This window comes from Cynocephalus volans, chromosome 10 (genome assembly GCF_027409185.1).
Source record: "Cynocephalus volans isolate mCynVol1 chromosome 10, mCynVol1.pri, whole genome shotgun sequence".
Lineage (NCBI taxonomy): Eukaryota > Metazoa > Chordata > Mammalia > Dermoptera > Cynocephalidae > Cynocephalus > Cynocephalus volans.
Window position 1 is genome coordinate 108,116,677 of NC_084469.1, and position 123,079 is coordinate 108,239,755.

Below are 123,079 nucleotides of genomic sequence, written 5' to 3' on the forward strand. Positions count from 1 at the left end.
ATAATATTGGCATTAATTTTATCGTTTCCTACAATAAATTTTATTGTTTCCTATAATTGTCCTCTTGTTTTATTGATGGTTCATACTTTTATCTGCTCTGCAGAAGGCCTCACTCACAAGATGACCATATTTGCACAGTCTCTTTCCGTACTTTTACGGTCCAATTATTTAGTTTTCTGTTCAAAACTTACACTCACGATTACTATAGTTTTGTAAGTGCTAGAGACAGCTGCCTAATTTCTTTTTTCAAGAGCAGCTTGGCTGTTCTTGGCCCTCTGCTCTTCCAAATAATTTTGGAATCAGCTTGTCAAGCCCTATGTATTTCTTTTTTATTGTGGTAAAACATATAGAACATAAGAATTTCCAATTTTGAAGTACATGCAAGTATTGAAGCAACACAGCGTACCCCACAAATATGTATAAGTAAATGTTAAAATATTAAAAAGAAGAATTTCCGCTGTAAGCATATTTAAACATACAATTGGGTGGAATTAATTATGTTCACAGTACTGTGTAACCACTGCCTCTATTTCTAAAACATTTTCCTCATCCGAAACACAAACTCTGTACCTGTTAAGCAAGAACTTCTCATGATTGCTTTCCTTCCATTTCTAGTAACCTCTGATGTACTCCAGTCCCTGAAAATTTTTTCTTTTTAATTAATTTTTTCTTAATTGAACCATGATAATTGTGTATATTTATGGAATACCATATTTGGAGAGGTGACAAGTCCCATGCATTTTATTAGTTTTTGAAATTATATTTGCATGAAATTCATAAACCAACTGAGGGAGAATGAACTCCTTTACAATAGAAAGTCTTCAAATCAATAAACATTGCGTATCTTCTTTTTATTTTTGTCTTCCCAAAATATCTTTCTGTGTATTTTCATCATTTTATGGATGAATTTGCAAATAATTAAGAGCTTTTCTATGTAGACCTTTCAATGCATGATCATGTATATCTCCTGTTTATTAAGGAATTAAATATATATTTCAACATAATTTTATACATCAGTAAGAGAAAATTAAAATTTTCATAATATTGAATTTTGAGTCCATAAACATGTTATAATGCTCCACTTATTCAGGTGTCCTTATATGTCTTTGTACACAGTTTGATTAAATTTTCACTTAAAGACAATGAAATATTTGGATTTATTATATGCACCTGATGTTTTTATGTTATGATACCTGTAGTCTTTTGTAAATATTTCATTTTCTATCAAGATGTTCTAAGTATTTAGTTGGTTAGAGTGTGGTGCCAAGAACACCAAGGTCCAGGTTTCAATCTCTGCACCAGCCAGCTACCAACAAAATAATGCTCTTGGTATGTAAAAACACAAGTAATCTTTGTGTACTGATCTTGATGCAGAAAACTTGGTGCTCATATATTCTAAAAGGTGTACGTAGATTATTTTGTGTTTCTGGGTATACAATATATGAATAATGTATATGAATATACATTAGTGTATGAATAATGATAATTTTGTATCTTTCTAATTTTTAATACTTTTGTTTCTTGTCTGATATTTATGATAGGTTTGTGTGTACATACTTTTTTTCTTTAAGACATATCCATTTTACACCAGTTTATCTATGTTTCTTTTATAAAGCATTATTTTTAATAAAATAATATGCTAATTTACATTGACTGCTTTACATTTTTATGTAAAATTTTCCACTAGGCCTAAAAGTAGAAAAACTATGTAATGATGTCCTGTATCTCAGCATCAATAATTGTAAACATTTAGTTAATTGTGTTTCATCTGTAACCCCCTCCCACTAGTTTGCTTTAGTAACTTAAAGAAAATCCCAGGCAGTATGTAACATAAGCATGATGATGTAGCCGTGCCTCTAAAATATAACACCTTTTATAAAAATGCATCTCTCTCAAAGGCACTATGTAACTTAATCTGTATTTACTTAAGTATGTATCTCAAACATATAACACCTTCTTTTAAAAATATAACTGGTAGCCATTATCATACTTAACAAATTAACAAAATTCCTTAATATGTCCTAATACCCAGTCCAAAGTCAAATATTGTAATTTCCTCAAAAAATGTCTTTTTATAGTTATTTTTTGTTCACATTAAAATCTAAACACGGTCTACACATTAACCTAGTTATTTCGCTTTTCTCTTTTATCATACAACAGTAATACATTCTCTTCCTGTGCATTGTATGCTATTTATGCATATTGTATGCATTGTCTATTTGTGCCATTTTTTTTGTTACTAAAACAGGATCATTTGTTCTATAGAAAGTTCTACATGATATATTTTACTGACTGTTTCATGATTGTGTCATTTCACTTGTTCATCACCAGATTTAAGAGTAGAGGCAGGAGAGAACAAAGATCTTACCAAGAGGATGGGGGCTCTTCACTTTTATGCCAAGAATTTAGAAAATTGTGCTGAGGCCACATGTCAGGAGACTCTCTTACAAGCTTGGGAAAACAGGCAGGCTCAGCAGATCTGTGTCTTCTCATAGATCCAATGGTTGGATCTGGGTTCGGTAGCTCACAGCTCCGTGCCAACATTGTCATTGAATTCACATTCAGGAGGAATCCAGTTACTATGAAAACCCATACAAGAATCAGCCAAGCCCCTTAATCACAGGCAGAAGCAAAGCACACATAGTAAGCCATGCCCAGATGGGGTTCTCGCTGCCAAGATCCCAGATGAAGATCAGCCCAACAGAATGAGAGCCAAGTCTTTGAGATACTCGATAAATCCCAACAAGTCAAAAACTACAGCAGATATTATAGCAGATATTACAGTTTCTCCATCTTGAACTCTTGACACTTGGGGCTGTATCATCCTTTCTCGTAGGTAGGGCTATTGTGAGCATTGCATGATATTGAGCAGAATCCTGGTCATAAAAAGCAAGAATGTTTCCAGACATTGGCAAAGTTATTCCGGGAACAAAATTACCCGTGTGAGAGCCAGTGTTTTATAGCAGTCACCTGGTACAACATCTTGCATTACATATAAAATAAATGAGGCCCAAGTGGAAAAGTGACTTTACATCTCTGGATCTCTAGGACTAAGTTTCAGAACATGATGCTTTTGAGTGTCTGGCATACAATAGGTCCACAGTCTGTCAAATGAGCTCCTAAAGGTCCTAAAGGTCTCGCCAATCATTTCTGACAATCATTCTTTCATTCCAAAACTTGTTGAGCATGTGCTGGGTATCGGAAACACATGAGTAGGATTTGCTCTCTCCCTCAGCCAATCTGAAGGGTAAAAAAAGTATAGGCAAAGCAAGATCACAACAAAGATGATCACAAAAATCTAAATACAGAGTATTAGGATAATGAATAGAGCTGGTCCATGTTAGGGACGGGATGGCTTCCCTTAGAGAGGACATCTGTCTGAAGCTTGACACATATTGCAATTCACCTGTCAAGAAAACGTGTTCCAGGAAGACAAAATAGCAACAGCCAAGGGAGAAGGGTAAGGTGCAAGTCAACGAAGTCAGCAAGGGCAAGAAAGCAGAGAGGACTTGGGAGGTGAGGATATGAAATTAATGATACCCCATGTGTGGCATTGAATGGTGCCATCCTAAAGAGTCCAGACTTTAATCAGATATCAGTGGATAGATGGAGTATCTTTTAAGGCCATGTCAAAGATATGCTTTAAAAAGTTGGTGCCCACCCCCTGATATCCGCAACCAGCCCGTTTCAAAGGATCAACAAATAAACAATAATATTTCAGATGATGGTGACACCTACAGGAAAATAGATGGAGTAATGGGACTGTAATTAACTGGGATGAGTGGAACTTTGATGGTTACAAAAACAAAGCTGAGCAGACGACATTTCTGTCTAGCCCTGGATGATGAGACTCAGTCATGAAAGAGCCAGAAAAGAGCATCGCAAGAAACAAGGAACAGCAGCTGCAAATGCTCTGAGACAAGAAGACACGGAGTCTATTAGGAGATAAGAATGAAAGCCAGGGTGGCCGAGTGCAGTGAGGGCGGGAGATCAGCTGGAGAGGAGGTTTGAGGCGTGAGCAGGGCTCAGTGGTGCAGAGTCCCGTAGGCTATGAAAAGAGATCAATGTTCATAGCAAGATATACTTTGAGACGCTAACTGAGGTTTCTCTCTCTCTCCTAACCCCTTACACTTCCAGGTGGCCCTTCCCCTTTCAGAAACCATAGGCCTCCTGTATGCGCAGCCCAAGGTGGGGGAGACCTGACTCAGTGAGCATATATATGGAATTCTTCCCCTTGAGCTCCAAGACACACACTTAACAGTCATGAAAGAAATAAAGGTATTGAAAGACAATGTGCTTAAATAGCCAAAATCTCTGAGAGAGGAACCAAGAATGGCCGTATTTATTGTGCATTTACCATCACCAGGCTCTGCTCTAAGTCCTGCACATTTAGTCCTCAGGACAACCTGAGGTAGGTAGTGTTGTCGCCCCATTATATGGTTGAGGTAACAAGGCACAGAGATGGGAACTAACTTCCCCAAGTCACACAGCAGAGCTGAGACTTGAGTCCAAATAATATGGCTCCAGATCCGATGATTTTGGGGGTGACTTTTGTTTCCAGTGGTCTAGATTTGAATCTGAAGAGTCAGACGGGATGGCCTGTGTCCCCACCCATGACAAGATGGGCCAATGTGACCTGAGATGGGAATGAAAGAGCAACCTGGAGATGAAAATAGAGTTGGGTAGGAAGAGGAGGAAATGAACCCTCCCTCTGCCCCCTGACACTCCTGTGAGGGTGCCTGGTGGACAGTGTGGGCTCAGCCAGTATTGATTGCCCACGCTGCATGGGAAGTACCAGGGAGCCCATAAGGGAAGAGGGAGGGGGCTCCCTGAAGGTAGGGCCTGGAGGTCACACGGAGACCTGACAGAAGCAAACAACTGAGAGAGGTGGGACGTTGGCAAGAGCACGAAGGGAACTTAGAATCCTGGAGGGGCTGCCAGGGTGGAAGCTGCAGGCCTCCTCCCCTGTGTTCTGGGCTGTCCATGGGCCTTTCTTGGGAGACACCCACAGCACAGACGAATGGTTCTGTCTCTACGGGTTTTCCTCCTTCACTCAGAGCTTCAGTCTTGCTCCTTAAATCCGTCCTTAACTCTGATCCTTCTTCTGCTCAAATACCTCCCACGGCTCCCCACTAACCACAGGATAAAGTCCACACCTGGAATCCGGGAGAACCTGCCATCAGGGTGGGGACCCTGTGGTCAGCCAGAGAGGCAGTCAGGGTCTTGGGATCAGAGACTCCAGCCCCTCCTCCACCGACCCAAGCCCACTCCCTAAATTCTCCCAGTCGCCCAGCGCCCCCTGCTGGCTCTCGGTGAAGCTCAGGCAGAGGCGACAGCACAATTTTATTCCTGGGAATCTGCAAAGGTAGGTGGGTGGGCTCGGTGTGGGTTCCCAGGCCAGAGGGCGGTGGGTGCATTACTGTGGGCCGGCGCTCAGCGGCTCCACCCTCAGCCAGAGTCCGCCCTCCGCGCGCAGGATCAGCTCGGGTTTCCTGCGAGGCTCCTTGTCATCGGGCAGGACGCGGAAGCGCAACAGCGTGAGCGCCAGGGCCACCTTCATCTCGGCCATGGCGAACGTCTGCCCGATGCAGTTCCTGGGGGCCGAGATGGGGGGGGCTCTGATTGCGCGAAGGACACCCCCTGGGCCCCATCAAACCTGAAACCTGGACTAGGACCCCCACCCCCACCCTGCTCACCCTGAGGGGCACAGAGGGGGTTAACGGTGCCTGGGATCCCCACGTGGGCTTGTGTATCCCCTGAGCCAGGTCCAGAATCCGGCCCCCAACTCAGAATAGCAGATATGGGGTGGGGGCGTGGAGCACACCACGAACCCCTCCTGGACTTACCCAACCAAGCTCCATCCCCAGAACTTTGCCCATAACTTCTGGAGGATGGGAGGGAAGGAGAGCTGGAACTCTGACCATCTACGACTTCACCCCTCCCTGCGCCCTTCTCCACTGTCGTGCCCAGACCCCCACCTCCATCACCCCATCCCTGCCCAGAAGCTCGCTGGCCTCACCTGGGCCCCGCCGAGAAGGGAATAAAAGCCAGAGGTGACCTCCCCTTGATGTTTTCAGGGTCGAAGCGGAAGGGGTCATAGACCTGGAGGGGAGAACAAGACAGAGTTGCTGGGTTGGGTCTCCCAGGACAGCCAGCCTTGGAGGGACAGATGTGTGTGGTGGGGGAGGTGATGTCTCATACCCCAAGTTAAATCCCTGTCCTCTCCTCTAGGACCCCTGGAATAGACAAGGATGGGGAGGGGGAGACAGCACCTCAGGGTCCGGCCACACAGCTGGGTTGTGGTGGGTCCCGAAAATACTGATGCTGCAGGTAACACCTGTGCGACAGGAAGGAGCAGTCAGGACAAGGCCCTGGAGCCTGAAGGGCTCCTATTTCCATCTAGGAACCTTCTCCCCCTGAAGCTTTGGACACCTTTGGGGATGATGCGGCCATCTGGAAGCTCAACGTCCTGGGTACAGCGGCGGGAGATGGCTGGAACTGAAGGATGCAAACGCAGACTTTCCTTGATGCACATGGTCAGGAAGGGCAGCTCAGCCAGGTCATCCCTATGAAACACCACCCCCACCAAAACAATTATCCAGGGAGCAAAAATAATCTTCCAGCCTAGTGAAATCTTTTCTACCTATAACAAAATAATCTCCAGATGGATAGAATGTTTGAGAATAACAAAAGCAATAAAGAATTAGAAAAGCACAGAATTAGAAAAGTATCAGAGAAAATCTAGCTCATTTTTTAGAAGTATTTTCTGAGCAAAACATGTAAATAAAAGTTAAATATCAACCATAAAATAGTTAATAAATTTGCATAAAAAATAAATATTCTTTGTGGCCAGAAAGCAAAATCTAAATGTAAAATGAGTAAGCAACAAAATAAACAAATTCAATGTTTTGTTTTTTATTTATCATTGTACTAGAGATACTGGCAAATGCAATTAGACAAGGAAAAAAAGGAGAGTAATGTAACTTGAAATCTGGGGAGGCAGTGGACTGAATTATGTCCCCCTAAAACTTCCTTAAGCTTGAATTGTGTCCCCCAAGTTTTATGTATTAGAAACTTAGCTCCCACTGTGACTGTTAAGAGGGTGGAAGATCCTATTATGGTAATTGAAAGGTGGAACCTTGAAGAGGCGATTGGATTGTAGGACCATGCAGTAATGAATGGATTAAAACTGGTGGTCAGGGGCATAGTTCTGAGGGCTTTAAAAGAAGAGAAGAGTCGGTCTTTTGCTTTCTCTGCTTTCTCTTCTTCCAGCGTCTTGCAATATGAAACCCCTGGGTCACTGTTGCAACCACCAGATGGACTTTGGACTTCTCAGTCTCAGAAACTGTAAGCAATAAATTTCATTTTCTTTATATATCACCCAGTTCAGTGTACCTTGTTATAAGCAACAAAAATGGACTAATACAAGGGGTAAGTGTATTGTGTTGACAGGTAGTGATTTTATACTCAGAAAACACAGAAGAATTTATTGCAAAACTCTTCCAAATATTGAAGATACGGTAATGGGACTGAATTCATTTCTTTAATCGTTTTTTGGGGGAAAGGAGTTGGCCATTTAATAGCTGATAGAGTTAACTGGCTTGAAATTTGAAAACTATAAAACAGGACCTACCCCTATATACAAACACTACTCACTTCCCCTCTCCGCAATTTGTCTAGGTTATAACTATTTTTTACTGTATCATTTTAGAGCTACTTTTGAAGTGATGGATATGCTAAATACCCTGATATTATCATTGCATACTGTATAAATATACCCAAATATGATATCGTGCTCCATAAATACATACAATTACCATTGGTCAATAAAGGAAAAAATAAATTAAAATGAAAAAAAAAATTCAGAGACAGAAGTAAATTACAGTTTATCAGAAACAAGAGGGGAAGGGGGGGGTTTTCAAGATGGCGGCGGCTGCGGCGGCTGGCGCGGAGTAGCTGAGGTGGAAAAGGCGGCCACTGGGCCTCAGGCAGCCGGGAAACTTGTGGACCTTCCTCTCGCCATCTCTTAAGGGAGGACTGCTGCTGCTGACCGGTCGTGGGGGGTGACCGCCACTTTGCCCCCCGGCAGGAGAGGCTGCCTCATTTACAGGCAACAGCTTTAAAGTGTGGAGCAGGAAAAGAACTGTTTCTTAGCTGCAAAAGCGAGTCTCGAAACAGGGAACACAGCGCCAGCGCTGCTGTGGATGCAGCCAGGATCCCGGAGGCCGGGACCGCGCTGAAGGCGGCCAGCTGCCCTATTCAGGATTCGAGGTTTCAGGCCGGCATTAAAGAAGATTCCTGGGAGCGCCCGAGCCGCGCCGCGACTGAACAGCCCGAGGCGGCAGCGGCCGAGAACTGGGAAAGGCGGCAAACCAGAGACAGAGAGCGAGCACCCGACCTGGCACAGCACTGTGAGTGATCCCTGGCATAGCTCTGTTCGGGGGGTGCATGCCCACGCGGCTCCCACCTGCACCACCAGGCCACTCACCGCCCGGTGCTGCCTCCATTTTCCCAGGTGCGGGCAGCTCCGCCCTGCTCAGCCATCACTGAGCCCTCCCACTTGCTTGGCCTGGCGCCGGGCTTTCCGGAGCCTGCGGACCGGCCTCGGCTCCAACTCCCTCCGCGGTTCTCTGGCGGGGCTGGTGGCAGGGGTGTCCCGGGCCAGTGTCGGGAGGGCAAGGTAGTACCCGTCACTCCACCATACCCTGGACTCCGGCCCCAGGTAAACTCCCTGTTACTGGGAGGCAGACACCATCTCTGCGGCCACCAGTTTGGTAAAAAGCCTAACGAATTTCTGGTTGGGAATAGTGTGGTAGGAGAGCTCCCAGGTCCGCTTGAACCGGCCGGAGACCAGGCTGCAGGTGGGCGCTAGACTCGGTTTATACTGGGGGGATACAAAGGTGAACAAGACCCGAGAAAGATCTACATAGTGCTACAAAGGCACCCAGAGAGACCAGTCGTCTGTGCCCAGCAGAAACCTGGTAGACTTCCTGGGCGAGGCGGTGCCGAGCAGGGTCTTGAAGGCCCAGCTGATAGACGAGGGGTGCAGAAGACACGCCCCAGCCCAGCACAGTGCGCACAGAGTGGGGAGACGTGTGGCCAGGGAGGCGGAGACTCGACAGAAACCACACACCCGGTGGGGTCCCCACTGCACGATCTAACAGCCTGGGCCAGAGCACACGGAACAGGGAGAAGTCCTGTACAGAAAGTGAAAGCTCAACAGAGATCACACACCCTGTGGTACGTGATCCACCAGCCCAGCAGAGTCCAAGCTGACCAGAAAGGTGGATCCCCGGAGAAGCCCAAGACCCGAGGCAACCACACACACAAGACACTAGAGGCCAACTGAGCAGTCACGGAGGGAGCCATACGAAATTGGCAACCACAGCAACATCCTACTTAGTCATTAGTCTTAAACCGGTGAACTGTGAAACCCCCGGCCACAATGAATAAACACCAAAAAAAAGATACCAGAAATACAAAAAATCAAGAAAGTACACCACCAAAAGTTAATAAATCTCAAACTCTAGATCCTATAGAACAAGAAGCCCTTGAAATGACTGACAAGGAATTTTGAGTGATAATTCTAAGGAAACTGAATGAGATACAAGAAAACTCAGCTAGACATCATGATGAAATGAGGAAAAGTATACAGGATCTGAAAGAGGAAATGTACAAGGAAATCAATGTCCTGAAAAAAAATGTAGCAGAACTTGCTGAACTGAAGAAGTTATTCAACGAAATAAAAAACACAACGGAGAGTTTAACCAGCAGGCTTGTCGAAGTTGAAGAGAGAACCTCTGAACTTGAAGATGGGCTGTTTGAAATAACACAAGCAGACAAAAAGAAAGAAAAAAGAATCAAGGACATTGAAGAAAATCTGAGAGAGATATCAGACAACCATAAGCGATCAAATATCCGAGTAATGGGTATTCCAGAAGGGGAGGAAAATGGAGATTCCATTGAAAACATATTCAACAAAATAGTGACGGAAAACTTCCCAGGTATAGGAAAAGTCACAGATCTTCAGATCCAGGAAGCTCAACGATCTCCAAATGTATTCAACCCAAAAAGGCCTTCTCCAAGACATGTCATAGTCAAATTGGCAAAACTCAGAGATAAAGAGAGAATCTTAAAAGCTGCAAGAGAGAAGCGTCAAATCACCTATAAGGGAGCCCCAATCAGGTTAACATCAGACTTTTCATCACAAACCCTAAAAGCTAGAAAGGAATGGGATGATATTTTCAAAATACTAAAAGACAAAGATTGCCAGCCAAGAATACTCTACCCTGCAAGGCTATCCTTCCGAAACGAGGGGCAAATAGTATATTTCTCAGACAAACAAAAACTACGGGAGTTCACTACCACAAGACCACCCTTACAAGAAATCCTCAAGGGAGTACTGGGTTTGGTTCCTGAAAAATAACTACCACTGCCATAAAAACCCAAGAAAAATCTAAACCCGCTAGTATAATAAAAATGGCATTCATGAAGAGAAAACAAGCTAACAAAAACACTATCTACAACCTAAGGAACCAACAAACACAGAAAACAAACGGTAAATCAGAAAGCAAGGAACAAAAGACACCTAAGACAACCAAACAACCAATAAAATGCTAGGAATAAATCAACACCTTTCAATAACAACTCTTAATGTAAAAGGCTTAAATTCCCCAATTAAAAGACACAGACTGGCTGACTGGATCAAAAAGCAGGACCCAACTATATGCTGCCTACAAGAGACCCACCTCACCCATAAAGATTCACATAGACTAAGAGTGAAAGGATGGAAAAAGATTTACCATGCAAACAGAAAAGAAAAACGAGCTGGAGTAGCTATTCTTATATCTGACAAAATAGACTTTAAACTAAAAACCATAAAAAGAGACAATGAGGGACACTACTTAATGATAAAAGGACTGATCCATCAAGAAGACATAACAATCATAAATATGTATGCACCCAATGTTGGAGCAGCCAGATTTATAAAACAAACTCTATTAGACCTAAAGAAGGAAATAGACACTAATACCATAATAGCAGGGGACCTGAACACCCCACTATCAATATTAGACAGATCATCTAGGCAAAGAATCAGTAGAGAAACACAAGATCTAAACAAGACTCTAGACAAATTGGAATTGGCAGATATCTACAGAACATTCCACCCAACAACCTCAGAATATTCATTCTTCTCAGCAGCACATGGATCATTCTCCAGGATAGATCACATATTAGGTCACAAATCAAGTCTCAATAAATTCAAAAAAATTGCAATTATCCCATGTATCTTCTCAGACCACAATGGATTAAAACTAGAAATTAATAACAAACGAAACTCTGGAAAAGATACAAACACATAGAAATTAAACAGCATTCTACTTAATGACATATGGGTCCAAGAAGAAATCAAGCAGGAAATCAAAAAATTTATTGAAACTAATGAAAACAATGATACATCATACCAAAACCTGTGGGATACTGCAAAAGCAGTATTGAGGGGAAAATTTATCGCATTAAACGCTCACTTCAGAAGAATAGAAAGATGGCAAGTGAACAACCTAACACTTCACCTTAAAGAACTAGAAAAACAAGAACAATCCAAACCTAAAGTTAGCAGACGGAAAGAAATCATTAAGATCAGAGCAGAACTGAATGAAATTGAAAACCAAAAAACAATTCAAAAGATCAACGAATCAAAAGTTGGTTTTTTGAAAAGATAAATAAAATGGAAAAACCATTAGCATGGCTAACAAAAAAAAGAAGAGAGAAGACTCAAATAACCAAAATTAGAAATGAAAAAGGCGATATTACAACTGATTCCTCTGAAATACAAGGAATCATTCGAGACTACTATAAACAACTATACGCCAACAAATTTGAAAATCTGGAGGAAATGGATAAATTTCTGGACACACACAAGCTCCCAAAACTGAACCATGAAGACGTAGAAAATTTGAACAGACCAATAACAATAAAGGAGATTGAAGCTGTTATCAGTAGGCTCCCAACAAAGAAAAGCCCAGGACCAGATGGATTCACAGCAGAATTTTACCAAACATTCAAACAGGAATTGACACCGATTCTTTACAAACTATTCCAAAAGATTGAAACGGACGCAAATCTCCCAAACTCATTCTATGAAGCAAACATCATCCTGATACCAAAACCAGGTAAAGATATAACCAAAAAAGAAAACTACAGGCCAATATCCTTGATGAATATAGATGCAAAAATCCTCACTAAATTACTAGCAAACAGAATACAGCAACACATACGTAAAATTATTCATCACGATCAAGTGGGATTCATCCCAGGGATGCAAGGTTGGTTCAACATACGCAAATCAATAAATGTGATACACCATATTAATAAACTCAAACACAAGGACCATATGATCATCTCTATAGATGCTGAAAAAGCATTTGATAAAGTTCAGCACTCATTCATGACAAAAACCCTCTATAAGTTAGGTATAGAGGGAAAGTATCTCAACATAATTAAAGCCATATATGCCAAACCCACAGCCAATATCATCCTGAATGGGGAAAAGCTGAAAGCTTTTCCTTTAAGAACAGGAACTAGACAAGGATGCCCACTCTCACCACTCCTATTCAACATAGTGTTGGAAGTACTAGCCAGAGCAATCAGAGAAGAGAAGGAAATAAAGGGCATCCAGATTGGAAAAGATGAAGTCAAACTGTCCCTGTTTGCAGATGACATGATCCTATATATCGAACAGCCTAAAACCTCTACAAAAAAACTGTTGGAATTGATAAATGATTTCAGCACAGTAGCAGGATACAAAATCAACACACAAAAATCAGTAGCATTTCTTTTCTCCAATAGTGAACATGCAGAAAGAGAAGTCAAGAAAGCCTGCCCATTTACAATAGCCACCAAAAAAATAAAATACTTAGGAATTGAGTTAACCAAGGAGGTGAAAAATCTCTATAATGAGAACTATAAACCACTGCTGAGAGAAATTAGAGAGGATACAAGAAGATGGAAAGATATCCCATGCTCTTGGATTGGAAGAATCAACATAGTGAAAATGTCCATACTACCCAAAGTGATATACAAATTCAATGCAATCCCCATCAAAATTCCAAAGACATTTTTCTCGGAAATGGAAAAAACTATCCAGACATTTATATGGAACAATAAAAGACCACGCATAGCCAAAGCAATGCTGAGCAAAAAAAATAAAGCTGGAGGCATAACACTACCTGACTTTAAGCTATACTACAAAGCTATAATAACCAAAACAGTATGGTACTGGCATAAAAACAGACACACTGACCAATGGAATAGAATAGAGAATCCAGAAATCAACCCACACACTTACTGTCAGCTGATCTTTGACAAAGGCACCAAGCCTATTCAGTGGCGAAGGGACTGCCTCTTCAGCAAGTGGTGCTGGGATAACTGGATATCCATATGCAGGAGAATGAAACTAGATCCATACCTCTCGCCGTATACTAAAATCAACTCAAAATGGATTAAGGATTTAAATATATACCCTGAAACAATAAAACTTCTTAAAGAAAACATAGGGGAAACACTTCAGGAAATAGGACTGGGCACAGACTTCATGAATACGACCCCAAAAGCACGGGCAACCAAAGGAAAAATAAACAAATGGGATTATATCAAACTAAAAAGCTTCTGCACAGCAAAAGAAACAATTAAAAGAGTTAAAAGACAACCAACAGAGTGGGAGAAAATATTTGCAAAATATATATCTGACAAAGGATTAATATCCAGAATATATAAGGAACTCAAACAACTGTACAAGAAGAAAACAAGCAACCCAATTAAAAAATGGGCAAAAGAGCTAAGTAGGCATTTCTCTAAGGAAGATATACAAATGGCCAACAGACATATGAAAAAATGCTCAACATCACTCAGCATCCGGGAAATGCAAATCAAAACCACATTGAGATACCATCTAACCCCAGTTAGGATGGCTAAAATCCAAAAGACTATGAACGATAAATGCTGGCGAGGCTGCGGAGAAAAAGGAACTCTCATACATTGTTGGTGGGACTGCAAAATGGTGCAGCCTCTATGGAAAATGGTATGGAGGTTCCTCAAACAATTGCAGATAGATCTACCATACGACCCAGCTATCCCACTGTTGGGTATATACCCAGAGGAATGGAAATCATCAAGTCGAAGGTATACCTGTTTCCCAATGTTTATCGCAGCACTCTTTACAATAGCCAAGAGTTGGAACCAGCCCAAATGCCCATCATTGGATGAGTGGATACGGAAAATGTGGTACATCTACACAATGGAATACTACTCAGCTATAAAAACGAATGAAATACTGCCATTTGCAACAACATGGATGGACCTTGAGAGAATTATATTAAGTGAAACAAGTCAGGCACAGAAAGAGAAATACCACATGTTCTCACTTATTGGTGGGAGCTAAAAATTAATATATAAATTCACACACACACACACACACACACACACACACACACACACACACACACACACACACACAAACGGGGGGGGAAGAAGATATAACAACCACAATTATTTGAAGTTGATACGACAAGCAAACAGAAAGGACATTGTTGGGGGGGAGGGGGGAGGGAGAAGGGAGGGAGGTTGTGGTGATGGGGAGCAATAATCAGCCACAATGTATATCGACAAAATAAAAAAAAATAAATAAATAAAAATAAATAAATAAAAGCTTCAAAAAAAAAGAAACAAGAGGGGAAGGAATAATGAGAAGTTATTGCTTAATGGGTACAGAGTTTATGTTTAGGATGAACAGAAAGTTATGGAAATAGAGGTGGTGGTTGCACAGCATTGTGAATATAATTAATTCCATGCAATGCATGTTCTAACAGTCTTAAAATGGCAATCCTTATGTTATACATGTTTTACCACAATTAAAAAAGTGGGAAAAAAAGTAAAAAAATCAAAATTAAGTCATAAAAATTATATAGTAGCATACTATATAATACACACTGGTATGTATCTTTTTTCATTTAATAGTATATCAATCTCTCCTCATACATCTCCTGAGATTTGTGGCAAAATAGGTTTTTCCCTACTCTGGAGCTATAAAATAATTTTCCCATGGTTTCTGCTAGAGCTGATAAGACCCCCTTTTAAAAAAATTGAAATACTTGATTCATCTAGATATAACCTTGTTATAAGACATGAGAAGCAAGTTGAGTTGACTTTTTTCCAAGCAACCTCCCAGTAGTTTAAAGAGCTTTTACAAAATGATCTATATATTTTTCTTTTGATATAAGATGCCATCTTTAGCAGGTACTATGTGTATGGGGGGAAAATTTATTACCACAAATCTTTAGTTTTTCTACTTAGAAATAAAAGCCAGTTGGAAAAGACAATAAAAAAGATGGTAATACTAATAGTATAAAACACCTGGATTATATTTAGGAAACATGAAATCTCTCTACTCCAAATGAATTTATTAATTTCCCTCAATCCAAATCAAAGATACAATACAACAAAGTAGCTACAACAAGAGTAGCTAAGGGTTACTTTAACAGAACAGGCACAACATCTCTAAGCAAAAATTTAAACTCTATTAAAAGATGAAAGATTATTTGAATAGATGGATCTCCATTCCACACTCTGGGGTAATATGTGTCAATATTTTGAAGTAATCTATTTTCCACAAATCAATCATATATTCAAATTCACCAATAGAATATATTCATTTCAAATGAAAATCAATATGATTTTTTTTTTGAAACTTGATGAACTTAGTCTAAAATGTTTCTGGAAGAATAAAAGATCTTGAAGAGTTTGGTTGATTTGAAAATAAAAGATTAAAGAGAGAGAGAACTCATTCTACCAGATATTAGGACCTATTACGAAGGTGCTGTCATACGAATCATGTATCACTGAGGCAAGAACAGGGAAAAAGACACACGGAACAGAAGAGAGAGCTCAGAGACAGACACGTGAATAAGTGAAAACTTCACATCTGCTAAAGGAAGCCACACAAAACCCCGAGAAGTGTATAGTGTGTAGATAGTATGTGGGTAAAGGAAATGTGGACAAACTGGACTTAATAAACATTAATTGAAAGTACCACAGCATTCAAAAGGCTTCCTTAGCAATACAAGACAGAAAAAAAGATGATTTTTAATACTCATTGTTATAAGTAAATATTTTAAAAAAGAGAAGGACCCCCCAAAAGAGCAAAGAATGTAAGATGAACACTCACATAAAAAGAAAACCAGTGGTTTATTATCAACATGGGCAAAAGATGATCGAGCTCACTCATATTTAAAGAAATGTTCATTAAAAGAAGAATATGAAAATTAGCAAAGATTTAAAATTCATTAATACAGTAATACTACTGAGAAAGTTATCTGAAGCTGGTGCCTTCAGACTTAGCTAATAGGAATGGATTCACAATCACTATTAAAATCATGCAGTGCAAATGGTCTTTGATTCAGCAGCTACACCTTGGGGAATCTGTCCTGCAAGGATGCTCACATATGTAAGCAACACTCACTTTACACGCTTGCTGACCAAGCCATGTGTAATTTAGCAAAAGTCTGGAAACAATCCACATCTAAATCAGTGGTAAGATGTTTAGATAAATGATGGCACATCCACACCATAGAATACTACACAGTTGCCAGAAGGGAGGAAATAGGTATCACTTTTCCTATCACACACTGCAGGCTGGAATGTAAATCAGTACAGAGACTCTGGAAGGCAAATATGCACTATCTGTTATAAAAAGACATGTTTATATAAGTGTCTTCATCATGAGATTAACTGGATAAAATATGAAATCTATGCAGCCCACAAAAAAAGTGCTGTAAGACACACTGCTGAGGTGGAAAAAATGAGTTATTAAATGTATATATATGTAAACTCAAAAGGGCAAAAAGTTAATGAACATACATATGGAGATTAAATAGATTATAGATAGATAGATAGATAGATAGATAGATAGATAGATAGATAGATAGATAGATAGATAGATAGATGGATGGATGGATGGATGGATGGATGGATAGATAGATAGATAGATAGATAGATAGATAGATAGATAGATAGATAGATAGATAGATAGATAGATAGATAGATAGATGATAGATAGATGGATAGATACATAGATGGATGGATAGATAGATAGATGGATGGATAGATAGATGGATAGATGGATAGATAGATAGATAGATAGATGGATAGATAGATAGATGGCAAACTGATGGCTCTGGAGACCTTTTGGAAGGAAGTGAGGAGATCAGGTTGGGTGGGAGGAATGTCAAGGATAACCCAAGTCTCCTCTGTAATGTCTCATTCAGTGCATGAAGAACTAGTTCTCATCATTGTTTTTGTAATTCAAAACTTATTTTCCATGTACCATACATACAAAATGAAATACTAATTGCCACTTTAAAAAAAAAAGAAAAAAGGGAAGAAAATTTTGTCATTTGCAGCAACACGAATGAAATAGGAGGTCATTATGCTAAGTGAATTAAGCCAGATACACCAAGACAGATACTGCATGATCTTACTCATCTGTGGCATATAAAATAGTCAAACTCATAGAAACAGAGGGTAGAACGGTGGTTACAGGGGCAGCAAGGAAATGAGAAGAGGCTGGCCAATGAGTGTGAGTTTCAGTTACAGAAGAGATGCAAGCTTTTGAGGTGTATTCGACATCATAGTGACTACAGGTAATAATAATTTCTCAAAATTGCTAAGACAGTAAATTTCAAATGTTCTCACTACAAAAATTACAACTATATGAAGAGATGGATACAGTCATTTGCTTAATTTAATCATTCCATATGGAACACGTATATCATCACATTGTACTCCAGAAAAATATATCACTAAAATTTGTCAACTAAAAATTAAAACAAATTTAAAAAAAACCCATTTTGCAAAACTCATGCTATGACAAATAGAAAAGAAAATAACTCAAAATTATATTGTTGGTGTGCAGACCTGTGTCTATTTTATGTACTCTCATTTGTGCAGAAAAAGAGAGTGTGTGTTTATATAAATGTGGGCATGAGGATAGCCATTTCCTGGAAGGACACACAGCAAACCACTGACCTTAGTCACTGCTATGGAGGGGCTTAACAAGAAACCTCATTTTATCGTAAATTCATTGGTAAACTTCATTTTACAAGCGCATAATTTTTCATGAAGTCTTGATTTTTACAAGTGTAAAAATGCTTTTCTGCCTCACAGGACTGTTGTGCTAAGCAAAGGCTTGGAGGGGAGGACATGACCCCCCAAATGCCTGTCCCGTCCAAAGCCTCCTCTCTGTCCCCGAGCCTCTGCCTGGCTCAGTCCTCAGAATCCCCTCCCTGTGCCATCCATCTACAGCTTGTCCTCTCCAGTATGCCCTCCACACCAGTTCTAGGAAGGTCCTTCTACTACCCAGATCTGACCTGTCCCTCCCCTGCTCAAACACTGCCCATGGCTCCCATTTGCCGTAGGTTAAAATCAAAGCCATTACTGTTGCTTTGCAAGACTTCCACAGCCAGCCTCTGCTGCCACCTCCAGTTTCATCATCTCATCATGACTCTGTCTCTCCCTCTGTCTCTCTCTCCCTCCTCGTTCCTCCCCCCTCTTTCTCTCTCTATGACCCTCTCCCCACTTTCACACAAACCTCCCCCTCTCCTTTCCCCTCCATCTTTTCTCTTCTCTTTTCTCTCCACCTTTGCCTAAAGTCTCCTCCTGATCTACAGCACTGTCGTTCAACTGCCCCCAAATATCCATTGACCATCATTAAGGACCTCAAGTGAGACACTTTTTTAAAAATTGTAACACAACTGATTATTCACGTTTTTAGGGAACAGTGTTGACTATCAGTGTTTGTGTACAATATGTGAGGATCGAGTCATAGTATTGGGATGTTCATTATTGCAATTGTAATTATTCTTTGTGTCCCTTACCTAGTTTCTCCCTAACCCCTTTCCCCCTCTGCCTTTGCCACCTCTTGTAACCATAGGTCTGTTCTGAGACACTTTTTTACCCCAGCCTTGCTTCTCTGGGACATCCTGACCTGGGACTGGTCCCCAACCTGGCTGGGAGCTCCTGGAAGGCAGAGGCCCAGGCTGAGTCCTTTTCATGTCTCCAGAGCACCGAAAGCGTCTGGGCCCAAACTGGAGATGAAAAGCCTGTGTGGGAGAGTTTGCTGAATGAAGACAGGGTAGATGGATGATGCAGGTGTTCTGGACAAGACACAGATGGGTTTTTCTCTCAGGTGTCCCTGGTGAATCCCTGGACTGGACAATAGGTAGGCATTAGGGTTCAGAAAAGCAACATTCATAGTAAAGATGTTTGAAAAAAAAATTGCTATCTCATGGAGAAAAAGAAGAGAGTGTGGGGGGGTGGATTTTATTTACTGAACATGTTCTAAGTGCCATCACCTGCCCTCACACGTTGCCACTAATTATCTCAGCAGCACAGATCTTTCTGTCTCAAAAGACTACATCCTCTCCCCTGCTCACCAGGCTGGGTGTCCGACCCTGCTTCTGTGCTCTGCTTTTTTTCCAACTAAGTAATGATGGTAGAATTGACAAAAACTACTTCCTCTTTTCCCCACCTGGGGAGGGCCAATGAGAGAGGCTCAGGAACAGGCCATGAGGACCTGAACTCACCATTCAATCTCTTTAGGCTCACGATCCCTCAGGAGCTCTCGCACCTCCTGCCGGCAGCGCTCCTGGTATTCTGGGTGCTTCGCGAGGTTGTAAAGGACCCAGGAGAGTCCACTGGCTGTGGTGTCATGACCTGAGGGATAGCCAGGCAGGCTTGGGTCTCTGGGCTGCTTCAGATCCAGAGTGGTGGACAGCGCCCTTACACTGAGACCCTCAGGGAGGATGGGGGAAGGGAAGACGGGCAGAACTGAGTGATTCAGAGTCCACCAGCCACATCCCTGGGATGGAGAGATCCCTGTTCTAACTGCAGTCCCACACTTGGACTCTCACCCTCAAACATGAAGGTGTCAGCCTCCGCTCTTATGTCTTCATCTGACAGCTCCTTCCCATTTTCTTCCTGGAGAGAAGACAATGTCCCCAAATCAAACCAGCTGTCAGGGCTTGTTAGTCTAATCTGTGGCCATCCCTGAAAGTCCAGCATCCTTCCTGAAACCCAAGCTCACTCTTCATAATTAGACCTCTCCTGGTCATCATCACCAGAGCCACTCCCCACCAGGTCCCTCTCTGGGTCCCTTGCCTCTTGTTTTGTCCCTGGTGGGAGAAATCAATGATCCATGAATATTTTCATGATTCTGCATGATGAGAACTTTAATGAGAAATTACTGGCAACCTGGGTTACAGTATTGTGGAATGGCAATTTGTCTTGCAAGTTAGAGATTAATTATTGCTCCAGAGATATTTGCACATATTCTAAGTGGTAGATCCAGAATCTTATCACCCCTGGAAACCCATTTGGGTTGTAAAGCTATTGACATTGCCATCTTACTGGAGACGATTTCAGAATAAAGTGTTCTCTCTCTCTCTCTCTCTCTCTCTCTCTCTCTCTTTCTGTCTGTCTCTGTTTCTCTCTGTCTCTCTCTCTTTCTCTCTCTCTTTGTGGGTGTGGGTGTGTGTGTTTCTCTCGCTGGAAGGAAGAATGGGCATATGTGCCATCTGTTCTATGTCATTTCCGAGACTCATCATGTGGGGGCCCTCTTATGATGGAAACTCTGCCACACATACAGGAAATACATTGTGCTGTCCTCCAAGAATTTGAAAATGGGAGCCAGAGCTACCATCCTACTCTGGCTGCTGTTCTTGCTGCGAGTAATAAATGAGCTGCTCTCAGGCAGGGGTTTGGTGAATCTGTCAGCACAGACATAGACCTAGAGAAACACACAGATACAGATATATAGGCATAAAAAATGTGGCAGACTAACTTGCTGACATATAAATAGAGTAAAATCTCAGGTTCTTACCACTTTAAACTTAGCAATCTCCTTCTGGCTACACCCCACAGAGTCATCTCTAGAATCTATCTCTGACCTGTTCTTCCCTTTCTCCAATAGTTTCCAGGGCTCCCCAGTTCCCCTCTAGATCAAGTCTGAGTCCTTTATATCTGACCTTTGACATAAAGATCCATTCTACCTCTTGAATGCAGGTCCCAGAGTAGCCCACCTTGCTCAGCAGGAGCACATCAATGAAGTCCAAAGTCTTGGTCTTGGCCTTGGCCTTGAGGAAATCATCAACACCCTGATCGGGGAGGGTGCGGCGCCTCTCCTGGATGACGGCGTCTGTGAAGTCGTGCACCAGGCGGCAGTCCCTGAGGAAGCGCTGCCCGTCGGCAGTGAGATAGTACAGGAGGTCCACGTGCAAGACGGGATGATATGACCTTTTTGACACAAGGGCGCTGAGCTCCAAGATTGCAGCAATATACTCACTGGGCTTCCTGCAGGATGAGGAAATAAAGGAGGCAACAATGTAACACACCTGAAGTCTGTGAAGGAACTCCCACCAGCAGCTGGAGCTACTTCCCATTAAGAGACTGAGTGTCCAGAAACAGACGGTCTCACAGATACACAGTGGGTATCTCCAAACTCTGTTGCCTCCATCCCATCTCAGTCTACACAACTCAGGCCTCAATCTTTTCCAAGTGGTTCATGGCCCAGTACTTTCTGTATGCTCTTTGCATCCAATGTCAACTCCATTTATTGTCTACATGATGTCAGTCCTTCAGAGAGCTCAGCTCTGACCATGCCCATCATCAACTCAAACACCTTCCATAGCTCCCTGCTAACCTTATGATCACGTTCACACCCCTTTGCTCAGTTTTTCTATGTCCTTGAGATGTAGGATCTGTCTACCTTTATACCTCATTTCTACTGTCTGTTGCCCATGCTCTGCTCATCCTAGAGTTCTTGCCTTTACTTAAACATTTCTCTCTACCTGCAAGATCATGGCTTCTCTCTACCCGACCCTGTCCTTCAGTGCCCAGATCTGACTCACCTCCTCAAGGAAGGCTTTTCTGGTTTCCCTGGCCAGTCCTCCCTCCCCTACCTGTTCCCTAGGTCAAGTTCGAGGTCCTAGGCAGGGACTCACTCTTGACAGTTGCTGTCGAAGCTGAAGACACATTTCTGCAGACTGTCCAAGGTCATGAGGCTGATGTGCTCAAACATGTCCAGATGGGCACTGCCCTGTGAGACTAGGCGCTGCCACTTGGCCTGGACAGAGGACAGGAGAGAACTGGGGCTGGGACCTGGCTCCCCTGTGCCCCTCCCCAACCCCAACCACCAGGATGGACTCCCCCAGAATCAGCCATTTGGTCTTCTGCCCCAGGTACCCATCACCAGGGAGGATCAGGCTTGGATGAGAGTGGAAGCTGTTAACACTGGGAGATGAAGACCCAAAGCTGGGAGTCAGGAGACCTGGGCTCAAGTCCCAGCTCTGCCTCTAGTGCTCTGTGTGTCCTTGGTTAACTCACATGCCCTCCCTTGGGCCCCACCTGTGAGATCTTCAGTAACAATTAAAGTGACCTGCTTTGGTGTAAGATAAACAAAATTAGAATCCTGGCTCTACCACTAGAGGCTCTTTTGCTAGCTGGGTGAATTTGGGGAAGATCCCTCTGAACCTCATTTTCATCACCTGTAATGGGGCGATAATAACCTCTGTCCCCCAGTGATGTGAAAATTAAATTACACAACATATATCATGGAACTAGCACATGACATCGTCTCTGGCATATGATGAGAGCTCAATAAATATTACCTTTCCTCATCCTCATTCTTTTAAATTGATATTAAATAGATCCCTGTGTGGGGAGAGGTAGTCCTCATGGCACTTTGCTGGACATGACAAAAATACAAGATCCTGATGGTATTAACTTTGGCCATTTCTCACAGTTGTGTATGCAGAAAAAAAATATTGAGAGATATGGTAATCACTCCCCTGAATAGATATCAGGCTGGTTTCTGCTTAGTATAAAAGCAGATTCCCTAAGCTTGGTGCTTCTCCCCTGTAATTCAGTGCAGTACATGAACAGACATCTATTGACGCCCACCTGTATCAATCCCATGGGATTCGGTGGCTTTGGGAAAGGATAGTAATCAACCAGAAGCCCAGGATGCTTGCCATGCTGTGAGTAAGAAACTGCTCTTTGTCTGTCATCCAGGGGTTTCATGTCTTCTGGCAGACTCCATGGAAAAGTATCAAGCTAATTTTTCAGCTTGCAAGTAAGAAAGAATCTTCGGCACTTTATAAAACCCTTACTCTGAATTCTTCCCTTCTCCCAGTTTCCACATTCATGCCAATGTGATTTTTCAGCCACATCCAGTAAGAGATGGAGCCTGTTTTATCCCCTTTGATTCTGTGCTGGACTTCTGAGTTTCTTTGGCCAACACAACGTGGTTTGAAAGATGAGGTAGTAACTCTAATAAACCTAAGACCCCAGAGGCACTGCAGGCTCCTCTCACTCCCTGGGACCCTGGCTCTGCCATGTGAACATGCCCGGATGCCTTCTGGAAAAAGACAATCACAGGGAGACAAGTTCACTTGTCCCAGCTGATGCCATTCCTGATTCACCTGAAACCGAACAAGCCCTAAACATGTGAGAGACCTGAGCCAGGATCAGCGAAGCTGCCTACCTGACCCACAGCTGATCATATACCATGAGTGACCCCATCCAGGACCAGAAGAACCAGTCACTGACCCCATGGACGTGCTGACAATCATAAACCCTTAACACTTTAAACCAGTGGTTTGTGGAGTAGTTTGTTACTCAGTAATAGTTACTATGGAATCTTCCATTATTATCATCAACAGGGTTTCAAGATGCCAGGGATTTGGAGAGGCAAAGCTAGACACTGACAGCTTCTGTGCACCTGCTATGTGCCCTGGACATGAATACATTACAGTGTCTTGACTGCTCTTTAAGTCGAGATTATTATCCCCATTTTGCAGATGAGAAACCAAGGCTTGGAAAGGAAGGAAAATGACCCCAAGGTCACTCAGCAGAGCCATAATTCCAGACTAACCCATCTGAGGCTCCTCTCCCTTCCCAAGGCTCCAGCTGGGACCCTGGGTTCATGTGACTCACGTGCATGACATTCACACTGTGGTTGAAAATCTTCACATAGGGCTTCAGGATGTTGAAGTGGAAGGCGGGTGTCAGCAGGCGGCGGTGGCGGCTCCACTTGTCACCGGCACTCAGCAGCAGCCCATCCCCTAGTGGGGCAGCCATGGGTAGTGAGCAAAGGCATCACCTTCCCCTGGCCCCCAAGGTTGTCCCCAAACCCCTTCACATGCAGTTACTCACCAAGCCACGGTTTCAGGAACCCATAGAAAGTCATATCCTTGGGTGCAATGGCAGCTGACATGAAAGAGGACAATCAGGGGCCATGGAGAGGGGGAGGGGAGGGACTTTGGGTGTTGGGTGGAGGCTCCCAGCCAGCGATCTGCACAATCCCCCTCCAAGCCCAGCATAGCAGGGAGGGGGCCGAGGGCAGAGCAAGCAGGAAGGAGGGTGGGAATTAGGGGGAACCAGAGCAGGCTGCAGCAGCAGAGTAGAGAACAGAAACACCCTAACATGGTGTGACACAACCCACCATGTCTTGACGTGGCTCCTACATGTTTCACCACATTCAACAGTACCCGAGTACAGCACAGCAGTCTACAAAATGCCTTTACAGGGACCTAGGACACCCTGCCTGCCTCAGTACTCGGACACCACCTGACATGGACCTGGGACTTGTGATATGGACTAACACATGTTAACATGTCCTGACATGGCCACAACATTTGTGACAAGCCCTGCAATGACACAACATGCTCTGACATGAACCCAAGATGGTGTGACATGACCTCAGCCTGCCCAGAGATGGGCTCCACATGAGATTAAAATATGAACCCTTCAAGGTTTCAGATGTGGTTCAGGTGTGATTTAGACTGGGCCTTAGATGTGACAAAAACATACCTTAAGACCTGCCTCAGAAAGACTCAAGTAATGTCCCAGACAATTCACAAAGGAATTCTGAGTCTCAGATCTCAGACGAGCCCAAACACGGCCCAGAGGAGAAAAGTTGCAGAACGAGGCAATCTCAAACAGCACCTCACATGAGAACCAGACAGACCCTGACAAGCCCCAAATGCCCTTGGCCTGAGCATGCCCCACACTTGACCATCTCCATGTGATCCCAGGAGTAATCCAGGTGGAACCAGGTGTAACATGTGGCAGGTGTAATGAAGACACAGGTGTAAATACAAATGTGACAAGATGTGGCCACACAGCAGGTGTCACATGGACACATTCAGACATTGGTAGAGATGAGCAGAGGTCAGACAGGTGGGAGACCAGGTGAGGCAGAGGCTGTGACATCCCCACCACAGCCCTCAGATCAGCACTCGGGTCACCTGACCAGCTGGACGCAGCCCAGCTTCAGGTGTGGGCATCCTGTGGCCAGTGCAGTGTCTACCTGGAGCAAAGAGCATGGGCTTGATGTAGGTGGGGTGGAGGATGTGAATGAATGCATGCCAGCGCCCCACCCACCGGCAGCAGACACCTCCAAGGTGCTCGCCAGGCCCAGTGTGTACAGTGGACCCTCTTCCCTGCTCCACATCTGGATAAGAGCAAAGAGGTCCCAATTCATGCTCTTCTAGGTTGGCAGAGAGAAGGACCCGCAGGGCTGAGACCCAGACCCGGGCCCTGTGTTGAGCCTCCTCCTGGGCTCTCCCTGCATGTGCTCGACACATGACTGTTCAGGTCCCTCAGGAAAGGACAGGAAGGTCTTTGTCCATTTAGATCCATCACGTTCACCTGGGTTCTCCTCATCAATTTTTCAGATAAAGAAACTGAGGCTCAGAACAATGAGATACCCATGGTCTGTCAGAGAGTAAGTGGCATGCCTGAGATACGAGCTCAGGTCTGTCTGAAGGTAGAGCCTGAGTCCCTAACCACTGACTTGTTTGGTTTCCTTAACACAGTAGCTCTGGGTTTCCTGTGTCTGCCAAGACTGAGCAATCAGAGTCACTGAGATTGGATGAGGAATCAGTCTAAGATAATTCAACTGAATTTTACCCAGGCTAAGATAATTCAACTGAATCATAGGACATTAATGAGAACTCTGGGGGAAAGGTGAGCTTTCGTATGCGAACTGAGTTTTTGGAAATCATCATTGGATACCATGAGGAAAGGGCTTCCTTGGAGGAAAAACAAAAAAGAGAAAAGTCAAAAGGGGAGAAGGATACAGGTTCCTAATGACGTTGCTGGAGACCTGGATCCAACTGTGCCTGAAGGTCACAACCAATATATGTCTTTGGTTTGCTTAGAACCACATGTGATTGAGCTTCTACCTCTTACAACTGAAGGGGACCTCAGCAGCGAGAGAGAGCTAGGGACCTGCCCAGAGTCATCCAGCAGTTTGGTGTAAAAGCCATGCTCTCCGTGGGACATTGTTCCGTCCCTGGTATGTCCAAGGATGGGAAATGGAAGAGGTGAGAGTAAGGGCACGAGGCTGAGTTGTGGTCTTCTATTGAAGATTCTGGGACCTGGAGCAGGTGGGCAATGAACATACAGTGGACAAGCTAAAGGATGGGGTTAAAGGACCTGACCCACGAGAGTTGGACATTGTGGAACGAGCAGCCCAGATCACTCACCAGCTCCAAGCCCTCCTCATTCCTCAGGGTCTGGGAATGCACAAAGGTGATGCCAGACATGGTGGGGGGCCTCAAATGCTTCCAATGCCCCTGCATCCCCTGCCCTCTGCTTTGAAAATTTCTACTCATGCTTCAAATCCAGCTCCAGCAACCTCTCCTCCAGGAAGCCTTCCAGCCTGCCCCATCAGAAACCTTGTTTCTGCTCTTAGCTGTTGTGGCCCATCTTACTCTGACCCATTTCTGACCACACGACATTGGGGATGTCTTTCCAGGTTCATATCCTCAATATCAGGGTTTCTCCTGTACAGGTTCTTAGGCTGAGGTGTTTTGGTACCTCAGTGGTGCCCATAACACCAGGGCAGGGAGGCAGAGGGAGATAGAAGGATGAGACACTGAGATGGGGACTGGTGAATACATGCAAGAAAGAGGAAGACAGATGAGAGAGGAGAGGGAAGGAGAGACCAGGGTCCTGCAGGGACTGCACAGAATCTTGGGGGTGGAAGCCATCGGGTGAGCCACGGCACCCACCACCACAAGCTCCAATGGGTACCTGAGGCATTGATGACAGACCGGATGATGTCGGGGTGGCATAAACTGACGATGGGGAATATGGGGCCCATCCAGCCCATAAACCCCTGAGGGTACGTGGACACCAGCTGAGTCAAGTCCCTCAAGCCCTGCTCTGTGGGGGTGACCTGCAAGCAAGACAAGATGGTTACCTCCTGTGATGGTTCATTGTAGGTGACAACTTGACTGGGCTATGGGATGCCCAGATAACTGTGAAACCTTATGTCTGTCTGTGTCTGTGGGGGTGTTTGTAGCAGAGGGTAGCATTTGAATCCGTAGACTGGGTAAGGAAGATCCACCCTGCCCAGTGGAGTTGGGCATCATCCAATTCCCTGAGGACCCAGGTAGAAAAAAAAGGGAGAGAAAGAGAATTTTCTGTCTTCTGGAGCTGGGACATCCGTCTCCTACTACTCTCAGACATCAGAACTCCAGGTTCTGGAGCATCTGGACTCCAGGACTTATACCAGCAGCCCCAGGTTCTCAGTCTTTTCGACTCACAATGAGACACATCACCAGCTTCTCTGGTTGTCAGCATGGCGTGGGACTTCTCAGCCTCCATAATCATGTGGACAAATTCTCAAAAACAATCCCCTCTTCTCTCTCTCTCTGTACACTTGCATGCGCATGTACACACACACACACACACGCAAACACACACACAATGAACTCTTCAAAAAGTTCAAGGAATGATTCCTATTACTTTTTAATTGTATTTTTCTGTGAACTTTTTGAAATAGGGAATCTCTGCTTCCTGCTGCTCCTTCCCTCCTGGGGCCATCACTAAGTACCAAGGGTGCAACCCCAGGCAGAAGGAGAAGACACACTGTCTGCCTGCAGAGAGGCCCACCTTGTCTCGAGAGAATGGATTTCTCTACTCATGCCTGAGTAGTTCCAGCCTGGGGGCAGCTACAGAGGGGGACTGTGGGCAGCAGTGTGGTCTCAGGACTTGTCCCTGAGGCTGATGCACACATCCTGTCATATCCTGTATGGCCCAAATGACCTTCAGTACCTCCCGTGGGAAAGGTCTGCACACCAGAGACCTTCCAGCCTCGGCGGAACCTGGGGAGCAGAGGTGAGCTCTGACTGTCCATCAGAACATGGCTTCCACCAGTGGGCACCTTCTGCACACCTGGTTCTGGGCAAAGGGCATCCTGTGCACACTCTCCCTTATAATGTTCACACTCTTATCAGTCCTGCTTTTCACAGATGACAGCAGGTTAACATCATAGGTCAAAGTCTGGAGGAGAGGAAGTCATAAACATGTGGAAGGGGAAGTGAGTGGACACCTTTTATCAGGTTGGGCAACAGGGCACACTGGTACATGTTAGAGAGGAAGAGCAAGATAAGAGGAAGGTGCCCTATAAAGGGGAGAGGGTGGGAAACTGGCCACAGCTCCATTATGGCCCAGCTGTGCTCATGTATGTGTGTGGTCATAGCTAACTTCTGAGGGAACACGGCAGCCCAAGCTGGGAAGATACAAGGAAATGGGCCGAGCAGGGGGTGTATCCAGGACACTGCCCCATAGGAGGCCTCAAGTCCAGAAGAGGAGAATGTGGGAACACCAGGGGGTCCCTGCTCTGTGCAGCTCATCCCATAAGCCCTCAGAGGTGCACTAATGTAGGGAAGAAAAGAAGCAAATATATCCAGAGCAGGCTGTGGAGGGGGACAGCTGGTGAGAAGACTTGGGATGTTACCGCAGAGGTCAGAGTGAGCCACCTCCCATCCTTCTCTGCTGCCCGGACCCCAGACCACCCTCTGACTCCCAGACTCCTGAGCCCCATTTCTGGTCCTGTGGGAAGTCCAAGCACCCCGACACCTGAGACCTGTCCAGCTGTGACACTCACCAAACCCAGGTGACCCCAAAACCAGTTCAGTTTTGGAGGCTGAGGGAAACATTGGAGGCGGCGAGAGTTGTCATAGAGGGTGTAGGTCCAGGACAGGACACGAGCCAGGAGCCATGTGGCTCCAACCAGCAGCAGAAGCATCCACGGGGAGGCTGCTGCCGGCCCCAGGCCCAGCCAGGACAGGCTCAGCTGCGGCATCCTGCAGGCAGATGGGACAGAGGTGAGGACCCGAGGCCAAGGCAGGGCCACAGGAGCTCCAGGGACAGTGGGGAGGGGCAGGGAAGGTGGGTGCTGGGGGCATGGCAGGGAGGGCTCAGAGATGGGCCAACAAGGACTGATAACAGGGAGGGAGACCCAGGGAGATCCAGGGGAGAAGGCAGAGTGAGCTGGGAGCAGAAGAGAGAGAGAGAGAGAGAGGGGCAGGGAGAGGCTGATTAGAGTTGAGAAAGGCCCAGCCTGAATCACTGGGAGGTTGCCAGAGGCTTAGTTATCCAGAAATCACCAGTCTCCTGGGCTTGCTCACTCTCTGTAAACATCCCAGCTTAGGGCAGTGCCCCTACCCCATCCCGAGCCAGGACTTCCCAGTCCCACTTCCCCCAGCCTGGCACCTGTCAGGAGCAGCTTCTCACACAACTTCCTCTCTCTGTCCTGGGAGGTTCGCCTCTGTCCTCTGATCTAGGGAAGGCTGTGGGAGGTTGGGGTGGGCTGGCTGGGCTGGGCCAGCCAATACACAAAGGCCTGGCTGCCTGATCCCTGCCTGGGCAGCCGACCAAAGCATGGGGCGGGACCAGCTGGGTACAGAGGAGCAAACTCAGGGTGACACAGCTTGAGCACTGAACTGTCAGGACTTAGCACCTCCCCTGTGGGGCAGGGGGAAAGTTGGTCAAAGGTGAATCTAAGCCCCAAAGATTACAATGGCCCCTGCCCTTCCAAGGCCAGGGTGCAGCAGGTAAAACCAAGAACTTGAAAGTTCAAATGTCAGGTGAGCAGGGCCAGGCCATGAATTGTCCCAGAACATCTCCTGAGCTCATCTCCATGCATGTGCCAGCAGGATGTCATGCACCATTTCTCGGTGCAGAATTAGGAGGCTGGGAGAAAGAAGCCACTGGCTCCAGACGCACAGACTGGAAGGAGTTCAAGTCCTGCCTCAGGGCAGTGCAGGGCCCTGTTGGAGACATGGTTGCCAGGGGTAGGGACAAAGAACCCAGCCTCTCAAATGATTGGTCAGTTCAGATTCTGGGAATACAAAGCCTAGTTGGAAGAGCAAACCTGGACGATGGGCTCAGTGTCAGAGTTTGGAGGACAGAGGGGAGGCGTGGGGGGTATGTGGGAGAGGGGCTATGAGCAGACAGAGCCCAGGCAGGAGAGGGAAGAGCCAGGTGACCCTGAGTGGAGACCTCCTTCTGCCCCATCTGTGCTGTGACTATGGGCAGTGCCAGCCCTCCTGGGCTCAGGCTTCCCATTTGGGATATGGGATGTTGGATGAGGGCCTTAGGGGGAACAGAGCAGTGAGCCCCTAAAACAAGGAATGAAAGGAAGGGGCTGGTCACTGGTACTTGCACTGTTGTGTGCGAGGACTGTACTCTGTGCAAAAGACTATGTCAAGTACTTCAACTATGTGTTGGGTACTCTGTATAAAGCACAACTGCTGTGTGCTGGGCAACTGTATAAAGCATATCTACTCTGTCCCAGGTACTCTCCATAAAGTGTCAGATAATCTATATAAATCCTGTCTACTGTGTGCCTAGTGCTCTACATGAAGTAAACTTTTGCAAAGTACCTCACATAAAGCATACCTACTCTGTGCCAGGTGCTCTATAGAATGCTTGCTTTCTGTTTGTCTGATGCTCTATGTACAGCATGTCTACTCTGTGTTTGGTGACCCATGTAAACTGCACCTACTTCATGCCAAGTACTCTACACAAATACTACTGTGTACTGTGTGTTGGGTGTTCTACATAGAGTGCCTACTCTCTGCCAGGTACACCACATAAAGTGCACCTGCTTTGTGTCAGATGCTCTCCTTCAACACAATGCACATGATTTCCCACTACCCTCCCCTCAACTCTTTGGTTCAGAGCCCCATGTGACAGCACACAGAAGAAGGAAGATGCCCACTTAACAGACGGGCAAACTGAGGCTCAGAGAGGGCAAACTTCTAGTCCAAGTTGCAGAACTCAAAGGAACCCTGGTCTGTCAGACCCTGAAACCCAAACCCTTGTCCTCTGCCTCATTGCGCCACCCCTAATCGGGCCCTATTAATCTAGGGACCTATATAATGGTGAATCTCAGTCATTCATGCAGGTGTGCAGTGCAACCATCTCATAAATGTGAGAAGATTTAGCCCAACACCTAGAACACACTACTGTCAGTTTTCTTAATATTAACTTTGCAATTGCTGTTCCCTCCTCCTGGAACACTTCTCCCACCAGCTCTTCACACATCTGTCTCCCTCTTCCTCCAGCCTAAATTGTCACCTTCCCAGAGAGGCCTTTCATGCTCATGGTTTCTAATATTGGTTTTCTAATCTTAAAATCACAGCACGCTTTTTTATTTCTTTTAAGACACTAATACATGTGTGTAACTATTTTATTCATCTACTCTCTTTCTCATGACTTATTTCTTCCCAATTAGGAGATAAACACAAAGAGGGTGAGGGACCTCTTCTTCCGAGCTCTGCACTTGAATTCCCAGATCCTGGGACACAGAAATTGCTCAGTAATGTTTGGTGAGTGATAAATGAAGGGCTGAGGGTACAGAGTATGGTAAATGAAGCACTTGCTTGGCAAACACCTGCAGGACTCCACTGAATGATGAAAGAATATTATCCAGCACTTACTGAGCATTTCCAAGTGCCAGCAAGTTCACATGCACCACATCGTGAGGTAGGTGCTATTTTATTATCTTCCCCACTTGCAGACACAGGCTCAGAGAGGTTAATTCACCTCACCGAGGTCGCTCTTCCAGGAAGTGGCTGAGTCAGGATTTGAACCCGAGTCTGTCTTATAAGAGTCAGTGCCCTGAGGCATGAAGCCATCCTGACTACTATACAAGTCTCCCCTTGCCTGTTAATCTGTGTTTAAGATCCTGAAGATAAACAAACAATTGACACTGGTGACCAGCTGGTCTCTGTTTAAAGAAGAAAACAGCAAGCCTGCTGAGAATTCAATTGAAGTGACATCATGGGGTCTGCATACCAGGCCATTAGTAGAATTCCTCTGAGCCCACCACCCCCAGCACTGCTCCAATACTCTCAGGGCCCATCAGTCAAAGCCCCTGGGCATCCTTCCTGGAGGACACATCAGAGAAGAACAAGGTTAGAGTCTTGAGTGGTATTAACGAGTCTGATGGGGCACCTGCCTTCAGAACCTTCCAAGCTTTGCTGCCATAACAATCCCCAGGAAGCCAATTCCAAGTTTCCTTAGTGAACAAGCCATGGGATCTTCAGTGACACCTGGAGGCTCATTCAAAGTTGACACACAATTCCCATCTGCACTTTATTGTGCAAGTTACAGAGTCCCTAAGGATCAGCCACAGAGCTGCAGGCAGATGAGGTTTTATCCATAGCTCAGGGTAAGGTGGAGACAGAACCACAACTGGGATGGAATGTTTTTCCATCCTCTTGTGTTCTCTTTAGTTTCTTTCAGCAGCAATTTATAGTTCTTTATGTAGAGATCTTTTATCTCCTTTGTTAAATTGATTCCCAGGTAGGGTTATTTTGGGGGAGGGGTGGTTGGTTTTTTTAACTGTGTGTGTGATTATTGTAAATGGGATTGCTTTTTTGATTTCTTTTTCTGCTAGTTTGTTATTGGACTATAAAAATGCTACTGATTTTTGCATGTTGATTTTGTATCCTGCAACTTTACTGAAATTATCAGCTCTAAGAGTTTCTTGGTAGTCTCAGTTTTTCTATATATAGGATTATGTCGTCTGCAAACAGGGACAGTTTGACTTTGTCTTTTCCAGTCTGGATTCCCTTTATTTCTTTCTCTTGTCTAATTGCTCTGGCTAGTCCCTCCAGTACTGTGTTAAATAGGAGTCGTGAGAGTTGACATCCTTGTCTTGTTCCTGTTCTTAAGGGAAAAGCTGCTTTTCCCTATTCAGGATGACATTGGCAATGGGTTTGTCTTATATGACTTTTACTGTGTTGAGATACTTTCCTTCTCTACCTAATTCGCTGAGAATCTTTATCACAAAGGGATGTTGAATTTTGTCAAAAGCTAAACCACATTGAGATAGCTTCTCATCCCAGTTAGACTGGCCATTATCAAAAGACAGAGAATAACAAATGCTGGTGAAGATGCGAGAAAAGGGAACTCTCCTACCCTGTTGTTGGGACTGTAAATTAGTGAAGCTGTTATGGAAAATACGATGGATGTGCCTCAAACAGCCATAGACAGAACTACCATATGATCCAGCAATCCTGCTGCTGGGTGTATACCCAAAGGAATGGAAATCATGTTGAAGCTGTACTCCCATGTTTATCGCAGCTCTATCTACAAAGCTGAGAGTTGGAACCAACCTAAATGTCCACCGACAGAAGACTGGATAAGGAAAATATGGTATATATGCACCGTGGAATACTACTCTGCCGTTCGCAGCAACACGGATGAGCTCAGAGAAAATTGTGTTAAGTGAAATGAGCCAGGAGGAGAAAGAGATGGTACTGCATGTCCTCACTCATAAGTGAGAGCTAAAAAAAAGAGAGAGAAAGATGCAAAAATACAATAATACCTTGAACTTTCAAAAAGAGAGAATGGAACTGAGGTCACCAGGGTTGGGAAAGGGGGAGGGGGAGGAGGAGTCAGGGAGAAATTGGTAAAGGGCCACAAAACAAGTGTACACTGTGTAATGATAAAATTAAAGAAATGAAATAAAATATTTAAAAAGAAACATAGTTAATTGCATGTATCTGTGGGTTACAGCATTGAATATCGATGCCTGTGTGCATTACATGATGCTGGAGAGGGGCCAAGCCACTGATCCCAGGTCTCAGTGCAGAACTGCCAGATGCAGCCTTGGTCCCTCCACTTTATCCCCCAACTTAAACTCACGTTGTTCTGTGTGACCCCAGCTCAAGGTCCTGATGTCTCTGGGAACATGGAAGCAGCAGTAGTGGATCTTTCTCCTAAGTCCTGGCTCCATTTCTTGGCTCAGTGCTTGTCCCTCTGATATTCCTTCCTGGTTTGGGCTGTGCCAAGGAAATATCTCATGAGAAGACACCTTGGAGACCAGCCTACTTCTTCCAAATTCTGGGTCTTCTGATGTCTGCATCCCACCACCCAGCCCCAGAGCAGTGGTTTTAAGGTGCCTGCAAGGCCTTCATAGACTGGCCTGCGCTGACTTCCCAGCCTCCTCAACCCCATTCCAGGCACTCCTTGGTGCCCTGCTCATGCTGGTTCCTCTGCATGCGATGCCTTCCCTGAGTTTTATTCCCGGGGACCCTTCCTCCTCCTTCAAAACTCAATGCAAATGTCACCTCCCCCATTCATCCTGCTGACCTACGGGGTCTGATAGCATCACGCACAATTTTCATTCATTATTTTCTTCAACGTATATACATATATTGAGTATTTACTATGTGAAGAGACCATTGTGGGCACTGGGAAGACAGCAAGACCCCAGTGAGATGCCATCCCTGCTCTCAGGATTTATAGTCTAGCAGGGGACACAGATTCATAACCAGGCAATGACAGCACTGTGTGACGGGTAACCCCCAGGGGAAGCTCAGGATCAGAGAGGCACCTGACTCTCAGCCCAGGATGGGGGAGTCATGGAAGACTTCCTGGAGGAGGTGACATGTGACCTGAGACCAGTTAATTGAGGCAGATGGAATGAGGGTTGCACAGGGATCTGGGGTGAGAAAGAGTCTGCCCATACAAGGAACTGAAAATGCTCCAGTTTCTTTTTAGCCTAGAGATTAAAAGGGGGATGGGTGCTGGAAGTGGGGCAGGGAGTTGAGACAGGAGATCTGAGAAAATAGCAAGGACCACACTGCACAGAGCATTGCAGGCTCCAGTGAGGGATCTGAGTATGAGGAAGCCATGCCTGGGTCTAGGCAGGGGGAGGATGTAATCTGGTTCATTGAGCAGAATCCCTCTGGTGTTGTGTAGGTCCACTGCAGGAGTTAGAGCTGAAGAAGGATGGGTTGTATAGGGACCCCCAGAAATTCACACCCATCTGGAACCTCAGAATGTGATCCCATTTGGACATGCAGCCTGTGCACATTTAATTAGTTAAGATCTTGAGATGCTCTTGGGTTTAGAACCCACTCAAAACCCAATGACCTGTACCCTTACTAGAAACAGAGAAGACACACAGAGACATAGAAAAGAAGAGCATGTAAAGACAAAGGCAGATATTGTAGTGATGTGTCTATAAACCAAGAAACCACAAAGGACTGCCAGTAACCACCAGAAACCAGGAAAGAGGTATGGAGCAGATTCTCCCTCAGATCCTTCAGAGGTGAACCACCCTGCCAACACCTTCATTTTGGGCTTGTGGCCTTAAGAACATGACAAATACATTTCTGGCTTTTTTAATTGACCTAGTTTGTGGTAATTTCTTATGGCATCCCCAGAGAAGGAATACTGGGACTGATGCTGTCTTCCAGGTCAGAAGTGTCTGTACCAGGCTGAGGGTCTTGGGGATGAGGATATGGGAAATAAGCATGTGGGGATGGGAGAAGGGCTGGACATCCAGCTCCATTCTGGCCCAAGAGCCAGGAAAGCCTGGGCACCTGGAAACCCCAGCCCAAGCTTCCGGGCTGTTAGACTCAGGTCTTGCACTGTTTCCTCCTTCTCTGTCCAGTCTGTCCCCACCTGAGCAGGGGCCACACTTTATGGAGTCTCACTCTTTCCCTGCCCCTCTGTTTCCCACGGAGCTTGCTAATAGCAGATTCCCCGTCCGTCTTACAGATCAGTCCCAGCAGCCGGACCCAGGACTTTCTAACCCAAGTGGGCCTGCACCTGCTCCTGGAGTGTGTGCCTCCTACAGAGGCCTCCTCTCAGAAAGGCCTAGGAGTGGCTGTTTGGGGGGTCGTATAGAGTTTGGACTTTCGGGATGTGTTCACACACTAGTCTTTTCCAGTGAGGGAAGGAGCCCTGGTTGGGAGAGAAGGGGAAGGGCACTGACCTCCTTTTGTGTTTCTTCCCTGGTCCAGAGCCTTTCCAGTCCTCGTTCAGAATTCCCAGGGGGGCAGGCTTGTTATTCCCTTCCCTCAGCTTAACAGTCCTCTTTAGGGCCTCAGAAGAGCCCGGCTCTGACCTGGGTACAGATGGCCATCAGGGAAGGTTTAAGGGCTGCACGTACAGCTGTGGACTGATCTCAGGGACGCCCGATGCACTCTGAAGATTCCCCAAGGCCTCCGCCCACCTCCTGGGTCCTGAGGACACCCTGCCCACATCCCACACTGGGCTCCCCTGACATTCCTTTGGAATGCGTGGCTAGAAAAGACACGGATGAACCTTCCATCCCCTCATCACTGTGTGGGTGAGGGGAGCTGTGGTCTCCTCTGGTACCCCCTCAGGATAGCTTTGGAGGCAGCCAAGAGAGGCAAATGTGCTCCCCCAGCTGCCTGCCTGGAGAAGGCAATGCAAGCGCAGGGTCTGGGAAGGTCTGGGGATAATCGGAGTGCTGGGGGGTGGACCTTGAACAGGGCCGATTGATGTCTGAGGCCAGTAGGCCCTTTGGGGTGGTGTCTCACTGCAGAATCTTGTACCCAGGATAGCCACAGTTTTGTTGCCACAGGTCACAGGGTGAAATTTGCTTGTGAGGGACACCAGTGTTTACCCAACATCTACATGTTTCTGCTGTGTGGTGCTGTGAGTATGCATGGCTCTGTGCACCTCCAGGTGAGCATGGGGACGGGACAGTGCAGATGTGTGTTCATATCCATGGGTGGGGTATCAGCGTCTTTGAATGAGCTTGGGTCTGAACATGGTTCATGTGCATGAGTGCCAGTTGTGTGTGTGCCTGTTTGGTTTATGCAACAGAGACCACAGCACCGGAGCAAGTGGGGAGATGTGGGTGGTGGATGCACGTATGTGGAGGTGGGTGGGACACATACTGATGTAGGTGTGCAGGAGACATGGTGGGCATTGTGTGCCAGTCTGGCCCAAGAGGAGAGAGGAGGCCACCCACCCCGGAGCAGAGCTTTCCCCAGGAGCCTCCCCCTCTGCTCTCAAATGCACCTGGGCCTCAGCCCAGGCGCTTCCTTGGCAGAAGCCAGAAGACTGATGTCAAGTCAATTCTCCTTCCCTTATCTCTGGGCTGGCCCCAGGCACTCTGAGACCATTCCTCTCCCTTCTTGTGGACAGGCTGGAGGAAAAGAAATAATAAAAATCAGAGCAGAAGTAAATGAAATGGAGACTAAAAAAACAATAGAAAACATCAATCAAATGCAAAGCTGGTTTTCTGAAAAGATAAACAAAATCAACAAACCATTTGCCAGAACAACCAAGAAAAAAAGAGAATAGACCCAAATAAATAAAATCACAAATGGACATGGAGACATTACAGCAGATAGCACCAAAATATAAAAGAACGTGAGAGACTATTCTGAACAAGTATATGTCAAAAAATATGAGAACCCAGAGAAAATTGATAAAGTTCTGGACACATATGTCCTACCAAGGTTGAACAAAGAAGAAACAGAAAACCTAAATAGACCAATAACAAGTAATGAGATAGACTCATTAGTAAAAAGCCCACCAGCAAGGAAGAGCTCAGGACCAGATGGCTTCACTGTTGAATTCTACCAAGACAAGGATGACCACTCTCACCACTGCTATTCAACATAGTACTGGAAGTCCTAGCCACAGCAAGTAGGCAAGATAAAGAAATAAAAGGTATCCAAATTGGAAAAGAGGAAGTCTGTTGCTTTGCCTCCCACGGATTTGTCACCCCTTTCCCCCTGGGTGACGGAGCCACCAAGATTACTCAAAGCCCATGTCTTCTGAGCAGTGAAATGCTGCAAAAAGGGGTTAATCTCCTGAAACCCTCAAGAGAGAGGCATTCTTTCCATTTGGGAAATTAACCACAAATTGGGGGTTTCTTCCTGCATTTATTCTCCAGCCCAGGAAGTTACAGGAAGAGTCATAGGTGGGTTTATAGTTTTTAACTATATAGGCTGGTAACATTCAGTGAAACAAGCCAGATGACATTCCATTAGGCAATTAAGTGATCCACCAACAAAATCTCAATCTTAGCCAACATTCCTTCTCCCTAGATAACTTCCCAGTATCTTTACATATCAATCAGTAACTTCTCTGTCTTTGACCCAGCAGCCTTGCTGTCTTACAACTCTTTATCTTACAACAGAGACTACATAGCCTGTGGAAAATTTCCTGTCCTTTGCAAGGTCAATACTTGAAACTGCAAGGCTTTGAAAAACCAGGCCCTGTGAACTACATTTGTTTTATGCATACTCTATAGAAGTCAAGTTGTCCCTGTTTACAGATGCCATGATTTTATATATAGAAAAACCTAAAGAATCTACTCCAAATATTCTAGACCTGATAAAGAAATTCAGTAAAGTTGCAGGATACAAAATCAACACCAAAAATCACTAGCATTTCTGTACACCAACAACGAACTTGCAGAAAAAGTAATCAAGAAAGCGATCCCATCTACAGTAGCAACAACAACAACAAAACATGCCGAGGAATAAATTTAACCAAGGAGGTGAAGGATCTCTAAAAGGAAAACTATAAACATGATTAAAGAAATTAAAGAAGACACAAAAAATGAAAAGACATCTCATGCTCATGAATTGGAAGAATCAATATCAGAATGTCCACACTACCCAAAGCGAACTACAGATTCAATGCATTACCATCAAACTAACAATGACATACTTCACAGAAATAGAAAAAACAATTAAAAAATATATATGGAACAACAAGAGATCCCAAATAGCCAAACCAGTCCTGAACAACAACAACAAAAAACAATGTGGGGCGGAGCATCATATTCCCTGACTGCAAAATGTACTACAAAGCTATCTTAACAAAAACAGCATGGTAATGGCAAAAAAACAGACACATGGACCAATGGAGCAGGGTAGAGAATTCAGAATAAATCCACATAACTACAGCCAACTGATTTTTGACAAAGGAGCCAAGAACATACATTGAGGGAAGGACAATAAGGTGCTAGGAAAACTGGAGATTCAGATGCAGAAGAATGATAAAAGACCCCTGTGTCTCACCATATACAAAAATCAACTCAAAATATATTAAAGACTCAAATATGAGACCTGCAACTAAAAAATGTGTAAAAGAAATCATACAGGAAACACTTCAGGACATAGGTCTGGGCAAAAAGTTTAGGAATAATACTTCAGAAGCACAGGGAACAAAAGTGAAAATTAACAAATGGGATTATATCAGTCTAAAAACCTTCTTCACACAAAGGAAACAATCAACAGAGTGAAAAGACAACCTACAGAATTGGAAAAAATATTTCCAATCTATGCATCTGACAAAAGATTAATATCAAGAATTTACAAAGAGTTCAAACAACTCAATAGTAAAAAAGCAAATCTGATTAAAAAATGGGGAAAGGAACTGAGTAGACATTTTTCTAAAGAAGACATAAAATTATCCAACACGCATATGAAAAAAATGCTCAGCATCACTAATAATCAGAGAAGTGCAAATCAAAACAACAATGAGATGTCATCTGACCCCAATTAGAATAGCTATTATTGAAAAGATAGAAAATAACAAATGCTGGTAGGATGTGGAGAAAGAGGAGCACATACATTGTTGGTGAAAATATAAGTTAATATCCATTATGGAAAACAGTATGAAGATTTCTCAAAGAACTACAGATAGAAGTAGTGTGTGATCTAGCAATTCCACTATATCCAAAGGAATGGAAATCATCATGTGGAAGGGATACCTGCACTCCCATGTTCATTGCAGCCGCTCTATTTACGATGGCTAAATATGGAACCAACCTAAAAGTCCATCAGTGGATAACTGGATGAGGAAATTGTGTTGTATATACACAAAACAATACTACTCAGTCATTTAAAAGAATGAAATCCTACCATTTGCAGCAACATGGATGAGCTTGAAGAAACATATGCTGAGTGAAATAAGCCAGGCACAGAGGGAAAAATATCCCATGTCCTCACTCATAAGTGGGAGCTAAGAGAGAAAGAAGGAAGGACAGAAAGATCATAGTGGTGCGTTAGACTTGCAGAGGGAGAGAACAGACCTTGGGTTGATGGAGGGGGAGTGGGGGAGGGGTCTTGGGAGAGGTTAGGTTGGTGACACCGGGAATGATCGCAATCTGAGGTGGTGTGCATGCTGACAGTACTGAACTGGTCATCACATCTTGAGCACAGGTGCGGACAGTGAGCTATAGATCCTATGAATATGTATAACAAATAATAAATAAATAAAATGCATCTTCCTTTTTCTATGTGCACACGTCACCAGAGGCAAGACATGATATTAACTAAAGAGTGAGCTGCAGAACTGCAGTTATAAGCTGCAACATTTTCTCTAAGACAGAGTGGAGGGTAAGAAAATATACATCATCAAATGTGTCATATTTGTATAAATAATCTCTGGCATGAATAATTTTTCAGCTTACAATATATCAAATGTTATTTATTTCACTTCTGCATGTCCCCTCCTCCTCCTCTTCTTTTAACAAGCAGTAATCTTCCAAGCCCCCACCCTGTGGGACCCTTCAAGGCCTTGGACTAGGTGCTCCCGGTGTGTATGGGATACACCTGAGCTGCCCCTGAGCTGCCATCACCTGCAGCCTGGGAGGCCAAGGAGTCCTGAGCAGTCGCTGTCTTTGGTACTGAAGGAGGTGGAGCCTCTCCCGCCCCCTCCACCCCCCTCTCACTTCCCAGGACATCTGGGCCACAGTGAAGTCTGAGTTGTGCTGTGCTTTGGCCAGTGCCCGGGTCATTAGCGACCCAAGGAAAGTGCTGCCAGGGCCTAGTAGGGGTGCCCTGGGGACCCTGGGGAGGTGCACACTGACTTCCCCACATCTCACTCCTGCTGCTCAGTCCTGCTGTTCAGCTCCGTCTGCAGCAATGTCAGCATGTCAGAGACTGGGGTTGGGGGGCGAGGGCAAATATGTGATCCTCAGCCCCCAACACTGCTCCAGGGATCTCTGAACCCCAAACCATCCCTGATCCTCTGTTCATCCCAGCTTCAGCATTTGGCCCCCCAAGGATCATGGGTTTGCCTGCTCACACTGCACACTGAGCCCTGGACAGGCCATCGTCACCACTGACATCAAGCCCACCAGCGGCCCAGTCAGGAATCCAGATGCTCCGCCAGTGAGCTCGGCTGCACTGCCACAGCTGACTCTGGGGATCTGGAGGTGGGCAGGCCAGCCTCAGAGGGGGGTGAGGGCCCTGCTGCCAGCCTCTGGGATAGGGCCCAGCTCTGCAGGCCTGTGGGCTGTTCTTGTAACGAGAGTAACTTCCTCTATTTTTTGAAATTCTCCTCTCCTCCCTGCATCCTCTCTCACTGTCCCTCTCACCCACTTCCCCAATCCCACATCCCACCCACACCTGGTGCCCTTCCTCCTAGAAGTGACCATGGGAATGATTTAGAATCCCCACTGCTGTTCACTGTCAACTTACTATGTGCCAATCCTTGTGCTAAAATGTATCTTCAGTCTTACAGCAGCTCCAAGATGGGTTCATTTTGCAAATAGTGAAACTGAGGCCCAGTGAGGTTAAGTGTCTCACCGAAGCACATGCATCTTCTGAGGGACAGAGCTGGGATTTGAAAGAGCTTTGCCTGACCCCAGGACCTGAGTTCTCACCACCATGCCACCCTACCTCTTGCAGACCCTGGTGTTGTAACTTTGTGTACAACTTGCTGTTTGTTAGGGGCTGCTCACCATTGACTCCTGCTTCAACTTCAGTGGTAAAACACATGAGGTACCTCCAAGGCTGGGGATGGAGAGGTTGACAAAGCTTTCTTTTGCATCCCCTCCAATCCCTACAGATTCAAGCTACCCAACTCCTGGCCATCCCCTCTTTTTCATGTGCCCCAGCTCTGTGAACTCCATCATTTGAGAGATGGGAGCTGGGAGGTCGTGGGTTACTTCAGTCACTCCAGACCTTAGCAGGCCAGTTCATTCCCCTTTGTCAGTAAAATGTCGAGGAAAGAGGCCACAAAAACAGAATCAGAGTCACTGTCAAATGAAAAACTTCTAGGAGTTAACGGTTTGTTTCCATTGTCCTGGGGAGAAATTAATACATGAGAGCTGAGGGGACAGAGAAGAACCTCCCACCCCCTCCATGGACATATCCTCACTACTGGATTTCCAGGTTCACTGTCTGGCACATTGGGGGGCAATTTTCTGAATGTTGTGTCTCTTTCTGATAAGGAAAAGACATCAACATGTCCACCTCTCCTCTCCTTGCCTGGAATGTAGATTATAGTTTAAAGCACTATTTCTCCTGAGGATTTAAACTGCCTGACACACCTAGATGAGCCTCCTGCACAGAGAAATGTTGGAAGACTTCTGCACAGAGCTTATGGGGACAAAAAAGAGCCATGAGCCCATGATCGAGCCTATCGAGGTGGACTGAAGATGTCCCCTGCTCAACTCTTGTTTCACCTGCTTCCCATGGTCTGGGAGGAGATTTGGGTTGCAGAACCATGAGCTTGTGTGTAGCCCTCCAGCCTCATACCTGCCAGACTGCAGCTCGCTCTGCTCTGAGCTGCCCCCACTTTACACAGATATTCTCCTCCAGTTCTTGGAAGGAAACTGCGCCCCTTGAAATCTCACACATTTCTCTTCCTTCCTGGCTCAGCACAGTGAGCAAGTTCTCTAGCAAATTATCATCAAAAATTGTGAGGAAGGGAACCAAGGTAGCTGGGTGCAGAAGGGAGTGAGCAACAAGCTTCCTCTGCAAACAAAATTTTTCTGTCCCAGTGTATTAGTCCGTTTATGTTGCTTATAATGAAATACTTGGAACTGGGTAATTTATAAAGAAAATGAAATTTATTGCTTACAGTTTCTGTGGCTGGGAAGTCCAAAGTCCATCTGGTGGTAGTGACAGTGACCCAGGGGTCTCACATTGCAAGATGGTGGAAGCAGAGAGAACGAGAAAGAGAGAGACAGACTCTCCTCTTCTTTTAAAGCCCTCAGAACCATGCCCTTGACTGCCATTTTTAATCCATTGGCTACTGTGTGGTCCTACAATCCAATCTTCTCTTCAAGACTCCATCTTTCCATTACCATAATAGGATTTCCCACACTCTTAACAGTCACAGTGGGGGCTTAGATTCTAATACATAAAATTGGGGGACACAATTCAAGCTTCAGTGAGTTTTGGGGGGACATAATTCAGTCCACTACACCAAGGTCACACACACTCCATCGACTGCTCCCAGCACATGTGCCTCATTCTGGTCAATTTAGCATCCGAAACCTCCCATCTTCCTTACAGGTGGACCTGAGGCTATTTCAGCTTAAGTGGTCAAATTACAGAATCCTCTTCAGGATTATGGGGCAAGGTCATTCCCCAACAATTTTATTTGCTTTCATTTAAATTTTGAAGTTAGAAATTATGTTCAACAAGAAGAGACAAGAGAATCAGAATTATTGAGTCGCTTCTACTTCCAAGTATTCTAATTACAATTTGTCATATAATAATTACTATTCTTGAGCCCTTTCTCAAGATTCCAAAGGTAGCGAGTAGTTCTGCTGGCAATTGAAATATGTCACTGAGTTCAAAATTAGTTTTATTTCTTGTATGCCATTCTTCCTGACTAAGCTTAACAGTAATTTCTTTACAGAAGATGCGAGATTCACCTAACTGCATTTTTAACATCGTCCTTCAATCCTTATACTTATTGCACAAATATTTTACATGCTTATTACATGTGCTTATAACACATAGAGACCCTGTGTTTCTCCATAAACATCATAATTTGTATCAGCTATGTAATATTGGATTATGTTTATATATCATTATTTGCCCTTGGCCTATCCAAAAGATATGAGAAAGAAGAAAGAAAAGAATAAAAGGAAAGTATTAATAAACAATCTTAACATTAGGACAAATATTGTGAATAATAGGACTGTATCTATTAAAAATTGAACCTGTAATTAATAACCTTCCAAAAAAGAAAGCCTCAGGCTCAGATTGGTTCGCTTATAAATCTACCAAACATTTAAGAAACCTACTACACCAAGTTTTTCTATTTTTTTCTTTGTTTTTAGAAAATACAAGTAGAGAGAATATTTCCTTACCCATTCTGAGGCTAGCATTATCCTAATGCCAAAACCAGAGAAAGACACTACAAGAAAAGAGAAAGGAAGGGAGAAGAAAGGAGAAAGGAAGGAAGGAAGGAAGGAAGGAAGGATGGAAGGAAGGAAAACACAATACAGACCAATATCTCTCATGAACATAGATGCAAAATCCTCGAGAAAATATTAACAAATTGAATCCAACAATGTTCAAAATGAATTATACATCACAACAAAAAGGGATTTACCCCTGGTACACAAAGTTGGTTGAACATTTGAAAACCGATTATTGTAAACAATCCCAACAATTCCTTGAACTTGTTAAGACAAGTGAACAGATATGATGGGGGAGGGGAGAGAGGGAGGGGAGGAAAGTGGAACAGGTGAAGGGTCATGAAAATCAACTACAATGTATATTGAGAAGTTAAAATTAAAAAAATAATAATAATAAAAAAAGAAGTTCCTTGGGGAAAAAAAAAAAAAGAAAACCAATTAGTGTAAACCATCACATGAAAAGGCCAAACAAAAATAAACACAAGATCATATCAATAGAGGCAGAAAAAAGCATTTGACAAAATCCAACACACATTCATGATAAAAAAAAAAAGTCTTTCAGTAAACAGGAATTGAAGAAAATTTTCTAAACTTGATAAAGAGTGTCTATAAAAAACCTACAGATAGCATTGTAATTAATTGTGAGAAATCAGAGACATTCAAACTAAGATAAGAAATAACACTAAGATGTTCCTTCTCACCACTGCTTTTCAGTTTTGTCCTGGAAGGACTAGTTAATGCAGTAAGAAAAGAGAAGGAAATAAAAGATGCACATTGGGAGAGAAGAGATAAAACTGTCTTTGTTCACAGATAACATGATTGTCTATGCAGACTATCCCAAAAAAGTGACAAAAACGAAAACAAAAACAAAAACACAAACAAAAAAAAAAAAAAGAAAGAAAGAAAGAAAGAAGTAATAGAAAAAAAAAAAGAAAGAGAAAAACTCCTGGACCTAATAAGCCATTATAACAAGGCTACAGGATACAAGATAAATATAAACAGTCAATCACTTTTCTGTGGACCTGATCAGGTTTTGGAAAGAGCTCGAGACCAGCTCCCCAAGCACAGGGTATCACAGGTGCAAAGGCCCTGAGACATGAAAGCACTGAGTCTACTAGGAGATCAGAATCAAGGCCAGGTGGTCGAGTGCAGTGAGGGAGGGAGATCACCTAGAGAGGAGGTTTGATGGGTCAGCAGGGCTCAGTGGTGCAGAGTCCCTAAATCTATGAAAAAAGATCAACATTCATAGAAGAATAGTACTTTGGGACTTTAACTGAGGTTTCTCACTCTCCCACTGTCTCGCACTTACAGGTGTCCCCGTCACTTTCAGAAGCAACTGCCTCCTATATGCACTACTCTGGAGGAGGATAGACATGATTCGGTGAGGATAAATATTAAAATTCTTGCCTTTGATTTCCAAGGTACACTCTTAACAATCATGGCAGAAATAACTGTGTTGAAAGGCACCATGCTTTAACAGACTGGCTTTCTGAGAGAGGAGGTAATAATGGCCATAGTTATTGTGCACTTACTATGCACCGGCACAGCTTTAACTACTTTAAATTTAGTCCTCAGGACAACACCACAGTAGGTAAAGGTGTTGTCCCCAATATATGGTTGAGGAAACTACCATAGAGGTACAAAGAGGGGAATCAATTTGCCCAGGTCTCACAGCAGAACTGAGATTAAGCCCAAGTAGTCTGGCTCCAGATCCCATGCTCTTGGGGGTGATTTTGTTTCCAGGGGTATGAGTTTGAATTTCAAGAGTCAAATGGCATGGCCCTGCCTCCCACCTCACCCCAAGATGGGCCAGGGTGGCCTGTGATCAAAACGAAGTAGGAACCAAAAAGTGAAAAAGGTGGGAGATGAGCCCCCCGCCGACCTTCTAATGAGGTCACCTGGCACGCAGGGGGTACTCAGCCAGTACCTGTTGGTCAGGATGCCTGGGCAGCTTCGGGGAGCCCAGAAGAGGAAAGAAAGAGGATTCCTTGAAGGCAGGAGAAGAGGGTCTGGTGGTGGGTGCTGCACAGGACTAATATATTGGCAAAAACAGAAAGAGAACTAAGAATCCCAGGGGGCAGTCAAGGTCAAAGGGGGAGGGGAAGGAGGGTTAATGAGAAATTAGTAAAGGACAACAAAAATGATCATTTTATGTGATTTTGAATATACTAATTATCTAGATTTGAGCACCACAAGTATTGATATTCAACAAATTACCCCACAGATATGTATAACTGATTATGTGTCAATAAAAACTTGAAAAACTTAAAAACAAAAAGTTAAATTAAACTTTATCAAAATTGAAAACTAGCTCTTCAGAAAACACCACTAAAAATAGGAATAGACAGCCGACAAACCAAGAGAAAACATTTGCAAATCATATATCTAATAAAGGACTTCTTTACAGAATATATAAAGGACTCTTGCAATAATAAGAGAAACAACCTAAATAAGAAATGAGTATTGTAAATAGTGCTGCAATAAACATTGTAGTACAGGTACCCTTTGGCATGATGATTTCCATTCCTCTGGGCATATTCTCAGCAGTGGGATAGCTGGGTCATATCATAGATCTATCTGCAATTGTTTGAGGAACCTCCATACCATTTTCTATAAAGCCTGCACCGTTTTGCAGTCCCACCAACAGGGCATGAGAGTTCCTTTTTTTCCGCAACCTCTCCAGCATTTATCATTCACAGTTGTTTGGAGATTAGCCATCCGGACTGGAGTGAGATGGTATCTCAAAGTGATTTTGATTTGCATTTTCTGGATGCTGAGTGATGTTGAGCATTTTTTCATGTGTCTGCTGGCCATTCATATATCTTCCTTTGAGAAATGCCTATTCAACTCTTTTGCCCATTTTTTAATGGGGTTATTTGTTTTTTATGCTGTAAAGTTAAACAGATATGATGTAGGGGAGGAGGGGAGAGAGGGAGGAGGATAAGAGGAACTGGCAAAGGGTCAAGAAAATCAACTACAATGTATATTGAAAAGTTAAAATGAAAAATAAAATAAAATTAAAGAAATAAAGAAATGATAAAAGATTTGAATACACATTTCCCTGAAGAAGACACAAAACTGGGTAATAAGCACATGAAAAGATGTTCAACATCATTATCATTAGGCAAATCCAAATTTAAACCACAAAGATACCAATACATACCTACTAGGATGGCTATAATCAAAAGGACAAGTGTTGGTGAGGATGTGAAGAAACTGGAATCCTGATACGTTGCTGGTTGGAATGGAAAACGATATAGCCACTTTAGAAAAGAGTTTGTCAGTTTCCTTAGAAATTAAACACAAACTTACCATATGACTCACTTGTATGTAACAAACCAAGAGAAATGAAAACTTACATGCACACAAAGACTCCTATTCAGATAGTCACAGCAGTATTATTCTTCATAGACAAAAAGTGGAAATAACCCAAATTTCCATCGACAGGTAAATGGATAGAAATGTGGTACATCAATATGAGATACTACTCAGCAATAAAATGGAACAAATACTAATTCATGCTATAACATGAATGGATAAAAAAAGTATGCTAAGTGAAAGAAATCACTCACAAAAGCATACAAATGCATGACTCCACTACATGAAATGTCCGGAACAGGAAAATCGATAGAAGCAGAAAGTAGATCAGTGGTTGACTGGAGCTACAGGGAGAGTGGGTTTGACTGCAAATGAGCATGAGGAAATATTTTGGGATGTCAAAAATATTCCAAAACTGGATTGTGGGGATGGTTTTATACATGTATAAATTTATTAAAAATCACTGAATTGTTTAAAAAAAAAGAAATTTGAAGATTGGGAAACATTTAAAATTCAATAATATAATAATACTATTGGGAAACTTACGGGAAAGTTGGTGCCATCAAACTCAGCTAATAGGAATGGATTTGCAGTCATTCTTAATATCGTGCAATGCCAATGGTCTTTGATTCAGCAGCTGCACTTCTGGGAATCTGTCCTTCAGAGATGCTCACACATGTAAGCAACTGTACAAGCATGCTGACTAAGCTTTGTTTAATTTAGCAAAAGGCTGCAAACCATCCAAATATACATCAACAGGCAGATGTTTAGATAAATGATGGTACATCCACACAATAGAATACTATACACCTACCAAAAAGGAGGAATCAGGGATAACTAGCCCTATCACACACCACCGGCTGGAAGGTAAATCAGTACAAAGACTCTGGAAGGCAAATTAGCAATATCTATATAATTGGAAATGTTTACATAAGTCTCTTCAACATGGGATAAGCTGAATAAAATATGGAATCTATGCAGCATGCAGAAAATAGAGCTGTAATACACAGTTGAGTGAAAAGAACAAATTACAAAATGTATATATGTAAGTACAAAAGAACAAAAGGTATAAAATTTATATATGTAAACACAAAAGAGCAAAAGGTATATGGATTCATATAGATAGATAGGTACCTTGATAGAGAAGAAATTGATGACTCTGGTGAACTCTTGGTAGAAACAGAGGGTATTCGTTTGGGTGGGAGGAATGTGAAGGATAACCCTATTCTCTGTGATGTCTCATTTAGTGCAAGAACAGCTTGTTCTCATCATTGTTTTTGTAATTTAAAACTCATTTCCATATGGTATATATACACCATAGAATATCTTACAGCCTTACAAAAGGAAATTCTGTCATTTGCATAGATAAACTGGGAGAACATGATGCTAAGTGAAGTAAGCCAGATACAGAAAGGCAGGTACTGCATGATCTTACTCATCTGTGGGATCTAAAGTCCTTGAACTCAGACATCAGAGTAAAATAGTGGTTACCAGATGCTGGAAAAGTGGGGAGGGAATAGGGTGTTGTTAGTCAAAGGGTAACATTTCAGTAGGAAATGTTACAGGAGGGATAAGTTTTTGAGATCTATTGCACAGCATATTGACTTCAGTTAACAACAGTGCATTGTATTTTTCAAAATTGCTAAAAAGACTACATCTCAAATGTTCTCAACAATAAATAAATGATAAATATATCAGGTAATGGATATGTTCATTAGCCTGATTTAGTTATTCCACATTTTATACATATATCATAACATTACATCTGACCCCATAAATGTATGTAATCACAGTTTGTCAGCTAAAAAATAAATTTTAAAAACACTTAAAAACAAACTCATTTCCCAAAACATATAGTTAAGTACAGTTCTGCGTCTATTTCATATACTCCTGTGTGTTCTTATATATGCAGGCATGAATATAGACCTTTTCTGAAAGGACACACAGCAAACCATTGACTGTAGTCACTGCTAGGGTGAGCCTGAAGAAGTTAGCTCATTTTTATCACAAACTTTTGTACACCTCTCTCTATGCCCCTCTTCCTACCCTATGCACGAACACCTCTCTCTCCTCTCTCTCTCTCTCTCTCTGCCCAGTCTGTCTTCTAGACCTAGAGGGCTGTTGTCCAACTGCACCAGAACAGCTACCAATCATCCTCGAGGGTCTCAGCTGAGATACTTTCTTTACCCCCAGCCTTTCTTCTCTCGCTCTCCATGGCCATATGGGCTGGGAGTGTCCTGACCTGAAAGTGTTCCTCCACCAGGCTGGAGCTCCTGGAAGTCAGATCCCTGGGCAGGGCTTTTCCCGGGTCTCCAGTGAACAAAAAAAGGCTGGGCACAGAACTGAGGGTGGTAAGACAGTGTGGGAGGTTTTACCGAATGAAGACTGGATAGATGAGTGATGCAGCTTTTCTGGACAAGAGGTGGGTGATATTTACCCCTATGAATCCCTGAACTGCACAATAGAGTAGGAAATAGAACTCAAGAGAGGAACATACACTCAGGGAGTAAAAATATTTGGAGGGAGAAGAGGAATAAACTGGAGGGATGTTCATTTACTGAACATGTGCTAAATGGCTTCATCTGCCTTCAGCATTGTCAGCAATTATCTCAGCAGCCAGATTCTTCTGTCCCAAATACCTGCAACCTCTCCCCTGCTAGAGGTTGGGTATCAAGTTCTGCCTCTGGGATCTGCTACTACTTCCACTAAGCAGTGATGACGGTCCTGACAAAAACATCTTGCCTATTTCCCACCTGTTGAGTAGAGCCAATGAAATGGGCTCAGAAACTGCTCCTGAGAACCCGCACTCACCATTCAATCTCTAGGCTTTTGGTCCTTTAAAAGCTCTCCCATCTCCTACTGACAGTGCTCCTGGTATTCCCAGTGCTTTGCAAGGCTGTACAGAGTCCAGGAGATTCCACTGGCTGTGGTGTCGTGACCTGAGGGGTGGCCAGGAAGGCTTGGGTGTCTGGTATGCCTCAGAACCAGTTGCATGGACAGCCCCCTTGAATTGACCCTCAGGGAGGATTGGGGAGGGGGAGAATGGGAAGGATAGACAGAATGGAGTAATGCAGGGTCCACCCACCAAGTCCCTGGGATGCAGAGACCCCTGCTCCCACTGTAGTCCCACACTGGGACCCTTGCCCTCAAACATGAAGGTGTCAATCTCTGCTCTTATGTCCTCATCTGACAACTCCTTCCCATTTTCATCCCGGAAAGAAGACAATAACCCCCTAATCACACTAGCTCTGTGGGATTCTTAGTCTAACATGAGATAATTTCCGAAGATCTATCATCTGTCCAGAAACCCAAGCCCACCCTGCACTCTTTGTCACCATCATCATCAAAGCCACTCCACGACAGGCTTTCTCCCTGGCTTCTGTGCCTTCTGTTTTGCTTGTGGTGGTTGAAATCAATGATACAAGAATATTTTCAGATTTCTGCATGATGAAGTTGTTGCCGGAAAAAGTTACTGGCAACCTGGATTACAGGATGACCAAATAGCAATGTGCCTTGAAGGTTATAATTAGGTATTGCTCCAAGGGTATTTGCTCATATTCTAGGGTGGTAAATCCAGACAGTCTCGTCTCTCCTGGAGGCATTTGCATTGTAAAGCAGATGCTGCCACCTTCTTGGAGAGAATTTGTTTGTAATCCAAACCAAAGTGTTCTCTCTCTGTCTCTCTCCCCTGGAGGCAGAAGAGACCCAAGTGCCATCTGTTCTATACACGCTCGTCTCAGAATGTGCGGTCACTTTTCTAGGGTGAAAACTCTGCTACACATACCAGTAAAAACATTGGGTTGACTTCGAAGGAATGTGGAAATGAAAAGCTGGAGCTGAAATCCTGGTCTAGCTACCGTTATTACTGTGAATAATAAATAGGCTGTTCTAAATCTGGGATTGATGACTCTGTCAGCATAGATATAGACATTAACAAAGAGACAGACAATGACATAGACATAGACATAGATATCCATACTAATGTGGGTATGTACATATAGATTAAAATGTGGCAGACTAATTTATTTATTGGCAAATAGACTAAAATCTCAGGCTCTTCACACTTTCAGGCATAGCAGTCTCCGATAGCTACATTCCACAGAGTCATCTTGAAAACCTATCTCTGCTCTGTCCCTCCCTTCTATCAGTAATTTCAATGGCTCCCCAGTGATCTCTGAATCGAGTCCAAGTTCCTTTGTCTGACATGTGACTTCAAGGAACATTGTACCTCTTGAATTCTGATCCCAGATAAGTCCACCTTGCTCAGCAGTAGTACATCCATGAAGTCCAAAGTCTTGGATTTCGCCTTGGCCTTGAAGAAGTCATCAACACCCTGATCAGGGAGGGCACGGTGCTGCTCCCAGAAGATGGCATCTGTGAATTCATGTACTAGGCGGCAGGCCATGTGGAAGTGCTGCCCATGCCAGGTGAGGTAGTACAGGAGGTCCATGTGCAGGAGGGGCTGCTGGCTCCTTTATTTCACAAGGGAGCTGAGCTCCAAGATGGCAGCAATATACTCACTGGGCTTCCTGCAGGATGAGGACATGAAGGAAGGCAACAATGTAACACACCTAAGTCTGAGAAGCAACTTCCACCAGCAGCTGGGAGCAACCTCCCATCAGGAAACAGTATCCAGAAACACATGGCCCCACAGATAGACAGTGGGGATGAGCCATGAGACCTGACTCTCCAACCTCTCTTCTCCCTCCATCCCCTCTCCATGAGCTGCCTCCATGCCCCATGCACCCAAAGCATTGCTTAGACCTCATACTTCTCTCCTTTCTCTACCTACTAACCTGTCCTTCTCCTTCTCCTTCACAAAACTGTCCACAGTTCATACCTCATCCTCTTCCAACTGGTCCATGGCCCAGCCCGCTCCATAGCCTCCTTGTGTCCATTGTCAACTCCATCTAGTGCCCACATGATGTCAGTCCTCCTCAGAGTGCAGCTCTGACCATGTCCACCATCTGCTCACATACCTACTGTGGCTCCCTGGAAGCATCTTGATAATGTTTATATCCCTTTGCCTGGCTTTTCAAGACCCTTAAGGTCCAGAGTGCGTCTACATCTACACCTCATTTCCACTGTCTGGTGCCCATGCTCTACTCGTCCTAGACTTCTTGTCTTTACTCAAAACTTTGTATCTACCTGGAAGGACCACTGTTTCCTTCTCCCCTTCCCTTTCCTCAGAGCACAGCTATCACACACCTCCCCCAGGAAGGCCCTTCTGGTTGCCCTGGTCAGTTGACCTTCCCGGCCCACTCTGTTGGGTTTATGACTCAAGTTCCCAGGCCCAGAGAAAAGACTCACTCCTGACAATTGCTGTCGAAGCTGAAGATGCATTTCTGTAGACTGTCCACAGTCAAGAGGCTGACATGTCCAGATGGTGATGCCCATCGAGGCCAGGTGCTTCCACTTAGACTGATCAGAGGAGATAACAGAACTAGAGCCCAGCACTGGCTCCCTTGAATCTCTCCCCAACCCCAGATTACGTGGTGTAGCCTGTTGCATCTTCGTGAGTAATGCATTGTGCTACGAGATTAAGACAGCTACAATGTCACTAGGAAATAGGAATTTTTCTGTTCCATTATAATCTTATGGACCACCGTTGTACATGAGTTTCATCATTGACTGAAACATCGTTATGCAGCACATGATATATTTCTATGTGGGGATAGGTAGTCTTCCATGGGTGTTGAGCATTCTTGCTGGGTATGCCAAGATCACAAGGCCCTGAAATTCTTAATCCAGGCCATTTCTCAGAGTTGTGTTTGGAGAGAACAACCTAGAGGGACAAGTTAGTGTCTCCCCCTAGACAAATATCAGCTTGCTTCTGCTTGCTGTAAAAGCAGTTTCTCTAAGCTTATGTTCATCCCTTCAAATGCAACCTACTATGCGAGCAGGCATCGATCAAAGCCCACCTGATTCATCCCCACAGGATGTGTGTGGCTTGGAGAAAGAATGCAAACCAAAAAGAAGCACATGCTCCTTGCTGTGTCCTCAGTAATAAACTGCCCTTTGTCTCTGACCCAGGAGTCTCGTGTCTTCTGGCCAAATCCATGAAAGAGCAACAAGCTAGCTGATCAGCTTGCAAATAAGAAAAAATCTTAGGTACTTCACAAATCCCTTATCTTCGATTCTTCACTTCTCACACATTGCCAAGTGTGTTTTTTCAGCAACTTCCATTAAGAGATGGTGCTGTTTTACCCTGCCCCCCAAGATGGAACCTGTTTTAATTCCCCCCTGACCCCACCCCCCACTTTGACTGTGCGCTGGACTTCTGGATTTCTTTGGCCAATACAATGCGGTGAGAATGATGAGATACTAACTCTAACAAACCTAAACCTCCAGAAGCACTGCAGCCTGCCCTCACTCCCTGGGACCCTGTCTCTTTTATGTGAGGAAGCCTGGATGACTTCTGGAAAAAGTCACAGGGAGGAAAGTCCAGTGGTGTCAGCCGAGGACATCCCAGATCAGCCTGAAGCTGGCCAAGCCCCAAACATGTGAGAGACCTGATCCAGGATCAGAAAAGCTGCCTACCTGACCCACAGCTGATCATACACCATGACTGACCCCATCCACGTCCAGAAGAACCAGCCACTGAAACATAGACTTGTTAACAATCACAAACCCTTATCATTTTAAATGAATGAGTTCTGAAGTGCTTTGCTACTCAGCAATGGCTACTACACAACCTTCATCATTATCATCACAGTGTTACCCAACGCCAAGGCTTCTGTGAGGAAAACCTAGAAACTAATGACTTCTGAGAGCTACTATGTACTGGGAACATGACAATTACATCTTCTTGATCAACGTGAATAGTGGGGATCATTATCTCTATTTAATAGCTGAGCACACGAGCCTCATAGAGGAAGCTCAATGACCCTGAAGCCACCCAGCAGAGAAAAATATTACAGACTGATATGTCTGAGGCCCCTCCCGCTTCCCAAGGCTCCAGCTGGGACCCTGGGTTCATGTGACTCATGTGCATAATGTTCACGCTGTGGTTGAAAATCTTCACATAGGGCTTCAGGATGTTGAAGTGGAAGGCGGGTGTCAGCATGAGGTGGTGGTGGCTCCACTTGTCACCAGCACTCAGCAGCAGCCCATCCCCTAGTGCGGTAGTCATGGCAGTGGACAAAGGCATCACCTTCCCCAGTCCCCCAAGGTTGTCCCCAACCAACCCCTTCACGTGCAGTTATTCACCCAGCCAGGGTTTCAAGAAGCTGTAGAAATTCATATCCTTGGGTGCGATGGCAGCTGACAGGGAAAAGGACCATAAGGGACCATAGAGAGGAGAAGAGGAGGGACTTTGGGTGTTGGGTGGAGGCTTCCAGCCAGGGGTCTGCACAATCCCCCTCCAAGCCCAGCATAGCAGGGAAGGGGCCGAGGGCAGAGCAAGGAGGGAGGAGAGAGCATAAAAACAGGAACCAAACAAGGCTGCAGCAGCAGAGCACAGTAAAGGCACACCCTAACACAGCACAGCATGCCCAAGCATGCTTTGGCATGGCTTCTACCCAAACTATCATGTTCTACAACACTCGAGCACAGCACAACACTGTGAAAAATGCCTTTACAGGGACCTAGGACACCCCATGTACCCCAGAACTCTGTGGCATCTCCTGACATAGATATGGGACATCTGACATGGCCACAATATGTGTTAACATGTCCCTACATTGTTACAACACACGACAAGTCCTGAGATGACAATATGCTCTGACATGATCCCGAGATGGTCTGACATGACATCAGTGTGCCCCACAGATGGGTCCCAGACAGGATTTAGATATAATCCTATTAATGACCCAAACATGGTGCAGCTATAATCCAAATATAACCTAAGACCAGCCTCAGACAAAACTCAAATAAAGTCTGTGACATTTCACAAAGGGACCCAGGATCCCAGACCTCAAACAAGCTGTAAACGTGGTCCAGATGTGATGAGCAGAAGAAAAAGACAATCTCAGATAGCATCTCACACAGGAACCAGACAGACCACAATACACTACAAATGCCCTTGGCCGCAGCTGAGCCCTACACATGACCATCTCCATATGATCCCAGGGGTAAACATATACTAGCCATAACCAGGTATTGCATATTCTGGGTGTAAACAGATATAACATACACAAGGTGTAACCAGGACCCAGGTGTAAAAGTAAACGTGACAACAGAGTGAAGGGAACAGACTTGATGTAGGTGGGGTCAAAGATGCAGATGAACCCGTGCCAGGGCCCCACCCCCCATCAGCACACATCCCCAAAGGTCCTCCCTAGTCCCTATGTGTGCAGGAGACCCACCTCCCAGCTCTGAATCTACACAAGAACAAAGAGGACCCGATTCACCTGCTTCTAGGCTGCCAGAGAGAAGGACCTTCAGGGCAGAGAACCAGATCCAAGCCCTGGGATTTCCACCCAGCAGTTCTGCACCCTGCTCGTGCCAAGCATCCTCCTGGGATCCCTCCCCACATCCTCTATACATAACTATCCAGGTCCTTCAGTTACAGGGACAGAAATGATCTTTCCCTATTTAGACCCCAAACACCATGTTCACCTGGGGTCTCTTCCTTCCCATTTTCCTGATAAAGAGACTGAGGCTCTCAACAATGAGGTCACTTGCCCACAGTCTCCCAGATATTAAGTGTAATGCCTGAGACCCAAGCCCAGGTCTGTCTGGATCCAGGGCCTGAGTTCTTAGCCATTAAACAGCTTTTTGCCCCCATGCCTGCCAAGAGTGGGCAATCAGAGTCACCATGGTTGAATGAGGAATTGATCCTGGACAACAAAACTAAATCATGAGCTATTTATGGAAACTCTGGTGGAAAGGTGAGTTTCCCATAAAAACTGGTTTTTGGGACTTTTATTGACACCAGGAGGAAAGAGTGACACATGAAAGGTGAAACCGAGAGAGGAATACTGGTTCCTGATGACATTGAGACCTAGATGCAGCCGTGCCTGAAAGCCACCCTCTCTGGACTTCACAGTCAACAGATTCCCTTTCTCTGTTTAGACCACACAAGATTAAGTTTCCACCACTCACAACTGAAAGAGTCCCTGACAGCCAGGGAGAGCCAGGGACCTGCTGAGTCACCGATCAGGTAAGGGAAGGAGCCACGGTCCCTTGGGAGGCTGCTCCTTCCCTTGCTCTGCTTGGCGTGTCCAAGGATGAGAAGGGCCAGGGAAGGGAGCCAGGCTGGGTGGGGCCTTCTATTGGAGATTCTTGGGGCCTGGAAGAAGAGTGCAATGATCGTACGATGGACAAGTCACAAGATGGAGTGGAAAAGACTGACCCACCAGAGCTGGTTTTTATGGAAACAGCAGCCCAGATCCTCTGCCATCCACAAGCTCTCCTCATTGCTCTAGGCCTGGGGATGGACAAGGCTGACACCAGGCCTGGAAGGGGACCTTGGATGCTCTCAATGCCCTGGTATCATCCTGCCCTTTGTTTTAAATATTTCTACTCGTACTTTCAAGACCCAGTTCTAGCAACTCCTCCTCCAGGAAGCCTTCCATCATGCCCCATCACAAACCTTAGTCTCTACTGGACTGTCACAGCCCATCTCCCTCTGGCTTATTCCTGACCAGAGGAATGAAGTTGAGGATGTCTGTCCAGATCCATCTCCTCAATACTGGGGCTTCTTTCAGGATAGGGCCTTGGATTGAGGTGTCTGGGATCTTCAGTGGTGTCTAGAACACCAGGGCTGTAGTGGGTGGAGTCACTGGGAGGGGGCTGGTGAATACGTGAAAGAAAGAGGAAGATGGCTAAGGAAGAAGGAAGGAGGAGCCATGGTCCTGCAGGGACTGCACAGAAGCTTGGGGATAAGGGGTCTGGAAGCTCTCGGATGTGCCGTGGCACCCACTGCCACAAGCTCCATCCTGTCTATTTGAGGCATTGATGAGAATCCAGATAAACTCAGGACAGCATAGAGTGATGATTGGGAAGAAGGGACCAATCCATAACTGAAAACCCTGGGTGTAGGTGGCCGCCAGCTGAGTCATGTCCCTCATGCCCTGCTCCATGGGGGTGACCTGCAACCAAGACAGGGTGGTCACCTCTTGTGATGGTTCATTGTAGGTGTCAATTTGACTGGGCTAAGAGATGCCCAGATAGGTGGGGAAACACTATTTCTGGCTGTGTCTGTGAGAGTGTTTCAACAGAGATTAGCATTTGAATCCGTAGACTGGGTAAGGAAGATCCACCCTCCCCAGTGGAGTTGGGCATCACCCAATCCCTTGAGGGACCACACAGAACAAAAAGGGAGAGGAAGGGTGAATTTGCTCTCTTTCTGGAGCTGAGACATCCATCTTCTCCTGTCCTAGGACAGCAGAATGCCAGGCTCTGGAGCATTCAGACTTTGGGACTTACACCAGCAGTCCCCAGATTCAAAGCCCTGTGGACTCAAAATAAATTAAACCACTGTTCTCTGGTTCTCAGCTTGCAGATGGAATACCATGGGACTTCTCGGCCTCCATTATCACTTGAGCTAATTGCCATAATAAATTTCTTCTTTCGTCTCTCTCATATGTGTGTGTGTATGACTATATCATTTATATTATTGAGGGTACTTCAAAACTTCCTGGAAAGATTCATATTATGTTTATAAATTATTTTTCCATGAACTTTTTACAATACCCTCACAGATATATATATACGTAGCTCCTATTGATATGTGTACACACACACACACCCTGTTGGTTCTGTTTATCTGGAGAAACCTAACACACCTCTCCAGAAGGAGCCATAGCGGGTCCCCCCCTGCAGCCTCCAGAATAGGCACAGCCTCTGCAGGGAACATGGGTCTGGATTCTGCATGGATGCAGGAGATCTCCATTTCCTCCTGCTCCTTCCTTCTCGGGGTCATATCCAAGTGCCAAGCTGCATCTCAGAGCACATAAGGAAGATGTGCTGTCTGCCCACAGAGAGGCCCACCTTGGTTCGAGAGAATGGATTTTCTCATGCTCGAGTAGTTCCAGCCTGCGGGCAACTACACAGGGGAATTGTGGGCAGCAGTGTGTCCTCAGGACTAGTCCCTGAGGCTGGTGCCCACATCCTGTCATGTCCTGGCTGGTCCACTTGACCTCAAGTTCCTCTCATGGAAAAGGTCTGTATATCAGAGACCTTCCAGCCTTGGGAGACCTCAGGCAGCAGAGGTGAACTCTGACTGTCCATCAGGACATGGCTCCTACCTATGGGCACCTTCTGCATGCCAGGTTCTGTGCATAGGGCATCCCATGCACACTCTCACTGATCCTGTGCACACACCCATCAGTCATGTCTTTTTCTGATAAGAGCATGTCTAAGACAGAGGTCAGGGTGTGGAAGGGGAGGCCATCAAGAAAGGTCACTGAAAGGGGAGTTGAGTGGCCACCTTTTATCAGCTTGTGTAACAGGATCCATGGTACAGCTCAGAGGGGAAGACCAAGGGAAAATGAAGGTACCCAAAAAAAGGGGGAAAGTGGGACACACTGCTCACACCTCTCTTCTGGGCCTCATGTGTCTGCTGTCCTGGACCCCAGGCCACCATCTGATTCCCAGACCTCTGAGCCTATTCCAAGCTACTGAGACAGTCCATCCACCCTGACACTTCGGACCCATCCTGCTGCCACACTCACCAGGCCCACGTGACCTGAGAACCAGTTCAGTTTGGGGAGCTGTGGGAAACATCGCAGGCGGCGACAGTTGTCATAGAAGGTATAGGTCCAGGCCAGGATGCGGGCCAGGAGCCAAGAGGACCCAAGCAGCAGTGGAAGTAGCCACAGGGAGGTTGACACTGGCCCCAGGCCCAGCCAGGACAGGCTCACCTGCGGCATCCTGCAGGCAGATGGGACAGAGGTGAGGTCCTGAGTGAGGCCAAGGCAGGGCCATGGGAGCTCCAGGGACAGTGGAGAGGGGCAGGGAAGGTGGGTGCTGGGGGCAGGGCAGGGAGGGCTCAGAGATGGGTCAAAAAGGCCTGAGAACAGGGAGGGAGACCCAGGGAGATCCAGGGGAGGAGGCAGGGTGAGCTGGGAGAGGAGGAGAGAGAGAAAGGGAGACAGAGGCTGATTAGAGTTCAGAAAGGTACAGCCTGAATCACTGGAAGTTGCCAGAGGCTCTGTTACCTGAAACCCAGCAATCTCCAGGGCCAGCTTGGTCTCTGGAGCCCCTCCAGGTTTTAAGCAGTGCCCCTCCCATCCCATACCAGCATCCTCCGGCCCCATGACCCCCAAACCACCACCTTCTGACAGGAGCAGCTTGTCTTGCACAACCTCTTCTCCCTTTGTCCTAAAAGGTCTTTCTTCCCTGGGCAGGGCCAGCCAGTCCCAGAACACCTGGCTGCATCCTCCTGCCTGGGCAGCCAGCCAAAACATGGATGGGAGCACGAGGTGCAGAAGAGCTTGGGGTGACACAACATAGGCATTGGACCCTTTGTACTCAGCACCTCCCACGTGTGGTGGGGAGTGGGATGGGAGAGGTCAAAGGCAACTCTGAACTCCAAAGTTTACAGCTGCTCCTGCCCTTCCAAGGCTAGGGTGCAGCTGGTAAAAGCACGAAATTGAGAGTTCAGGCACCAGGTGAGCAGTGCCAGCCCGTTCTTGTCCCAGAACACCTCCCAAGCTCCTCTTCAACCACGGGCCAGGAAAACGTCATGCATCATTCCTCAGTGCAGAATTAGGAGGCTCCAAGAAGGAAGCTTTTGGGCCCCAGATGCAGAACCTGAGAGGAGTTCTAGTTCTGCCTTAAGAAGGCCAAGGCCCAGGTTAAGACCTAACTTCTCAGAGCAATAAAAATAAGCCCAGCCTCACTGGGGATTACTTGGGTCAGATTCTGGGAATAAAGAGCCGAGTGGGAAGAGCAAACTTGGAGGCTGGACTCAGCATCAGAGGTCAGAGGACAGAGGGGCGGTGTGGGGAGTAAGGCTGAGAGGGGCTGTGAGCAGATGGGGTCCAGGGAGGGGAGGGCAGAGCCAGGAGACCCTAAGTGGAGTCTTCCTTCTGCCCAGTCCTTGTTCTGTCTGTAGGCAATGCCGGCCCTCTCAGAGATCAGTCTTCCCATCTGGGAAATTGATGTTCACATAAAGGGGGCACATCTTGTCTAGATACTGTCCCAAATTTCCCTGTGGGGTGCTCTTAGCCCCTCTAAAGTCACCCCATATCAGGCTCCAAGATGAGGGTGAGTTTGAAGGCTGCAGCTGCCAAGAGAATTGGTATAGACATTCCTCCTGCACCTGACAGAGTTTGGCAAGATGCCCAAACTCTTATTCCCCCATGCACATGCCTTCCAGCCCTGCGTGATCCAGATTCTGGTTCTGAAGGATCCTGGAGCCCTCAGCAACTTGGGGTGCACTGCCCCAGTTCCTCCTCCTCCCCTGCTGGGATGGATCCACCTGCTGGCAGGTGCAGTTGATGGAGCTGCTGAATTTCCTGGCCTCGGAGGCCTAAGAACAAGTAAACTGGTTTGGGAGGCAGAAGCCTAGAGGAAAACTGGAAAAACTCAGAGGGCACACAGCAGATAGGATCACCTACTAGTGACTGTCATCCAGTGATACTAACGGATATTCTTCCTTCCTCTTCTCCTCCTCCTCCTTGTCTTCTCTCTCTCTGTCTCTCTCTCTTTATGTCTCTCTCTCTCAGTTTATTGAGTGCTGATTATGCACAAAAACTAGTCCACCCACCATTGACCACCCCAAGCCCCAGAAAGGAGACTCAGTTGATGGAACCCTGGGAACTGCCGAGTCCTAAAACCAGGCCACTTTTTCAATGCCACCCCTGCTCAGCCCTGCCCAAATTGTAAATTTGTGAGCAAACCAAAGTTGTTCATCATTTTAATCAACTAAGTTTCCTAGTGGTTCGTTGTACAATAATAGGTAACTGGAAGAGATGCTTTTCCAAACAAGTCTGAAATCCTCAAAAAACTGGTTGTGTGTGCTGAATGTTGCCTGAAGTGATTTTGTAGATTAATTTAAGGATCTTTATATTTAATTTTCCATGTTTGTGTTTGTGATTTATTTTATTTTATTTTATATTTTTTAAATCTTTATTTTTTTAATTTAATTTTATTTTGTGAATATACAATGTGGTTGATTATTGTGGCCCATTACCAAAACCTCCCTCCCTCCACTCTCTCCCCCCTCCCTCTCCCCCCTCCCTCCCAACAATGTCCTTTCTATTTGCTTGTTGTATGAACTTCAAGGAATTGTAATTGTTGTGTCTCCTTGCTCCCCCCCCCCGGTTTTTTGTGTATTTATTTATTTATTTTTAGCTCCCTCAATAAGTGAGAACATGTTATATTTCTCCTTCTGTGCCTGACTTGTTTCACTTAATATAATTCTCTCTAGGTCCATTCATGTCGTTGCAAATGGCAGTATTTCATTCTTTTTAATAGCTGAGTAGTATTCCATTGTGTAGATACACCACATTTTCTGTATCCACCCAACTTATGATGGACACTTGGGCTGGTTCCAACTCTTGGCTATTGGAAAGAGTGTTCTGATGAACATTGGGGAACAGGTATACCTTCGACTTGATTTCCATTCCTCTGGGCATATTCCCAGCAGGGAATAGCTGGGTCATATGGTAGATCTATCTGCAATTGTTTGAGGAACCTCCATACCGTTTTCCATAGAGGCTGCACCATTTTGCAGTCCCACCAACAATGTATGAGAGTTCCTTTTTCTCCAAAACCTCGCCAGCATTTATCATTCAGTCTTTTGGATATTAGCCATCCTAACTGGGGTGAGATGGTATCTCAGTGCTGAGTGATGTTGAGCATTTTTTCATGTGTCTGTTGGCCATTCGTATATCTTCGTTTGAGAAATGCCTATTTGGCTCTTTTGCCCATTTTTTAATTGAGTTACGTGTTTTTGTTTTTGGTAAAGTTGTTTCAGTTTCTTGTATATTCTGGATATTAATCTTCTGTCAGATGTATATTTTGTAAATATTTACTTCCACTCTGTTGGTTGTCTTTTAACTCTGTTAATTGTTTCTTTTGCTGTGCAGTAGCTTATTAGTTTGATATAATCCCATTTGTGTTTGTGATTTATACAAACTCTTTGAAGACAACTGATTTTAAATTTTAATAGCAGCATTTTCTCCTATGGATGCACTATCATTTCCAGTCTATCCACAAAATAGTGAGAAGCCTAGCTCCTGGTTAAAAATCTATATTGGGTCCATCAGGCCTGACAACAGACAATTACAGAGGCTTTCCACCACAGGCCTCAGGAGGGAAGCTGCCCTCCCCACACCAGCCTTGGTGCATAATCAATGCACTGCAGTGTCCTAGGAGACTTGCCGTCGCGGACTCAGGCGCCCTGTCCAGCCAGCCACGGTCTCACACACGTCTGCATTTCTAGCCCAGGCACCTCCAACCAAAGGTCTGTACTGGGAGCCTTCCGCAGAGGGCTTCCGTAGGCACCTCTGCCAAGACCTCCTCATCAGGGTGAAGGAGGGGAGACCTTCAGACACCTTTCCCACACTATGACTCAATGCTTTTCCTTTCCTAGTCCTCCCACTTCCTTCCCTCAACCTCGAGGTCCATGAAAGCTTTGCTGAGGGTTCCCCAGCAGTGAGATGACCCCCACGCCTGTGCGACCCACCTGACTCTCAAATGGGTAAATAACGGAAGGGAGGGAGACAGTGCGGTCTCTGGTGTGGCCTCATGCTTTCACTGTCACAGTGAGTGATGGAAGCCTGGACAGTCACCTTCACACTGGCTTGTGATCTGAACTGGCTGCTCCAGCCCTCGGCAGCTCAGCTGAGCTCCTGACAAATAGAAATGAGCACATTCTTGGGCTGTCTTCTCTTCCTTGCATTGACTCTGTAACTTGGGGTCAGCTCTGTTTCCTTGGTTCTTTCTCTTTCATACCCTTAGGTAAATCCTGGGTGAATGTGGGTGGCCTGTTGACGCATGAGTGACCCTGTTAATAGGTGTTCCCTTTGTGCTGGCTGTATTTAGGTTCACTTCCCCATCAGGCCTCTTTGTGGGTGGGTGGCTCATGACCCTATCAGCAGGCATGGCTGGGAGGCTGGCAGGCAGTCTAAAGACTCCTTCCCAGTTGCTGGATTTAGGAAAACTTTACTTGGGGAGGCTGGGGCTTTAGTGAGTTTCCTTTAGTGTCCTGATCTCTGTTCCATTCTCTCTCCATTCACTGTGGAGATCTGGAGTAACTATGGGTTAGAATCCTTTTCTCCCAGACTTCAGGACCCACTGAAAAGCACCAAGCCCAGAGACAAAGAGAAGAAAGAGGAGAGAAGACAGAGGCAGCATCTGTCCTTTGTGAGGAGAATTCCCGGGCTTATCACAAAATCCGATTCTGAGGCCTGCCTGGGTGTGTTTTTAGGGGGCAGGGCCACCTACACCAGATGTAGCCAAGAAGGACTTCTGTTAATTTCTTAATTAATTTCTGTTAATTTCCTTTGTTAATCTCTTCTTCCTCCCATAGGTTGACTTTAAACTTGCAGTGTCTGCAGGACTCAATTTAGAATCATGATTCTTAATTCTGCACCAAGCCTCCTCTGAGACCTTCATTCAAATCCCAACTCCCCTCATGGGCTACAGAACCTGGGCTTCGATTTCTATACCATTATATAGCTGGGGTAGAGTAGACACCGAGTAAATATTACTCATCACGCTTTCTCAACCCTACTTGCAAAATAGTCCATACTTTGGTCCTTTTCTGAAACTCTCAGCCACATCACAACTTTAAGTGCTCTGAATAGTCCTGCCACAAATAAACCTATTTACCTGTGCTAAACACAAGGATTCCAAACTTTTGGAACTGAGACTCCATATTTCTTTCCAGAACAGCTTTTAATGTGTTATTTCATGTAACACTGCATGGCAGATTCTACTTAGGACACTTGTGAAATTTCTGTCTTGCACTGAATCTCTTCATTGATGTACAAAATACCTCAGGGCCACTTATCCAGTTGTATACATTGAGCCAGTTTAGTTTCAAAGGTCCCTGCAAATTCTCATCTTTGATATGGCTGTTTTAATGTTAGTAAATATTCCACATGATCAACAAATAAAGAAGATTATTGTAGATGATGGGACAACCTATAAAAAATATGCAGTGGTGGGATCCAAATTAACCAGGATGGGTTGTACTTCAACAGGAAAGAAAGAAGCTCTCTCAGGAGGTGACTTTTCAGCCAAGACCTGAATGATGACACTCAGGCACAAAAGAGCTGGAGAAGAGCATCCCAAGCACAAGAAAGAGCAGGAGCAAAGGCCCTGAGACATGAAAACAGAGTCTATTAGGAGATCAGAATCTAGGCACAGTGAGGGAGGGAGACCAGCTGGAGAGGAGATTGGAGGGGTCAGCCAGGGGCTCAGTGGCGCAGGCCTTTAGGCTATGAAAAGAGATCAGTGTTCACAGCAGGATATAATTTGAGACATTAACTGAGGATTCTCCGATCCCCTTGCATTTCTGGGTGCCCTCGTCCCCACAGTTTCAGAAACAACTGACTCCTCTATGCACAGCTCAAGGGGGAAGAGCTCACTCAATGAGCACAAGTACTAGAATTCTTGCTTTTGACTTCCAACACACAGTCTGAGCAGTCACAGCAGAAATAACTCTATTGAAGTGTAATGTGCCTAAATAGCCAGACTTTATGAGAAGTAACAATGGCCACATTTATTGTGCGTTTACTATACACAAGGCTCAGCTCTAAACCTTTACATGTAGCCCTCAGGACAACCCTGAAATAGGTAGGGCTGTTGTCCTCATATGGTTGAGGAAACTGAGGCACAGGGAGGGGAAGTAACTTACCCAAGTCACACAGCAGAGCTGAGGCGAGCCCAAGTAGTCTGGCTCCAGATCTCATGCTGTTGAGGGTGACTTTTGTTTCCAATAGTGTGGCCTTGAATCTCAAGTGTCAAATAGGATCGTTCTACCCCCAACCCACCCTAAGATGGGATAGTGTGGCCTGTGATGGGAATGCAGGAGAAACCTGGAGGTGAAATATGGGGGATGAGGCCTCCCCCTGGCACTCTTGTGAGGGCGACTGGTGGACAGTGTGTGCTCAGCCAGTATTGGTTGTCCACAGTGTTGGGCAGCACCAGGGGGCCCAGAAAAAAAGAGGGAGGGGGCTCCCTAAAGGTAGGGGATGGAGGTCACAGGGAGACCTGACAGAGGCAAACAACTGACAGAGGTGGGACGTTGGCAAGAGCATGAAGGGAACTTAGAATCCTGGAGAGGCTGCCAGGGTGGAAGCTGCAGGCCTCTTCACCTGTGTTCTGGGCTGTCCTTGGCCTTTCTTGGGAGACACCCACAGCACAGACGAATGGTTCTGTCTCTACGTGTTTTCCTTTTTCACTCAGAGCCTCAGTCTTATTCCTTAAATCCGTCCTTAACTCTGACCTTTCTTCTACTCAAACACCTCCCATGGCTCCCTACTAACCACAGAATAAAGTCCACACGTGGAATCCGGGAGAACCTGCCATCAGGGTGGGGACCCTGTGGTCAGCCAGAGAGGCAGTCGGGGTCTTGGGCTCAGACACACCAGCCCCACCTCCACCAACCCGTGCCTGCTCCCTGGATTCCCCGCGGTCCCCCAGCGCCCTCTGCTGGCTCTCGGTGAGGCTCAGTCAGCACAATTTTATTCCTGGGAATCTGCAAAGGTAGGTGGGTGGGCTCGGTGTGGGTTCCCAGGCCAGGGGGCGGTGGGTGCATCACTGCAGGCCCGCGCTCAGCGGCTCCACCCTCAGCCAGAGTCCGCCCTCCGCGCGCAGGATCAGCTCTGGCGTCCTACGAGGCTCCTCGTCGTCGGGCAGGACACGGAAGCGCAGCAGCGTGAGCGCCAGGGCCACCTTCATCTCAGCCATAGCGAACGTCTGCCCGATGCAGTTCCTGGGGGCCGAGATGGGGGCACTGATTGTGAGAAGGCCACCCCCTGGGCCCCATCGTACCTGAAACCTGGACTAGGACCCCCACCCCCACCCTGCTCACCCTGAGGGGCACAGAGGGGTGTTAACTATGCTTGGGGCCCCGACGACGTGGGCTTGTGTATCCCCTGAGCCAGGCCCAGAATCCAGCCCCCAACTCAGAATAGCAGATATGGGGTGGGGGCGTGGAGCACACCATGGACGCCTCCTGGATTTACCCAGCCAAGCTCCATCCCCAGAACTTTGCCCGTAACCTCTGGAGGATGGGAGGGAAGGAGAGCTGGAACTCTGACCATCTCCGACTTCACCCCTCCCTGCGCCCTTCTCCACTGTCGTGCCCAGACCCCCACTTCCATTACCCCATCCCCACCCAGAAGCTCACTGGCCTCACCTGGGCCCTGCCGAGAAGGGAATAAAAGCCAGAGGTGACCTCCCCTTGATGTTTTCAGGGTCGAAGCGGAAGGGGTCATAGACCTGGAGGGGAGACCAAGACAGGGTTGCTGGGTGGGGTCTCCCAGGACAACCAGCCTTGGAGGGACAGATGTATGTAGTGGGGTAGGTGATGTCTCATTTCCCAAGTTAAAACTCTACCCCCTTCTCTAAGACCCCTGGAATGGACAGGTACTGGGAGGGGTAGACAGCACCTCAGGGTCTGGCCACACAGCTGGATTGTGATGGGTCCCGAAAATACTGAGGAGGCAGGTGACACCTGTGCGACAGGAGGGAGCAGTCAGGACAAGGCCCGAGAGCCTGAAAGGCCCCTCTTGCACTCCAGGAGTCTCATCCCACTCGCGTTGTGGGCACCTTTGGGAATGACACGGCCTTCTGGGAGCTCAACGTCCTGGGTACAGCGGCGAGAGATGACTGTGACCGGGGGATGCAGGCGCAGACTCTCCTTGATGCACATGGTCAGGAAGGGCAGCTCCGCCAGGTCATCCCTATGAAACCATCCCAGCCCCCTTAGAATTATCCAGAGATCAAAAACAGTTTTCCAGCCCCTCTGTTGCCCAGTGAGACCTTTTCTACCTTTAACAAAATAAACTCCAGATGGATCATATGTTTGAGAATAAAAATGCAGTAAAAAAAAAAATAGGAAAGCACAGAATTAGAAAAGTATCAGAGAAAATTTAGCTCGTGTTTTAAAGATATCTTTTCTTAGCAAAACATCATCCAAAGGAAAGTTAAACATCAACCAGAAAGAATTAATAAATTTGCTTAAAAATAAATATTCTTTATGGCCAGAAAGCAAAATCAAAACGTAAATGAGTAAGCAAAAAAATAAAGAAATTCAATATTTGCTCTTATGTATCATTGTACTAGAGATACTAGCAAATGCAATTAGAAAAGGAAAAAGAGAAGAGTAATGCACGTTGGAATGTTGGTGTAAATATATTATTTGACAGATAGTGATTTCATACTTAGAAAACACAAGAGAATTCATTGCAAAACTCTTACAAATATTGAAGATACAGTAAGGGACCGAATTCGTTTCTTTAATCTTTTTTTGGGGGGGAGGGTGGCTGTTTAAAGTTTCGTAGCTGATATGGTTACCTGGTTCAAAATTTGTAAACTATAAAACATCACCTACCCCTATGGCCCAATGCTACCTACTTCCCCTCTCCACAGGTTGTCTAGGTTATAACTATTTTTTAATGTGTCCTTTTAGAGCTACTTTTGAAGTGATGGATATGCTAAATACTCTGATATGATCATTGCACAGTGTATAAATGTACCCAAATATCATATTTTACTCCATAAATATCTACAGTTACTACGGGTCAATTCAGAAAAAATAAATTTAATTTTAAAATAATTCAGAGGCAGAAGTAATTTAGAGGTTACCAGAAACAAGAGGGGAAGGAATAATGGAAGTTACTCTTAATTGGTACAGGGTTTATGCTTAGGATGATGAAAAAGTTATGGAAATAGAGGTGGTGGTTGTACAGCATTGTGAATATAATTAATTCCATGCAATGCATGTTTGAAACGGCTTAAAATAGCAATCCTTATTCTATATATGTTTAACCACAATAAAATCAAAGTGGAAAAAAAATTAAAAAGTCATAAAAATAATATAGCAGCATACTATATACTAAACACTGATCTGTATCTTTTTTCATTTAACAGTATATCAATCTCTGATCGATCTTGATCCTTCTACATTGGAGATTGGTGACAAAGTAGGTTTTTCTCTACTCTGAGCTATAAAATAATTTTCCCATGGTTTCTCCTAGAACTAATAAGAGCCCTTTTAAAAAAACATTAAATAATTGATTCATCTTGATATTATCTTTTTATAAGGTGTGAGAAGCAGGTTGACTAGAATTTTTCCCAAGCAACTTCCCAGTTGTTTAAAGAGCTTTTACAAAATGATCTATTTGTTTTTCTTTTGATATAAGATGCCATCTTTAGCAGGTACTATGTCTATGGGGGAAAATTTATATCCGTAAATTTTTAGTTTTTATACTTAGAAATAACAGCCAGTTGGAAAAGGTAATAAAAAATAGACACTAATACTAATGATATAAAACACATGCATTAAATTTAAGAAACATGAAATCTCTCTACTCCAAATGAATATATAAATTTCCTTCAATCCAAATGAAAGATACAATACACCACTACAACAAAAGTAGCTAAGGGTTACTTTAACAGAACATGCACAACATCTCTAAGCAAATATTTAAACTCTATTAAAAGACAAAAGAGTATTTGAATAGATGGATATCCATTCCACACTCTGGGATAGTATGTGTCAATATTAAGAAGTAATCTATTTCCCAGGAGTCAATCATATATTCAAATTCACCAATAGAATATATTCACTTCTAATGAAAATCTACCTGATTTTTTTTTTTTTTTTGAAACTTGATGGACTTATTCTAAAATATTTCTGGAAGAATAAAAGGTCTTGAAGAGTTAGGTTAATTTGAAAATAAAAGATTAAAGAGGCAGAGAACTCATTCTACCAGATATTAAGACCTGTTACAAAGGTGCAGTCATACAAATCATGTGCCACTGCTGCAAAAACAGGAAAAAAGACACACGGAACAGAAGAGAGAGCTCAGAGACAGACACGTGAATAAGTGAAAACTTCACATCTGCTAAAGGAAGCCACACAAAACCCCGAGAAGTGTATAGTGTGTAGGGTATGTGGGTAAAAGAAAATGTGGACAAATTTGACTTAATAGAAATTAACCAAAAGTACCCCAAATGTCTAAAGGCAATCCTTAGCAACAGAAGACAGAAAAAAGACGATTTTTAATACACATTGTAATAAGTAAATATTTTTTAAAAGAGAAGGACCGCAAAAGAGAGCAAAGAATGTAAGATGAACACTCACATGGAAAGAAAACCAGTGGTTTATTATTAACATGAGCAAGAGATGCTCGATCTCACTCTTACTTAAGGAAACATGTGTTAGAAGAAATACGAAGATCAGCAAAGATTTAAAATTGAGTAATATAATAGTGTTACTGAGAAAGTTATCTGAAGCTGTTGCTGTCAGACTCAGCTAACAGGAATGGATTTGCAGTCATTTTTAAAATCATGTAATGCAATAAAAAATGGTCTTTGATTGAGCAGTTGCACTTCTGGGAATCTGTCCTGCAGAGATGCTCACACAAGCATGTAAGCAACAGTCACCATACTCACATGTTGACCAAGTGATGTTTAATTTAGCAAAAGTCGGGAAACAAAGCAAATATAAATCAGTGGTAAGATATTTAGATAAATTATGGTACATACACATGATAGAATACCATACAGCTGACAAAAGGGAGGAAATAGGTATCACTTTTCATATCACACACTGCAAGCTGGAAAGCAAATCAGTACAGACTCTGGAAGGTAAATTGACACTATCTATTATAATCAGACACGTGTCTTTGACATGAGATGAGCTGGATAAAATATGGAATCCATGCAGCCTGTAAAAAAAAGTGCTGTAAGACACACTGCTGAGTGGACAAAATGTTATAAAAAAATTACGTATGTCAATGCAAAATGGTAAAAAGTATATGAACATATATATGGAGATTAGATAGATTATAGATAGATAGGCAGATAGACAGACAGACAGACAGACAGACAGACAGACAGACAGACAGACAGACAGACAGACAGACAGATAGATAGATAGATAGATAGATAGATAGATAGATAGATAGATAGATAGATAGATAGATAGATAGATAGATAGATAGACAGATAGATAGATAGATAGATAGATAGATGGCAAACTGATGGCTCTGGAGACCTTTTGGAAGGAAGTGAGGAGATCAGGTTGGGTGGGAGGAATGTCAAGGATAACCCAAGTCTTCTCTGTAATGTCTCATTCAGTGCATAAAGAACTAGTTCTCATCATTGTTTTTGTCATTTAAAACTCATTTTTCATGTGATATACATACAAATGGAATAATAATTACCCCTTTAAAGAAGAAGAAAATTCTGTCATTTGCAGTGATATGGATGAACCTGGAGATCATTATGCTAAGTGAATTAAGCCAGATACACCAAGACAGGTGCTGCATGATCTTACTCATCTGTGGCATATAAAATAGTCAGACTCGTAGAAACAGAGGGTACAGTGGTGGTTACAGCAGCTGGATATATAAAGGCAAGAAATGGGAAGATGATGGTCAATGGGTATAAGTTTCAGTTAGAGAAGAGAGGTAAGTTTTTTAGGTTTAAAATTGTACAACATAGTGGCTACAAAATAATAATATTTCAAAGTTGGTAAGACAGTAAATTTCTAATGTTCTCCCCTAAAATTATAACTATACGAAGAGACGGACATGTGCATTTGCTTAATTTAATCATTCTATATTGTGTACATATATCATCTCACTGTACATCAGAAATATATATAATCAAAATTTGTCAACTAAAAATTAAAATCAAATTTTTAAATAAAACCATTTTCAAAACTCATACTATGACAGAAAAGAAAATAACTCAAAATTATATTGTTGCTGTGCAGACATGTGTCTCTCATTTGTGCAGAAAAAGAGTCTGGGTGTTTATAAAAATGTGGGCATGAGGATAGCCATTTCCTGGAAGGACACACAGCAAAGCACTGACCTTAGTCACTGCTACGGAGGGGCTTAAGAAGAAACCTCATTTTGTCGTAAATTCATCGGTAAACTTCATTTTACAAGCGCATAATTTTTCATGAGGCCTTGATTTTACCAAGCTTAAAAATGCTTCTCTGCCTCACAGGACTGTTGTGCGGAGCAAAGGCTTGGAGGAGAGCACACGACTCCCAAAATGCCTGTCCCGTCCAAAGCCTCCTCTCTGTCCCCGAGCCTCTGCCTGGCTCAGTCCTCAGAATCCCCTCCCTGTGCGGTCCGTCTACAGCTTGTCCTCTCCAGTATGCCCTCCACACCAGTTCTAGGAAGGTCCTTCTACTACCCAGATCTGACCTGTCCCTCCCCTGCTCAAACACTGCCCATGGCTCCCATTTGCCGTAGGTTAAAATCGAAGCCATTACTGTTGCTTTGCAAGACTTCCTCAGCCAGCCTCTGCTGCCACCTCCAGTTTCATCATCTCATCCTGACTCTGTCTCTCCCTCTTTGCCACCTTTCTCTCTCTCCCTCCTAGTTCCTCCCCATTCTTTCTCTCTCTATGACCCTCTTCCCACTTTCACACAAGCCTCCCCCTCTCCTTTCCCCTCCATCTTTTTTGTTCTCTTCTCTCTTCTCTCCACCTTTGGCTAAACTCTCCTCCTGATCTACAGCACTGTCGTTCAACTGCCCCCAAATATCTGTTGACCATCGTTAAGGGGTTCAGCTGAGATACATTTTTTAAATTGTAACACAACTGATTATACACGTTTTTAGGGAACAGTGTTGACTGTCAGTGTTTGTATACAATATGTGATGATTGAGTCATAGTATTGGGATGTACATTATTGCAATTGTAATTATTCTTTGTGTCCCTTACCTAGTTTCTCCCTAACCCCTCTCCTCTGCCTTTGCCACCTCTTGAAACCATAGGTCTGTTCTGAGACACTTTTTTACCCCAGCCTTGCTTCTCTGGGAGCATCCTGACCTGGGACTGGTCCCCCACATGGCTGGGAGCTCCTGGAAGGCAGAGGCCCAGGCTGAGTCCTTTTCGTGTCTCCAGAGCACAGAAAGGGTCTGGGTAAATAATTGCAGATGGGAAGGCTGTGTGGGAGAGCTTGCTGCACAAAGATAGGATGGATGGACGATGCAGGTGTTGTGGACAAGACATGGATTAGTCTTTCTCCCTGGTGTCCCTAGTGAATCCCTGGATTAGTCAGAAGTGTAGGAATTAGGGTACAGAGGAGCAAACATCCAGAGAGTGGAGGTGTCTGAAAAAATTTCTATTTTAGGGAGATAAGAAAGGGAGTGGAGGGAAGTTTATTTTCTGAATATGTGCTGAGTGGCATCATCTGCCCTCATGCATCGCCACTAATTCTCTTAACCGCACAGACCTTGTGTCTCAAATACTTGCAATCGTTCACCTGCTAACTAGGCCCTGACTATGGGCTCTGCTTCTTTTCCCACTAAGTCACAATGGCAGAATGAACAAAAACTTCTTCCCTCTTCCCCACCTAAGGAGCAGGGCCAATGAAAGGGGCTCAGGAACAGGCCATGAAGGACCTGAACTCACCATTCAATCTCTTTAGGCTCGTGGTCCCTCAGGAGCTCTCGCACCTCCTGCCGGCAGCGCTCCTGGTATTCCGGATGCTTTGCAAGGTTGTACAGGACCCAGGAGAGTCCACTGGCTGTGGTGTCATGACCTGAGGGATAGCCAGGCAGGCTTGTGTCCCTGGGCTACTTCAGCACCGGAGGGGTGGACAGTGCCCTCACATCGAGACCCTCAGGGAGGATGGGGGAGGGGAAGATGGGCAGAACTGAGTGATTCAGAGTCCACCAGCCACGTCCCTGGGATTGAGAGACACCTGTTCCCATTGTAGTCCTACATTGGGACCCTCACCCTCAAACATGAAGGTGTCAGCCTCTGCTCTGATGTCTTCATCTGACAACTCCTTCCCGTTTTCATCCTGGAGAGAAGACAATGCCCACATAGCACACTAGCTCGGTGGGCTGCTGAGTCTAACCTGAGGCAATCCTGGATATCCAGCATCTTTCCTGAAACCCAAGCTCACTCTACACGTAGACCTCTCCTGGTCACCATCACCAGAGTCCGACCCCACTGGCTTCCTCCCTGGCTACCTTGAGTCCTGTTTTGTCCATAGTGGGAGAAATCAATGATCCATGAATATTTTCATAATTCTGCATGATGAGAACATTTAGGAGAAATTACTGGCAACCTGGCTTACAGCATGGTGGAATGGCAATTTGTCTCAGAAGTTAGAGATTAAGTATTGCTCCAAAGATATTTGTGCATATTCTAAGTGGTAGGTCCAGAATCTTATCTCCCCTGGAAATATTTGGGTTTTAAAGCTGGAGACATTGCCATCTCTTTGGAGAGGATTTCAGAATAAAGTATTCTCTCTCTCTCTTTCTCTCTGTCTTTGTGGGTGTGGGTGTGTGTGTTTCTCTCTATGGAAGAAAGAATGGGCGTATGTGCCATCTGTTCTATATCATTTCCGAGACTCATCATATGGGGGCCCTCTTATGATGTAAACTCTGCCAGATATATGGGAAACACATTTTACTGCACTCAAAGAATTTGAAAATGGGAACCAGAGCTACCATCCTACTCTGTCTACTCTTCTTGCTGCGAGTAATAAATGAGCTGCTCTTAGGCAGGGGTTTGGTGAATCTGTCAGCACAGACATAGACCTAAACAAACACATAGATACAGATATATAGATATAAATAACGTGGCAGAATAACTTGCTAAGCTGTAAATAGAGTAAAATCCCAGGTTCTTCCCATTTTAAATTTAGCAGTTTCCTGCTGAGTACACTCCACACAGTCATTTCTAAAACTTATCTCTGACCTGTTCTTCCCTTTCTCCAATAGTTTCCAGGGCTCCCCAGTTCCCCCTGGATCAAGTTTGAGTCCTTTATATCTGAACTTTGACATAAAGATACATTCTACCTCTTGAATGCAGGTCCCAGAGTAGCCCACCTTGCTCAGCAGGAGCACATCAATGAAGTCCAAAGTCTTGGTCTTGGCCTTGGCCTTGAGGAAATCATCAACACCCTGATCGGGGAGGGTGCGGCGCCTCTCCTGGATGACGGCGTCTGTGAAGTCGTGCACCAGGCGGCAGTCCCTGAGGAAGCGCCGCCCATCAGCAGTGAGATAGTACAGGAAGTCCACGTGCAGGACGTGATGATGTTGCCTTTTTGACACAAGAGCGCTGAGCTCCAAGATGGCAGCAATATACTCACTGGGCTTCCTGCAGGATGAGGAAATAAAGGAGGCAACAATGTAACACACCTGAAGTCTGTGAAGGAACTCCCACCAGCAGCTGGAGTTACTTCCCATTAAGAGACTGAGTGTCCAGAAACAGACGGTCTCACAGATACACAGTGGGTATCTCCAATCTCTGTTGCCTCCACCCCATCTCAGTCCACACAACTCAGATCTCAAGCTTTTCCAACTGGCTCAAGGCCCAGTACTTTCTGTATGCTCTTTGCATCCAATGTCAACTCCATTTAGAGTCTACATGATGTCAGTCCTTCAGAGAGCTCAGCTCTGACCGTGCCCATCATCAATGCAAAAACCTTCCATACTGGCCTGGTAACCTCGAGATCACGTTCACATCCCTTTGCTCAGTTTTCCTATGTCCTTGAGATGTAGGATCTGTCTACACCTCATTCCACTGTCTGTTGCCCATGCTCTGCTCATCCTAGACTTTTTGCCTTTACTTAAATATTTCTCCCTGCCTGCAAGACTATGGTTTCTCTCTGCCCTACCCTGCACTTCAGGGCCCAGATCTGACCCATCTCCTCAAGGAAGGCTTTTCTGGTTGCCCTGGCCAGTCCTCCCTCCCACACCCACTCCTGTGGGTCCATGGCTCAAGTTCCCAGGCCCTGGGCAGGGACTCACTCCTGACAGTTGCTGTCGAAGCTGAAGACACATTTCTGCAGACTGTCCAAGGTCATGAGACTGATGTGCTCAAACATGTCCAGATGGGCACTGCCCTGTGAGGCCAGGCGCTGCCACTTGGCCTGGACAGAGAACAGGAGAGAACTGGGGCTGGGACCTGGCTCCCCTGAGCCCCTCCCCAACCCCAGCCACCAGGATGGACTCCCCCAGAATCAGCCTTTTGGTCTTCTGCCCCAGGCACCCATCACCAGGGAGGATCAGGCTTGGATGAGAGTGGAAGCTGTTATCATTGGGAGATGAAGACCCAAGGATGGGAATCAGGAGAACTGGGTAAAGTCCCAGCTCTGCCTCCTCTGCTCTGTGTGTCCTTGGTCAACTCAAATGCCCTCCCTTGGGCCCCACCTGTGAGATCTTCAGTAACAATTAAAGTGACCTGCTTTGGTGTAAGATAAACAAAATTAGAATCCTGGCTCTACCACTAGTAGCTCTTTTGCTAGCTGGGTGAATTTGGGGAAGATCCCTCTGAACCTCATTTTCATCATCTGTAATGGGGCAATAATAACCTCTGTCCAACAATGCTGCGAAAATTAAATTACACAACATATATCATGGAACTAGCACATGACATCGTCTCTGGTATATGATGAGAGCTCAATAAATATTACCTCTCCTCATCCTCATTCTTTTAAATTGATATTAAATAGATCCCTGTGTGGGGAGAGGTAGTCCTCATGGCACTTTGCTGGATAGGACAAGAATGCAAGATCCTGATGGTATTAACTTTGGCCATTTCTCACAGTTGTGTATGCAGAAAAAAAATCTTGAGAGATATGGTAATCACTCCCCTGAATAAATATCAGGCTGGTTTCTGCTTAGTATAAAAGCAGATTCCCTAAGCTTGGTGCTTCTCCCCTGTAATTCAGTGCAGTACATAAACAGATGTCTATTGATGCCCACCTGTATCAATCCCATGGGATTTGGTGGCTTTGGGAAAGGAAAGTAATCAACCAGAAGCCCAGGATGCTTGCCATGCTGTGAGTAAGAAACTGCTCTTTTTCATCCAGAGATTTCATGTCTTCTGACAGACTCCATGAAAAAGTAACAAGGTAATTTTTCAGCTTGAAAATAAGAAAGAATCCTGGGCACTTTATAAAACACTTACTCTGAATTCTTCCCTTCTCCCAGTTTCCACATTCATGCCAATGTGATTTGTGAACAACATCCATTAAGAGATGGAGCCTGTTTTATCCCCTTTGATTCTGTGCTGGACTTCTGAGTTTCTTTGGCCAACACAACGTGCTTTGAAAGATGAAGTAGTAACTCTAATAAATCTAAGACCCCAGAGGCACTGCAGCCTCCTCTCACTCCCTGGGTCCCTGTCTCTGCCATGTGAACATGCCCGGATGCCTTCTGGAAAAAGACAATCACAGGGAGACAAGTTCACTTGTCCCAGCTGACGCCATTCCTGATTCGCCTGAAACCGAACAAGCCCTAAACATGTGAGAGACCTGAGCCAGGATCAGCGAAGCTGCCTACCTGACCCACAGCTGATCATATACCATGAGTGACCCCATCCAGGACCAGAAGAACCAGTCACTGACCCCATGGACGTGCTGACAATCATAAACCCTTAACACTTTAAACCAGTGGTTTGTGGAGTAGTTTGTTACTCAGTAATAGTTACTATGGAATCTTCCATTATTATCATCAACAGGGTTTCAAGATGCCAGGGATTTGGAGAAGCAAAGCTAGACACTGACAGCTTCTGTGCACCTGCTATGTGCCCTGGACATGAATACATTACAGTGTCTTGACTGCTCTTTAAGTCGGGATTATTATCCCCATTTTGCAGATGAGAAACCAAGGCTTGGAAAGGAAGGAAAATGACCCCAAAGTCACTCAGCAGAGCCATAATTCCAGACTAACCCATCTGAGGCTCCTCTCCCTTCCCAAGGCTCCAGCTGGGACCCTGGGTTCATGTGACTCACGTGCATGACATTCACACTGTGGTTGAAAATCTTCACATAGGGCTTCAGGATGTTGAAGTGGAAGGCGGGTGTCAGCAGGCGGCGGTGGCGGCTCCACTTGTCACCGGCACTCAGCAGCAGCCCATCCCCTAGTGGGGCAGCCATGGGCAGTGAGCAAAGGCATCATCTTCCCCTGGTCCCCCTAGGTTGTCCCCAAACCCCTTCACATGCAGTTACTCACCAAGCCATGGTTTCAGGAACCCGTAGAAAGTCATATCCTTGGGTGCAATGGCAGCTGACATGAAAGAGGACAATCAGGGGCCATGGAGAGGGGGAGGGGAGGGACTTTGGTTGCTGGGTGGAGGCTCCCAGCCAGCGATCTGCACAATCCCCCTCCAAGCCCAGCATAACAGGGAGGGGGCTGAGGGCAGAGCAAGCAGGGAGGAAGGTGGGGATTAGGGGGAACCAGACCAGGCTGCAGCAGCAGAGTAGAGAACAGGAGCACCCTGACATGGCGTGACACACCCCACCATGTCTTGACATGGCTCCTACATGGTTCAGCACATTCAACAGTATCCGAGTACAGCACAGCAGTCTACAAAATGCCTTTACAGGGACCTAGGACACCCTGCCTGCCTCAGTACTGGGACACCACCTGACATGGACCTGGGACATGTGATATGGACTAGCACATGTTAACATGTCCTCACATGGCCACAGCATTTATGACAAGCCCTGCAATGACACAGCATGCTCCAACATGAACCCAAGATGGTGTGACATGACCTCCACCTGCCCACAGATGGGCTCCACATAAGATTAAAATATGAACCCTTCAAGGTTTCAGATGTGGTTCAGGTGTGATTTAGACTGGGCCTTAGATGTGACGAAAGCATACCTTAAGACCTGCCTCAGAAAGACTCAAGTAATTTCCCAGACAATTCACAAAGGAATTCTGAGTCTCAGATCTCAGACGAGCCCAAACACAGCCCAGAGGAGAAAAGTTGCAGAACGAGGCAATCTCAAACAGCACCTCACACGAGAACCAGACAGACCCTGACAAGCCCCAAATGCCCTTGGCCTGAGCATGCCCCACACTCTACCATCTCCATGTGATCCCAGGAGTAACCCAGGTGTAACCAGGTGTAACATGTGGCAGGTGTAATGAAGACACAGGTGTAGATACAAACGTGACAAGATGTGGCAACACAGCAGGTGTCACATGGGCACATTCAGACATTGGTAGAGATGAGCAGAGGTCAGACAGGTGGGAGACCAGTTGAGGCAGAGGCTGTGACATCCCCACCACAGCCCTCACATCAGCACTCGGGTCACCCGACCAGCTGGACGCAGCCCAGCTTCAGGTGTGGGCAACCTATGGCCAGTGCAGTGTCTACCTGGAGCAAAGAGCATGGGCTTGATGTAGGTGGGGTGGAGGATGTGGATGAATGCATGCCAGCGCCCCACCCACCGGCAGCATACACCTCCAAGGTGCTCGCCAGGCCCAGTGTGTACAGTGGACCCTCTTCCCTGCTCCACATCTGGATAAGAGCAAAGAGGTCCCAATTCATGCTCTTCTAGGATGGCAGAGAGAAGGACCCACAGGGCTGAGACCCAGACCCGGGCCCTGTGTTGAGCCTCCTCCTGGGCTCTCCCTGCATGTCCTTGACACATGACTGTTCAGGTCCCTCAGGAAAAGACAGGAAGGTCTTTGTCCATTTAGAACCACCACGTTCACCTGGGTTCTCCTTCATCGATTTTTTAGATAAAGAAACTGAGGCTCTGAACAATGAGATACCCATGGTCTGTCAGAGAGTAAGTGGCATTTCTGAGATACAAGCTCAGGTCTGTCTGAAAGTAGAGCCTGAGTCCCTAACCATCGACTTGTTTTGTTTCCTTAACATAGTAGCTCTAGAATATCCATGTCTGCCAAGACTGAGCAATCAGAGTCACTGAGATTGGATGAGGAATCGGTCCTTTGACCCAGGCTAAGATAATTCAACTGAATCATAGGACATTAATGAGAACTCTGGGGGAAAGGTGAGCTTTCGTATGCGAACTGAGTTTTTGGAAATCATCATTGGATACCATGAGGAAAGGGATTCCTTGGAGGAAAAACAGCACAGAGAATAGTCCAAAGGGGAGAAGGATACAGGTTCCTAATGACATTGTTGGGGAGCTGGGTCCAGCCGTGCCTGAAGGCCACAATCAATATATGCCTTTTGTTTGCTTAGACCACACATGATTGAGCTTCCCCTTCTTACAACTGAAGGGGACCTCAGCAGCCAGAGAGACCTGGGGACCTGCCCAGAGCCATCCAGCAGTTTGGCGTAAAAGCCATGCTCTCTGTAGGACATTGTTCCGTCCCCTGGTATGTCCAAGGATGGAAAATGGAAGAGGTGAGGGTAAGGGCACTAGGCTGGGTTGTGGTCTTCTATTGAAGATTCTGGGGCCTGGAGCAGGTGGGCAATGAACATACAGTGGACAAGCTAAAGAACGGAGTAAAAGGAACTGACCCACGAGAGGTAGACATTGTGGAACTAGCAGCCCAGATCATCCACCAGCTCCAAGCCCTCCTCATTGCTTAGGGTCTGGGAATGCACAAGGCTGATGCCAGTCATGGTGGGGGACCTCAAATGCTTCCAATGCCCCTGCATTCCCTGCCCTCTGCTTTGAAAATTTCTACTCATGCTTCAAATCCAGCTCCAGCAACCCCTCCTCCAGGAAGCCTTCCAGCCTGCCCCATCATGAACCTTGTTTCTGCTCTTAGCTGTTGCGGTCCATCTTACTCTGATCCATTTATGGACACACGACATTGGGGATGCCTGTCCAGGTTCATATCCTCAATATCAGGGTTTCTCCTGTACAGTTCTTAGGCCGATGTGTTTTGGTACCTCAGTTGTGCCCAGAACACCAGGGCTGGGAGACAGAGGGAGATACAGTGATGAGACACTGAGATGGGGACTGGTGAATATATGCAAGAAAGAGGAAGATGGCTGAGAGAGGAGAGAGAAGGAGGGACCAGGGTCCTGCAGAGGCTGCACAGAATCTTGGGGGTGGAAGCCATTGGGTGAGCCACGGCACCCACCACCACAAGCTCCAATGGGTACCTGAGGCATTGATGACAGACCGGATGATGTCAGGATGGCACAAACTGACGATGGGGAATATGGGGCCCATCCAGCCCATAAACCCCTGAGGGTACGTGGACACCAGCTGAGTCAAGTCCCTCATGCCCTGCTCTGTAGGTGTGACCTACAAGAAAGACAAGATGGTCACCTCCTGTGATGGCTCACTGTAGGAGACAACTTGACTGAGCTATGGGATGCCCAGATGACTGTGAAACCTTATTTCTGCCTGTGTCTGTGGGGGTGTTTTCAGCAGAGGGTAGCATTTGAATCCGTGGACTGGGTAAGGAAGATCCACCCTGCCCAGTGGAGTTGGGCATCATCCAATTCCTTGAGGACCCAGGTAGAAAAAAAAGGCAGAGAAGGAGAGAATTTTCTCTGTCTTCTGGAGCTGGGACATCCATCTCCTACTACTCTCAGACATCAGAACTCCAGGTTCTGGAGCATCTGGACTCCATGACTTATACCAGAAGCCTCAGGTTCTCAGTCTTTTCGACTCACAATGAGACACATCACCAGCTTCTCTGGTTGACAGCATGGCGTGGGACATCTCAGTCTCCATAATCATATGGACAAATTCTCAAAAACAATCCCCTCTTCTCTCTCTCTCTGTACACTTGCATGCGCACGTACACACACACACACACACACACACACACACACACACACACACACGCACACACACACGCAATGAACTCTTCAAAAAGTTCAAGAAAAGATTCCTATTACCTTTCAATTCTATTTTTCTGTGAACTTCTTGAAGTATCATCATATATATATATACATATATGATGACGCACCTGCATTCTGGCTAGCACACCTCCTCATAAGGAGGACAAAGAGTGACCCCTGGAGCCTCTATAATTGGAGCAGCCTCTGCAGTGAACTCGTGTCTGGATTCTGCACAGATGGAGGGAATCTCTGCTTCCTGCTGCTCCTTCCCTCCTGGGGCCATCACTAAGTACCAAGGGTGCAACCCCAGGCAGAAGGAGAAGACACACTGTCTGCCTGCAGAGAGGCCCACCTTGTCTCGAGAGAATGGGTTTTCTCTACTCATGCCTGAGTAGTTCCAGCCTGGGGTCAGCTACAGAGGGGGACTGTGGGCAGCAGTGTGGTCTCAGGACTTGTCCCTGAGGCTGATGCACACATCCTGTCATGTCCTGTATGACTCAAATGACCTACAGTTCCTCCCATGGAAAAGGTCTGCACCCCAGAGACCTTCCAGCCTCCGCAGAACCTGGGGAGCAGAGGTGAGCTCTGACTGTCCATCAGGACATGGCTCCCACCAGTGGGCACTTTCTGCACAGATGGTTCTGGGTATAGGGCATCCTGTGCACACTCTCCCTGATCATGTGCACACTCTTATCAATCATCCTTTTACAATGACGGCAGGTTAACATCATAGATCAAAGTCTGGAGGAGAGGGAGTCATAAACATCTTCTGGAAGGGGAAGTGAGTGGACACCTTTTATCAGGTTGGGCAACAGGGCACATTGGTACATCTTAGAGAGGAAGAGCAAGATAAGAGGAAGGTGCCCTATAAAAGGGAGGGGATGGAAGACTGGTCACAGCTCCCTTATGGCCCAGCTGTGCTCATGTACGTGTGTGGTCATAGCTAACTTCTGAGGGAACGCAGCAGCCCAAGGTGGGCGGATACAAGGAAATGGGCAAGGCAGGGGGCGTATCCAAGACACTGCCCCATAGGAGGCCTCAAGTCCAGCAAAGGAGAATGTGGGAACCCCAGGGGATCCCTGCTCTGTGTAGCCCACCCCATGAGCCCTCAGAGGTGCACTAATGTGGGGAAGACAGGCAGGAAATGGATCCAGAGCAGGCTGGGGAGGGGGACAGCTGGTGAAAAGACTTGGGATGGCATAGCGGAGGTCAGAGTGAGCCACCTCCCTTCCTTCTCTGCTGCCCGGACCCCAGACCACCCCCTGACTCCCAGACTCCTGAGCCCTATTTCTGATCCTGTGGGAAGTCCAAGCACCCTGACACCGCAGACCTGTCCAGCTGTGACACTCACCAAACCCAGGTGACCCCAAAACCAGTTCAGTTTTGGAGGTTGAGGGAAACATTGGAGGCGGCGAGAGTTGTCATAGAAGGTGTAGGTCCAGGACAGGACATGAGCTAGGAGCCAGGTGGCTCCAAGCAGCAGCAGAAGCATCCACGGGGAGGCTGACACTGGCCCCAGGCCCAGCCAGGACAGGCTCAGCTGCGGCATCCTGCAGGCAGATGGGACAGAGGTGAGGACCCGAGGCCAAGGCAGGGCCACAGGAGTTCCAGGGACAGTGGAGAGGGGCAGGGAAGGTGGGTGCTGGGGACAGGGCAGGGAGGGTTTAGAGATGGGTCAGAAAGGGCTGAGAATAGGGGGGGAGACCCAGGGAGATCCAGGGGAGAAGGCAGAGCGAGCTGGGAGCGGAGGAGACAGAGAGAGAGAGGGGCAGGGAGAGGCTGATTAGAGTTCAGAAAGGCCCAGCCTGAATCACTGGGAGGTTGCCAGAGGCTTATTTACCCAGAAATCACCAGTCTCCTGGGCTCGCTCACTCCCTGTGACCATCCCAGCTTAGGGCAGTGCCCCTCCCCATCCCGAGCCAGGACTTCCCAGTCCCACTTCCCCCAGCCTGGCACCTGTCAGGAGCAGCTTCTCACACAACCTCCTCTCTCTGTCCTGGGAGGTTCGCCTCTGTCCTCTGATCTAGGGAAGGCTGTGGGAGGTTGGGGTGGGCTGGCTGGGCTGGGCCAGCCAATACACAAAGGCCTGGCTGCCTGATCCCTGCCTGGGCAGCCGGCCAAAGCATGGGGCGGGACCAGCTGGGTACAGAGGAGCAAACTCAGGGTGACACAGCTTGAGCACTGAACTGTCAGGACTTAGCACCTCCCCTGTGGGGCAGGGGGAAAGTTGGTCAAAGGTGAATCTAAGCCCCAAAGATTACAACGGCCCCTGCCCTTCCAAGGTCAGGGTGCACAAATGTCAGGTGAGCAGGGCCAGGCCATGAATTGTCCCAGAACATCTCCTGAGCTCGTCTCCATGCATGTTCCAGCAGGATGTCATGCACCATTTCTTGGTGCAGAGTTAGGAGGCTGGGTGAAGGAAGCCACTGACTGCAGACGCACAGACTGGAAGGAGTTCAAGTCCTGTCTCAGAGCAGTGCAGGGCCCTGTTGGAGACATGGTTGCCAGGGGGAGGGACAAAGAACCCAGACTCTCAAATGATTGCTTGGTTCAGATTCTGGGAATACAAAGCCCAGTTGGAAGAGTAAACCTGGAAGATGGGCTCAGTTTCAGAGTTTGGAGGACAGAGGGGAGGCATGTTGGGTAAGTGGGAGAGAGGCTATGAGCAGACAGGGCCCAGACAGGAGAGGGAAGAGCCAGGTAACCCTGAGTGGAGACCTCCTTCTGCACTATCCGTGCTGTGACTATTGGCAGTGCCAGCTCTCCTGGGCTCAGGCTTCCCATTTGGGATACAGGATGTTGGATGAGGGCCTTAGGAGGAACAGAGGAGGGAGCCCCCAAAACAAGGAGTGAAGGAAAGGGGCTGGCCACTCGTACTTGCACTGTTGTGTGCGAGGACTGTACTCTGTGCAAAAGACTATGTCAAGTACTTCAACTATGTGTTGGGTACTCTGAAAAAAGCACACCTGTTGTGTGCTGGGCAACTGTATAAAGCATATCTGCTCTGTACCAGGTACTTTCCATAAAGTGTCAGATATTCTATATAAATCCTGTCTACTCTGTGCCTAGTGCTCTACATAAAGTAAACTTTTGCAGAGTACTTCACATAAAGCATACCTACTCTGTGCCAGGCACTCTATAGAATGCATGCCTACTGTTTGTCTGATGCTCTATGTACAACATGTCTATGCTGTGCTTGGTGACCCATGTAAACTGCACCTACTTCATGCTAAGTACTCTACACAAATACTGTCTACTGTATACTGGGTGTTCTACATAAAGAGTGTCTACTCTGTGCCAAGTACTCCACATAAAGTGCACCTGCTTTGTGTCAGATGCTCTCCTCCAACACAATGCACATGGCTTCCCCCTCCTGTCCCCTCCCCTCAACTCTTTGGTTCAGAGCCCCATGTGACAGCACACAGAGGAAGGAAGATGCCCATTTAACAGAAGGGCAAACTGAGGCTTAGAGATGGCAAACTTGTAACCCAAGTTGCAGTGCTCAAAGGAACCCTGGTCTGTCAGACCCCCAAACCCAAACTCTTGTCCTCTGCCTCACTGCTCCACCCCCATTCATTTGGGACAATGCCCTATTAATGTAGGGACCTTTATAATGGTGGAATCTGAAGCAACATGATGGCCCCAGCGGTGGAATATCTTGAGACCCTTGTCTCACCACCTGGCTCCTCCTCCCATACCCAGGATGCTCCACACATCAGATCTAGTGCTCCCCTCCTGGTTCTTCCTAGATCCTTTCAGATTTGCCCCGTGGGGTGGTCTCAGGTGAGGGCTTCTATTACATGGATCCTTGCGGAGCTGCTAAGCAAGTGGGTGGGGGAAAGAGTGCACTCCTGACACTGGTATGATGTTGGGGAGACCCCAAACCTCCCTCTTGCCCCTCCTACTACCACTTCCAGCCCAATCAGCCAAGGAATTCAGGTGACTGGTCCTAGAGCTCTCAGTAGGGTGGGGTGCACACCCCCCAGAATCTCCTCCCCTCTGTGGGGAGAAACTTCACCTGCTGCAGGTCCATCCACGTCAGGGTCAGAGGCAAGGCCAGAGTTTGATAAACCCAGCAGGGTCCTGGACACTCAAGAGAAAGAGCCCCAAGTGATTAGAGCCACTCACCTCACTGCAGACCTACTATGTGCCAGAGATGGACAGGCAGCCTAGAGCAGGAATGGTGGTCACCGCCAATATTGGCCAATGTATATCACTGAAACTCTTTAAGTCCTTTAAGTATATTCACCTTTTTTTTTCATTGTAAGAATGAGGAAACTGGGGCTGAAAGATACTGAAGTGACTCCCTAAAGTCACACAGCTGATGGAACCGGCTGTGCACCCAGGCTGCCCAGCTTCACCTTGTGTGTCCTTAACCACTAAGCTGTGCTCCTTTGCATCACTAAATGGTCATTTCAGGTTCATTCACCTCAGAAGACTCTGGTAATAATTGAGAGAGATGAGACATGTAAAATGCAGAACAGAGTAAGGGCTCAATAAACGCTATTAACTGTTCACTATTGTTGTGTAATCATTCAACAGCACTGTATTATCACACGGTGGAACCAGCTCTCTGGGGTCTCTATGATAAGGGCACCAACCCCATTCATGAAAGCTCCCACTTCATGACCTTTCACCTCCCTAAGGACCCACCTCCTGAAACCATCACACTGAGTGTTAGGATTTCACCATATGGATTTTGGAGTTAACACAAATATTCAGTTCATAGCAGACTCAAATCCCTGAACCTGAATTCCTTTTCTGCAGATGGTGGTTAGTAACAGCACTTCCCTACCAGGGTGGTTCTGACACAGTTGACTATGTTCACATGAACACAGTACATGCCACTTCCTGTGCACTCAGAAAATCTGCATGTGGGTGTGTTATTAAAGGACACTGAACACCAGATTTCACCAGGCTTGAGAGGCTGGACACTGGACAGTAGGAGAAGCTCTGCCATTGAACTCCATATATGAGGCATGTGTTGAGTGGCTACTGTGTGCCCAGCACTATTCTAGGACCTGGAGACACAAATAAATCATATCCAGTCCCAGACCCATGACTGAGCAGCCACCATGCAATTTAAAGGGCTGTGATGGAGACATTTCCATATGCTGGGCCTTATGGGAAAATGTAGACAAAGGAGTGTTTGTTTACTTTGGGTTTTAAAGGATCAGTAGGAGTTCTCTGTGCAGATAACAGGTGAAAGGGAATTCCAGGCACAGGGACTGAAACCAACAAAAGCATAGAGTAGGTAAATGCATGGTTGGGTCATGTTCACATGGTAGGGCAGTGGGGAAGGAGATATTAGCCATAAACGAAGGCTGGACTGTGGGGTTTGTACTGCATCCTATATGTGGCAGAGACAAGACTTTGCACTGTCTTGGAGAAGGGCCTTAAAGGTCCCTCCTGTCCTCACCATCTGCTCTGTTTGGCTGTGGAGAGCGACTAGACGACCCCTCTTTGTCACAGGGAAACATGGTCAGAACCCAGAAGAGTTTTCCATGCAGATGTAGTAAAAGGAACCCTTGAACACCTTCTAGGATTCTGGGGAAAGAGGGCAGCTGTTCTGGTCTGGGAGCTGGATGATCCATGGTGTCCCCTCCCACTCAGTGAAGGGTGAGCCATGAACCACCCCGCTACTGCATCCCTGACAGTCTCTGCTTGAATATGCCCCAGGCAAGGAGACCTCATCTCACACACACACACACACACACACACACGCACGCACGCACGCACGCACACATGCACGGCCTTTTTCTTCTTACAGAACAGTAGAAGTTAGATACTCTAATACAGCCTCAAACTTAGTTGTAAAATCGACGATGAGGGGGATTATTTGAAATGCATCATCCTCTCTCTGTGCACACGTTAAGGGAGTCAAGATATGACATTTGGAAAAAGAGCATGGTTTTAATTTGTATTTCCCTGATGACTAGTGATGTTGAGCATTTTTTTATGTACCTGTTGACCATTTGTATGTCTTGCATGAAAAGTGTCTATTCAGTGGTTCCAGTCAAGATGGCAGAATAGATGGTCCCCAGCATCACTCTCTCCCAGAAATCAACCAATTTACAACTATTAAAAAAAAAAAAAAAACAACTAAAAATTTCAGCCAAGCTGGGGCTGCTGGAACTCAGGGGAATAGAAGGAGAGAGCTACAAATTTCATGAAGGTGGGAGAAACCACGATGAGAGAAAGAAAAAGTTGCTCAGAATGTTTCTGGCCATAGCTGCTTTAAGGCTGGAACTGCTGAGTGCATGGAACAGGAGCTGGTAAAAGCCACAGCTGTGCCCTTCAGATGGAGTTACTTGGAAGCAGCAGGGGAGAAGAGGGCCTTGGTGGCCCTCAGGACAGCAAGACCACTGATAGGGTTCTCATGGACCCATGCAGGAGCGAGGAGCCAGAACAGCTGAAAAAGGGGAGCCATTCAGAGGCTGGCGAGTCATTGCAAGGGGCCTGTCCCATGGGAAGTGTTTGGAGCATGGTGGTGGAGGAGACGGGCCCACTGGGAGAACACTGGGACACAGCAAGGACAGCCAATCCACCTCCCAATCAGAATAGGACCACTCAGATGAGACTGGCTGGGAATGCAGAATTGCATGGGGTGCAGTTTGATGAAAAAACTCAGACCCAGATCAGAGTTTCTACACAGCCCAGGTGCACTGGGTCTCTGGAGAGCTGGAAGTACCTATATGGTCAACCATTAAATTCTGAGCTGCACAAAAAGCCTTCTCTAGAGAAACAGCAGCAAAGGAGCAATTTAGCTCAACCACACAGCTCAAGTACTGGTTCCCACAGGAAGCTCCCCCATTTTAGAAGTAAGCAAAGGATAAAAAATTAGTTCAAGCCCAGGCATACCAGCAGCACCTTGGGGCCCCACTCGGGGGCCTGGGACATGGATCCAGGGACCAGACACCCCCACCAACAACCAGGCATACTGCCAGCTCCTTGTGGCCCCACCTGGAGACCCAAGGCATGGAGAATGGGACTGGACCCCTTCCCACAACCAGGCACACCACACCAGCGCCTCAGGCCCCACCCAGGGACCCAAGGCATGGAGTCAGGGACTAGACCCCCCTCCCACTACCAGGCACACTGCACCAGTGCCTCAGGGCCCACCTGAGGACCTGAGGCATGGATCCAAGGACTGGACACTCTCTACAACCAGGCACACTGCCACAGTCAAGTAGCATGCCAAAAACATCACCTCCATGTTGGTGGCCCACCACAGCCACCACAATAACCATGGCTGTCACAAATGTGGCTAGACACCACAACCACCACTCAGATGGTCCACCAGCCACTGGAATGTATTGACACAAGGAGAGTCACCAGCAGAGATAAAGAAAAGTAGAAGCTGTCTCTCCACAAAGCCCATTTCAGAGCGACAGAAGAAGCATCTGCTCTTTGATAATATTGGAGGAACTGATGACACCTCTCAGCACTGGACAGATCATTTATGCAACAAATGAATAGAGTAACCATTACTCTTTGAGAGGGAGAGAAGAAATCTAGGGTAATTAGAGGGGAGATGGGGGATAGAGGAGGGATGGGGAGAGATTGGACAAGGGGTATAAAGAATAATTACAATTTGTAACACTATATATGCTAGTAATATTGATTTGATCAACATATATCAATGTTGAACCCCCAAAATATGTATAATCAATTTTGATTCAATAAAAATTTAAACAAGAAAAGTGTCTATTCATCTCCTTTTCCCATTTTCTTAAAATTATTTTTTATTTTTGATCTTTTGATTTTTTTCTTAATTTTATTTTGTTGATATACAATGTGGTTGATTTCTGTGGCCCATTACCGAAACCTCCCTCCCTCCTCCCTCTCCCCCCTCCCTCCCAACAATGTCCTTTCTGTTTGCTTGTCATATCAACTTCAAGTAATTGTAGTTGTTATGTCTTCTCCCCCCCCCAGTTTGTGTGTGTGTGTGTGTGTATGTGTGTGTGTGTGTATGAATTTATTTATTTATTTTTAGCTCCCACCAATAAGTGAGAACGTGTGGTATTTCTCTTTCTGTGCCTGACTTGTTTCACTTAATATAATTCTCTCAAGGTCCATCCATGTTGTTGCAAATGGCAGTATTTCATTCGTTTTTATAGCTGAGTAGTATTCCATTGTGTAGATATACCACCTTTTCCGTATCCACTCATCTGATGATGGACATTTGGGCTGGTTCCAACTCTTGGCTATTGTAAAGAGTGCTGCGAGGAACATTGGGGAACAGATATATCTTTGACCTGATGATTTCCATTCCTCTGGGTATATTCCCAGCTGTGGGATAGCTGGGTCATATGGCAGATCTATCTGCAATTGTTTGAGGAACTTCCATACCATTTTCCATAGAGGCTGCATTTTGCAGTCCCACCAACAATGTATGAGAGTTCCTTTTTCTCCCCAACCTCGCCAGCATTTATCGTTCAGAGTCTTTTGGATTTTAGCCATCCTAACTGGGGTGAGATGGTATCTCACTGTAGTTTTGACTTGCATTTCCCGGATGCTGAGTGATGTTGAGCAGTTTTTCATATGTCTGTTGGCCATTTGTATATCTTCCTTTGAGAAATGACTGCTTAGCTCTTTTGCCCATTTATTAATTGGGTTGCTTGTTTTTTTCTTGTAAAGTTGTTTGAGTTCCTTGTATATTCTGGATATTAATCCTTTGTCAGATGTATATTTTGCAAATATTTTCTCCCACTCTGTTGGTTGTCTTTTAACTCTGTAAATTGCTTCTTTTGCTATGCAGAAGCTCTTTAGTTTGATATAATCCCATTTGTTTATTTTTCCTTTGGTTGCCCGTGCTTTTGGGGTCGTATTCATGAAGTCTCTGTCCAGTCCTATTTCCTAAAGTGTCTCTCCTATGTTTTCTTTAAGAAGTTTTATTGTTTCAGGGTTTATATTTAATTCTTTAATCCATTTTGAGTTGACTTTAGTGTATGGTGAAAGGTATGGGTCTAGTTTCATTCTCCTGCATATCGATATCCAGTTCTCCCAGCACCATTTGCTGAAGAGGCAGTCTCTTCCCCAGTGTATAGGCTTGGTGACTTTGTCAAAGATCAGATAGCTGTAGGTGTGTGGGTTGATTTCTTGATTCTCTATTCTATTCCATTGATCAGTGTGTCTGTTTTTATGCCAGTACCATACTGTTTTGGTTATTATAGCTTTGTAGTATAGCTGAAAGTCAGGTAGTTTTATGCCTCCAGCTTTATTTTCTTTGCTCAGCATTGCTTTGACTACGCGTGGTCCTCTATTATTCCATATAAATGTCTGAATAGTTCTTTCCATTTCTGAGAAAAATGTCTTTGGAATTTTGATGGAGATTGCATTGAATTTGTATATCACTTTGGATAGTATGGACATTTTCACTATGTTGATTCTTCCAATCCAAGAGCATGGGATATCTTTCCATCTTTTTGTATCTTCTCTAATGTCTCTCAGCACTGGTTTGTAGTTCTCATTATAGAGATTTTTCACATCCTTGGTTAACTCAATTCCTAAGTATTTTATTTTTTTGGTGGCTTTTGTAAATGGGCAGGCTTTCTTGATTTCTCGTTCTGCATGTTCACTATTGGAGAAAAGAAATGCTACTGATTTTTGCGTGTTGATTTTGTATCCTGCTACTGTGCTGAAATCATTTATCAATTCCAAGAGTTTTTTTGTAGAGGTTTTAGGCTGTTCGATATATAGGATCATGTCATCTGCAAACAGGGACAGTTTGACTTCATCTTTTCCAATCTGGATGCCCTTTATTTCCTTCTCTTCTCTGATTGCTCTGGCTAGTACTTCCAACACTATGTTGAATAGGATTGGTGAGAGTGGGCATCCTTGTCTAGTTCCTGTTATTAAAGGAAAAGCTTTCAGCTTTTCCCCATTCGGGATGATATTCGCAGTGGGTTTGTCATATATGGCTTTAATTATGTTGAGATACTTTCCCTCTATACCTAACTTATAGAGGGTCTTTGTAATGAATGAGTGCTGAATTTTATCAAATGCTTTTTCAGCATCTGTAGAGATGATCATATGGTCCTTGTGTTTGACTTTATTAATATGGTGTATCACATTTATTGATTTGCATATGTTGAACCAACCTTGCATCCCTGGGATGAATCCCACTTGATCGTGGTGAATAATTTTATGTATGTGTTGTTGTATTCTGTTTGCTAGTATTTTAGTGAGGATTTTTGCATCTATATTCATCAAGGATATCGGCCTGTAGTTTTCTTTTTTGGTTATATCTTTACCTGGTTTTGGTATCAGGATGATGTTTGCTTCATAGAATCAGTTTGGCAGATTTGGGTCTGTTTCAATCTTTTGGAATAGTTTGTAAAGAATCGGTGTCAATTCCTCTTTGAATGTTTGGTAAAATTCTGCTGTGAATCCATCTGGTCCTGGGCTTTTCTTTGTTGGGAGCCTTCTGATAAAAGCTTCAATCTCCTTTATTATTATTGGTCTGTTCAAATTTTCTATGTCTTCATGGTTCAGTTTTGGGAGCTTGTGTGTGTCCAGAAATTTATCCATTTCCTCCAGACCTTCAAATTTGTTGGTGTATAGTTGTTTATAGTAGTCTCGAATGATTCCTTGTATTTCAGATGAATCAGTTGTAATATCACCTTTTTCATTTCTAATTTTTGTTATTTGAATCTTCTCTCTTCTTTTTTTTTGTTAGCCATGCTAATGGTTTGTCAATTTTATTTATCTTTTCAAAAAACCAACTTTTTGATTCATTGATATTTTGTATTGTTTTTTGGGTTTCAATTTCATTCAGTTCTGCTCTGATCTTAATGATTTCTTTCCATCTGTGAACTTTAGGTTTGGATCGTTCTTGTTTTTCTAGTTCTTTAAGGTGAAGTGTTAGGTTGTTCACTTGCCATCTTTCCATTCTTCTGAGGTTAGAAATTAATGCAATAAATTTCCCCTTAATACTGCTTTTGCAGTATCCCACAGGTTTTGGTATGATGTATCATTATTTTCATTAGTTTCAATAAATTTTTTGATTTCCTGCTTGATTTCTTCTTGGGCCCATATGTCATTAAGTAGAATGCTGTTTAATTTCCATGTGTTTGTATAGTTTCCAGAGTTTCGTTTGTTATTCATTTCTAGTTTTAATCCATTGTGGTCTGAGAAGATACATGGGATAATTCCAATTTTTTTGAATTTATTGAGACTTGATTTGTGACGTAATATGTGATCTATCCTGGAGAATTATCCATGTGCTCCTGTAAGAATGAATATTCTGAGGTTGTTGGGTGGAATGTTCTGTAGATATCTGCCAATTCCAATTGTTCTAGAGTCTTGTTTAGATCTTGTGTTTCTCTACTGATTCTTTACCTAAATGATCTGTCTAATATTGAGAGTGGGGTGTTCAGGTCCCCTGCTATTATGGTATTAGTGTCTATTTCCTTCTTTAGGTCTAATAGCATTTGTTTTATAAATCTGGCTGCTCCAACATTGGGTGCGTACATATTTATGATTGTTATGTCTTCTTGATGGATCAGTCCTTTTATCATTAAGTAGTGTCCATCATTGTCTCTTTTTAAGGTTTTTAGTTTAAAGTCTATTTTGTCAGATATAAGAATAGCTACTCCAGCTCGTTTTACCTTTCTGTTTGCATGGTAAATCTTTTTCCATCCTTTCACTCTTAGTCTGTGTGAATCTTTATGGGTGAGGTGGGTCTCTTGTAGGCAGCATATAGTTGGGTCCTCCTTTTTGATCCAGTCAGGCAGTCTATGTCTTTTGATTGGGGAATTTAAGCCTTTTACATTAAGAGTTGTTATTGAAAGGTGTTGATTTATTCCTAGCATTTTATGGGTTGTTTGGTTGTCTTAGGTGTCTTTTGTTCCTTGCTTTCTGATTTACTGTTTGGTTTCTGTGTTTGTTGGTTCCTTAGGTTGTAGATAGTGTTTTTGTTTGCTTGTTTTCTCTTCATGGATGCCATTTTTATTATACTAGTGGGTATTGATTTTTCTTAGGTTTTTATGGCAGTGGTAGTTATTTTTCAGGAACCAAACCCAGTACTCCCTTGAGGATTTCTTGTAAGGGTGGTCGTGTGGTAGTGAACTCTCACAGTTTTTGTTTGTCTGAGAAATAGACTATTTGTCCCTCATTTTGGAAGGATAGCCTTGCAGGGTAGAGTATTCTTGGCTGGCATTCTTTGTCTTTTAGTATTTTGAAAATATCATCCCATTCCTTTCTAGCTTTTAGGGTTTGTGATGAAAAGTCTGATGTTAGCCTGATTGGGCTCCCTAATAGGTGATTTGACATTTCTCTCTTGCAGCTTTTAAGATTCTCTCTTTGTCTCTGACTTTTGCCAGTTTGACTATGACATGTCTTGGAGAAGGCCTTTTTGGGTTGAATACGTTTGGAGATCGTTGAGCTTCCTGGATCTGAAGATCTGTGATTTTTCCTATACCTGGGAAGTTTTCTGCCACTATTTTGTTGAATATGTTTTCAATGGAATCTCCATTTTCCTCCCCTTCTGGAATACCCATGACTCGGATATTTGAGCGCTTGAGGTTTTCTAATATCTCTCTCAGATTTTCTTCAATGTCCTTGATTCTTTTTTCTTTCTTTTTGTCTGCTTGTGTTATCTCAAACAGCCCATCTTCTAGTTCAGAGGTTCTCTCTTCAATTTCGACAAGCCTGCTGGTTAAACTCTCCGTTGTGTTTTTTATTTCGCTGAATAACTTCTTCAGTTCAGCAAGTTCTGCTACATTTTTTTTTCAGGACATTGATTTCCTTGTACATTTCCTCTCTCAGATCCTGTATACTTTTCCTCGTTTCATCATGATGTCTAGCTGAGTTTTCTTGTATCTCATTCCGTTTCCTTAGAATTATTACTCGAAATTCCTTGTCAGTCATTTCAAGGGCTTCTTGTTCTATCGGATCTAGAGTTTGAAATTTATTAACTTTTGGTGGTTTACTTTCTTGATTTTTTGTATTTCTGGTATCTTTTTTTGGTGTTTATTCATTGTGGCAGGGGGTGTCACAGACCACCGGTTTGAGACTAATGACTAACTAGGATGTTGCTGTGGTTGCCAATTTCATATGGCTCCCTCCGTGACTGCTCAGTTGGCCTCTAGTGCCTTGTGTGTGTGGTTGCCTCGGGTCTTGGACTTCTCCGGGGAGCCACCTTTCTGGTCAGCTTTGACTCTGCTGGGCTGGTGGATCACATACCACAGGGTGTGTGATCTCTGTTGAGCTTTCACTTCCTGTGCAGGACTTCTCCCTGTTCCGTGTGCTCTAGCCCAGGCTGTTAGATCGTGCAGTGGCGACCCCACCGGGTGTGTGGTTTCTGTCGAGTCTCCACCTCCCAGGTCGCACGTCTCCCCACTCTGTGCGTACTGTGCTGGGCTGGGGCGTGTCTTCTGCCCCCCTCTTCTATCAGCTGGGCCTTGAAGTCCCTGCTCGGCACCGCCTCGCCCCGGAAGTCTACCAGGTTTCTGCTAGGCACAGATGACCGGTCTCTCTGGGTGCCTTTGTAGCACTGTGTAGATCTTTCTCAGGTCTTGTTCACCTTTGTATCACCCCGGCATGGACCGAATCTAGCGCCCACCTGCAGCCTGCTCTCTGGCAGGTTCAAGTGGACCTGGGAACTCTCCTACCACACTATTCCCAACCAGAAATTGGTTAGGCTTTTTTCCGAACTGGTGGCTGCAGAGATGGTATCTGCCTCCCCAGTAACAGGAAGTTTACCGGGAGCCGGATTCCAGGGTGTGGTGGAGTGACAGTCGGCCTGCCCATACTTCCTTGCCCTCCTGACACTGGCCGGGGACACCCCCCACCCCCAGCCCCACCAGAGAACCGTGGAGGGAGTGGGAGGGGAGGCCGGCCCGCAGGCTCCAGAAAGCCCCGCGCTGGGCCAAGCAAGTGGGAAGGCTCAGTGACGGCCGAGCTGGGAGGAGCTGCCCGCACCTGGGAAGATGGGGGCAGTCCCGGGGTGGTGAGTGATCCGGTGATGCAGGCGGGAGCTGGGTGGGCGTCAGTCTCCTGAACAGAACTGGGCCAGGGGTCACTCACAGGGTTGTGCCAGGTCGGGTGTTCACTCTCTGTCTCTGGTTTGTTGCCTTCCCAGTTCTCAGCCGCTGCCGCCTCAGGCTGTTCAGTCATGGTGTGGCTCGGGTGCTCCCAGGAATCTTCTTTAATGCTGGCCTGAAACCTCAAATCCTGAATAGGGCAGCTGGCCGCCTTCAGCGCGGCCCCGGCCTCCGGGATCCTGGCTGCATCCACAGCAGCCCTGGCGCCGCGTTCCCTGTTTTGAGACTCGCTTTTGCAACTAAGAAACAATTCTTTTCCTGCTCCACACTTCAAAGCTGTTGCCTGTAAATGAGGCAGCCTCTCCTGCCGGGGGCAAAGTGGCGGTCAACCCCCACGACTGGCCACCAGCAGCGGTCCTCCCTTGAGATGGCAAGAGGAAGGTCCACAAGTTTCCCGGCTGCCTGAGGCCCAGTGGCCGCCTTTTCCACCTCAGCTACTCCGCACCAACCACCGCAGCCACCGCCATCTTGAAACTCTTCTGCCTCGACAACCAATACTGACTGAGCCCACACTGTCCACCAGGCACCCTCACAAGAGTGTTAGGGGGCAGGGGAGAGTTCAATTCCCCCTCTTCCCCCGCCCCCACTTTCACCTCCAGGTTGCTCCTTCATTCCCATCTCAGGTCACACTGGCCCATCTTGTGGTGGGTGGGGACTTAGGCCATCCCCTCGACCCTTGAGATTTAAACCCAGACCATTAGAAACAAAAGTCACACTCAAGGTCATCTGATCGAGAACCAGGCCATATGGACTCAAATCTCAGCTTTGCTGTGTGACTTGGGCAAGTTACTTCCCCTCTCTGTGCCTCGTTTCCTCAACCTTATAATTGGGCGACAACACTACCTACCTCAGTTTGTCCTGAGGACTAAATGTGCAGGACTTAGAGCAGAGCCTGGTGATGGTAAATGCACAATAAATACGGCCATTCTTAGTTCCTTTCTCAGAGATTTTGGCTATTTAAGCACATTGTCTTTGAATACATTTATTTCTGTCATGACTGTTAAGTGTGTGTCTTGGAGCTCAAGGGGAAGAATTCCATATCTGTGCTCACTGAGTCAGGTCTCCCCCACCTTGGGCTGCGCATACAGGAGGCCTATGGTTTCTGAAAGGGGAAGGGCCACCTGGAAGTGTAAGGGGTTAGGAGAGAGAGAGAAACCTCAGTTAGTGTCTCAAAGTATATCTTGCTATGAACATTGATCTCTTTTCATAGCCTACCGGACTCTGCACCACTGAGCCCTGCTCGCCTCAAACCTCCTGTCCAGCTGATCTCCCGCCCTCACTGCACTCGGCCACCCTGGATTTCATTCTTATCTCCTAATAGACTCCGTGTCTTCTTGTCTCAGAGCATTTGCAGCTGCTGTTCCTTGTTTCTTGCGATGCTCTTTTCTGGCTCTTTCATGACTGAGTCTCATCATCCAGGGCTAGACAGAAATGTCATCTGCTCAGCTTTGTTTTTTTAACCATCAAAGTTCCACTCATCCCAGTTAATTACTGTCCCATTACTCCATCTATTTTCCTGTAGGTGTCACCATCATCTGAAATATTATTGTTTATTTGTTGATCCTTTGAAACGGGCTGGTTGCGGATATCAGGGGGTGGGCACCAACTTTTTAAAGCATATCTTTGACATGGCCTTAAAAGATACTCCATCTATCCATTGATATCTGATTAAAGTCTGGACTCTTTAGGATGGCACCATTCAATGCCACACATGGGGTATCATTAATTTCATATCCTCACCTCCCAAGTCCTCTCTGCTTTCTTGCCCTTGCTGACTTCGTTGACTTGCACCTTACCCTTCTCCCTTGGCTGTTGCTATTTTGTCTTCCTGGAACACGTTTTCTTGACAGGTGAATTGCAATGTGTCAAGCTTCAGACAGTTGTCCTCTCTAAGGAAACCATTCTGTCCCTAACATGGACCAGCTCTATTCATTATCCTAATAATATTTAGATTTTTGTGATCATCTTTGTTGTGATCTTGCTCTGCCTATACTTTTTTTACTCTTCAGATTGGCTGAGGGAGAGGGCAAATCCTACCCATCTATGTGTCTCCAGTACCCAGCACATGCTCAACAAGTTTTGTAATGAAAGAATGATTGTTAGAAATGATTGGTGAGAACTTTAGGACCTTTAGGAGCTCATTTGACAGACTGTGCACCTATTGTATGCCAGACACTCAAAAGCATCATGTTCTGAAACTTAGTCCTAGAGATCCAGAGATGTAAAGTCACTTTTCCACTTGGGCCTCATTTATTTTATATGTAATGCAAGATGTTGTACCAGATGACTGCTATAAAACACTGGCTCTCAAACACGGGTAATTTTGTTCCCGGAATAACTTTGCCAATGTCTGGAAACATTCTTGCTTTTTATGACCAGGATTCTGCTCAATATCATGCAATGCTCACAATAGCCCTACCTACAAGAAAGGATGATACAGCCCCAAGTGTCAAGAGTTCAAGATGGAGAAACTGTAATATCTGCTATAATATCTGCTGTAGTTTTTGACTTGTTGGGATTTATCGAGTATCTCAAAGACTTGGCTCTCATTCTGTTGGGCTGATCTTCATCTGGGATCTTGGCAGCAAGAACCCCATCTGGGCATGGCTTAGTATGTGTGGTTTGCTTCTGCCTGTGATTAAGGGGCTTGGCTGATTCTTGTATGGGTTTTCATAGTAACTGGATTCCTCCTGAATGTGAATTCAATGACAATGTTGGCATGAAGCTGTGAGCTACCGAACCCAGATCCAACCATTGGATCTATGAGAAGCCACAGATCTGCTGAGCCTGCCTGTTTTCCCAAGCTTGTAAGACAGTCTCTTGACATGTGGCTCAGCACAATTTTCTAAATTCTTGGCATAAAAGTGAAGAGCCCCAGTCCTCTCCATCAGATCTTTGTTCTCTCCTGCCTCTACTCTTAACTCTGGTGATGAACAAGCAAAATGATGTCATGATGAAACAGTCAGCAAAATATATGATGTAGAACTTTCTATAGAACAAATGATCCTGTTTTACTCACAAAAAAATGGCACAAATAGACAATGCACATAATATGTATAAATATCATACAATGCACAGAAAGACAATGTATTATTGTTGTACAACACAAGAGACAAGCGAAATAATTAAGTTAATGTGTGGACCTTGTTTAGATTTTAATGTGAACAAAAAATAACTATAAAAAGACATTTTTTGAGGAAATTACAATATTTGACTTTGGACTGGGTATTAGGACATATTAAGGAATTTTGTTAATTTGTTAAGTATAATAATGGCTACCAGTTATATTTTTAAAAGAAGGTGTTATATGTTTGAGATACATACTTAAGTAAATACAGGTTAAGTTACATAGTGCCTTTGAGAGACATGCGTTTTTATAAAAGGTGTTATATTTTAGAGGCACGGCTACATAATTATGGTTACGTTACATACTGCCTGCGATTTTCTTTAAGTTACTAAAGCAAATTAGTGGGAGGGGGTTACAGATGAAACACAATTAACTAAATGTTTACAATTATTGATGCTGAGATACAGGACATCATTACATAGTTTTTCTACTTTTAGGCCTAGTGAAAAATTTTACATAAAAATGTAAACAGTCAATGTAAATTATGATATTATTTCATTAAAAATAATACATTATAAAAGAAACATAGATAAACTGTTGTAAAATGGATGTACCTTAGACAAAAAAAAGTATATACACACAAACCTATCATAAATATCAGACAAGAAACAAAAGTATTAAAAATTAGAAAGATACAAAATCATCATTATTCCCAGAAACACAAAATAATCTATGCACACCTTTTAGAATATATGAGCACCAAGTTTTCTGCATCAAGATCAGTACACAAAGATTACTTGTGTTTTTACATACCAAGAGCATTATTTTGTTGGTAGCTGGCTGGTGCAGAGATTGAAACCTGGACCTTGGTGTTCTTGGTACCACACTCTAACCAACTAAATACCTAGAATATTTTGATACAAAATGAAATATTTACAAAAGACTACAGGTATCATAACATAAAAACATCAGGTGCATATAATAAATCCAAATATTTCATTGTCTTTAAGTGAAAATTTAACTAAACTGTGTACGACATATAAGAACACCTGAATAAGTGGAGCGTTATTAACATGTTTATGGACTCAAAATCAATATTATGAAAACTTTAATTTTCTCTTATTGATGTATAAAATTATATTGAAATATATATTTAATTCCTTAATAAACAGGGGATATACATGATCATGCATTGAAAGGTCTACATAAAAAAGCTCTTAAGTATTTCCAAATTCAGCCATAAAATGATGAAAATACACAGAAAAATATTTTGGGAAGACACAAATAAAAAGAAGATACACAATCTTTATGGATTTGAAGACTTTCTATTGTAAAGGTATTTATTCTCTCTCGGTTGATTTATGAATTTCATGCAAACAGAATTTCAAAAAGTAACAAAATACATGGGACCTGTCACCTCTCCAAATATATGGTATTCCATAAATATACACAATTATCATGGGTCAATTAAGAAAAAAATTAATTAAAAAGAAAAAATTTTCAGGGACAGGAGTACGTCAGAGGTTACCAGAAATGGAAGGAAAGCAATCATGAGAAGTTCTTGCTTAATAGGTACAGAGTTTGTGTTTCGGATGAGGAAAAAGTTTTGGAAATGGAGGCAGTGGTTACACATTATTGTGAACATAATTAATTTTACCCAATTGTATGTTTAAGTATGCTTACAGCGGAAATTCTTCTTTCTAAGATTTTAACATTTACTTATACATATTTGTGGGGTACACTGTGTTGTTTCAATACTTGCATGTACTTCAAAATTGGATATTGTTATGTTCAATATGTTTTGCTGTAATTAAAAAAATTACACAGGAGTTGACAAACTGATTCCAAAATTATTTGGAAGAGCAGAGGGCCAAGAACAGCCAAGCTGCTCTTGAAAAAAGAAGTTAGGCGGCTGTCTTTAGCACTTGCATAACTATAGTAATTGTGAGTGTAAGTTTTGAACAGAAAACTAAATAATTGCACCCTAAAAGTACAGAAAGAGACTGTGCACATATGGTCATCTTGTGAGTGAGACCCTCTGCAGAGCGGATAAAAGTATGAACCGTCAATAAAATAAGGAGGCAATTACGGTGTAGGAAACAATAAAATTAATGCCAATATTATTGTACAGACATCCCTTTCCTTAATTTGATTAAAGACTTAAATATGCAAACCAGACCTATAAGAATTTTATAAGGTAATATGGAAGAACATCCTCATGAGTTCAGGTATGGAAGGATTTTTAAAGAGGAAAGTCCGAAGACAGGAAAAAGATTGACAGGTTCTACTATATGAAATGTAGTTACCATGAGACACGGTAAAGTGAAAATATAAGTTTAAGAGTTGAAAACTGCATTTGATATACATACAGATAAGAAGGAATGCTCACCTTATAAAATGATGAGAGAAATGGAGATCGAAACTTGAATGCGCACATCACAAGAGTGATATCAATCCACCAAGAGACATGAAAAGATGCCCAATCTCATTAAGGGAAATTTTAATTAAAACTCTAATGAGATACCACTGAATGAATAAGCAATAATATAACATGAATGAAAATTAAACAATTGCCCAAAGGAAATGGGGGGGGGGTCTGTGGAGTACCAGAGACTCTTCTACACTGTGGGTGGAAGTGCAAATCCATATAATAACTTGACACAAAATCTTGGCATTACCTGGGACATTTAAACAGTGCACATATCCCAAGAACCTATGCTTTCACACATCAGCACATACCTTAGAGCAATGTTTGCCTGTGTGCACAAAGGGAGGTGTACATGAATTTTTATTGCAGTATTGTATGAAGCTGCTAAAAAAGGAAATAGTAGAGATATCCCACAATTTTTAAATAGGTAAATTGTGATGAATTTATTCAATGTCATACTATACAGCCTTGAAAATGAATATACTGTAAATAGCCATGACAATATAGTGAATCTTACAAACATAATACTATGTGAAAGAAGACACAAAAATACATTCAGAATTAGCAAGAACCAGGGAAAATAGTACAGGTAGAAAGCCTGGTACATAGAAGACATTACCTCTCCCCTCAATGGCATATTATATCTCTACATCTTTATCTATTTATCTATCTCTTCCTGTATGATATTTACATTGTTTATTCAATAGGTCTTTGGTACACTACTGAAACTAAAATTTATGAATTTTATCCAACCTGCTTCTCCCTTAGCCTCAGGAAGTCATATTACCACTCACTGTTTCCAAAACTTAGGGATTTTTAAGCCATGCTGTTTAATTTCTAACTTGATTGCACTGTGGGTGGTCAGAAAACAGTCTAAATATTTCATAATTCATTTAATATCTTACAAGTACATTGTTCCTTTTATTAAATAACATCCCTATTTTTGACTTATGATAATTTTGCCAAATATTATTATTGTTGTTCCAGGTTTTTTTTTTTTTGTCCAATTTGACTACTCTATCTTTGAAATTTTTTTTCCATTGTTGAACCCTTCTTCATGCTTTTGTTTTTAGTAAATTTTTTGAGGAAACATATTGTGAGATGGTTTAATTTAAAACAAGATCTAAGAATCTTAGTATTTTAAATGGTGAGATTAACCCATTAGCATTTATTGTAATTACACTTAATATAGGATTTATTTCATCATATTTTTAATATTTTCAATAGACACTTCTTAATCTTTGTTTCTTTTTTTTTCTCTCTCCTGATTTCCTTTGGGCAGGTAGAAAGAAATTGTTTGTGAATCATGATTCTTTGACGATCATGGAGTGTAATGCAATCCTATAAAAATATGAAGACTATGTAGAAGCATGCAAGATATTTATGACATATACACCACATTCATAATTGTATAAAATTTGTATGAATGTCACTAAGTATTGGCAGGTAATATGCAAAATATTTGGGACTATGGTTTGAATGTTTGTGTCCCCTCTCCCCCAAATTTGTATGTTGAAACCTCCCAATGTAATGGTATTAGGAAATGGGGGTGTTTGGTAGATTATTAAGTCATGAGGGTGGAGCCCTCAAGAATAAAAATAGTGCTCTAATAAAAGAGGCCCCAGGGAAGTCTCTTGCTCTTCCCACTGTGTGAGGACACAGCAAGAATATGACATCTACGAACTAGAAAGCAGCTCCTTACCAGACACTGAATCTTCCAGTGCTTTGATCTTGCACTTCCCCAAAATTTTGAGAAATAAATTTATGTTGTTTATAAGCTGCCCTGTTTATGATACTTTGTTATAGCAGCCCAAACAGACTAAGGAAATTGGTTTTATATATATATACATATATTATTGTAACATAGTTGATTGTACATATCTGCGGGGTAGAGCATTGAACACCAATACCTGCATACAATATGTGATGCTCAAATTAGATAATTAGTATATTCACCATTACACCATGCAATCATTTTTCATGGCTGTTTACTGATACTTCCCTTACTCCCCTTCCCCCTCCCCCTTCCCCACCTCTGGTAACCTCAGTTCTGCTAAGGTAACTTTTCTTCATGTATCTTTCAAGTGAATATTTTCAATAGTGTTAAAGAAATGTGGATTAATAGAAAGGAAACAAATTTTGGCATCAACAGACAAGATGAAGATTCTTACAGTGCTTCTTCCTATATTTGGAACACAGGCCAGTTTTAAACTCTCAAAGCTTTTGATCCATTGTAGATTAAATAGTAGCTATCTTAGTTTTGTGAATTTAAAGGAGACAATACTTGTCAGGCTACAGCATTGTGTCTGAAAAAAGGAGTCAGTCAACAAGTGTTTATTCATTACTCCTCTTCTTACATCATATTCTTTCTCATTCTCTTTAGCAAGTGAAATAGTTTGTTTTCCCCTTATGAGTTTCAGAGCAAATTTTTTTCAGACAACATTTATCAAGTACTTACTTGATGCCAAGCCCTGGGTTAGGGATGCAGGAAGAAGCTAAACTGACATTATACCTACCCTTATGATGCCGTTGCAATCTAAAATGTGTGTGGATGCTTACAAAAGGAGGTAATAAAAAATAGATGAATGAATGAACAAATAAAGAAAGTAGGAAAACAGATATAGCAATCACAATAATACAGTGGACTGTTTTGGAGAGGGGTACAGAGCTGGCATCGCCTGGGGTGGAGGAAGAGATGGGGGAGGAGTTTATGGGGGGGCCAAGAAAAAAAAACCACTTTGAACAATTAACAAAATGATCACTAATTTCAGAGAAAAGATGTGTCATGGCTCTCATCAGAATCACCTAGATAAATGGATAATAAATTAGAATCAGAAAATGGACTGTGAGAAAATGACTTTCCTGGGACTTGCTAAGGAGTAAAAAGTTACTGACCCTGTCCTCATGCTCTTTAGGAGTGAGTCTCTTTGATGTTGAATTTGGCTCAGGGAAGAGATAGGTCTTAGATGTTTCTAAACCTTTTCTATTAATGTCATGCATTTTCTTTTAGCATCAGTTCTTCCTGATGTTGGTAGACATGCTGAGTGATCAAGGGCTATGTTGTGTCACAAATGGAGCTTCTCAGACTTAAGAGGAAAACCCCATGAGGACTGTATTAGACATCTGTTGCTGTGTAACAAATATCCACGAATTTAGCAGCTGAAAACAACACACATTTACTATTTCATCATGTCTATAGGCCTTGAGTCCTGGAGCAGCATAGCTGGTTCCTCTGTCTCAGGGTCTTTCTCAAGGCAGCAATCAAGGGCTCAGCAAAGGCTAAGCTCAACTGGGGAAAGATCTGCTTCCAGCTCATGCGGTTATTGGAAGGATTCAGTTCCTTTCTGGCTGTGGTCTGGAAGTCCCCCTCCATTTCTCACCACATAGACATGTCCATGGCTAGCTTGTCACATCAAAGTGTTCAAACCAAGAAGGCAATAGAGTGATAGTTGGCTAAGAAGATGAAAGTCACAATCTTATGGAATCTAATAAAAGGAAGGACATCCTATCACTTTTGCTGTATTCTACTAGTTAGAAGTGAATCATTGGTCCCTCTCATCCTCAAAGGGAAGGGATTATGCAGGGCCATGAATACTCTGTGCATGGATCATTTGGGGCCACCTTAGAGGCTCCCTGACACAAAGACAGTGTCACCAGCAGCTGAGAAAAGGAGGCTGCCAAGAGCAATAGCATTACTGCCCCAGCTCTGCAATGCAAGGGTACCTGTTTATTAATATTTTGGATGCATCGCTCATTTATTAAATCAGTTAACTGGATCTTGAAGTCAATGTACATAAAGGCTGGGCTTACACCAAGCCCCCCACTCCTAACCTTAGCAGATCTAAACATTTCTCCAGGATTCTGCGTATGGATGGCAGGAGACAGAAGTTCTCTATTCTCTCTGTGGAGTCTACCATCTAGAGTAATGGAGATGAGAATTGGCTGTGCAAAGAGAGGACGAAACAAAGTCACATGTGCAAATGAATTGACAAAGCACTGGTAAGAGAGTTTTGAGGACATCATTCAAGTCCCTGAGGTCACCTCCCCCAACCCTCAAATGTCCTAGTCCAGAAGCCAGTGGACTCCCGTTTTCTGACTAACATTTACATTTCTGTCCCCACCAAATCAGAAGATAACTTAGGAGTCTGTCTCCTCACCCACATCCAGTGGAGGAGTCGTGTGGGGGTGGAAGCCTCCCATCCTCACTTGCTGGGTCATTTCCTCTTTCAATGCCTCTAATCATGAGAAAATTCTTCTTCTCATGGAGCTTCTGGACCTCAAATAGTCATTCATGCAGGTGTGCAGTGCAACCATCTCATGAACGTGAGAAGATTTAGCCCAACACCTAGAACACACTACTGTCAGTTTTCTTATTATTAACTTTGCAATTGCTGTTCCCTCCTCCTGGAACACTTCTCCCTCCAGCTCTTCACACATCTGTCTCCCTCTTCCTCCAGCCTAAATTGTCACCTTCCCAGAGACGTCTTTCATGCTCACCGTTTCTAATACTGGTTTTCTAATCTTAAAATTACAGCATGCTTTTTTATTTCCTTTAAGACACTAAGACATGGGTGTAACTATTTTATTCATCTACTCTCTTTCTCATGACTTATTTCCTCCCCGTTAGGAGATAAACACAAAGAGGGTGAGGGACCTCTTCTTCCGAGCTCTGCACTTGAATTTCCAGATCCTGGGACACAGAAATTGCTCAATAATGTTTGGTGAGTGATAAATGAAGGGCTGAGGGTACAGAGTATGGTAAATGAAGCACTTGCTTGGCAAACACCTGCAGGACTCCACTGAATGATGAAAGAATATTATTCAGCATTTACTGAGCATTTCTAAGTGCCAGCAAGTTTACATACACCACATCGTGAGGTAGGTGCTATTTTTATTATCTTCCCCATTTGCAGACACAGGCTCAGAGAGGTTAATTCACCTCACCGAGTTCACACAACCAGGAAGTGGCTGAACCAAGATTTGAACCCGAGTCTGTCTTATAAGAGTCAGTGCCCTGAGGCATGAAGCCATCCTGACTACTATACAAGTCTCCCCTTGCCTATTGATCTGTGTTTCAGATCCTGAAGATAAACAAACAATTGACACTGGTGACCAGCTGGTCTCTTTTTAAAGAAGAAAACAGTAAGCCTCCTGAGAATTCAATTGAAGTGACATCATGTGGTCTGCATACCAGGCCATTAGTAGAATTCCTCTGAGCCCATCACCCCCAGCACTGCTCCAATACTCTCAGGGCCCATCAGTCAAAGCCCCTGGGCATCCTTCCTGGAGGAAACCAGAGAAGAACAAGGTTAGAGTCCTGAGTGGCATTAACGAGTCTGATGGAGCACCTGCCTTCAGAACCTTCCAAGCTTTGCTGCCATAACAATCCCCAGGAAGCCAATTCCAAGTTTCCTTAGTGAACAAGCCATGGGATCTTCAGTGACACCTGGAGGCTCATTAAAAGTTGACACACAATTCCAATCTGCACTTTATTGTGCAAGTTACAGAGTCCCTAAGGATCAGCCACAGAGCTGCAGGCAGATGAGGTTTTATCCATAGCTCAGGGTAAGGTGGAGACAGAACCACAACTGGGATGGAATGTTTTTCCATCCTCTTGTGTTCTCTTTAGTTTCTTTCAGCAGCAATTTATAGTTCTTTATGTAGAGATCTTTTATCTCCTTTGTTAAATTGATTCCCAGGTAGGGTTATTTTGGGGGAGGGGTGGTTGGTTTTTTTAACTGTGTGTGTGACTATTGTAAATGGGATTGCTTTTTTGATTTCTTTTTCTGCTAGTTTGTTATTGGACTATAAAAATGCTACTGATTTTTGCATGTTGATTTTGTATCCTGCAACTTTACTGAAATTATCAGCTCTAAGAGTTTCTTGGTAGTCTCGGTTTTTCTATATATAGGATTATGTCGTCTGCAAACAGGGACAGTTTGACTTTGTCTTTTCCAGTCTGGATTCCCTTTATTTCTTTCTCTTGTCTAATTGCTCTGGCAAGTCCCTCCAGTACTGTGTTAAATAGGAGTCGTGAGAGTCGACATCCTTGTCTTGTTCCTGTTCTTAAGGGAAAAGCTGCTTTTCCCTATTCAGGATGACATTGGCAATGGGTTTGTCATATATGACTTTTACTATGTTGAGATACTTTCCTTCTTTACCTAATTCGCTGAGAATCTTTATCACAAAGGGATGTTGAATTTTGTCAAAAGCTAAACCACATTGAGATAGCTTCTCACCCCGGTTAAACTGGCCATTATCAAAAGACAGAGAATAACAAATGCTGGTGAAGATTTGAGGAAAGGGAATTCTCCTACTCTGTTGTTGGGACTGTAAATTAGTGAAGCTGTTATGGAAAACAGTATGGATGTGCCTCAAACAACCACAGACAGAACTACCATATGATCCAGCAATCCTGCTACTGGGTGTATACCCAGAGGAATGGAAATCATGTTGAAGCTGTACTCCCATGTTTATCGCAGCTCTATCTACAAAGCTGAGAGTTGGAACCAACCTAAATGTCCACCCACGGAAGACTGGATAAGGAAAATAAGGTATATATGCACCGTGGAATACTACTCTGCCATTCGGAGCAACACGATGAGCTCAGAGAAAATTGCGTTAAGTGAAATGAGCCAGGAGGAGAAAGAGATGGTACTGCATGTCCTCACTCATAAGTGAGAGCTAAAAAAAAGAGAGAGAAAGATGCAAAAATCACAATAATACCTTGAACTTTCAAAAAGAGAGAACGGAACTGAGGTCACCAGGGTTGGGAAAGGGGGAGGGGGAGGAGGAGTCAGGGAGAAATTGGTAAAGGGCCACAAAACAAGTGTACAATGTGTAGTGATAAAATTAAAGAAATGAAATAAAATATTTTAAAAAGAAACATAGTTAATTGCATGTATCTGTGGGTTACAGCATTGAATATCGATGCCTGTGTGCATTACATGATGCTGGAGAGGGGCCAAGCCACTGATCCAAGGTCTCAGTGCAGAACTGCCAGATGCAGCCTTGGTCCCTCCACTTTATCCCCCAACTTAAACTCACGTTGTTCTGTGTGGCCCCAGCTCAAGGTCCTGATCTCCTCGGGAAAATGGAAGCAGCAATAGTGGATCTTTCTCCTAAGTTCTGGCTCCATTCCTTGGCTCAATGCCTGTCCCTCTGATATTCCTTCCTGGTTTGGGCTGTGCCAAGGAAATATCTCATGAGAAGACACCTTGGAGACCAGCCTACTTGATCCAAATTCTGAGTCTTCTGAGGTCTACATCCCACCACCCAGCCCCAGAGCAGTGGGTTTAAGGTGCCTCCAAGCCCTTCATAGACTGGCCTGCACTGACTTCCCAGCCTCCCCAACCCCACTCCAGGCACTCTTTGATGCCTTGCTCATGTTGGTTCCTCTGCATGGGATGCCTTCCCTGAATTTTATTCCTGGGGACCCTTCCTCCTCCTTCAAAACTCCATGCAAATGTCACCTCCCCCATTCACCCTGTTGACCTATGGGGTCTGATAGCATCACGCACAATTTTCATTCATTATTTTCTTCAATGTATATACATATATATAATATTTACTCTGTGAAGAGACCATTGAAGGCACTAGGAAGACAGCATGACCCCAGTGAGATGCCATCCCTGCTCTCAGGATTTATAGTCTAGCAGGTGACACAGATTCATAACCAGGCAATGACAGCACTGGGTGGTGGGGGACCCCTCAGGGGAAGCTCAGGATCAAAGAGGCACCTGACTCTCAGCCCAGGATGGGGGAGTCATGGAAGACTTCCTGGAGGAGGTGACATGTGACTTGAGACCAGTTAATTGAGGAGGATGGAGTGAGGTGTGCACAGGGATCTGAGGTGAGAAAGAGTCTGCCCATACAAGGAACTGAAAATGCTCCAGTTTCATTTTAGCCTAGAGATTAAGAGGGGGATGGGTGCAGGAAGTGGGGCAGGGAGTTGAGAGAGGAGATCTGAGAAAATAGCAAGGACCACACTGCACAGAGCATTGCAGGCTCCAGTGAGGGATCTTGGTACAAGGAAGCCATGCTTGGGTCTAGGCAGGGGGAGGATGTAATCGGGTTCATTGAGCAGAATCCCTCTGGTGTTGTGTAGGTCCACTTCAGGAGTTAGAGCTGAAGAAGGATGGCTTGTATAGGGATCCCCAGAAATTCACGCCCATCTGGAACCTCAGAATGTGATCCCATTTGGACATGCAGCCTGTGCACCTTTAATTAGTTAAGATCTTGAGATGCTCTTGGGTTTAGAACCCACTCTCAACCCAATGACCTGTACCCTTATTAGAAACAGAGAAGACACACAGAGACACAGAAAAGAAGATCATGTAAAGACAAAGGCAGATATTGTAGTGATGTGTCTATAAACGAAGAAACCACAAAGGACTGCCAGTAACCACCAGAAACCAGGAAAGAGGTATGGAGCAGATTCTCCCTCAGATCCTTCAGAGGTGAACAACCCTGCCAACACCTTCATTTTGGGCTTGTGGCCTTAAGAACACGACAAATACATTTCTGTTTTTTTTTAAGTGACCTAGTTTGTGGTAATTTCTTAAGGCATCCCCAGAAAATGAATTCTGGGACAGCTGCCATCTTCCAGGTTAGAAGTGTCTGTACCGTGCTAGGGGTCCCAGGGATGAGGATATGGGAAATAAGCATGTGGGGATGGGAGAAGGGCTGGACATTGAGCTCCATTCTGGCCCAAGAGCCAGGAAAGCCTGGGCACCCGGCAACCCCACCCCAAGCTTCCGGGCTGGAAGAGGCAGGTCTCGCACAGTTTCCTCCTTTCCTGTTCAGTCTTTCAGCCCTGGACAGCCTGAGTCCTGGGAAGGGGCCGCACTTGAGGGAGTCTCGCTCTTTCCCTTCCCCTCTGTTTCCCACAGAGCCTGCGACAGCCAGGTCCTCGTCACTCTTACAGACCAGTCCCAGCAGCTGGACCCAGGACTTTCTGACCCAAGTGGGCCTGCACCTGCTCCTGGAGAGTGTGCCTCCTAGAGAGGCCTCCTCTCAGAAAGGCCTGGGAGTAGCTGTTTGGGGGGGTCGTATAGAGCTTGGACTTTCGGGATGTGTCCACACACTAGTCTTTCCCAGTGAGGGAAGGAGCCCTGGTTGGGAGAGAAGGGGAAGGGCACTGGCCTCCTTTTGTGTCTCTTTCCTGGTCCAGAGCCTTTGCAGTCCTCGTTTAGACTTCCCAGGGGGGCAGACTTGTTAGTCCCTTCCCTCAGCTTAACTGTCCTCTTTGGGGCCTCAGAAGAGCCCGGCTCCGACCTGGGTACAGATGACCATCAGGGGAGGTTTAGGGGCTGCAGGTACAGCTGTGGGCTGATCCCAGGGATGCCTGATGAAGACTCCCCAAGGCCTCCGCCCACCTCCGGGGTCCTGTGGATGCTCCGCTCACATCCCACACTGGGCTCCCCTGACATTCCTTGGAACGTGTGGCTAGAAAAGACACAGATGTACCTTCCGTCCCCTCATCACTGTGCGGGTGACGGGAGCTGGGGGTCTCCTCTGATAACTACTCAGGATAGCTTTGGAGACAGCCAGGAGAGGTGAGTGTGCACCTCAGGCTGCCTTCCTGGAGGAGGCAATGCAAGTGCGGGGTCTGGGTAGGGTTGTGGATAACCGGAGTGTTGGGGGATGGATCTTGAACAGGGCTGACCGATGTCTGAGGCCAGTAGGCCCTTTGAGGTGGTGTCTCACTGCAGAATCTTGAACACAGGATAGCCACAGTGTCATTGCCACAGGTCACAGGGTGAAAGTTGCTTGTGAGAGACACCGGTGTTTACCCATCATCTACGTATTTCTGCTGTATGGTGCTCTGAGTGCACATGGCTGTGTGCACCTCCAGGTGTGCATGGAGCCAGGACCATGCCGGTGTATGTTCATCTCCGTGGGTGGGGTATCAGCATCTTTGTATGAGCTCAGGTTTGGACATTGTTCATGTGCATGTGTGCCAGTTGTGTGTGTGCCTGTTTGGTTTATGTAACAGAGACCACAGCACCTGAGCATGTGGGGAGATGTGGGTAGTGGATGCGGGTATGGGAGGTGGGTGGGACACAGGCTTATGTAGGTGTGTGGGAGACATGGTGGGCACTGTGTGCCAGTCTGTGGAGAGAGGAGGCCACACACCCCTGAGCAAAGCTTTCCCAAGGAGCCGCTCCCTCTGCTCTCAAATGTACCTGGGTCGAGGCCCAGCCACTTCCTTGGCAGAAGCCAGAAGGCTGATGTCAAGTCAATATTCCTTCCCTTATCTCTGGGCTGGCCCCAGGCACTTTGAGACCTTTCCTCTCCCTTCTTGTGGACAGGCTGGAAGAAGAGAAATAATAAAAATCAGAACCCCAAATTGGGGTTCTCTTCCTGCATTTATTCTCCAGCTCAGGAAGTTACAGGAAGAATCATAGGTGGGGTTATAATTTTTAACAATATAGGCTGGTAATATTCAGTAAAACAAGCCAGATGACATTCCATTAGGCAATTAAGTGATCCACCAACAAAATCTCAATCTTAGCAAACATTCCTTCTCCTACAGAAGCTTCCCAGTATCTTTACATATCAATCAATAACTTGTCTATCTTTGAACCAGCAGCCTTGCTGTGTTACAACTCTTTATATTACAATAGAGACTGTATAGCCTGGGGAAAAATTCCTGTCCTTTGCAAGGTCAATACTTGAAACTGCAAGGCTTTGGAATACCAGGCCCTGTGAAGTACATTTGCTTTATGCATACTCTATAGAAGTCAAGTTGTCCCTGTTTACAGTTGCCATGACTTTATATAGACAGAACCCTAAAGAATCTACCCCAAATCTTCTAGACCTGCTAAACAAAGTCAGTAAAGTTGCAGAATACAAAATCAACACCAAAAATCACTAGCATTTCTGTACACTGACAACGAACTTGCAGAAAAAGAAATCAAGAAAGCGATCCCATCTACAGTAGCAACAACAACAACAAAACATGCCTAGGAATAAATTTAACCAAGGAGGTGAAGGATCTCTAAAAGGAAAACTATAAACGTGATTAAAGAAATTAAAGAAGACACAAAAAATGAAAAGACATCTCATGCTCATGAATTGGAAGAATCAATATCAGAATGTCCACACTACCCAAAGCGAACTACAGATTCAATGCATTACCATCAAACTAACAATGACATACTTCACAGAAATAGAAAAAACAATTAAAAAATATATATGGAACAACAAGAGATCCCAAATAGCCAAACCAGTCCTGAACAACAACAACAAAAAACAATGTGGGGCGGAGCATCATATTCCCTGACTGCAAAATGTACTACAAAGCTATCTTAACAAAAACAGCATGGTAATGGCAAAAAAACAGACACATGGACCAATGGAGCAGGGTAGAGAATTCAGAATAAATCCACATAACTACAGCCAACTGATTTTTGACAAAGGAGCCAAGAACATACATTGAGGGAAGGACAATAAGGTGCTAGGAAAACTGGAGATTCAGATGCAGAAGAATGATAAAAGACCCCTGTGTCTCACCATATACAAAAATCAACTCAAAATATATTAAAGACTCAAATATGAGACCTGCAACTAAAAAATGTGTAAAAGAAATCATACAGGAAACACTTCAGGACATAGGTCTGGGCAAAAAACTTTAGGAATAATACTTCAGAAGCACAGGGAACAAAAGTGAAAATTAACAAATGGGATTATATCAGTCTAAAAACCTTCTTCACACAAAGGAAACAATCAACAGAGTGAAAAGACAACCTACAGAATTGGAAAAAATATTTCCAATCTATGCATCTGACAAAAGATTAATATCAAGAATTTACAAAGAGTTCAAACAACTCAATAGTAAAAAAGCAAATCTGATTAAAAAATGGGGAAAGGAACTGAGTAGACATTTTTCTAAAGAAGACATAAAATTATCCAACACGCATATGAAAAAAATGCTCAGCATCACTAATAATCAGAGAAATGCAAATCAAAACAACAATGAGATGTCATCTGACCCCAATTAGAATGGCTATTATTGAAAAGATAGAAAATAACAAATGCTTGCTAGGATGTGGAGAAAGAGGAGCACATACATTGTTGGTGAAAATATAAGTTAATATCCATTATGGAAAACAGTATGAAGATTTCTCAAAGAACTACAGATAGAAGTAGTGTGTGATCTAGCAATTCCACTATATCCAAAGGAATGGAAATCATCATGTGGAAGGGATACCTGCACTCCCATGTTCATTGCAGCCGCTCTATTTACGATGGCTAAATATGGAACCAACCTAAAAGTCCATCAGTGGATAACTGGATGAGGAAATTGTGTTGTATATACACAAAACAATACTACTCAGTCATTTAAAAGAATGAAATCCTACCATTTGCAGCAACATGGATGAGCTTGAAGAAACATATGCTGAGTGAAATAAGCCAGGCACAGAGGGAAAAATATCCCATGTCCTCACTCATAAGTGGGAGCTAAGAGAGAAAGAAGGAAGGACAGAAAGATCATAGTGGTGCGTTAGACTTGCAGAGGGAGAGAACAGACCTTGGGTTGATGGAGGGGGAGTGGGGGAGAGGTCTTGGGAGAGGTTAGGTTGGTGACACCGGGAATGATCGCAATCTGAGGTGGTGTGCATGCTGACAGTACTGAACTGGTCATCACATCTTGGGCACAGGTGCGGACAGTGAGCTATAGATCCTATGAATATGTATAACAAATAATAAATAAATAAAATGCATCTTCCTTTTTCTATGTGCACACGTCACCAGAGGCAAGACATGATATTAACTAAAGAGTGAGCTGCAGAACTGCAGTTATAAGCTGCAACATTTTCTCTAAGACGGAGTGGAGGGTAAGAAAATATACATCATCAAATGTGTCATATTTGTATAAATAATCTCTGGCATGAATAATTTTTCAGCTTACAATATATCAAATGTTATTTATTTCACTTCTGCATGTCCCCTCCTCCTCCTCTTCTTTTAACAAGCAGTAATCTTCCAAGCCCCCACCCTGTGGGACCCTTCAAGGCCTTGGACTAGGTGCTCCCGGTGTGTATGGGATACACCTGAGCTGCCCCTGAGCTGCCATCACCTGCAGCCTGGGAGGCCAAGGAGTCCTGAGCAGTCGCTGTCTTTGGTACTGAAGGAGGTGGAGCCTCTCCCGCCCCCTCCACCCTCCTCTCACTTCCCAGGACATCTGGGCCACAGTGAAGTCTGAGTTGTGCTGTGCTTTGGCCAGTGCCCGGGTCATTAGCGACCCAAGGAAAGTGCTGCCAGGGCCTAGTAGGGGTGCCCTGGGGACCCTGGGGAGGTGCACACTGACTTCCCCACATCTCACTCCTGCTGCTCAGTCCTGCTGTTCAGCTCCGTCTGCAGCAATGTCAGCGTGTCAGAGACTGGGGTTGGGAGATGAGGGCAAATATGTGATCCTCACCCCCCAACACTGCTCCAGGGATCTCTGAACCCCAAACCATCCCTGATCCTCTGCTCATCCTAGCTTCAGCATTTGGCTCCCCAAGGATCAGGGGTTTTCTTGCTCACACTGCACACTGGGCCCTGGACAGGCCATCGTCACCACTGACATCAAGCCCACCAGCGGCCCAGTCAGGAATCCAGATGCTCCGCCAGTGAGCTCGGCTGCACTGCCATGGCTGACTCTGGGGATCTGGAGGTGGGCAGGCCAGCCTCAGAGTGGGGTGAGGGCCCTGCTGCCAGCATCTGGGATAGGGCCCAGCTCTGCGGGCCTGTGGGCTGTTCTTGTAATGAGAGTAAATTCCTCTATTTTTTGAAATTCTCCTCTCCTCCCTGCATCCTCTCTCACTGTCCCTCTCACCCACTTCCTCAATCCCACATCCCACCCACACCTGGTGCCCTTCCTCCTAGAGGTGACCATGGGAATACGATTAAGAATCCCCACTGCTGTTCACTGTCAACTTACTATGTGCCAATCCTTGTGCTAAAATCTATCTTCAGTCTTACAGCAGCTCCAAGATGAGTTCATTTTGCAAATGGTGAAACTGAGGCTCAGCGAGGTTAAGTGTCTCACCGAAGCACATGCATCTTCTGAGGGACAGAGCTGGGATTTGAAAGAGCTTTGCCTGACCCCAGGACCTGAATTCTCACCACTATAAGACCCTATCTCCTGCAGACCCTGGTGTTCCAACTTTGTATACAACTGGCTGTTTGTAAGGGGCTGCTGACCATTGACTCCTGCTGCAACTTCAGTGGTAAAACACATGAGGTACCTCCAAGGCTGGGGATGGAGAGGGGGACAAAACTTTCTTTTGCATCCCCTCCCATCCCTACAGATTCAAGCTACCCCACCCCCCTGGCCATCCACTCTTTTCCATCTGCCCCAACTCCATGGACTCCTTCATTTGAGAGATGGCAGCTGGGGGGTCGTGGGTCACTTCAGTCACCCCAGACCTTAGCAGGCCAGTTCGTTCCCCTTTGTCAGTACAATGTAAAGGAAAGAGGCCACCAAAACAGGATCAGAGTCACTGTCAAATGAAAAACTTCTAGGAGTTAATGGTTTGTTTCCATTGTCGTGGGGAGTAATTAATACATGAGAGCTGAGGGGACAGAGAAGAACCTCCCACCCCCTCCATGGACATATCCTCACTAGTGGATTTCCAGGTTCACTGTCTGGCACATTGGGGGTCAATTTTCTGGATGTTGTGTCTCTTCCTGATAAGGAAAAGACATCAACACGTCCACCTCTCCTCTCCTTGCCTGGAATGTAGACTATAGTTTAAAGCACGATTTATGCTGAGGATATAAACTGCCTGACACACCTAGATGAGCCTCCTGCACAGAGAAATGTTGGAAGCCTTCTGCACAGAGCTTATGGGGACAAAGGAAGAGAGCCATAAGCCCATTATCGAGCCTATCGAGGTGGACTGAAGATATCCCCTGCTCACCTCTTGTTTCACCTGCTTCCCATGGTCTGGGAGGAGATTTGGGTTGCAGGACCATGAGCTTGTGTGTAGCCCTCCAGCCTCATACCTGCCAGTGTGCAGCTTGCTCCGCTCTGAGCTGCCTGCACTTTACACAGATATTCTCCTCCAGTTCTTGGAAGGAAACTGCGCCCCTTGAAATCTCACACATTTCTCTTCCTTCCTGGCTCAGCACAGTGAGCAAGTTCTCTAGTAATTTATCATCAGGTAAAATTGTGGGGGAGGGAACCCAGGAAGCTGGGTGCAGAAGGGAGTGAGCAACACGTTTCCTCTGCAAACCAAATTTTTCTGTCCCAGTGTATTAGTCCGTTTATGTTGCTTATAACGAAATACTTGGAACTGAGTAATTTATAAAGAAAATGAAATTTATTGCTTACACTTTCTGTGGCTGGGAAGTCCAAAGTCCATCTGGTGGTAGTGACAGTGACCCAGGGGTCTCACATTGCAAGATGGTGAAAGCAGAGATAGTGAGAAAGAGAGAGACAGACTCTCCTCTTCTTTAAAGTCCTAAGAACCACACCCTTGACCACCATTTTTAATCCATTCACTACTGCGTGGTCCTACATTCCAATCTCCTCTTTAAGGCTCCACCTTTCATTTACCATAATAGGATTTCTGACCCTCTTACCAATCACAGTGGGGGCTAAGATTCTAATACATAAAATTGGGGGACACAATTCAAGCTTCAGTGAGTTTTGGGGGGACATAATTCAGTCCACTACACCCAGGTCACGCACACTCCATCGACTGCTCCCAGCACATGTGCCTCATTCTGGTCAACTTAGCATCCGAAACCTCCCATCTTCCTTACAGGTGGACCTGAGGCTATTTCAGCTTAAGCGGTCAAATTCCAGAATCTTCTTCAGGACTTTGGGTCAAGGTCATTCCCCAACAGTTTTATTTGCTTTCATTTAAATTTTGAAGTTAGAAATTATGTTCAACAAGAAGAGACAAGAGAATCAGAATTATTGAGTGGCTTCTACTTCCAAGTATTCTAATTACTCTTTGTCATATAATAATTACTATTCTTGAGCCCTTTCTCAAGATTCCAAAGGTAGTGAGTAATTCTGCTGGCATTTGAAATATAATGTCACTGAGTTCAAAATTAGTTTTCTTTCTTGTATGCCATTCTTCCTGACTAAGCCTAACAACAATTTCTTTACAGAAGATGTGAGATTCACCTAACAGCATTTTTAACATCATCCTTCAATGTTATTGCACAAAATTTTTACATGCTTATTACATATGTTTATAACATATAGAGACCCTGTTTTTCTCCATAATTATCATAATTTTTATCAGCTACATAACATTGGATTATGTTTATACATCATTCTTCACCCTTAGTCTATCCAAAAGATATGAGAAAGGAGGAAGAAAACAATAAAAAAGAAAGTATTAATAGAAAACCTCAATATTAGGACTAATATTATGAATCATAGGACTGTATCTAAGAAAAATTGAATCTGTAATTAATAACCTTTCAAAAAATAAAGCCGCAGGCCCAGATTGATACACTTATAAATCTACCAAATGTTTAAGAAAACTGCTACACGAATTTTTTCTATTTTTTTAAAAAAATTATTTTTAGAAAATATAAGTAGAGAGAATATTTCCTTACCTATTCTATGAGGCTAGCATTATCCTAATGCCAAAACCAGACAAAGACAGGACAAGAAAAGAGAAAGGAAGGGAAAAGAAAGGAAAAAGAAAGAAGAAGGGAAGAAAGAAAGGAAGGAAGGAAAGAAGGAAGGAAGGAAGGAGGGAAGGAAGGAGGGAAGGAAGGAAGGAAGGAAGGGAGAGAGGAAGGAAGAAAAAACAATATAGACAAATATTTCTCATGAACATAGATGCAAAATACTCAAGAAAATATTAGCAAACTGATGGAGTTTGGATGTGTTGTCCCCTCCAAAACTCATGTGGAAATTAGATCCCCCAATATGGCAGTGTCGGAAACTGATTGAGTCATGGGGGCGGATCCCTCATGAATGGATTCATTCTCTCCCTGGGGGAGGGCGGATTAATGAGTGAGTTCTCGCTCTATTAGTTCCCACGAGAGCTCATTGTTTAAAGGACCCTGGCACCTCCTCTCCCTCTCTTGCTTCCTCTCACCATGTGATCTGCTTGTACCCACCTGCTGCCTGTCACTTTCCACCATGAGTAGAAGCAGCCTGAGGCCCGTGCCAGATGCAGCTGTCCCAGAATCATAAACCAAATAAACCTCTTTCCTTTATAAATTACCCAGTCTCAGTTATTTCTGTTATAGCAACACGAATGGACTAAAACACAAACTGAATCCAACAATGTTCAAAAAGAATTATACATCATAACAAAAAGGGATTTATCCCTGGTACACAAAGTTGGTTCAACATTTGAAAACCTATTATTGTAAACAATCCCAACAATTCCTTGAGCTTGTTAAGACAAGTGAACAGATATGATGGGGGGAGGGGAGAAAAGGAGCGGGGGAAAGAGGAACAGGTAAAGGGTCATGAAAATCAACTACCATGTATATTGAGAAGTTAAAATTTAAAAAAATAATAATAACAAAATGAAGTTACTTGGAAAAAAAAAAAAGAAAATCAATTAGTGTAAACCATCACATGAGCAGGCCAAAGAAAAATAAACACAAGATCATATCAATAGAGGCATATAAAAGCATTTGACAAAACCCAACACACTTTCATGATTAAAAAAAAAAAGCCTTTCAGTAAATAGGAGTGGAAGGAGACTTTCTAACCTTGGTAATGAGTATCTACAAAAATACCTATAGATAGCATTGTAATTAATTGTGAGAAATCAGAAACATTCCCACTGAGATCAGAAATAACACTAAAATGTTCCCTCTCACCACTGCTTTTCAATTTTGTGCTGGAAGGACTAGTTAATGTGGTAAGACAAGAGAAGGAAATAAAAGATGCACATTGGGAGAGAAGAGATGAAACTGTCTTTGTTCACCGATAGCATGTTTGTCTATGCAGAATATCCAAAAGAGTGACAAGAACTCCAGGACCTAATAAGCCATTATAACAAGGCTGCAGGATACAAGATGAATATAAACAGTCAATCACTTTTCTGTGGACCTGATCAGGTTTTGGAAAAAGCTGGAGAACAGCATCACAAGCACAGGGTATCACAGGTGCAAAGGCCCTGAGACATGAAAGCACTGAGTCTACTAGGAGATTAGTCGAGGCCAGGTGGTCGAGTGCAGAGAGGGAGGGAGATCACCTAGAGAGGAGGTTTGATGGGTCAGCAGGGCTCAGTGGTGCAGAGTCCCTAACTCTACGAAAAATGATCAACATTCATAGAAGAATAGTACTTTGGGACTTTAACTGAGGTTTCTCACTCTCCAACTGTCTCGCACTTACAGGTGTCCCTGTCACTTTCAGAAACAACTGCCTCCTATATGCACTACTCTGGAGGAGGGAAGAGATGATTCAATGAGCGTAAATGTTAGAATTCTTGCCTTTGATTTCCAAGGTACATTCTTAACAATCGTGGCAGAAATAACTGTGTTGAAAGGCTCCGTGCTTTAACAGACAGGCTTTCTGAGAGAGGAGGTAATAATGGCCATAGTTATCGTGCACTTATTATGCACCAGGCACAGCTTTAACTACTTTAAATTGAGTCCTCAGGACAACACCACAGTAGGTAAAGGTGTTGTCCCCAATATATGGTTGAGGAAACTCTACCATAGAGGAACAAAGAGGGGAATCAACTTGCACAGGTCTCACAGCAGAGCTGAGATTCAGCCCAAGTAGTCTGGCTCCAGATCCCGTGCTCTTGGGGGTGATTTTTGTTTCCAGGGGTATGAGTTTGAATCTCAAGATTCAAATGGCATGGCCCTGCCTCCCACCTCACCCCAAGATGGGCCAGGGTGGCCTGTGATCAAAACGAAGTAGGAACCAAAAAGTGAAAAAGGTGGGAGATGAGCCCTCCCCCGACCTTCTAATGAGGTCACCTGGCACACAGTGGGGACTCAGCCGGTACCTGTTGGTCAGGATGCCTGGGCAGCTTCGGGGAGCCCAGAAGAGGAAAGAAAGAGGATTCCTTGAAGGCAGGAGTGGAGGGTCTAGTGGTGGGTGCTGCACAGGACTAATATATTGACAAAAACAGAAAGAGAACTAAGAATCCTAGGGGGCAGTCAGGTTGAAGCTACAGGCAATCTTTCCCAATGTTCTGAGCTGGCCAAAGACTTCTGTCTTGGGGGGCTTCCACAGCTGAGAGAAGGGATCTTCCTCTAGAGGTTCTCTTCTCAAACTCAGAGGGTCAGTCTTGCCCCTTACATCCATCCTTAACCCTGTTTCTTCTACTGTTTAACCCCCTCCCATGGCTCCCTATAGCCCACAAGATAAAGTCAATACTTGGACTCTGGGGGTACTCTCAGTCAATGTGAGGGCCCTGAGGTCATTATGAGAGGCAGCTGGGATCTTGGGTTGAGACATCAGCCCCACCTCCACCAACCCATGCCCACTCAGTGCATCTCCACAGTTCCCAAGTGCCCCCTGTGGCTTCCAGTAAGGCTCAGGCACAGAGGACAGCACAATTTTATTATTGAGAATCTGGAAGGGATCATAGTGGGTCCAAGGCCAGGTGGAAGAGAGTCACTTTGAATCTGGGCTCAGCAGCTCCAGCCTCAGCCAAAGTTCACTGTCCACACACAGGATCAGCTCTGTTGTCCTGCGAGGCTCCTCGTCATCAGCCAGGCACAGAAGCATAGCAGCGTGAGTGCCAAGGCTGTCTTCATCTCGGCGATGGTGAACGTCTGCCTGATGCAGTTCCTGGGGACCGAGGTGGGGGCCCTGATTGCACCCAGGACTACAATCTAGGCCCCATTGTACATGAAACCTGGCCTAGGACCCCTGCCCCCACCCAGGTCAGTCTGAAGGGCAAAAAGGAGGGCTAACAGTGCCTGGAACCCCCATGCAGGCTTGCATATCCCCCAAGCCTGACCAGACTCCAGCCCCAGCTCAGACCAGCAGACTGAGGGAGGGGGCTCTGAGCACTCCATGGATACCTCTTGGATCTACCCAATCCCTATTCTCCATATCTTTGCTCATAACATCTGGAGAAGTGGAAGAAATGAGAGCTGGAACTATGACCACCCGCAACTGCTTCCTCTTCTTTTCTCTGATGCCCAGACCCCAACACCCATCACCCCTCTCCTCCTGAAACACCCCTTGCCTCATGTGGGCCCTGCTGAGAAGGGAATAAAAGCCAGAAGTGATCTTCCCTTGATGTTTTTGGGTTCAAAACAGAAGGGGTGATAGGCCTGGGGGTGAGATCAAGACAGGGTTGCTGGGTTGGGTCTCCCAGAACAACCAGCCTTAGAGGGACAGATTGTGTTTGGTGGGGGGAGGTGACATTTGATTTCCCATGTCAAAAACCCTTCATCTCCTCTGGTGCCCCTTCAACAAAAAGAGTGGGAGAAGGGGATGCAGCACCTCAGTTTGGCCACAGACAGCTGGGTTGTGATGGGTGCCATAACACCTGTGGAAAAAGAGGGGGCAGTCAGGACAAGGCCCCAGAGTGTGATGGGTCCCTATACCCTCCCAGGAAGCTCCTCCTCCTGGTGTTGGGGGCACTTTGGGGATGACCCGGCCTTCTGAGAGCATGATATCCTGGGTACAGTGGCGGGAGATAACTGGAACTAAGGGATGCAAGCGCAGACTCTCCTTGATGCACATGGTCAGGAAGGGCAGCTGAGTCAGATCATCCCTAAGGAAACACACCCAGCCCTGAACAATTATCCAGGGAGCGAAAATGCACTCCACCCTATCTGTTGCCTAGTGAGACCCCCCCCCATAACAATATAAACTCCAGAAAAATCAATTATTTGAGAATTCAAAAAGTAGAAAAAAGGAAGAAAACCAGAGAATTAGAAAAGTACCAGAGAATATTTAGCCATGTATTTTTCGAACTATTTTCTGAACAAAACACAACATCCAAAAGCCAGCCATAAAACATTCAACAGATCTGCATAATAACAAATATTCTTTATGACAAGAGAGCAAAATCAAAATGAAATGAGAAAATTTTTATAAAGTTTGGTTATCCAGTAAGGGGGTTTACTTTCTCTCCAAACTCTCTTCTCCCTCCATCCCCTCTCCATGAGCTGCCTCCATGCCCCAGGCACCCAAACCATTGCTTAGACCTCATACTTCTCTCTTTTCTCTACCTACTATCCCGTCCTTCTCCTTCTCCTTCACAAAACTGTCCACAGTTCATACCTCATCCTCTTCCATCTGGTCCATGGCCCAGCCCCCTCCATAGCCTCCTTGTGTCCAATGTCAGCTCCACCTAGTGCCCACATGATGTCAGTCCTCCTCAGAGTGCAGCTCTGACCATGTCCACCATCTGCTCACATACTTACCGTGGCTCCCTGGAAGCATCTTGATAATGTTTATATCCCTTTGCCTGGCTTTTCAGCATCCTTAACGTCTAGACTGTGTCCACCTCTACACCTCATTTCCACTGTCTGGTGCACATGCCCTGCTCATCCTAGACTTCTTGCCTTTACTCAAACCTTTGTATCTTCCTGGAAGGACCACTGTTTCCTTCTCCCCTTCCCTTTCCTCAGAGCACAGCTATCACACACCTCCCCCAGGAAGGCTCTTCTCATTGCCCTGGTCAGTTGTCCCTCCCCGGCCCAATCCCTTGGGTTTATGACTCAAGTTCCCAGGCCCAGAGCAAAGAATCCCTACAGACAATTGCTGTTATAGCAGAAGATGCATTTCTGTAGACTGTCCAAAGTCATAATGCTGACGTGTTCAAACATGTCCAGACGGGTGATGCCCTTCAAGGCCAGGCAGCATCTATCCTTTGTGAGGAGAGTTCCTGGGCTTATCACAGAATCAGATCCTGCAGCCCCCCATGTGTGTTTGTAGGGGGCAGGGCCACCTACACCAGATGGGGTTAAGAAGGTCCTCTGTAAGCTTCTTAATTAATTTCTGCTAATTTCCTCTGTTAATCTCTTCTTCCTCCCATAGGTTGACTTTAAACTTGCAGTGTCTGCAGGGCTCTATTTAGAATCATGATTCTTAATTCTGCACCAAGCCTCCTCTGAGATCTTCATTCAAATCCCAACTCCCCTCATGCTAAGAAACCTGGGCCTCGATTTCTATACCATTATATAGCTGGTGTATAGTAGACACTGAGTATATATTAATCATCATGCTTTACCAACCCTATTTGGAAAATCGTGCACACTTTGGTCCTTTTCTGAAACTCTCAGCCACATCAGAATTTTACATGCTCTGAAAAGTCCTGCCAGAAATAAATCTATTGATGTGTGCTAAACTCAAGGGTTCCAAACTTTTGGATTTGAGT

At 44.8% G+C, this 123,079-nt stretch overlaps 2 protein-coding genes and 1 pseudogene across 2 annotated transcripts; all 3 read right to left on the minus strand.

The window, feature by feature from the left end:
- Positions 1-5,416: 5,416 nt before the first annotated feature.
- Positions 5,417-29,209, minus strand: LOC134388032 (cytochrome P450 4F2-like). Its single transcript, XM_063110761.1, has 12 exons — positions 29,012-29,209; positions 27,151-27,295; positions 24,265-24,318; positions 24,046-24,173; positions 22,053-22,174; positions 21,132-21,402; positions 19,965-20,031; positions 19,638-19,767; positions 6,433-6,566; positions 6,273-6,337; positions 6,020-6,102; positions 5,417-5,594 (listed from the first exon to the last, which is right to left on the minus strand). Exons 1-12 carry the CDS (start codon positions 29,207-29,209, stop codon positions 5,417-5,419), a joined length of 1,575 nt encoding a protein of 524 aa, XP_062966831.1.
- A 21,234-nt stretch (positions 29,210-50,443) lies between these two features.
- On the minus strand, positions 50,444-59,445 carry LOC134388033 (cytochrome P450 4F11-like; annotated as a pseudogene).
- A 6,844-nt stretch (positions 59,446-66,289) lies between these two features.
- Positions 66,290-82,808, minus strand: LOC134387890 (cytochrome P450 4F2). The gene is made up of 12 exons (XM_063110465.1): positions 82,611-82,808; positions 80,570-80,714; positions 77,701-77,754; positions 77,481-77,608; positions 75,493-75,614; positions 74,569-74,839; positions 73,466-73,532; positions 73,139-73,268; positions 67,307-67,440; positions 67,147-67,211; positions 66,894-66,976; positions 66,290-66,467 (listed from the first exon to the last, which is right to left on the minus strand). Exons 1-12 carry the CDS (start codon positions 82,806-82,808, stop codon positions 66,290-66,292), a joined length of 1,575 nt encoding a protein of 524 aa, XP_062966535.1.
- Positions 82,809-123,079: the final 40,271 nt, after the last annotated feature.

Bases quoted from the DNA above. Each gene is read 5' to 3' on its own strand.
- LOC134387890 (XM_063110465.1), bottom strand. From the start codon at position 82,808: ATGCCGCAGCTGAGCCTGTCCTGGCTGGGCCTGGGGCCAGTGTCAGCC. The intron at 80,715-82,610 runs GTGAGTGTCACA...TCTTTCTTGTAG, and splicing joins TTTGGGGTCACCTGGGTTTG to GTCACACCTACAGAGCAGGG. The intron at 67,212-67,306 runs GTGCCCACAACG...CCTGTCGCACAG, and splicing joins AGGCCGTGTCATTCCCAAAG to GTGTCACCTGCCTCCTCAGT.
- LOC134388032 (XM_063110761.1), bottom strand. From the start codon at position 29,209: ATGCCGCAGCTGAGCCTGTCCTGGCTGGGCCTGGGGCCGGCAGCAGCC. The intron at 24,174-24,264 runs GTGAGTAACTGC...CTGCCCCACTAG, and splicing joins GTTCCTGAAACCGTGGCTTG to GGGATGGGCTGCTGCTGAGT. The intron at 21,403-22,052 runs GTGAGTCCCTGC...CTCATCCTGCAG, and splicing joins TTCGACAGCAACTGTCAAGA to GAAGCCCAGTGAGTATATTG.